We start from the raw sequence: 115460 nt of genomic DNA on the forward strand, positions 1-115460 counted from the left end.
AAGCAGGCAACCTTGGCCTCCAGCACCAGAGCCTGCACGACCTTCTCTTTCACGCACACACACACCAAGGCAGAAAAGGTTTTGCTTTTGTTTTTGTTTTTAAAACCTTTTTATTAAAAAAACAAAACAAAGCCCCCCCCCCAAAAACAAACAAAAAAAAAAAACAACCCCCAAAACCCAAATCAAAATATTTCCCATCGGAGTCTATTTCTTTTTTTGTCTTTTATAAATTTTATTACACAAATATCTCCCATTCCCACGTGTCAGAGGAAAGAGGTCCTTGCTCTTTCTAAAACCAATAGTGGAGAACGTTTAGAAAACAAAAGTCCAACTAGGTTCCCTCCTTCCCTGGCCCAAAATAACCCCCATGTGTCAAATGAGATAGCAGGACTTGCCCCCTTAATGCTTACATTTAATTTAAATTTTTTAGCACAACATTGGAGATTGACTCTAAATCAGCAACAAAAAATATATATTTACAATATTTCTCCGAAAAACAAAAAAACACAACCAAACCCTTTAAACATAGTGACTTTAGGAGTTTTATTTATGGAGCAGTTATTTTTTTAATCACCAAGTGATTTTATATTATATATATATAAATTTTCTTCCTTTCCTTTGTGGTTTTTCGCCCCGGTGCTCGGAAAGATGGAGGCGGGGTGTCTGGCCCTGCGGTCTGAGGAGGGCAGGCTCTCCTGGCAAGGCCACATCTCAGAGCAGATTGCAGGAAATGCGATGGGACTCCCGGGATCCTCTGTCCCCAGAGACATTTCTGTCCTCCACACGGACCAACCCTCACCTCTAAAAACCGTTTCCCCCCTTCCAGTCCCAGAGATAAAGGAAACCCGGCAAGGGCATAGGTCCAACTGCTGCCCTCCTGGGCTCCCTTTCCTGCTGACCAATTTACGTGCACGGTAAAAATGCTTGTTTTTCCAAACCAAAAACAAACAAAAATTAAAACCAAAACCCCAAAAAACCCAAACCATCAGCTTGGAAATTTCTGTGGATGAAATGTCCCAAAGTCAGAGGCACTCTCCCGGCACAATCCCTGCTCTGAGGGGGTCTCTCCACCTCCCCTTTTATAAAAAGACAACAAAACAAAACAATCTTTTCAGTACTTTCCACAGGAGCAACCAAAAAAAGGCAGGAAGCTTCCAATTATAGGTCATTAACAATAATATTAATAAGGTTTTTGCTCAATACCCAGGGTTCTTTACAGAGAAGTTCCCCTAACTGAGGCACTCTGGAATAAGTCACTGGCATTTCCTCAAAGTTTCAGCCCCAGGTTACTGGGGCCTGGAGACCGATGGAAGGGGCAGAGGGTCGTGGGAGCAGACTGCTGCTTTTAAGGAGCAGCCAAGAGAATCAGCAGATTGGAAGAAACAGACACAATGCCACCCCTTACCAGGACCCAGTTTTCTCTCAGGAGGCCAGTCAATGCCAGGGTCGAAGCTGGGCTAGGTGGCAAAGAGGGGGCCCCTCTGCCTCTATTGCTTTGGAAGTGGCGAGTGTGCAGTTGGCGTCTCTCCTCAAGGTGGCTCACGTTTCAGACCCCCGGGGCCTGGGCTCCGTCCCCTCCCCCTCCCCTGTAGGGTTTCCTCCCCCTGGAGGGTTTTGGGAGGAGGGGAGCCCGAGGCTGGGCTGCAGGAAAGGGGCCAGGAAGGGAGGGGCCGGAGGACGAGAAGGCGGGGCAAGGTTGTGCTATCGCTATCCTCACAGGTGGGGAGCAGAGTGCAAATCCGCATCCGTCCTTTATAAGCTCTTGCCACAGGCTGCTGCTATTGAGCATCTCCTCACACACTTAAATATTGACCCAAAAGAAATTCCGACCTTTCTTTCCTTTTTTTTTTTTTTAAAGTGCAAAAAGCTCTCTGCTGCCCTAGAGAGAGGATCTTTGGACAGGCCGTTCAATGCAAAGTAAAAGGGGGCAGCTGATGGGGCTCAACACAGGGCGGTGGGGTGGGAGACACCATGCTCCCCTCCCTCCCTCCCTCCACACACACGTGTAATACACTCAGCCACACACACAGAGGCACATGCACACCCCCTTCCACGGCTGCAGGCAGAGGGCAGGTGACTGGCTTCAAAGCAGGACCCCCCTCCCCCCCACAAGGTGCTAGATCAGTGAGCCACTGGGGCTAAACACAGGCCTGGGCTCTGGGGGCTACACCCACTGGAGACCCAGAGCCTGCTGGGAGGCAGGTGGGACCGAGCCCAGCTCTCTGCTCTCCCCAGCCGGGGGATATCGGCTGCTCCCTCTGAGGACACGCATCCTGGGAAAGTCCTATCCAGGCAGGAAGGAGGAACATGTGGAAAGGGCAGTGGGAGGCTAACGAGGGAGGGGAACAAGGAGATGGTGCCTGTCTCAGAATCTGCCTAGGAAGCAATAAAATGGGGGTGTCCCTGGGGTACACAGTTCCGGCTCCTCTGAAGAGCTTCAACCCCGATAAGTGCAACAAGGACCTCGTAGAGACTAGCGGGCAAGTCTGGGGTGGGGTAACCTCATTACGTGAACCACCACGAGCATCGGACAGGATCAAGCTACAGGGAGGGGGAGAGCGTGGACACGGATGAGAGGTTTTAGACACCTCAACAGCACCAGTATGATCGGCACGGGTCTAGCCTTCCCGGGGCTGCTGCTGGCCCCTCCTGCATACGCGGGGAGAGTGTGGTAGAGGAGAGACACGCACTGGACACCACGAGGAGAACCTGGCCATGGAGACAGGGCCGCTTTCTTCCCTGGAAATTTGCTCAGAACCAGGCACGGCTGGGGACCGTGGATGGGGAGAAGGGCCCCAGGGCCCAGCACAGATGATGGTTGCACAGACACCCCAAACTGAGAGCCTGGCCTCCTGGCCGGTGAGTGAGCGGGCGGGCGGGCAGGCGAGCAAGCGAGCAGGCACCTTGACAGCACAGAGCCTGTGCTTTCCCCTCGGATTCGGATCGATTTGCTTGCTACTCCTTTCTCCTTAGGAGGGAGAGGAGCAGGCAGGTAAGCCTGGTGTCTACCACCCTCTCTGCCCAGCCTGTAGGGAAAGGGCTCAAGGGGCAGGAGAGCAGAGAGGGAGTGTGACGCTGGCCTCAGAGCCCGTGCAGGGTCGGGGAGAGAGGCTCTCCTGGCTGGGGAGTCAGGGGAAGATCGGTTTCCTGTTCAGTCTGGGCTGTGTGTGTTTTAGCTGATCTTCTGTATCAGCTTCTCGTCAGACAGGCAGTAGAGACTGTTGATGGACAAGTCTGAGATGAAGTGCTCGCAGGCTTTTCGAGTGATCTGCTTACATCCTCGAAGGTCAATCAAGGTGACATTGGCGATGCGCCGTAGGTAGATCAGGGTCTGGTCTGTCAATTTATTGCAACCTGTGGGGAAAGTGACAACGAGGACAATGCTGGGTACATACTGCCACAGGCACCTGCCTCTGCCGCTCGATTCCCCAGCTCTTTCCTTTAAAATGCTCAGCAAAAGCCCTCTGTGTCTTGTAACTACCTGGCTCAGAGACGGGAAGTGCCCCCTGATGCCTCACTCCCTGCACTGGAAAGCTGACCAGGCTGTGGCTGGCAGCTGGCCATGACCTTAGGCACCTGACAACTACTTGGGCCTCCACCCCCATCAGTTAAAACAGAGAGTGAGAAATCAGAGCCCTTGTTCAGGTGTGAGGAAACGAATTAACACAGTTCAGTCAACAGACCCAAGTTCATTGTTTTACTGGTCAAGTTCCAGGGAGGGCTGGGCCCTCCAGGAGGCACGGGGTACCGTCTGTCATGAAACATCACAGCAGCATACCTGCCATGTTGAGCTCTGTGAGGGAGTAGCGAGTGGAAGACCCGACAGCGGTGAGCAGATTGGAGGACTGATCTGTCAGGTGGCTGCAGTGACTGAGGTCGAGTCGAGAAAGGAGGGGCATGTGGCGAATGATGAGGCGAAGCGTGGCGTCCGTGATGTCAAGGCCTGCCAGCCGGAAGTCAGTCATGTTCCGGAGCTTGCTGCGATTGTCCTGACCTGCACAGAAAAGAACCTAGGTCAAAACTCTTAACTCTGGTCCAGCTCCAAAGCCTCAGGCAGCTTCAGCTCCTTCCTGGCCAGGCCTTCTTGAAGCGGTTGAGCGAACTGCCCACACCCAGCCCTGCCTGTAGTGAGCAGTGTGTGGGGGCAGTTTCTAGGAAACCAGACACGTTTTCTTTCTTCCCAGCTGCTAGATTATGCCTCACTTATAGAGCAAAAGGGTATGTGTGGAATGCTCCACCCCTTTTCACACTCCCACACTTTTTTAGACCATAATGCAAACAGCTTTTAATGTTCCACCTCAACCATGAAGCCTTCCCGGCCTTCCTCAGGATTATACTCTCTGGGCCCCAAACTCCAATACCCCTGAGACGGAGTAGCCCCTCCTTTATCTGCAGGCAGGTAACTGGCTGTAAATAGCTAACCTTGAGTCCATTGCTCTGTTCTCCATTTGCACTCATCCACAGCATCATTTGTAACACTTTTTTAGTTTCTGAGGACAAAGTCTGTCGAAAGACAAAGCTACCCTCAGGTGACCACAGAGAAGTCAGGCCCAGAGCACACCTGGTTTATCAGCCGGTGGAGTCAGCAAGTCCCGAATTTGAGGGTCCTTGATTCCCACTGCCCACCGAAGATCAAGGGTCCTGAGAAGGGGGCAGCTGGAGGTGCTGAGGGCAGAGACTGCAGACCAGGAACAGCCTGCTAGGAGGAGGTCTTTCAGTCCTGCAGCGGGAAGAAACAGACATGCAATCGTATACTCTATCAGCACATCCAAAGCCTCAACGACGAGCTGATGTGACCACGGTAAAACGGATTCTCAGTCTAGAAATCCAGTTCAAAAATTCCTATGGTCTGCTATATGACATTTTCTAGCTTTGGTGGTAAAACCAATTACTTAGTTCCTACAGGAGCAACGTAGTATGCGAGACACTGTCTTCCCAAGACCTCAAAATGCTGAGGGGAACAAAGCATTCTAAGGGGCTGATCATGGCAACATCTTACTCAAATCTCTTCAGTGGTTGGGTTGAGAAGACCCATTCTCTTCATTGTCCGGGGCAATGATTGGCTAGTCCAGCTAGTCTGGGGTGCCGCCTGGGGACTGGCAGTTAAGGTGGCCCTGGGTGAATCCCTTGTTAAGCAGAAAGACAACAATGGAATGGGACTGTTGCCCTAAATTGCCCTAAAGCAGTTTTAAGCACTGCCTGTAACTCAGCTTTCCCTGCCTGCTCACCTGGCAGTCTATTGACGAGCCACGTCAGTTGTTTTTTGGAGATGTTGGTCCAACTGAGGTCCAGGCTAACTGGTTGCCTCTTGATGATGCCACTGAGGGCCTGGGGTACAATAGCCTTACACCTACTCAAGTCAATTTTTGTCCAAAGTCTCTTGTCGCAGCACCTGTGACAGAAGGAGAGAACACTATCCGTCAATAACGTGATACTCCTTGTCAGAGGAGCTCCCATCAAAGGGTACTGCAGGCTTCTAGAAAACACAGAGCACCTGGAGTGTCACCCTCCCCAGGTTCTTCTATAAGCAGACAAGGATCATGCCCTGCTGGGGTTTTTTTGTTTTTGTTTTTTTAATCCTCAGACAAAAGGGCCTGTCCTCTATGGCAGCCCTACAGGTTAAGTAATAGGCAACTTGACCAGTTCACCGATTTACTGTGGAAGGGCTGGGAATACAGCGCAGTGGTTAGGAACACACGACAAACAGTATACTATACTCTCTCATGTGCATTAAAATGGTATGGCTCCCACCAAAGTGTACATAAGGAATTATTTAAAAAATTGACTTCCTGCTGCCTGAAGCCTTAGGCTTGCCTTCATTCTCTCCTTTGTCAGTCATACCCAGCTGCCTGAGATGCAGGCGTTCCTCAGCATATCTACAGTCAGTCCTCCTTTAAGCTCTAGAAAGAGCCCACTACTGTATCAGGCAGAAAGAGGCTCTTTATTATCGGGCCTGGAGAGTCTTCTTCCCATCTTGCGTTTCTGCCTCAGGGCTATCTTTATATTTTCTGGTCCAGTCCAGGCCAGAACTGAAAGCGAAAGGCCTGCCTTTCCACTGCAATCTACAGTCCACAGGCCACAAATAGCACTGCAACATGCAGGCTGCTGTTTAATATTTTACAGCCCCTGCCTCCCAGCCCGGCTCAGAGTCTGGTTGGCAGGGGAAGGGGAGACAGCACATAATGGCAGTCTTATGTGGCTCAGCCTGGAAACTGAGGAATAGAGCCAGGCAGGACCACTAGCTCTACAAAGAGAAAATATTAGGAGAATTTGGGTAGATCACATATTAATTCAGATTTGGGAAATAAAACTAGTGTTTGTAAAGAATGAGGTCTTTATTTAAAGACTGAAAATATTTCACCAGTGGCACATAAGACTTCTATGGCAGAAACAAGCTGCTTATGATAGAGCAGTGTATCGGAAGCCCCTGGAAAAAGTGTTAAAAACAGTTTGCTTGGCTCCACCCCCAAAGCTCTGACTCAGGCCATACTGAAATGGACCCTGAGAATCTGCGTTTCTAACATGACCCCAGGTAATGCCAGTGGTCCAAGCATCACCCTTTTGAGAAGAAATGGTAGGTCGTATTGGGATAAGAACAAACAACTGGAAAACTGTGGAAACATTCAAATTTTTTGAAAAGCATGTCCACCCCTTTCATTAGATGGAGAGGTAATTGAGGCAGGGGCTTAAAAGCAGTCATCTGTGTCACCAATAACAGTGACCACCACATCATCACAGGCTCTCAACAGATGTGTGATGAGTGCGGCTTACTTGAGGGGGAAAACCGTCGCAGCTCTGTGGACTGAAGTTTTAGCACAAACTATGTAAGTCCATCCCCCAGATCAGTTTCATATGTTCAGTAAAAAGAGAGATGCGAAAGGTCGGAGCAGGGAGAGGAGGCAAAGGGCCACACCTATAGGCACGACTGGCCACAGCTGTAACAGGACCCACTGTCTAGGGAACAGACAGAGTGGATTCAACCCTTTGAGACCCAGCAAGCTCCAGATGCCAGGACGCATGCAGTTCTCTTATGGAAAACCTGCCACCTGCTCCCATACCCCTATTCCTGATCCCTGTATCCCTGCTCACCATTTATACCACGTCTTGCACACTCGCATACATTCACAAAGTTCTCTGCGGCTGAGGTAGCGGAAGACAGACATCCAGACCTCCCGCTGCATCCAGCTTTCGTCTCCATCCTGAGCCCAACTGCCCCGGCCATTCAGCCTGGCTGCACCCCCCTCCTCTGCACTGTCATCTTCCTCCTCCTCCTCCTCCTCTTCCTCCTCCTCTCCCCCCAGCCCCTCCTCATCCCCACGCTGGGGGGTTCGGGCTGGGCAGTGCTGTACTAGCACGCGGGGGGAATGGCGAAGGTTGGCAGAGGAGGCCGTGATGGCCTGCAGCTTGGGCACAATGGATGTCCCGTGGAGCTCTTTGGTGGGCCTCTGTAGCGTGACAGTGAGGTACGATCCCCGGATCTTGGCTTTCTCAACTTCAGACAGCTCCTTTTTGCCGCTGGGATTGTTCTCCTTTTCCCGTACCATGGTGCGCTCTGTGGCCTGCAGCCGCAGCAACTGCCGCCGTTTGAAGCGCTCATCCCGGCTGGCACTGTGGTGGTCGCTGGGGCCAGCCCCAGGGGATGACCGAGTCACCATACCCCGAGGGGAAACCGGGTCATGGATGAGCTGTAGCATAGAAGTGGGTGAGTGAGGCGGGGGCGTGAGGGGCTCGTCGCAGCTCCGCAGGGGCCGCAGGACTTTGGCTTGCACGGATTCTTCATCACTCTCTTCCATTTTCCGCTTCTGCAAAACAGGCCCCCAAAGAGCCACATCAGTGCTTTCTCCAAAACCCTCTACATTTACGGGGTGAGCCTCACTACTGCTCTCAGGAGACTAGAGAGAAGACAGATCACCGCTCTTCTATGGGGAAAGGGGTACCTGCATGCTACAGGGTGGTCACCTCCTCAGAGTCTAGTCTGCAATCTGCCTCGATCAGCAACCGAGCTTAAGTCTGTGCCGAGAAAGCTGATTACAGAACAAAACCCTTAAAATAGGTCACTTGGGAAATCTACCTGTGACAAAAAGGTTTGTGTTCAAGTATAGAGGAGTGAGATCCAAATTTGGGCTGCACGATTCCACAGCCCACCTTATTCATCTCTTGCCCCAATTTCTGGATTATAATTCCCTGGATAAAGATACCCTTTAAAGAGGCCACAACTTTACCCCTATGCAATCTGACCGTTTTTAGTTCTATCTCTAATTTAACTCCTTCACCCAGGAGATGCTTTTGATAGAAGAGAGATGCCTGTGGTAGAAGAAAAGCAGCCTACATATACCATTTAAACTAGAACGCAGAATCTGACAGAAGTAAACACCACTTTTAGCTCCACTGGTGTCTGAGCTGGACTCCACCAGGCTGCTTCTTCCACTCAGCACCCTACCCTATCCTTAGAGACCAACTGCATGGAATATAAAGCAGAGAATGAGAACCTCTGAGGAACCACCCTGCTCCAAAGGAATCTACTCTGGATGAAAAAGAGGAATTTTGGTTCAGTGAAGCTGACATTCCATAAAGGTCCACGACCTCATCCTACGCCACTTGTCTCCTTCTGGGGCCACCATGACTCCGCCGTGATGAGGCTGAACCAGTGTTCCACTAGGGATCAGTGAGCAGTGGTTCACATTTTCCTCAAGGAGATGGTTTCTGTCCCTCAGCAACAAGTCTGCTCCCTTTCCTCTACATTCATAGGGCACTGTGGTTGGAAGAGAATGACTACCTTGTGGGTGCTGGCTTTTGCAATGCAAGAAGGCAATACTAACATACAGCCACCTGGGGCACCTGGGTGGCTCAGTCAGTTAAGCATCTGACTCTTGGTTTCGGTTCAGGTCATGATCTCATGGTTCATGGGTTCGGGCCCTGCGTCAGGCTCTGTGTTCACAGCACGGAGTCTGCTTGGGATTCTCTCCCTCCCCCCCACCCCCTGCCCCTCTCCAACTTGTGTGCACACATGTGCTCTCTCCCTCTCTCTCAAAATAAATAAACTTAAAAAAGATAAAATGAGGCATCTGTCCCCCTACCTGCTGTGGCAAGGAGGCAAACACCACCACTACTGCCTCCGCTGTCGTCAATGAAGAGAAAATGTTTAAGAACCCCTAGTTTAAGAACTTGGGATAAGGAGAACTTCAGCACTAGTCCACTCTAGAAATCCCTGCCCTTCAAACATATATAGAATGAAAATTCAGTCACCTCAGTACCCAAGTGGGAAGAAACAGACAGACCAGGAAACTTGTCCCTACTCCTGTGCAATGTGCCTGGAGGAGACCACTGTGCCTGGATGGCTGCCACTAGGCCAGCTGCCTCCTCTGTCTGTGCCCTCAACAGGTCTTATTCCTCCTGGCCTGATCAACTAGAGTCCTCTTGGCCCTTTGGTATTACCCATCGGGCCAGCAATGTCAGCTACTCAGGGCCAAGGTCATGGCACGGGTCCCCTTGCAGGGAGGGGCTGCCTGTGTAGGGCACAAGGGTAGGGTTTTCTGTAGGGCCATAAAGGTGAAGAGGACAAAAATGTGAGCCCGCTTAACTGGAAACTCCGGCACACCACTGTATTTACTAGCTGCCTCAGGTCACTGCCTTCCCTCTAGTGTCATTCCTCAGGAGCAACCGTGCTCGCCTCACTGCCCTCCTCACACAGCCTAGCTATGCTGCCTCTTTTTCTAGGGTCTCAGAGTGTAAGAGGACCTCGGCAATTTGCAGACCCCAAGTGGAACAATATTCAGTAACACAAAAACTCAAACAAAAGAAAACCAAATAATTAACCGAAGAGGGGGGAAAAAAAGTTATCAAACAAAATACAAAATCACCTCCATGGTCAGAAAAACCATGTGAACAAAGACGCAAAGGCAAACAGACTCTAGCCATCCCCTAAGCTGGACGTTTCTTTTCTTCTCCGGTGCAGTCTGGATAAAGCTTCCTTACCTGGGCCTTCTCTGAGTTGTCCTCCTGGTAGCACTTTGGACACTCCCAGCAATTTGGCAATTCCTCATTAAGCAACCCCTCTCCATCCATCTAGAGGAAGACAGGGATGTTAAAAATCTGTCTCATTCAAAAAAAAAAAAAAAAAAAGCCTGTTTCTTAAGGCTCCTTTATCAAACAATAACAGCCACATGGTTGGGAAGAACCTGGAAGTTTTACCCATTTGTAAACACATCGGCCCATCGGGGAGAAAAACCAAGAGTCATTCAGCCCCACTCCTAGCCACTAGGAGACTGGTCACCTTCACTCTTGGTTACTTGATCAAAGTTAGATTCCACGAGGAGATTCCCAAGAGTCTGTGTCAATCTGGGGTCTGCAGACTTCTATATGTATCTTTCCCGACACATTTATTTCTTGAGCATCTCATGCCTCTCTGCTAAAGGAACTGACCACACTATTCGGAATGGTGCCAGACCTCATCTTGATAGTGGGGCATAGTAATTATGATTGCTTGGGTTCAGAGACTGTAGCCTAGTCTCTGTGACTCTGTTCTCAACTGTACAGTGCACATAAATACTCCTATAAGGGTGTGGTGAGGATTAAATGAATTACTTGTTAAATAACGTGTTTAGATAAAAGCTTGACATATAGTAAATGCTTCGTTTATCAGCATGGAGAGGATACCTTAATTTTACTGATCTTAAGATGCATATTTTTTTTCACATTTGAATATTTCTAAAATTGAGCTGCTTCTCACAATTAACCGTATCTTACAATCATTGTCAGCCAGGTGGCAGTCATGATATAGCTGACACCTTTGGAAAAATCGACAAAGTACCAGCACCAATGCCCTTTAAAGAATGAAGAAACAGGGTAGATCCAACTTCACAGGGCTATCTTAAAAGATGTAAACAAGAGAATGCATATAAAACAATGGTTGTCCACCCCAGCCACATATTAGTATCACTTAAGGAGCTCTGGCGCATACTTAGGCCCAGGGCCTATGCTTAAAGATTTGATGCTACCTCCTAAAGACTGTATCAGCTTCCCTATCACTTTTTCTTTCCTTTTAAGATTTTTTTTAGAGAGAGCGAGCGAGCACACACATGAGCAGGTGAAGAGTGGCGGGGGGGGGGCGGGGGGAGAGAGAGAGAGAGAGGGAGGGAGGGAGGGAGGGAGAGAGGGAGAGAGGGAGAGAAAGAGGGAGAGAGGGAGAGAAAGAGGGAAAGAATCTTAAGCAGGCTCCACGTTCTGTGCAGAGCTGGACTCGGGGCTTGATCCCACGACCTTGGGATCATAGCCTGAGCCGACTGAGCCACCTTAGGTGCCCCTCTATCATTTTCTCTTTTTTTTTTACTTGAACTCCCAATCTGTGACATCATGACCTGAGCCAAAACCAAGAGTCAGATGCTTAACTGATTGAGCCACCCAGGCACAACCTCTATCATTTTTTCTTAAAGGCCCTCAAGTGTGAACCAAGCCTGATACACTCATTAAACGTTAGCTGATACTATTACTCTAACCATCTTTCAGGAACTGACATCCAGAGATACAGTCAAGTACACAGGAGAGATGCTTAAAGGCACAAGGCATTCCCAAATAGACCAGGCAGTTCCATGATGGCCTGGGGACTCCAAACACACTCTATGGAGGCCAGACCGCAAGCTCCATGAGGGCAGGGAACAGGACTATTATTCTGTGTCCGAGACTGTCCTCAGGGTTGAGCCAGTGGCTGACACACAGTGTAGACCATGAATCAAGGACAGATGTTAGACCACTACATAGCCCATTGCTGATGGTCCAGATCGGGGATTCCCACCCTCCTCTGCTCCACTCAGTACCTGAGACCTTAGGGGCCCCTTTGGCCTCTCCTCACCTGGAGGCAGCCAGGATGAACAATCTCGTTGCAGATACAGCATTCCATAAGTTTCTTCTCGAAGTCCTGTGTCTCCTCATTTTGATCCACCTCTCCACAGAGGGAACATGTGACTGAGTGAGGCAGTCTGGGCTACAAGAGGACAAAGACAGAAACCAAGAAAAGAGCAGACTTAGATCCTTATCGGTTTAGCTTCCCTTTAACTGAAGACGAGTGATTTGCTTCCTCTAATTCTCCTGGGAACACTTAGGGACCAAGGAAACCAGGTGGAGAAAAGAGGTTTCTGGTAGGAAAACTAGATGAGAAAGAGGATAGGGAGAGTGAACCAGCTGAGAACTAGAGACTGACAGAGACCAGTTTATTTTCACCAGTCTATCCCAGGCCTCCCAGGTCCTTCCTTTCTAATCCAGTTAAAGAGGGGACAAGAAGCAGTGATTTGCCCTTGAAACACTGCTCCCTCATTTGAAAACTGGGCGAGCAAGGCTGAAAGGTTAAACGGGATAATTTTTAGTGTGAGGTATCTTCCTTCTGAACTCAGAGAGAAATGGGGCAAAACAAAGCAAGCCAGAGAGAGAGAGTAACTTCTCCTCTCCATCTCTGAAGGCTCTACCACCCTCTACTACCTGCATTTCAGTCCTTTTGGCACCACCACCCCTCCCCCAAGCTCTGTATCCAGCAGACCACTTACTGCCAAGCACTGCCGAAGGACACACGACTGCTTCATGCGACCAGGCCCCCCGAACTTCTTCATGTCCCTGCAGTAGTGGCAGACACCACACTCTCCTTGCACACAGGCTTTGCATTTTCGACAGCGCACTCGTCTCCGCCGGGCTCCTGACACTATGGGGGAAGCAGCAGCCGGCCTCACAGGTGTTAACCGAGGAGCTGGTTTCATAGTGTGAGGCTTTGTGATGGGGATGGTAGGAACCCGCACCTTTGGCCGGGTGGGGAATTTAAGCTAGAAAGAGAAAGCGGTGAGGTCAAATGTATCAAGTAGCTTTAAGGGCTGGAGGGGGTAGAAGATCACAAGGCTTGGCAAACTATGGCCCGTGGGCAAATCTGCCCACTGCCTGTTTGTACATGAAATTTGACTGGAGTACCATGATGTTCATTTGTTTTCTGTCTGGTCTATGGCTGCTTTCACTTGCAATGACAGAGTGGAGAAGTTGCCGACAGAGACCGCGTGGCCTGCGAAACCTAAAACATTTATTGATTTTACTCTACTTATCACCTACGTATTACCTTCAAAGACAAGGTTTGCCAGTCCCTTCAGGCTATCTACTTCAGTCACGTCCCTCTCACTCTGCTGAGCTGTGAGATTCACCCCTCCCTGAGGCTTTCTATGTACCAAATGTCATTCCAGGGACCCTCCAATATTTCCCTATCCTGGGTATTACTACTCAGAAGATACTCCTAAAGATGACGATAAACTACTTGAGGGCGAGATGAATCTTGCTCATTTCTTTATTACTCTGAGTCTGGTACATAACAGACACTCCAGTAAAATACATCCCTCAAGTTATGTTTATAATTTTAGTGCTTGTATTTGTCCAGCTGGTGATCTTTTCAAGAACAAGGACTGGGTCTTTCAGTTTTTTCCGCGGTGCCTCAAACATGTTCCTGACACAAAACACTGAACAGCCAGAGATGCCTAAACTGTTCTGAGGCAGTCTCATGTGGTCAAGCCCAGGCCAAGTGGGACTCCTCCACCCCGGTAGTAAGAAGTGGTTCTTTAAGACATCTTTCACAGCTATTCACCTAAACACTCCTGGAATGTGATGGCTCTGCAAATTTCAACCGGGGAACACCAAAGAAGGGCCTATGTATTTGCCAGACCCATGGGCAGGATCAGAATGCTAGCCCTTACATTTATTTGATAAATAACCTTGACAAAGGACAATATGGGAAAAACTACACAGGACCTAACTGAAGAGGCATGAAAATTCATACCTGACAGTTTATTAACTTACAGGTGATTCCTTTCCTTCTCTTTTTGATACTGAAAAATCCAAATGAAGGGGACTCTTGCGTGTACACTCAGGCCATCATAGAAATACTCCAGCCATTTGAATATGTATGTAATTATTTTAACTAGTTTTAAAAAATATCTGAAAATGACCGAATCACTGGGCCAGAAGGCTAGGAACTGATCCATTCTGGTGAACAAATGCACACTTTTGCATCCAAACCTGGAGGCAGGTTTCTGGTTTGATAGTTCCGTTAACAGAGTCACCTCTAAAGATAGCCAATTACCCTGACCTAAGAGTTAAAACAGAACTGAGTAATGATTTTCTGTCAGTTCATATTAATGCACCAAAAGCTGTCTGCCTCTAGTTGTTCTTTTTCTTCCCGGAATGGTGACAGTCGGCTAGCAAAATGCTTCAGCAGCCTGAAGATAAGAACAATAGTTTCTTACCTTATCCCTTTTTGGCCACTGTACTATAGGGACTCCAGTGAGGGCTAACTTGGGATCGCTGTTGGCAAGCTCCTCCAGCAAAATCTAAGGGCAGAATAGGATAGAAGAGGGGGGAAGAAAAGCAGGACACAGTGAACAAAGAGCCAACCACTCCCAACAGCATCCAGACTTAGCCTCAGTCCCCACAAGCGACATGGGAAGGGCAGGCTGGCAGCTGTGTTTTCCCTTCATTTAGAGACTCACTGCCAAACAAATAAACTGAAGATTAAAGAGAAAACTCAAACTACTGTAGTACTATCAAGACTTTGAATTTACCTTTGCTCCCAACCCCGTACCTGCATACTCACTGTACTGTTAATACGTATGCTGAAGTAACTAGCTATGGGGCGACAAGTGTTACTTGGCACACAGTTCTATACATGGCAGTAAAACTTTATATTGCCCCCTTACTTTTCAACACCAGTGATAATTATCAAGAAGTACTGCTTTCATTTTGCAGATCTCAGCAAAGTGGCAAAAAAGACTGGCTAATACTTAATTAATAATATGAACAGAACAACAATCTTAATGTCTTGATTCAACCCAGAGCTCTGTTCTTCTAAGTCTGATTACAGAAATCTCAACTTCAAATTAACCAATCGATTAATCTCTCTCTCTCTCTCTCTCTCTCTCTCTCTCTCTCTCTCTCTCACACACACACACACACACACACACACACACACACACACACACACACAGTCAATCATTTGGCTTTATTCTGGAATGGAACAGGAACAATTTAGGGGCAACAGTTTTGATGGCTTTAGCCAATCCAGTTTGAATGACTTGAGGACACTGCTACAGTAAGAAACTACCACTTAAGTGAATCATACTGGTTGAGTGTTATTTGGAAGCAAGCCTTTATGTTTTCGACAGAAATTTCTGAATCCTGAACCTTAGAGCAGAAAACGAAATCCCTCTTCCTCTGACCTCATGCGCCCTGCAGCAAGGACAACAGCAAAAGAACACAAATCCAGAAGACAAGTGACAAGATTCCTTTCAGGTTGCCCTACTGTGTACAGGGTATTAACTGTTTCAGTGAACACTCAACTTTGATCCTGGACAATAAGCATGCCTAGGCCATCTTTAATAATCATTTCCATAATCTTGTGGGCTCTGTGCCTAGAGACCAGGACTTTTTGAAGCATGTGGCACTTCTCTACCAAGGATCATGCTCCAAATTCGAGTTGGGACTCAGAAAGACCCTTTAAAACACCCAGGAAGCTCCTCTACGAAGAACCCCTTTGCCAAGTCTCCAGCTGCCTCTCACCCTCCCCCAAACTGATTTCATTTGCAGACGTTTTATTTACTTCAAGTTGCTATGACATCCTATTCTGAAGTCTCCTGTTTAGCACCGCACAGCGTGGGGGTGAAGAGGCGGGGTGCGGTGCCACGTGGGACTAAGGCTCTGGGACTGGGCTCCGGCTTGGACTCCTAATCTCCCTAGGGTGAAAAATTCAGGTCCATTCAAAACGTGTGCGAGGGAGTGCACAGTTCCCCTCCCCCATGTCTACTGCTGAGGAGCAGGACTCTGCCCATTTCCTCTGCCGCCCCGGAGAGCACTGAGCTGTCCACAAACAGGGACTTTCCACTTTCAGCAAAACAGACCTCACAGAAAGATCCACAATTGTTTAAGAGTAGCAAAAGGAACCTAACCGTTCACCAAAATAAGTCTCAACCTACCTGCAAGATTTTTTGTGGGGGATAAGGAAAGGTAGGTGGAGAAACTGTGTCTGCGTGGGGGGTGGGGGGCAGCTGTTCACACATATACGACTCTGTTACCGGGGTCTGTGTGGGTGTGGAGGGAAATGCAGATTTCCTTCCAAGCCTTATTTTGTTGGGGCCAGACAACCAAACTCGCCCTGCTTCATCAAAAAAGGCAGACTCCAGCTGAGGCCCTCCAAGAAACCATATAAAGCAGCCACCACCCTTCACCAGAGGGGGTTTGGGACAGGGAGCGGGGGTGGAGTGCGGAAAGGCTGACGCCTATCTAGGCTCCTGGCATTCGGGAGAACATTCAAACACAAGCCCACACCCCACACATCACAGGAAGGGGAAGAGAACAGCGGGCGTCTGGGAAGAGAAGGAAAAAGGATTCCCCAAAGCCAAGAGACCCAATTCAAGAGCACATCCCACCAGGAGAGGGAACAAGTGCAATGACGGCTAGAGCAACACCAAGTAACCTGAGCATTGTCCTGGAGTCCCCTGGTAGGCTGTTCTTCCGCCTCTTCCGCTGAGACAAAGTCCCTACAGTTACACACACCCCGAGCCAGAAAGGGTTTGCCGCCCACCCGCCTGACCTTGCGTTTCTCGTCGCTCTGGAGCTGCTGAAGCTCTTGGTTGAAGTTTCCCCAGCGTCTTTGTTTTGTTTTCTGTATTGGAAGTTGTGCTGAAGGAGTTTAGGTTTTCTGCCTCTAGGAAAATCCTGATTTACTTGAAAATTCTGGAATCTCCCAAAGTACATCAGGCGGGGCAGTCCAGCTATAACCCTTGAGGCTACCCAGAGGGAGCAGCGTGTCGTGCTCTGAGCTCCTTCTCGAGCCCTTCAGCTCAGCCGCGGCTTCCTGTGCCTGCGAACAATGCTGCTGCGTCACCCACATGCAGCTCCCAGAAATGCTTTGCAACGGAAGATGGCAGGAGGGGGAGCTGAGCTCGAGTGAGCGAGCCAGGCAGAGGGCCCAGCCGTCCTGCTGCAGAGTCGGGAGGGGGTGTGCTCAGCCGGCGCTCTCGGCCTGGTGATTGGAGGAAAGGCTGCCCGGGAGGCGAGCCGGGCCGCGCCCCCGCCTGCTCCCTCCCACCACCACTGCAATAGGAGAACCCAAGGCCGGCCCCGGAGGGCTCCCTCTGGCCGACTTCGGAAGGCGCCAGCAAAAGGGAAGGCTTTAACCCGTTCTGCATCTGGGCCCGTGAGTGTCCTTGTCTTCGTCCACACCCTGCCCCTCAGGGTCACCTCTTATTGTTACAGCCAGCACTCTTGCCCACTGACCACTCCCCCCAATTCTCTCTCCTGCTTTTCAGGCAAACAGCGAGTCACCCGAAGTTCAGCCTGTGCAAGAGCCAGGCACCCAAGCTGAGTTCCTCCAACTTCCCTTCTTTCCCCACACACCCGCCTGCTTCACCTGCCCTCACTGCTGCTCTCCCAGCCCAGAATCCAGAGTGAGCATACATGTTTCCAGAAAAACCTTCAGGAATGACACATTTCAACCAATACTGAGATATTCAATACATATGTCTGTTTAGTATCAACTACTTCGACAACAGATGCCTGCCTCTGGTTACGACTGGGCACTCTACCACCATAACCGAAACGTCTAGGCAGCTCTTTCCGCAGTTCCATCTTGACCAAGTAAAGCCAGCTGAGGTACAACCTGAGGTCAAGGTGTCAAGGTGCTTTATCTCCTGCCTTGGTACCAGCGCAAGGAGCCACTGAATCTGTGTCTGCCAATTCCACATCCACCAGTCTCCTGGGACTCTGCCCCTCAGATTACCCCTCCCCCCAGGACACCAGCACTCCTGCCCATTTCCTATCCTAGTCGTTTGTTTTGCCTGCCACATTCTTGATGTTCCCTGGATGATGCGGCCAGCCTTGTATCCCGTCAGACATCCCGATGCCATTTGTGGCAGCTACTCGAGTGATGCGTGCCACACACTCTCCACACACTGATTCACGGTCAGGGTGAAGCTCAGACTGAACAAGCAATCTCTCACTACAGTGTACTGTATTTTGGATCTAGATTTATGTAATTTTCAGACTCTCATAAATATAACTTGGCTTTTTTTCAGAAATTACAGGAGCTGCTTTGAAATAAACATCTCAGGCCACTAAGAACCTAGCTCTTACCACTGGAAACCTTTTTATTTCCAGGACAGTTGTGTCAGTGAGTTTCTGATGTAGTCGGTGGCTTAATATGCTTTCTGGGGCTTGGGCTTTGATGCCAGGGAGGGGCTAAATATTTCAATTTTGACGGTAGTTTACCAAGAAAGGTGGGAGTTTTGTGCTTTTTGGTTGAGCTCTCCCTGAAAAAGTTTCTATGGCCATTCTAATCCTAAACCTCTCGTTTGCCCTTTATCTTAAGACTGAAAGACCTTGGGGCGCCTGGGTGGCTCAGTCGGTTGAGCGTCCGACTTCAGCTCAGGTCACGATCTCGCGGTCCGTGAGTTCGAGCCCTGCGTCGGGCTCTGGGCTGATGGCTCAGAGCCTGGAGCCTGCTTCCATTCTGTGTCTCCCCCTCTCTCTGCCCCTCCCCCGTTCATGCTCTGTCTCTCTCTGTCTCAAAAATAAATAAAACGTTTAAAAAAAAAAAAGACTGAAAGACCAAGTGCAATCAGACTATTATGTCTGAAACGCTCTCCTTAATAGTGTGAGAGGTCTTCTTAGAAAATCCTGGTTCTTATCTCAGTCCTATCTAACCTGGAGGGGTGATAAAGAATGGAATACTAAAGAGAAACATGTTACCACGCTGTAGCAAGTAAAACCTGAGAGGCCACCAGGAAAGGACAAAAACCAGACGGGGCTTCTAAATCGCTTACTAAATGAGGCCAGCCCCCCCGCCCCCCCCCCCCCCCCCCCCCATTAATTCAGAATAAAAGACAGGCACCAAAGATCAGAGATGGTAAGAACATGACATTACATAACACAATAATATAATAACACTTTGAAAAATTATTACGTATTTTAACCTAACCTTATATGCCTTGTAGCTATTAAATTATTCAAAACTTTTTTCTTAGGGGGCACCTGGCTGGCTCAGTCGGTGGAGTATGTGACTCTTGATCTTGGGGTCATGAGTTCAAGCCCCATGTTGGGTATAGAGTTTACATTTAAAAAACAAACTGATGAGTAAATAAATATAAAACTTTCCACTTAGAATGTGTCGATTAGATTTCAAATGAAGTTTTATTTATACAGGTTGCCTTTCCCCCCTCTAATCTAGTTTAATGGATTAAGATCTAATTATAGTGGATCCTCTACCAGTTCTTCTCTTTAACTAGTGCCAGAGTCACCCCCAAAGTGTCAGATGAAGCAAATTTCTCATTAGTGTCTGTATCTACCTGAAACCATGACTTTGCTTTTGGTTCCATCATACTCCTGAGAGAGAGCCGAGTGTAAATTTTTAGATCATGGTTACAAAATAAAATGTTAGGATCTTAGTTCAGAGCAGCAGTAGTAGCCTATTGCACCACAAAGAACAATTCTAGAATTCATAAACTGAGAGTCATTTATATACTGTTTTATCATCTAACAGGAAAGTTTATTAACTTTTTTTTTTTTTTTTTTTTTTAAAGAGAGAATGAGTGGGAGAAAGGGGCAAAGGGAGAGGGAGAGAGAATCCCAAGCAGGCTTCACACTCAGCATGGAACCAGACTCAGGGCTCCATCCCATGACCCGGGGATCAGGACCTGAGCCGAAATCAAGAGTCAGACGCTCAATCCACTCAGCCACCCAGGAGCCCATATTAGAAGTCTGTTTGTTTGTTTGTTTGTTCATAAGCAATCTCTCTACAACCAACGTGGGGCTCAAACTCACAATCCCAAGATCAAGAGCCACACACTCTACCTACTGAGCCAGCCAGGTGCCCCCTTAACTTCTGAGTTAAGAAGACTGGCACTTCCTTCCCTCAGGACAGAATCCACACCCAGCTTCTCAGTGTTCAGGCAGCACTCTAATGGCATGCATGGTACCTGTAAACCTAGGATGCACTTACTTTCTCAGCCTATTGAAATGCCTGCTCCACCACTGACTTGCAAGACCCTCGAGGGCCTCATCCACAGCATGTGTGCATATTTACCCCAACACTCAGCCCGGTTCTGGCACAGAATAGGCAGGCATTATTCACAGATTTGTGACATCTGATTTTTTTCTGTAATAGTGATATAGTTTATTAAATATTTACTAACATTATCATTAAATTTCACAACAGCCCCATTGAGGTAGATGTTATTTTACAGAGGAGAAAACAAGCTTTCATAGATCTAGTATCTTGACCACAAGTCACATGTTTGCCCAGCTTATCAAAATATCTTAGAGAAAACAGGAAAGTAAATATGTATACAACACTGAATTTGTTTCACTGAGTTGGGCAGCCAAATACATTGATATATTAAAAACTTTTTATGTATGTATATATATTAAGAGCTCCTTTATGACCAAAATAAATACAAAACAATAAATTCTGATTAAAAACTCAGTCTTCAGGCTGACTCCTGCCACCTTTCTGTGACCCACTGTCAGCAGTTGGCATGTCCCTTTCTCCAGCACCACTGCAATGCACAGAGATTTTCTCTCACTTTAATAGGACTGTATTACTGACACTGCTCTAAGTCCTGTCTTTTTTTTTTTTTTTTTTCCAGAGAGAGAGAGAGAGAGAGAGAGAGAGAGAGAGAGAGAGAGTGCAAGGGGTGGGGGAGGGGCTCAGGAACAGAGGGAAAGAGGGAGAGAGAGGGAGAGAGGGAGGGGAGGGGAGAGGAGGGGAGAGAGGGAGGGAGAGAGAGGGAGGGAGGGAGGGGGAGAGGGGGAGGGAGGGAGGGAGAGGGAGGGAGGGAGGGAGAGAGAGAGAGAGAGAGAGAGAGAGAGAGAGAGAATATGAATGAATATGAATCAATCCCAGGCCAGCTCAATGCTCAGCAAGGAGTGTGACTTGGGGCTTGATCCCTCAGACTGTGAGAACATGACCTGAGCCAAAATCACGACTTGGACACTCAACATGCTCAACAGACTGAGCCACCCAGGTGCCCCAGGTCAACAGTTTTTAATGCCCCCCCCCCCTTTTTTTTTATCTAATCCCCTCCCAACTTTATATTCTATTTTCTTTCTTTCTCTCTCTGTTTTTTAATTTTTAATGTTTATTTTTGAGAAAGAGAGAGAGAGAGAGAAGAAATGAACGAACATGCCTGGGGGAGGGGCAGAGAGAGAGGGAGGGAGACACAAAATCTGAAGCAGGCTCCAGATTCCGAGCTGTCAGCACAGGGCCTGACGCGGTGCTCGAACCCACGAACCCTGAGATCATGACCTGAGCCACTCAAGTGCCCCGATCTTTCTTTAACAATGCAGAATTTAATATTTTAGAATCTTCAAAGCCCTTCCCCAACCCCCCCAACACTAAAATGGACTTTTCTTCCGGGGCTATATAACTGTAGAGCTCTCATCTCTTCTGCTAGTTCTTCCTAAGAGCCACACAGGCTGCAACAAGAAACAATCCCTCTCTCTGCAGGAAGAGTAAACTCGGCTTGCTGCTGTCCTCCACTGCAGTGTAGGCTTCTATGCTACAAGCACCAAGCTCTCTAGCACTGCAGTCTCCAGCTGTGCGGTGGTGGCACCTACCCAATGCACAGCTTCTTTTCTTTTGGGTGATGTTCAGATTCTCAAAGTATTCAAGCTCTATATTCACTATTATCTGAAGCTCAGATTAAATATAAATGGTCAAATTCAGGAATAATGAATCCATTTGATCTTAAGTTAAACTACCTGCATAGCTGGTATCTAAGTCTGTTGTCTTCTGCTATCAGCTGCATTTTAACTATGGTATCGGGCAAGCAAAACAAGGTGCAGACAAGCCCCTGCAGGAAGAATTCAAACACTGTCAGTCTCCTAGTCATCCTGCTGACCACTCCTTCCTCAGGCTCTGGTCTCTGTGCCACTCTGACTGAGCCCGGGGTGGCAGCCATGTTTTTCACGATTCCTGACAAACACAAGGAAGCTCTCTCTAGACACTTTTCATAATGCTAAGAGCCCTCTTTAGATACCTCTTTTTAACTCATTTCCCCCCTTCCCGCTGCATACTTTTACTCTGCTTAGTATTTGACCCAAAATTTTCTACATTTTCCCCTGCCACTCTGCCTCAAGTATCTTTATTTAACAGTTATGGGAGTTTGTGTATTTCTATTATGACACTTGACCTTGTACAGCTAACTAGGGGATTACAATAAGGCTTCCTATAACTGGAGTCAATGGAGTCAAATCCCATAGGACTGAGAAGATAACTATTCTTTTTCACGATTCAGAAATACAGACACCCAGGCCAAAAGACTGTGAGCTATAAACTTAGAAATCTTTCTTTTCAGGGATCCTACAGGCAAGTTAATTTAATGTTTCCTAAATGTATCTATGGAATAGCCACATAAAAAAAACTTCTGAGGAAAAAAAAAGATGTTACACTCAAACTCTCAGAAAGTATTAATAGATATGTCCTATCATAATGGAAAAGAAAAAGTGTATATGTCCTTTGCTCACTCAAGGGTGGAAAGTGAGTTTGGAATCTAGTTTGTGAGTCTGGAAAAGTATGACTAAGTTTGTTTTGCTGCACATTAATCATTATAGAAATAGGACCACATTTATCTAGAACTTTGTCATTTCCTCCCCTAAACACAAGCCACGATGATGCCACCTGTCTCTTCTAGAACAAACCTTGTAAAACCAAACTGAAAAATCAACTGTTGGGGCACCTGGGTGGCTCCGTTGGCTGAGCGTCCAACTTTGGCTCAGATCATGATCTCACAGCTCGTGAGTTCGAGCCCCGTGTTGGGCTCTGTGCTGACAGCTCGGAGCCCGGAGCCTGCTTCAGATTCTGTGTCTCCCTCTCTGTCTGTCCCTAATGCATTCTCATTCTGTCTCTGTCTCTCTCAAAAATAAATAAACATAAAAAAAAAAAAAAATCAACTGTCCTGCTTCTATCACCATTGGAGAGGACCAATCTAACCAGGCTACCACTTTTTTAAGCCTCTTTATTTTTTCACCCTTTCACTGATACATAAACAATAAGATACAATGTAAAAGTCTATTGTAAAAAGAAAAACAAAAGAGAAAAAAAAACAGTTCAGGTCCTATCCCAGACTTTGGAATTCTTCCTGAGGTGCTTGCAGAAGCACTTCAGACCATAGCAGTGGCCAAGGAAAAACATGAATCAGGAATCAGGAATGGAAAAGACATACTCAGATATTCAGCCTATATTCCCTTAGGGTCACATAAAATTATTCAATATAAATTCTTCTGTGGCTTAAGATAATCTGACAGGGTTTAAAAATAAATACTTAATTACTAATTGTGAACTAGCTTTCTACTACACATTCCCAGGCCTTGCACCCAAGATGTAGTTCCAAATGATGATTTTAAAAAGAAAATTGATATTTCCAGGTTTATACTTTTTGGTGTTCATGTTAATGGTAACTTGTGAGGAAAGACTTAAAAGAACTTCCTCCAATTCAGACAGCTGAAATCTGGATTCCTTAAAAACAAGCTAATTTCTTTGAGATCAATGCATGAGGGGTGGGCTAGGCTCTGAAAATACTGATACTGGGAGACCTCTTGAAAAAGAAAAATATATAACATGAAGAAACTGGATATAGCAATAGGACAGATTATGTCTTTTGGTTTTTTTTTAAATCTCTATACCCAACATGGGGCTCAAACTCACAACTCTGAGATCAAGAGTTGCACACTCCAGAGACTGAGCCAGCCAGGTGCCCCAGGACAGATTATGTTTACAATGACACTTTCTCAGAAGCTGTCCCAATGTATTTTTTTTTGGTCTTAATAGTAGGTAAGTATGAAACTAAATATGCAAAGCCTATCAGCACCACCCAGCACAGCAAAGCTTCTCTCTCGTCTGCTTGGGCGGAGGCTGCTGGAGATTGCTATTGGCCACTTTTGTTCTGAAACAGGCCTCTTTATCTGAGGGTAACTTGATTAAGTAATATTTCCTAATACAAATACTTTCTTAGATTAGGCTCTTCTTTATTTTTACAATCAGTCTGAAATCTCTGTTTTTAAGACTAAATTTAAGTCCTAACTGAACATACAGAAGTCAGTGTTTTCACAACAGGGACTTAGCCTTGCCCTGAGAACTGAAGCACCATGCAGCACACACAGGTACACATGAATGTCTTTCTGAATGAGCCGCAGATTATCCAGAATTCCTGTACTTTCTCTCTCAGAACTGAGCGACTGCCTGCCCCCAGCCAGACCAGGGGCTGTCATGCGACATAACCGACCTTACCTTTACGTCGGCAATAAGAGCATCTTCATCTTCTATCCCTGTGGGGACGCATTTCTTGTGCAGTGGCAGAGACTCCAACTTATCTACAAGACAGCGAAGGCCTTCAAGCTCAAAATGGGTCAGATGCACCTGCCTGTCCTTTCGGGGGCTACACTGGGGATCCCACACTTGGCCATTGTGGGACCCCCGGCTAGAGTCAGAGGATGAGTCCCCCGACAAACTTTTCTTCAGACTTGGAAGACTTCGGCAGGTTTTGCCCAGTCCGTCATAGTCCAGGTTGACCCCATTGGCTACAGGGCTAGTGAGGACAGAGCGCCTACTGCTCAGGCGCCTTGGTTCTCGATCCACTGCTTCCTCATCCCCATTTCCAGATTCCAACCCATTTAACTCCAAATCTGCCAGCAAGAAAAAAAATATAGTAAGAACATGCCACTTGACTGTGTGATCAACAAGAGGAACAGGTAGCATGGAAGGGGCCCTGAGGTTATAAAAAGTCAGCTGAAAATGGCTGTAAATTAGTTTCAAGTCCAAACTGAAATTTGGGATTATGATTTCATTAACTTTTCTTCAAAAAGGCAGATATTATGAAGCATATACTTACAGTTTTTTTTAATCAAGTTTATTTTGAGAGAGAGAGAGTGCACACACATGCACATGTGAGTGGGGTAAGTAAGGGCAGAGAGAGAGAGAGAGAGAGGGGGGGAGGGAGGGAGGGAGAGACAGACAGAATCCCAAACAGGTTCTCAACTGTCAGTGCCGAGCCCAATGCTGGGCTCGAACTCACAAATCTGTGAGATCATGACCTGAGATGAAATCAAGAGTTGGAGGCTTAGCTGATTGAGTCACCCAGGTGCCCCTAAAAAGCAGCTTTATTGAAAGTTTTGCCATAAAATTAAACTTTGGAATTGAATCCTGTCAATATGGCTAACAAAGTGAGTATTTCTTTTTAATTTTTTAATGTTTATTTACTTTGGGGGGGGGGCAAGGGGTAGAGAGAGAGGGAGACACAGAATCCGAAGCAGGCTCCAGACTCTGAGCTGTCAGCACAGAGTCCGATGCAGGGCTCAAACTCACAAACCGTGAGATCATGACCTGAGCTGAAGTCGGATGCTTAACCGACTGAGCCACCTGGGCACCCCACACGCTGAGTATTTTTTAAAGGGAAGATTTTTGACAGTCAAAAGTTTTAGTGAAAGAAATATTGTTAAATGTGAATTGGTTCTTTGTTATGAAAGTAATACAAGAAACAGACCCTAACTACAGAGAACAAACTGATAGCTAGTTACTAAAGGGGAGGTGGGTGAGGGGGTGAGTTAAATAAGGTGATGGGGATTAAGCAGTGTGCTTTTTGAGATGAGCACCGGGTGCTATATGGAAGAGTTGAATCACTGTATCGTCCATGCATGTTAAGTAACTGGAATTTGAATAAAAAGTTAAAAAAGGGGGGGCACCCAGGTGGCTCAGTCAGTTGAGCATCTAACTTCTGCTCAGGTCATGGTCCTGTGGTTCATGGGTTTGAGCCCCACCTTAGCCTCTGTGCTGGCAGTGTGGAGCCTGCTTGGGATTTTCTCTCTCTCCACCTCTCCCCAATTCGCACATGCTCTCTCTCAAAAATAAATAACTTAAAAAAAAATTTTTTTTAACGTTTATTTTTGAGGAGAGAGAGACAGAGCATGAGCGGTGGAGGAGAGAGAAAGAGGGAGACACAGAATCTGAAACAGGCTCCAAGCTCTGAGCTGTCAGCACAGAGCCCAATGTGGGGCTCGAACTCACAGACCGCGAGATCATGACCTGAGCTGAAGTCGGACGCTTAACCCACTGAGCCACCCAGGCGCCACCCCCCCCCCCCACCTTTTTTTAAGAAAACTATATGGGTGGGGCACTTGGGTGGCTCAGTTGGTTAAGTGTCTAACTTTGGCTCGGGTCATGATCTCATGGTTTGTGAGTTTAAGCCCCATATTGGGCTCTCTGCTGTGAGCAGGGAGCCTGCTTTGGATCCTCTGCCCCCCACCCCCCGCCCCTTCCCCACTCATGTGCGCATGCACCTGTGCACATTCTCTCTCAAAAATAAACATTAAAAATACCCTATAAAAATTAATTAGCCAATCCAAAGGGAAAAAAAGTAATGTATGTTTACTAGTAACAATTTAGAAAACAGGGGCGCCTGGGTGGCTCAGTCAGTTAAGGTCTGACTTCAGCTCAGGTCACGATTTCACGGATCATGGGTTCGAGCCCCGCATCGGGCTCTGCACTGAGAGCTCAGAGCCTGCAGCCTGCTTCAGATTCTCTTGTGCATATGCTCTCTCTCTCAAAAATAAACAAACATTAAAATAATAAAAATAATCATAATTTAGAAAATATAGGATGGTGCAAAGAAGTCATCCCTCATCCCTCTGCCCTTAGATAACTCAACAACTGATGTGTATTTTCTTTCCATCTTTTTTGACACATATGTGCACGACTATAGTTGCACTGGGATTATGCTACATACACAATTCTGTATCCTGCTTTCATGTACTCGACCATTTTTTATTTTCAAACAAGAATATAAACAACCCTCAAAGAAAAAATATATCTGGTTTAGTTTTTTTTTTTTTCTTAATGTTTATTTATTTTTGTGAGAGAGAATGAGAGAGAGTGTGCACACGAGTGGGGGGACAGAGAGGGAGACAGAATCCGAAGCAGGCTCCAGGCTCATCAGCACAGAGCCCGACGCGGGGCTCGAACTCACAAACTGCAAGATCATGACCTGAGCTGAAGTCGGACACTCAACTGACTGAGCCACCCAGGTGCCCCAAAAATATCTGGTTTAGATTGAAGATTCCATGAAACATATGACCACAAGATATTACAGTGTTGGCTCCTCTGCACCTTAGGGTATAGAACAGCCTAAAAATGTACAACTGAAAGTATCCTGGGGCATCTGGGTGGCTCAGTTGGTTAAGTGTCTGGCTCTTGATTTCGGCTCAGGTTATGATCTCATGGTTCCTGGGATCAAGCCCCATGTCAGACTCCATGCTGACAGCAAAAACCCTGCTTGGGATTTTCTCTCTCCCTCTCTCTCAAAGTAAATAAACAAACATTTAAAAAAATCAAGAAAGAAAACGAAAGTACTCTTGTCTAATCACATCCACTGTTCTCAGTTTTGAAGCTGCCAATCTCAGTGAGAGTCAGGAGAAAAACAAAGTATCTTGCCACCCAATAAAATATTTCTCTTGATAGAAGTTGGGGAAACATTAAAGCATAGAAGTTAAGGATATAGATTGTAGAGTCTTACCAATCTGATTCAAACTGTACCTTCCCCACTTATTAACCGTTATTATTTCCCACTTATTAACTATAAGATCACAGATAAAGTTTTTTAATCTCCTTGAAACTTAAATGCCACCATCTGTAAAATGAGATAATAATACCTACCCTCATCAGTAATGATTAGAATTTAATGTATATACACTGCTTAGTAAAGTGCCTGGAATACAGTAAGAGTTAGTATGATGGCGTGTTCTTAGTTTTTACTTTGCCAAAGACCACTCTTTATACAATAAAACACAGCAGAAAAGTGATCATCTTTCTTAAGGAGCTAAGGTACTAACAACTCAGACAAAGAGGAGATCCAGATATTTCATTTTGCCTAATAATTCACATCTGGGTAAGAGATCAGCTGTAAACAACATTCAGCTTCAACGAATGAATTTTGTAGACCCAAGCAGGTAAGTTCACGTAGGCAGAACACTTACCCATACTGAGGGACTCTTTTTGAAATTCCTTAGTTAGGTGGGAGCGGTTGGTTATGCAGTATACATAGCGCTCCAACACGTACCAACACATCTCATAGTAGAATGGATAGCGGAACTTATTTGGAACCTGCATGGGAACAAAACAATGAGAAAAAGCAAGCTGATAACAATTTTCAAGGAAAGAGAGTAAGACAAACTGAATCACTGCAAAGATTAACCCAGGAAAAATGCTCTCTCGTCAACCTGAAACGTAGGGTGGCAACTGGAACAAGAATCTAAGTGGATCTGACAACCTGAAAAATGTTGGTCTTGGGAAACAATCACTAGAAATTAAAAGGTATCTCAGAACCACCAAGAAGGTGTCTTGGGAAAGCATCAAAAGAAGTTATGGGGGCGCCTGGGTTGAGCAGCCAATTCTTGGTTTTGGCTGAGGTTATGTTCCCAGGCTTGTGAGATCAAGCCCCATGTCGGGCTCTGCATTGGGCGTGGAGCCTGCTTGAGATTCATTCTCTCTCTCTCTCTCTCTCTCTCTCTCTCCCTCCCTCCCTTTCTCTCTCTCCAATGCCCCTTCTCCCTGGCTCTCACACTCACTCTCTTAAAAAAAAAAAAAAGTTGTGGGACAGGGAGTAAAGTGTTAGAGTAAGACACAATATACTTGAGAAAATGGTTTCAGGGTTCTTAGGACATAAAGGTGTGCCAAGCAGTCTTGCCTTCACTACAGTTTTAACCTCAATCAGAAGACCAGGAAACAAAGAATCTAATGGAAAACAGGACATGAGTTGAAGTTATAGAAAAGTATAATTAGAGACTCATTCTCAAGCTTTGTCTAGTCTAAGACACAAGACAGTATTTTTCCCACCATCAACTCTCAGCTTGTCTGTACAGTACTTTGTAGTCTGCCAAAAGGGCAAGTCCACAAATTAGATTACTGTTCCACATGGCCTAATCAGCCATTGTCTTAGTTTTTTTTTTTCATGTCCTCCAGAAGTAGCATGAAATTATTCCAGCTAAATAATAATAAAAAGAACTGCCCTTTAGATCTAGCATAGTCAAAGAAAAGGCAAATCAGCATGGATTAACCAGTAAGGAAGATCAACAATGGGGACTAACCTATATATATTTTGCCATCATCTTTTAGAGAGGACATCTTTCAAAAGGATAAGCCATACAATACTTCTAAGATTGTTTTGAATATTCAACTCCTGAGTACGTTCTCATCTCCTTTTCAAAGCTCCGCGTCAGGCAGTATTCCTGAATCAAGGAAATCTGGATGCCAGGCCACTTTTAAAATCCTTCACTAGGTCATGGAGCAGGACTGTGGAATGAGATTACTTTCCTCATTGCAAGGCAGGAGAGGTATGTACCTTTCATTAGGTTTCCAATTCAGAGGAGCCAGGCTCTGAATCTCTCTCTCTCTCTCTAAGTAGGCTTCACGCCCAACGCAGAGCCCAACATGGAGGGCCTGAACTCACAACCCTGAGATCAAGACCTGAGCTGAGATCAAGAGTCGAATGCTTAACCAACTGAGCCACTCAGGTGTCCCTGAATCGAGGTCTCTTAAGCAACTACAGTTTTAACAACTAGAAGAGGTTTTCCTCCTTTATTTAAAAGTCAAATTGGGGGTGCCTGGCTCGCTCAGTCAGTAGAGCACACAACTCTTGATCTCAGGGTCATGAGCTCAGGCCCCACATTGGGCCTAAAGCCTACTGAAAAATAAATAAGAGCTTAAAAGAAGGTCAAACTAATTTACTTTTGGTAAGGTGTGGGAGGGGGACCACAAGAATTAACAGGCACTAGATGCCCCCAAGTTAAATATAATACACGGACCTCTCTGCTCACCTTTTACAGGTATTAACACTTTTCTGGAAGGGTCTTTATTAAAAGTTCAGGACAACCCAAAATTCTACAGCCCTCTGGGACTCTGTTGAAAGCTAATACTGACAGTAAAAAAAAAAAAAAAAGGTAATTTATAGTAGATCATTAAACTTTTGATTTTTTACTTGGAACTCATCAGACTGCATTAATAACAGCCAAGATATCACATACCCAACTTGCCTCATATTTTATCTATGTTGCCAGATACTACAGAGTATATCAGTTTCTAAGACTGGGCTAAAATTTTTTGTGGGGCAGGGAGAGAGTTTTTAAAAAATCCACCTTACAGAATTGAGCTTTTCAGTGCTACCAGTGGAACAATTATCAGCATTCAAGTTTATTTAAAGTTTATTTATTTAGAGAGGAGAGAGAGGAGAGAGAGGGAGAGAGGGAGAGAAGGAGAGAGGGAGGGAGGGAGGGAGAGACAGAGAGAGAGAGAGAGAATGAGCGGGGGAGGAACAGATAGACAGTGGGGACAGAGAATCTGAAGCAGGCTCTGTGCTGACACCAGAGAAACCAATGTGGGGCTTGAACTCACAAACCATGAGATCATGACCTAAGCCAAAGTTGGATGCTTAACCAACTGAGCCACCCAGGTGCCCCTCAGCACTCGTGTAAATAGTATGGTATTTCCACACTGGCATGGCAAAAGAAACCAAAAACATTGTCTTAAATTTACAACACACTGCATTTTTGTAAGGTAATACATTAACTGGATACCAGCTGGTATTGGCACACAAAAGGCTGGTGTAGAAAGCAATAAAAAAATAATTGCTTTGTACATACATATGAAGGGACTCAATGAAATTTTGTAGAAACACAGAGGAGTTCCTTATTGAGAATGAAAGAATTAAGCTATACTTAGGAAAAATGGAATAATATGGTGGTTAGACTGAAATTTGACATTTTTTTCATAAACAAAAAACAAAGTCTTAGAAAATTAGATAGGTAAATCAAGATCAGTTATTACCAGTTTAACAGTCTGTAAGAAACTCCATGTGAAGGTAAGGTACCTCATTTCACCTATGCCACTGAATATATACATATTCTCCCTTTCTTCCCTCAAACTGAGCAACTAAGCAATTAAATCATGGGTATAATACAGTAATTTTTAGGCCAAAAAAGGGGAGTACTTTCTAAAAACTAATTTTCAGATTCTTACAGTAGATAAGTGGTATTACCTCAGAATAATTTGGAGTTAAATAAGAGTATTCTGTGAAATTACATTATTTTGAAACATTTTAACTTTAACTTTTTACTATTATTATAATTTCAAACTTACTAATTATTTTTTGTAGTTTACTTTTTTTTTTTAAATGTTTGTTTATTTTCAGAGAGAGAGAAACAGACTGAGTGAGAGCAGGGAGGGTCAGAGAGAGAGGGAGACCCAGAATCCGAGGCAGGCTCCAGGCTCTATGCTGACAGCCCGACATGGGGCTCAAACCCATGATCTGTGAGATCATGACCTGAGCTGAAGTTGGATGCTCAACTGACTGAGCCACCCAGGAACCCCTCATTACTCTTAATAAGCAGAAATTTACTTTTATAAAATTTATTTTAAAAGCACTGTATCTTCTTAATTCAAGTAGGGCAATCCCTAGAACACGAACAATACCACTGTTGTGTGTAATAGCTCCTAACCAAAATAAATATTTCAAAATAGGCACCAACATAGCTAACTGATCATGTTCGCAGTAAACAGGTCAATGACTATTCCTTCCAAAAATTGTAACGTCTTCACTAATTGTGATTATTTATTTATTTATTTTTAGGGAGAGAGCAAGCAGAGGAGGGACAGAGAAAGAAGGAGAGACGGAATCTTAAGCAGGCTCCACACTTAGCTCAGAGCCCAATGTGGGGCTCAGTCTCACTACTGTGAGGTCATGACCTCAGCCAAAATCAACGGATGCTTAGGCGACTGAGCCACCTAGGCGTCCCAAATTGTGATTTTTTTTAAATTTAACTTTGCAAACTTTCAAATCTGCTAAAAAAGTTCTTTCTTTCTCTCTCTCTCTCTTTCTTTCTTTTCTTTTCTTTTTTTTTTTTTTAATATTCAAGTTAGTTAACATACACTATAGTTTTGGCTTTAGGAGTAGAGCCCAGTGATTCATCTCTTACATAGGACACCCAGTGCTCAGAAAAGTGCCTTCTTTAATGCCCGTCACCCATTTAACTCACCTCCCCCCACCCACCACCCCTCCAGCAACACTCAGTTTGTTCTCTGTATTTAAGAATCTCTTATGGTTTGCCTCCCCCTCTGTTTTATCTTATTATTTTTTTTAATCTGCCAAAAAGTTTAAGAATGCTTACAGCATTCTTCAAGATTCACCAGCTATTAACATTTCCCCACATTTGCTAATCTCTATTCACATACGTGGCTGTAATTATTATTATTAAACTTAATTTATTTATTTTGAGAGAGAGAGCATGCACGAGCAGGGGAGGAGCAGAGAGAGGACAGAAAGAATCCCAAGCAAGCGCCATGCTCAGCGCAGAGCCTGAGGAGGGGGCTCGATTTCACGAACTCTGAGATCATGACCTGAGCCCATATTAAGAGTCAGACGCTTAAACAACTGACTTAACCAAGCAACTTAACCAGGTGCCCCAACATGGTTGTTGTTGTTGTTATTACTATTATGTTGAACTACTTGAGAACAAGGTGAGAACATCATGCCTTCTAAAGGCTCTATACTCTAACTGCTGTTTAATGTCTACAACATCTATACTTTCATCATATATAATTCAGCCCTCACCAACTTGGGTTCTGCTAAAGATTAAGCCCTGTTTCCCCAAGACATGGGTTGGCCAACAAACAGCAGCTAGTGGATTTGGTCTGCTGCCTGTTTTTCTGTGAGCTAAGAATGTTTTTACATTTTTAAATGGCTGAAAAAAAACCCTAAAATTAGAGCATTTTGGGATATGGGAAAACTATATGAAATTCAAATTTCAGTGTCCATAAATAAAATTCTATTTTATTTGAGCCATGCTCATTCGTTTAAGTATTTCACTCTCTGATCCTTTTCAGAAAAAGTTTGCCAACTCTTGCTAGGGTACCCACTACATGTAATGAACTTTTTCTCCTATATATCTAGAATGGTATCAGCTATGTAACATCCTAGGGAAAGAAAACCAAGAGAATAAGACACACATATCATTTTCTAAAAGACTTAATTCTCTCATGGAACCCCAGCTGAGAAAAGCTGTATGCACATTTATTTATTAAGTACAGAGGCACCTGGGTGGCTCAGTCGGTTAAGTGTCCAACTCTTGATTTCGGCTCATGTCATGATCTCACAATTCTTGAAATTGAGCCTGGAGTCGGGCTCTGTACTAACAGGGCAGAGCCTGCTCGAGATTCTCACTCTGCCCCTCCCTTATTCTCTCTCAAAATAAATAAACATTAAAAAAGAAAAGTACAACATTTCACATGTTAGACAGTAATCAGAATAAAGATACATACATGCACTCAAAGTTGTGACTTTTGACTTGATGAATCCCATTACACTGGGTTATTCTACGAGCATACATATTAAAAACATGGCTCAAAAGATTACCAAATGTCTATCTCTAGCCTTATAAAAATCCAAGATATCAAGAACCTCAAAGAATTAGAGTTCCCCAAAATAAGCAGGTAGATCTTGTTAAAACTTTTTTCTCAGTGTCCCTGAAATGTTAACACTGCACTTTAACTCAAAGAAAAATTTTGAAATTTTGAGATAAACTACCAGTGAATCTAACATCTGGCTTAAATGGAGTTAATCTCTTCACATCCAACTGTTACATAATACAATTACTTACCCGTGTCCGATCTTCAATGTTGTATATTTTTAATTGCATGGGGATATTGAAACTATGCAAAAAATTGCCTCCAAAGACTAATGTGTCCGTAGGAGTATACACAGCATGAATCCAGCCTAGAAGAAAGGGAATGGAGGGTAGTGACTGTAAGCACACATTACAACATGGCTCTCTCAGAGAACTAGTATAATACTCCTAGATCCTACTTTTTACTCTGATTGTTACTTAGTGGTTGGTCAAGTTATTTAATCTCTTGCAGCCTCAATATTCCTCTATAAAAATTAAACTTTATATGGTTACTAGTAAGTATTAAATCAGAAAATGCACGTAAAGTGTTTAGCATACAGTAAGCTTAAAAAATGCTGCTTCTATTTACAGGAGCACCTACTGTGAAGGTGCAGTACAAGAGCTGACATGTATTTCCATTTACTCCTCAAAACAAAATGTGACAGAGGTTTAAATATTTGACCAAAAAGGTATTAGCAGGTAAACAAGTGTCAGAATTCTTCTTCTTCTTCTTCTTTTTTTTTTTTTTTACAAGTGTCAGAATTCTAATACAGGTCTGTGACTTCAAAATCTGTGCTGTAAATACTTATTTTGTAACTAGTGACCTCCTAAAAATTATCACTGATGCTACTACACTCCAGCCTTCATAGACATCCCTTAGAAAGTAGGTCTCTTTCACCCAGACGTTAGATACTGCCCGCTGACCAGGTCTTATCCTTAGAGATTCTGATTACCTAGACCTAATGTGCAGTCCAAATGTAGACCTTCTGTGAGAAGCCACCACTGACAATTCTGATTTTAGTGGAAAATCAGTGCCTTTTTCAAAAATCCACATTCTTACCATCTAATCCATAATGACAGGAAAGGACACTATTGTTTTCTGTCCACCCCAGCATCACAACCACTCTTGGTGGTAATCCATTAATTCTAGTGGCTAGAGTAAACAACTAATTTTTTCCCATCTTGCTTACCTGAGGGAATGACGAAGGTATAGCCCTGCTTGAGCTCAATGCGCTGACAATCTGATACCCGGTCACCCAGAAAGATGTCTCCCTGTTTCCCTGACAGCAGCCAATTCTCGTACAGCTCCAGGTTGTGGGCTGTAGGGGGGATGAGCCAGAAGACCTGTGAGTTAAAAAACTTCAGTCTGTTAACAGCCATTGACATGACCCAGTCGTCTCCCTCAACTGATAAACAGGTACAAAGTTAAGGCCAACAGGCAGAAGAGCAGCAAGCAGTCCTCCTAGCCTACAGAACCTGACCATTTGGGAAATTCTAGAGGCCCCAAGAAAGCAGATATTTTCTGTCCTTCACTTGATGAAATGGCTTTAGGGCTTCCCTGGAGTTTGACTGTAGAACCCAGAACCCATCCAGGACTCAGGGAGAAGAGGGACATTCAGTTTGTTACCTAGGAGGTCCCTTACTTGCCCCTGGCTGTCTGGCCTCTACAGTCCTAAGAAATACAGTAGGTACAATATCTTCTAGAGACAGGCCTAGCTTACTTTGTTCTAGGGTAGTAACCAAGACCAAAAGGACAAAACTTGAGATACCATTGAAATGGATCCAAAGCAAACAAAATGACTTTGGATTTGGAGGTATAGTTGTTCTAAATTAGGACCTCACATTTTAAAAGCATTATGTGTTTTCATTCCAGTTCTACTTCTCTCACAAACGCATCTACTTCTAGCAAGGGAAAAAAGGGTAACTAATAATAAGAGCGTAATACTACAAACCTCCAACATTAATCCCAGATTTCCATTCTCACACAGCATTCAGAAACAATCTGACAAGCTGGAATACAGTTCTTTACGAATGAGAATAATCTTTCAAAATCTATTCACATCCTTAGGGAGGACTTAAAGGCTTCCTCTGGCCACATTTCAGATCAATGCCTTCAAAATAGGGAAAGGTGGTTTGGATTCTAATTTGCTGATTTCATCCTGAATCTATACAAAATTTGTGTTGCCATCTACTACTTTATTACACTTCCACGTAGAGAAATTGTCTTGTCTTCCTAAAACCACTTTCTTGTCTTCATGTGGAGAATTCTGCCTTGGGAATCTAAAAATAAGGCTGCTGAGGTTTACTAAGTACTATGCCAATATTGGTATTATGACAGCAGACTAGAAGAATACGAATTCCTACTGAAGTCAAGCCAAAAGGGTCAATGTAATCAACGTTTCTCTCTAGAATAGGGGACAATTTCCTAGCAGATTCATTTCTAGGTATATTAGGCATGCATGAACTGAAGCAGAGACATATAACCAGCTTCAGATTCCAACCCCCATCCCAACTATGACCGTACCTTTCCCCCTTGATGGATGTGATACCAAACAGAGGTACCACCAAAGTCCACATGGAAGTCAGTATAGCAGCCTCGAACACTCATCAGACAGTACCTGACCCAAAAAAAAACAGCAGCCATTAGTGCACCGATTAGAAAAAGAGAGCATGCCCCACCACAATACCACACTCTCCCCTTGTGCACCCCACCTTCCACATAATCAATTCCCAGTCAGTAAGAGGAGCACAACTGCGTCATCATGTTACCAGAACGACACATTTTCTTTAAACTATGTAATTGTGGGTTATGACACCGTTATATATACTCTTCCCTCTGAAACTGTAAAATCTGTTTAAAGAATTCATCTTTTTGATCATTTAGGACACAGACCAAGGCTCCAAAGGGAGGAACCATTCCTTGCCATCACTCTGGTTTCCCGGTGATACACCTGAGGAAATGCAGGGAAAGCCACTTACTTCTGCACTTTGGGGTACTGCATCTCCAAGATGGCATTTGTTGATTCAGTCTGACTTTCCTTCAAATGCCTCGGCCACATGTTGTCTACCCAGTCAATGAAATCCACCTTTAAAAAGGAGAAGGAAACATTTAGGATTCAATGGAAGGACTGGGATTAAAGAGAACTTTAAAGTCCAGAAAAACAGAATTTCTCAAAATACACACTGAAAGACTATAATTTAATTATAAACAAAATAAAACAATCTGTTGGTGAATCTTAGGGTCGACAGGCAAACCTTCTAGAAATAATTTTTCAATGAGAATAAAGGCTAATGGACCCGTCAACACCACAAAGATAGCACTAATGAAAATGAAGTCATTAAATAACACAGTAGTATCCCCTCTGTGTCAATACTGGTATAATCAACTGTATTTTTCTAATTCAATCAAAGGTGCTGTCTGGATGGTACTTCTAAACTTACCAGAGATGTAACACAGTGAACTGTTAGAGCAGCTAAGACATCCAAAGTTTTAAAAGGAGGAGGAGGAGGAGGAGGAGGAGGAGGAGGAGGAGGAGAAAAAGAAACAAATCCAATAGGGATTTGTAGCCCTACATGAACAATGTAGAATCTACTAGGTTAGGAATCAGAAGTTCCAGGTCTGTCATGTTTTCTCAAGATCACATGCAAGTCCCTGGAACTCATTTCTAAAATGAGGATAATTAACTCCAAGGGATATTGTGAGGATTACATGTAAATACATGTTAAAATTTCTTGAGATAATGTTAGCAGAATTTAGTAATCTATTTTTTATTTCATTTTCATTTCACCTTTATTTTCCATCTTTCATCACTTGGTTTTTATGATCACTAACTACATGAACATAATACTAGGTCATTAAAAATACATGTGGCTAAATGTATAATTCTGTATTTTTTAAAACATATATAATTTATTGTCAAGTTAGCTAACACATAGTGTATACACAGTGTGCTCTTGGTTTCGGGGGTAGAATCCTGTGATTCATCACTTACATACAACACCCAGTGCTCATACCAACAAGTGCCCTCTTCAATATTCATCACCCATTTCCCCCCTCCCACACCCCCTATCAACCCACGGTTTGTTCTCTGTATTTAAGAGTCTTTTATAGTTTGCCTCCCTCTCTGTTTAAAACTATTTCTTCCCCTTCCCTTCCTCCAAGGTCTTCTGTTAAGTTTCTCAAGTTCCACATATGAGTGAAAACATATGATATTTGTCTTTCTTTGACTGGCTTATTTCACTTAGCATAATACCCTCCAGTTCCATCCATGTTGTTGCAAATGGCAGGATTTCATTCTTTCTCATTGCCAAATAGTATTCCATTGTACGTATAAACCACATCTTCTTTATCCATTCATCAGTTGATGTACATTTGGGCTCTTTCCATAATTTGGCTATTGTTGAAAGCACTTCTATAAACATTGGGGTACATGTGCCCCTATGAATCAGGACTCCTGTATCTTTTGGATAAATTCCAAGTAGCACTATTGTTGGGTCGTAGGGTAGTTCTATTCTTAGTATTTTGAGGAATCTCCACACGGTTTTCCAGGGCGGCTGTACCAGTTTGCATTCTCACCAACAGTGCAAGAGGGTTCCTGTTTTCTCCACATCCTTGCCAACATCTGTTGTTTCCTGAGTTGTTAATGTTAGTCACTCTGACCGGTGTGAGGTGGTATCTCAATGTGGTTTTTGCATTTCCCTAATGATGAGTGATGTTGAGCATCTTTTCATGCATCTGTTGGCCATTTGGATGTCTTCTTAGGGAAAGTGTCTATTCATGTCTTCTGCCCATTTCTTCACGGGACTACTTGTTTTTTGGGTGTTGAGTTTGGTACATTCTTTACAGATTTTGGATACTAACCCTTTATCCGATATGTCATTTGCAAATATCTTCTCCCATTCCATTGGTTACCTTTTACTTTTGTTGATTGCTTCATTTGTAGTGCAGAAGCTTTTTAGCTTGATGAGGTCCCAACAGTTTGTTTTGCTTTTATTTCCCTTGCCTTTGGAGACGTGTCAAGCAAGAAATTGCTGCAGCTGAGGTCAAAGAGGTTGTTGCCTGTTTTCTCCTCTGGGGTTTTGATGGTTTCCTGTCTTACATTTAGGTCTTTCATCCATTTTGAGTTTATTTTTGTGTCTGGTGTAAGAAAGTGGTCCAGATTCATTCTTCTGCATATTGCTGTCCAGTTCTCCCAGCACCATTTGCTAAAGAGACTGTCTTTTTTTCCACTGGATGCTCTTTCCTGCTTTGTCAAAGACTGGTTGGCCATATGTCTGTGGGTCCAATTCCGGGTTCTCTATTCTATCCCATTGGTCTATGTGTTCTTGTGCCAGTACCATACTGTCTTGATGATTACAGCCTTGTAGTAGAGGCTAAAGTCCAGGATTGTGATGCCTCCCACTTTGGTTTTCTTTTTCAACATAACTTTGGCTATCCGGGGTCTTTTGTGGTTCCACACAAATTTTAGGATTGTTTGTTCTAGCTTTGAGAAGAATGCTGGTGCAATTTTGATTGGGATTGCACTGAATATGTAGAGTGCTTTGGGTAGTATTGACATTTTAACAATATTTGTTCTTCCAATCCACGAGCATGGAATGTTTTTCCATTTCTTTGTGTCTTATTCAATTTCCTTTGTAAGTTTTCTATAGTTTTCAGCATACAGATCTTTTTCTATAGTTTTCAGCATACAGATCTTTTATATTTGGTAATCTATTTTAAATTATATGTGCTGAAAGAAGTGAAAGCAATATGACGTATCTGCACTTTACACTGAACTATAACATGTCCTCTACCTTCAAATGTGTGCATTACCCAACCACTGACCTCCAAGAAACAGTCTCAGGTAGATAAAATGTGAGCCAAAACAGGAGTCCAGTACAGTATTGACACTACAAATAATCTAACTTAAGGCTATAAAACATACGTATACAGTAAGCTTTACAACAATACCTGTATTTAATAATTTATTTCCCTGACAATATAGATCTGGACAAATGCATACAATCTGTGCATAATGATATGAGGCAGGTGTCTAGGAAACCGTGGGAGCAAGGCTGGAAGGGATCACAATGACATGCAAGTTGAGAGCAACCATGAAGTTAACTTGTGGCTGCACTTCAAAGATTTCTGCTCAGGGAGCCAATAGTTTTAACCAAGCATCCACTGGGTCTCAAACACTGAATGAACTCCAACTTCCTTCCTTTCCCTCAAACAAAATCTACTTTCTGTTCTCTTAATGTAGTGGTCAGCACCTTCTATCTCATGGTCCTCTCCTTTGCTAACACTTTAACAGAATAATGAATAACAATACTTGCTCAAGACAGTATAAGCTCTTATGTCTGGATGGGGAAAAGAAGGGTTAAGAACACATGGGTATTTTTTTCTCAATTTTCATTCAGAGAAAGCTGAATTTCTTTGGCCAGAATTTCTCACCTGCAGCACTGAGTCACTCATTCTGGCCTCTCATTTTTTGGTATTATTAGGTATCGTCTTGTGGTATGGGACTCATACTTTTTTCCTTCGGTTAATCTTTCGGCTCTGGGTAGGCCTTTTACTAAATGGCCCGATCCATGTGAGAGCAAGTCTCCAGAAGGGGTAATCACCAGTTTCTACCTGTTCTGCATCAATACTAGGGCCAAACTGGTAAGAAGTCCAATACCCAGGACCTAATCTATTCATATGCTTCACAAAAAAAGCTCACAGCCTTACATGAACTGATTTTCCCACCACCAAACAAATCTGCACATTGTGTATGTTACTTTCCAGCTACCTCTCAGGTACTGCTGGAATGACAGCAGAAAACAATCTCTCTCCTTACCAGAAAATCCCATTTTATGCTAACACCCCAAGAGGCACCTAAAGGTTGCCCACCTTCCTCTTCCACTGCACCTACTTTTACACATACTACTTCTTCTGCCTGGAATTCTGGTTTTCATTCCCTTTGCCTCATTTCTTTCATGTCAAGCTTAGATATCACTTCCTCCAAAGAGTTTCCCCTAATTCTCATCCAGTTTAGGTTAGGGGGGGGTCCTTCTTCTTGCCCCCACCACACTCTATATTTATTCACTTATGAAGCACTTACCATTAGTGTGGCTCATAAAAATGTCTATCCTCTGGTCTTTCTTCCCCGTGAGACTTTAAGCACTGTGAGAATGACAATGACCTTATCTTCCACAGGTCCTCTAGCACCTAGCATAGTGCTCAGCACGTGGTGGGCACTTGAACCAATAATACGCTAACTCTGAAGGTGTGAATGTCACAGAGAATAAGAGATTATGTGGTTTATGTGAAAGATTACAAGAATAAGTATATTTGTTCAAACTCATTGAAATGTATACTTAAAATGAGTATATTTTATGTCAATTATACCTCAATAAAGTTGGTTTTTAAAAAAGCATTATTGGGGTGACTAGGTGGCTCAGTTGGTTAAGCATCCACCTTTGGCTCAGGTTATGATTTCGCGGTTTGTGGGTTTGAGCCCCATGTTAGGCTCTGTGCTGACAGTTCAGAACCTGAAGCCTTTGGATTCTGTGTCTCCCTCTCAATCTCTGCCCCTCCTCTGCTCACAATTTGTCTCTCAAAAATAAATAAATATTAAAAAAAAAGAATAATAAAAAATAAAAATAAAAAAGCATTACTGAGATATGTTAGAAAATACCTAAATAAATGGAAGGATACACTGTGGGGAAAAATACTCCAGTAAATAAATAAATAATACCCCAGCAGAATAAGCATATTATTGCTTACATAGCAAGTCATCGAAAGCTTTCCCGCTTTCAGGAAGTGACCTTGGTAATAGCTCAATCTTTCCAGTCATGTTTTAGGTCCCTAAAAAATACTGGTGCATTATTCTGTGTCCTCCAGAAAATTTCCTTTTCTGAGCCCTTCCATAGTTCCACTCCTCCATTTAGGTCTATTATTTTTCTGTTATATAATGACGGATTTTTATCATTAAAGCTAGGAACAAAAGTGAATAAATTAAGAATGTTACAAAAAAGGCTTCATGTGTGAATGACATAGTTCTAAATTTTAAGAACAGAAAAGTATAAATGTTTGACTTTTATAGCTATAATCACTTTATTTTTAAGTTGAAATTCTAAAAATATTAACAGTGTTAATTTATAAGCAATATTAAAAACAATTTATAAACAATGTTATTGTGATTCTTACATCCCTCTCTTATTATTTTAATGCACTGAATTGTACATTAAAAAAACTTTTTCTTTAAAGTAGGCTCTATATGGTCAATGTGGGGCTTGAACTCATGACCCCAAGATCAAGAGTTGCATACTCTACCAACTGAGCCAGCCAGGTGCCCTATATTTTTTATTTATTAAGTGCACCATGTTTGGCTAATAACAAGACTAAATTCTAACTGTCTTCCTATATTTCCACATGACCAAACAAATTATAATATAAAAGGATTTTTATCATTCTAAGGAGATAAAAGTTTTCTTAAGAAATTTAAAAAAAATTTTTTTAATCTTTATTTTTGAGAGAGAGACAGAGTGTGAATGGGGGAGGGGCAGAGAGAAAAGGAGACACAGAATCCGAAGCAGTTTCCAGGCTCCAAGCTGTCAGCACAGAGCCCAATGTGAGGCTCAAACTCATGAACCGTGAGATCATGACCTGAGCCGAAGTCGGATGCTTCACCGACTGAGCCACCCAGGCGCCCCTTAATAAGAAATTCTGTACTTAGCTGTAGCCATCTCCAGTAACAAGAAGCAATGACAAAAAATTACATTGTCTCTTCAGGTAATAATAGTAAAATACTAAGAACATTTTCCTGCTGGTCTGTACATATCAATGTCTTAGTGATAATAACAATGCATCTTACTGGTAAGCTGAATGTAGGTGTATATATAAAATAACAGTATTAGAAGCAATTATCATAATTTTGATGCAATTAGGATGATTAAATGGAGATAGAATAAAACACTGAGATCTTGACTTTATTTATTTTTAAATGTTTATTTTTTATTTTGGGGTGTGGGATAGAGAGCAGGGGGAGGATCAGAGAGAGCAGGAAAAGGGCAGAGAGAGGGAGAGAATCCCAAGCTGGCTCTGTGCTGTCAGTGTGTAGCGTGATGTGGGGTTCAATCTCACAAACAGTGAGATCATGACCTGAGCCAAAATTAAGAGTAAGAAGCTTAAATGACAGCCACCCAGGCTGAGATCTTGATTTTAAAAGAATGATTAGGGGGCACCTGAGTGACTCAGTTGGTTAAGCGTCCGACTCTTGATTTCAGCTCAGGTCATGATCTCATGGTTCATGTATCAAGCCTAGAGTCAAGCTGTGTGCTCACAGCACGGAGCCTGCTTGGGATCCTCTCCGTCTCTCTCTCTGCCCCGCCCCCCACTGACTCTAATAAATAAACATAAAAAAAAAGTTATAAATTCTCCCAGTATATAAACAACTCTCTTGGTGACAATGACAATGTGGAAAAAATGATCAGACTAACCGTGGAGGGCCTCTGCACCATATTCTCCAGCCTGGTGTGGCTGAACTCTAGGCTGATGACATTATAGAGTTTTTCTCGCTCCTCCTCTGGGGTCTCATAGTAGCGTGTCCACTGAGCCATGGTCATTTCAATGCCTTTCTGTGTGTTCACGTCCATGACATCCACCATGCGACGACTCCCTGCCACGAAAGATGTATCAATCATCTCTACTGAGCTGCTATTATCCTCAAATATATTAAGAATATAAAATACAAGTAGAAGGAAACAAAGTATCCTTTCTTTATTCAGGGTATTCAGTAATAAGCAAGGAGAGAGCTATCACTCAAGGTGGATAAATCAACAGAAAATCAAACCACAGAGAATGGGAAAAACAACAGGTTAATATAAAAAAGCGATTCCCTATGGCATATTTCTATATGGTCAGGTAACAAATCCTATATTCAATATCTTACTCAACCCTAACAATTCTAAATGGTAAGTACTAATCACCATTTCATAGATGAGAAAATAGGTGTTAGGTAACTTGCAGGACAAGGCAGGACAAGAATCCCAGAACTCTACACCAACTCCAGAGTTAATGCTCTTAACCACTGAACTACACTGCTTTGATGCAGTTTTAAGGATCTTATCTATCCTATACTTTGATCCACTATACAGTGATAGAGTGAGTACTAGATTCATTCTGAAGCTGTCCATTCTTCTGTTTAAAAGGGTTATTTCCAAAACCTGTTAAGCATTTCTAATATAAACCTCCCTTTTCATTCATTTCACAAATATTTACTGACTGATAAAGCCACCATGAGGGACACAAAGATCTGTATCAGATTCTCAACCAACTATAACAACTACAACAAAAAGGAAAATGCATAAATTAGTAGGGAGGAAAAACAATAGCCTAATTAAAGCCAAAGATACCTAAGTTTAAATTTCAGCTCTAACAATAGTTGGGAAAGCTATTTAACTTCTCTGAACCTTAATATCTTCTTCTTTAACTTGGGAATAATATTGGAGGCCGCTGTGAAGGAAAATATTTAACACAAAGTAGGTGTCAATTAAACAGTAGTAAAAATAAAAGGAAAATTATTATTATTTTTATTATTTTTGTAACATTGGACTGACCAGAGAAGCCTTTTAGGAAAAGAAGGTGAAGAAGAGACTTTTGAGTTAGGCCTTGAAAAATAAATAGAATTTCAACAAGAAAGATTCAACAGAGAATTCCAAGCAGAAGCAGCAGCATAAGAGACAATATGGAGAGGCAAGACAGCTAAAAAAGTTAAAATAATAGTGGTCAAGAAAAGGAAAGAGAATAAAAAGCTGCTGATATTAAGAATATTGTTCAGGGGCGCCTGGGTGGCTCCGTCAGTTAAGCAACTGACTTCGGCTCAGGTCATGATCTCACGGTTTGTGGGTTTGAGCCCAGCGTCGGGCTCTGTGCTGACAGCTCAGAGACTGGAGCCTGCTTCGGATTCTGTGTCTCCCTCTCTCTCTGACCCTCCCCCGTTCATGCTCTGTCTCTGTCTCAAAAATAAATAAACGTTAAAAAAAATTAAAAAAAAAAAAAAAGAATATTGTCCAATTTGTAAGAAACTAGCAAACATCTACTATATACCTGGACTTCGTGGATATAACAACTAGTATCAAGACCTGGTCCCCTGCTTCTAAGACGTTTACAGTCTAGTCAGAGATATGAGATAATAGTCAGGAGGACTAGAATATGGCCATAATAAAGGAGACATGGCAGAATACACATAAGATATAACTCATAATATAAGGCAATAAAGCAAACCTACCCTTTATATTTTGGAAGAAAATGCTAATGATAAATCAAAATTGTCTTGTAATACCATTTCACACCCACTATGATAGCCACAAATTAAAAAAAAAAAAAAAGGAAAATAACAAGTGCTGGCAAGGATGCAGAAAAACTGGAACCCTCAAGACTTTGCTGGGAATAATGTAAAGTGGTGCAGCTGCTGTGGAAAACAGTTTGGTGGTTCCTCAATAAATTAAACACAGAATGACCATGTGACCCAACAACTTCACTCCTAGGTAAATATCTAAAGATACAGGTGATGAAAACATTCTGAACTAGAAACTGGTGATGGTTGCACACTGTGAATAAATTTAATGCCACTGAAATATATACTTTAAAAATTATTATAATGGTAAATTTTATGTTACTTGTATTTTAGCACAATTGTTTAAAAAAACAGGGGTGCCTGGGTGGCTCAGTTGGTTGAGTGTCTGACTTCGGCTCAGGTCAAGATCTCATGGTTTGTGAGTTGGAGCCCCACATCGGGCTCTGTGCTGACAGCTCAGAGCCTGGAGGCTGCTTTGGATTCTGTGTCTCCCTCGCTCTCTGCCTCCCCCCAGCTCATTCTCTGTCTCTTTCTCTCTCAAAAATAAAAACATTTGAAAAAATAAAATTTTTTAAAAAAATAAAAGTGAATGCTTTCCTTCAAAAATGTAGATCAAAGCTGTTGCCGAGGATGCAGAGAAAGAATGCACTGTTGGGAATGCAAACTGGTGCAGCCACTCTGGAAACAGTATGGGGGTTCCTCAAAACATCAAAAATAGAAATACCTTACAACCCAGCAATTACACTACCAGGTGTCTATCCAAAGGATACAGGTGTGCTGTTTTGAAGGGGCACATGCACCCCAATGTTTACAGCAGCACTACTGACAATAGCCAAAGTATGGAAAAAGTCCAAATGTCCATCGATGGATGAATGGATAAAGAAGATGTTGTATATACATACAACGGAGTATTACTTGGCAATCAAAAAGAATGAAATCTTGCCATTTGCAAGACTGCCACGTGGATGGAACCAGAGTGTATTATGCTAAGCAAATTAGTCAGAGAAAGACAGATATATGGCTTCACTCATGTGGAATTTAAGATATAAAACAGATGAACATAAGGGAAGGGAAGCAAAAATAATATAAAAACAGGGAGGGGGACAAAACATGAGACTCTTAAATATAGAGAACAAACAGAGGGTTGCTGGAGGGGTTGTGGGAGGGGGGATGGGCTAAAATGGGTACAGGTCATTAAGGAATCTACTCCTGAAATCATTGTTGTACTATATGCTAACTTGGATGTAAATAAACAACAACAACAATAAACTTATTACTGTCCTGGAGGTCTGTTAGGAAAAGAAGTCCAGTGATGGACCTATAGGTACTCAAGAAGATTTTCTGAGGTCCTCTGAGAGAGCCCTGCATTGTGAAGAGTGGGAAAGCATTTTAATCACTCAACAGATTTACTGAGTGCCTACTATACTCCAGAGATTGCACTAGATATTAGGAAATACCTAGTGACAGGCAGACAGCTGGACTCTAACACAGAAATAGTGAAGGAGTGAAAAAACCAGGGAATTCAAGAACTTTCCTTCACCTGGGCTATCTGTGACTTTCACCTCTTGGATAAACAGAAGAGTTATCCAGCTGTCTAAAAAGGGCCCTCCGGTGGCTAGGAGATAGTACTGCAGTGTCAATTTCCAAAGCAAGACATTGCACTGGAACTTTAACATAGAGAACAAAACTTAACAAAAGCTATAATGTTGAGAGGAAAGCATCAGAAATAACTTTTTGCTTCATGTCCAGTTGGAAACATGTCCAAAAGGTTTTAATCCACTTTACTGCTTTAACGTGTATAAGACTGTAACCATTCTGAATTCCAAAGGATCCTGGTGAGTCTCAGGGCTACCCTGAAAACCAAATGGTCTGCAGAAATTTGACCCGAACCTTTACTGACACCAGGAAGCTTTCTTCTTTAATTAAGTTGATCCAATTTGTTTTTTTCCCCTAAATTTTGAACAGAATATAAATCAGACTAAAAACTCAACCAGTCACTGAAAGAAATATTAACATATCTCTTTCTCAGCTTACAATGCTTTTGTTTATTATTACTATTATATATATATACATATATATATAAAATAAAAATATATAAATATACATTATATATGTTTTTATTATATATATATTTATTTAAGTAATCTCTCCTCCGAAAGTGGGGCTTGAATCTACAACCCTGAGATCAAGAGTCACATGCTTCAGTTTGCAAAGTTTTAAACCTTGGTCAAGTTACCAAATGTAGCACTGGTGAAAATTTCCTGGAAATTTCTCTACTGCTTTTGGAGAATGGAAGAGAATCACAGATATGAATGAATCTTCCTTCTTGTCTCGAAGATATAAAATGTCACTTTCCTGGGTGAGATGACCTGGAACAGGCTTTTCACGGAGAGAAGGCGGGGCACACAGTGATAAAATGGTAGGTAGGGAAGGAGAAGTTTTAAAGTTCTGTGCCCGGTGTGTACTAAATGAAGCAACTTTTGTAACTCTTTCTGTGAAAATTCTCAGTGGCCAATGAAATGGTAGTTTTTATCAAGAGGCATATACTTCAATCAAATGTGTACTTCAACGTTCCTAAGCCTTAAATTTCAGTCAGAAATTTAGAAATCAATCCCAATCTTAAATCTTTGCCTCATAGGCGCAACGGCCACACATATTACTACTTACCCACACACATTTTGACATCATTCACAGTGAAGTCTGGATCTGGCATCCTATGAAACAAACACTTGTAAGTATAAATGGAAGCACACCTTCTCTAATCAGTGTGAGTTCTTCATTAACGTACTAAAAACTCCTAAGTTAAGACACATAAATATTCATATTCATATTTAGATTTAATGACATATTTTAAATATGATTATATATTCACATATACATAATAAAAAAGAACATATAACAAAATGTTAACAAGTGATTATTATCCCAGGGTAATAGATTTTTAAGAGATTTATTTTCTTTTTAGCTCACCTATATTTTTTCATTTAATTATTAACAACCATGAGTTGTTTTTGTAACAAAAGAAGAAAAATACATGGTTTTAAAACTATATGGGGGATTATTTTTAATTATCTACTGCTTTGGGTTATCAATACTGCATTGTCTATAGCCCTGGTGTAATATGGCCATTTCACAACTATATCCAATCAGGCCGAGAACACTTACTTTATTCCAAGTCCATCCGAATTCTTGAAAATCAGAGGGTCTCTTAAGCCACCCCGCTGAATATACTCTACATTAAAATCTGTCACCATAAGAAAACAACTGTTAGAAAGGCAAGAGGTATAGCCGGAAAAAGATAAAAAGACCATAAAATAGATCCTAAGTATTAAGGTGGAGATGGTATTTGCTGTTTCTGTGTAAATAGTTTTGCTCTGTGAGACAATACACGCAAAAGAAGCATCCTTCATTGGGGCACCTGGGTGGCTCAGCTGGTTCAGCCTCTGACTCCAGCTCAGGTCATGATCTCACAGTTTGTGAGTTCGAGCCCCACATCGGGCTCTGTGCTGACAGCTCAGATCCTGGAGCCTGCTTCGGATTCTGTGTCTCCCTCTCTCTCTGCCTCTCCCCTGCTCGTGCTCTGTCTCTCTCTCTCTCAAAAATAAATATTAGGGGAGGAAAAAAAAAGCATCCCTCAGGATATAGGAAACTCACACTGAGAGGCAGGGTTCAAGGTGTTTTCTAAGTCTGTATTTCCACAGTAAATTCAGAATTTAACCAACAGAGGGTAGTACTATTAATGAGTCATCTCATAAACCCTAAGCAGAAATTATCATCACCCTGTCTCTTCACAGCCAAAAAATTTACTACTGTCCACTAGAGTATATACCATGACATCCTTGTCAGTTTGCCAAGGAGCAAAGCTGCATAGTACACATGGAATCCCACCTCTGTTGTGGTTGTGGGGAGAGGTACATGCATAGAAGAGTTTTTACTGGGGTGCCTAGGTGGCTCAGTCAGTCAAGTGTCCGACTTCAGCTCAGGTCATGATCTCACAGTTCTTGGGATTGAACCCTGCATCAGGCTCTGCACTGACAGGGCAGAGCCTGCTTGGGATTCTCTCTCTCCCCCTTCTCTCTGCCCCTCCTGCATGTGTTCTCTCTTAAAAATAAATAAACATTAAAAAAAAAAAGTTTTTAGTGTACTATTCTAAATTAAACCTAAAACAAGGGATAGGAGAAGGAAGAGGGCTTCAGGGAAAAATTCCAACAATGTTCCTGGCCCTAATAAAACACTTTTCTTCTTGTGTCACAGAGAATGACTCCCAAGGTGGGAGAACTAGGGAAATGAGGGTGTGTGGGTGTGTGTGTGCGTGTGTGTGTGTGTGGGCACGTGCATGTGTAAGAATGGCATTGTGTAATAAGATAAAATAAACAGCATCACAGCATCAATAGGCAATATTTTAGCTGCACAGATACTGAGCCCATGGTTCCCAGAGTCTACAACTTCCTACACCAAGGGACTGCAGGTCCCTGGAACCAAAATGATACTGACCTTTTCCTTCCATAAAAGTAACAAAATTTGCATTATATTTGTTGGTGTGGAGCTTCTCTTCCAAGTCAAAAGTTCTTTTCCCTTCAATTTCATCATCTGAAATGCCATCATCTTCATAGCGTCGTCGCATGGTACCACGCTGGGGGAGAGAGGGACAGAAGGATCAAATCATGTACTTTTTCATGCTTATCTAAAAGTACTCACAAACATATGTACGCTTCAACTTTATGTACTTTCAACTTCAGGTATAACACCTGAAACATCAATTTTCCTTGCCTTATAAACCTTTCTCTCAACTAAAGGTCAGGTAATGTCCTCAGAATGTACAGAATATAACAAAATTTTGATGGGCCACTGGTTCCCTACTTGTGAATTCTACCTCTGCTAACTCTTTGGACCTAGAGATATAAATTTACAATAGAAATATGACCGGGGCGCCTGGGTGGCTCAGTCAGTTAAGTGTCCGACTTTGGCTCAGGTCATGATCTCATGGTTTGTGAGTTCAAGCCCCACATCGGGCTCTGTGCTGACAGCTCAGAGCCTGGATCCTGCTTCAGATTCTGTGTCTCCTTCTCTGCCTCTCCCCCACTCACACTCTGTCTCTGCCTCTCAAGAATAAATAAACATTAAAAAAAAAAAAAAAGAAATATGACCAAATTGTGTTCACAGTCCAATAAAGACTGGAGACAATATGTATATAAATATATATTTTTTAATTTTTTTTTAATGTTTATTTATCTTTGAGATAGAGAGAGAGACAGAGCACGAATGAGGGAGGTCAGAGAGAGGGAGACACAGAATCCGAAACAGGCTCCAGGCTCTGAGCTGTCAGCACAAAGCCCGATGTGGAGCTCGAGCTCACGGACCGCGAGATCATGACCTGAGCCGAAGTCGGCCGCCCAACCGACTGAGCCACCCAGGCGCCCCTGTATATAGATATTTTAGGTCAGGATACAAAATACAATGTTTTCATAGGGGAAAGCTGTATCTACATTAGTTTTCTAAAACAATCTTCAAGAATAGGCTAAAACATTTGAATTAATGAAACAAAAACTCCTTTACATCAGATAAAAGAAGTTAATCTAAACAGTTTAGTATTCCAAATAGCAGACCATCAATATTTAGCTTTAAGGATATCTCCCCACAGAAAATATACAAGGGTGCCTGGGTGACTCAGCTGGAAGAGCATGCAACTCTTGATCTCGGTGTCATGAGTTCAAGGCCCATGGTGGGTATAGGGATTAATTAAATAAATAAATTAGAAAAAGAAAACATATAAATGGCCAAAGAACACAGGAAAAGATACTCAATATCATTAGTCATTAGGGGAAATGAAAATCAAAACCACCATGAGATACCACTTCACACCCACTAGGATGGCTACTATCAAAAGGTGGACAATAACAAATGATGGTGAGAATCTAGAGAAACTAGAACCCTCATATACGGCTGGTGGGAATGTAAAACGGTGCAGCCATGGAAAACAGTTTAGCAGTTCCTCAAAAAATTAAATATGGAGTCATCTTGTGACGCAGTAATTCTACTCCTAGGTACATATCCAAAAGAATTAAAATCCTATGTCCACACAAAAACTTGTACACAGGTGTTCATAGCAGCATTAACCCAAATGTCAACGGATTGATGAATGGATTAAAAAATGTGGTATATTTACACAATGGAATAATATTTGGCCATAAAAATGAATGAAATACTGGTATGTAGCTACAGCATGGAAGAATACTGAAAATATTATGCTAAGTGAAAGAAGTCAAGCACAACAGAGCACATCATCACAGATTATAGAATTTTATTTACATGAAATGTCCAGAATAGGCAAACCCATACAGATAGAAAGCAGATTAATAGTTGCCAGGGGCTGGGGAGAGCAGTAGGAAGTGACTATTAATGGTATGGGTTTCTTTCAAGAGTCATGAAAATATTCTGGAATTAGCAAGTGGTGATATTTGTACAACTCTTGTGACTATACTAAAAACCCAATGAATTATATACACTTAAACTGGTGAGTTTTACAGTATATGAATTATAGCTCATAAGCTCTATTTTTAAAAAACTGATAACGTTGCTTATGCTGCAACACATTCTAGTATATTTAGCTAGTGTCCAATTTTGCTGAAATTTCTTGCATACATACACATAGGACAACTGGTATGGAAGTGGTAAGGGCAAAGGTTAATAAAGTAGCCCTACCCTAGGAGGTACTAAGAACAACCAAACTTGGAATTTAAAGTTAGATATTAGGGGAAGGTCTCCTGGGGAATGGGGGTCAGTCAGTGAAGGGGCAGAAACGAGTCATAAGAAATAAAATTAAAGAAAGTAAGAATGACTGTTACACACTGGAGCAGAGCTAGATTCAGCATACCAATAGTATGGTAGAAATACTGAGGGATACCTGGTATCTTTTCCATATTTGGCAAAAACTTTATAATACTTTTACCTACCACCTTTGCTGCCATAAGTCCCAGCTCAAAGGCCAAAAGAAGACCTAATTTTGGTAAGCTTCACTTATTTCAATAATACCATCACTGCTCAAAATATTTTTAGGTACCTTGATAGAGGGGGTTATTTTCACTGACATTTTTTTTTTTGTTTTTATTTCTTTTGAGACAGATAGAGCAACCTGGGAAGGGGCGGGGGTGGGGTGGGGTGGGGAGACAGAGAATCCCAAGTGGGCTCCACAATGTCAGCACAGAGCCCGATTCATGAGCTGTGAGACCATGACCTGAGCCGCAACCAAAAGTCAGACACTTAACCGACTGAGCCACTCAGGTGACCCTTCACTGACAGTTTCTGACACAAGTTTTGTTTTTTTTTTTAAACTTTTGAAGTTTATTTATTTTGAGAAAGAGGGGGGGGGGCAAGGAAAACACACACTCACGGGAGTGCAGGGGAGGGGCAGAGAGAAAATCCCAAGCAGGCTCCCTGCTGTCAATGCAGAGTCCAATGCCAGGGGCTTGGGGTTCAAATCCACAAACCCTGAGACCTGAGCAGAAATCAAGAGTCAGATACTTAACTGACTGACCAAACCACCCAGGTACTCTCCCACCTTTTTAAATTAATTAAAAAAAATTTTTTTTTAATGTGTATTATTTACTTTTGAGAGAGAGAGACAGAGCTTGAGCAGGGGAGGGACAGAGAGAGAGGGAGACACAGAATCCAAAGCAGGCTCCAGGCACTGAGTTGACAGCACAGAGCCTGACATGGGGCACAAACCCACATGAACTGTGAGATCATGACCTGAGCCGAAGCTGGATGCTTAACTGACTGAGCTACCCAGGTGCCCCTTAAATTTTTTGTTTTAACGTTTTTTATTTCTGAGAGAATGCAAGCAGGGGAGAGGCAGAGAGAGAGAGCCAGACAGATCAGAAGTGCGCTCTGCTCTGACAGCAGAGAGCCTGACGCTGGGCTCAAACTCATCAACTTTATTTTTCTTCTATGAAACTATGTGGTGGCCACAGCTGAAGCCTGGGTCCTCTGCACGGAGACTGGTGTGGGTATCTTTTACAAGATGTCAGTGAATTCCTGATAGGGAGACTTGGTGAACACAGTCTCTTTCCAGAAGTCAGGGTTGAGACAGCTGTAGGTCTTATCTTGGAAATGGCATCAAAAGTGGCCTTGGCTGGGTGCCTGGTGGCTCAGTTGGTTAAGCATCCAACTTCAGCTCAGGTCATGATCTTGTGGTTCCTGAGTTGGCGTCCTACATCGGGCTTGCTGCTGTCAGCCCAGAGCCTGCTTCGGATCCTCTGTCCCCCTCTCTCTCTGCCCCTTTCCCGCTCACACATGCTCTCTCTCGAAAATAAACATTAAAAAAAAAAAAAAAAAAAAAGTGGCCTTGGCAAAGTTGCCCATGATGGCAGCACAGCCCCTAGCCAAGTGTCATCAATACTGGCTATCAACAGTAGCTTCTTGGGCACAGGAACTGCATGAGTTTACTTCCATATAAGATATCTTCAGTTCCCCTCCCCTCTTTTTTTTTTTTAATTTTTTTCATGTTTATTTATTTTTGAGAGAGAGTGCAAGCAGGGGAGGGGCACAGAGAGAGAGGGAGACACAGAACCTGAAGCAGGCTCCAGGCTGTCAGCAGAGAGCCTTATGCGGGGGCGGGACTCAAGCTGTGAGATCATGACCTGAGCCAAAGTGGGATGCTTAACTGACTGAGCCACCCAGGTGCCCCTCCTCAGCTCCCCTCCTTACTGTACTTCATTTATGTGTCTTTGAAGAGAAGTCCAAAATATGAATTCCAAGTATCATAGAACAAAGACAATACAATCAGAATTAATGTAGTTTCCCCTTCTCCCCTGCAAAATTTAGAAAGCACTAATTTGCACTGTAAGTTCTAATATACTTGTAAAAAAAAAATTCCAGTCATATTTTCAAATTTCAACTTTTCCTGGGTCTACCATTACTGATTCTTCTTCAGTAAGGAGGACATAATCACCCTGATTATCCCAAAATTTCTAACATGGTGGCCAGAAGTTCCCCCATCCTTCCTTTATTTTTATATGCTTCTTCCTTCCAATATACAAGAAGACTCCTTTCATTTACACTTTCAATATAGAGAATATAAGGATATAGGGAAATCTGCTCTAGCCAAGCCACGTAAAAGACAAGAGAAAAATGAATTTGGATTCTTTTCTTTTTGAGTGTTGTAAATGGGAAGTCAGCAATAATGCAAAAATTATTTGTATCAGTTTTAACACTGCCAAGAATGGTGTTTGCTGTTTTTCTGTCTATTCCTTGTCTTAATGTAAATCCTGGTGAAAGTAAACATCTATAGCAAATTTCTTAGTGCTATAAAAACATAGTCAGTCCTTGTAATAAGCCTGGAAATCAGTAGGCAATAACACAATTTGCTACAGGTGAAACCCAAAAGGCAAGGCCACTTTAATGCTAAGGAAAGCAACCACCAATCCCCTCCAGCCCACCAACATTACCAAATAATTCAAAATGGTTTACCAGCATGCTGTGCTTTTTTTATTCTAGGTGCTTTTCATGAAGGCAATTTAGGCAACCCAGAGGAAGTTACTGGCCTCCCATAGATGCCAGCCCTCACTGAACTCGGTGTCACAATAAATAGCAGGTACAAACTGAACACTGAAATCTATTCCAACCACATTTTCACTCAAAAGCAATTTGTACTTTCCAGGGTCAATAGTGAGCTGTAGTCATGAATAACCAATCACTGTTTATTCTATTTAGATGACCAAACTATATAGCAAACTCATGTTTTCCAGGATTCAAATAATAAAAAGAATTTTAAAACTGCCTTAAAAATATTCACCACTCTTATTTTTGAGACAGAGAGAGAGAGAGAGCGCACGTGTGAACTCACGAGCAAAGGAGGGGCAGAGACAGGGAGGGAGACAGAGGCTCCGAAGCTAACAGTGCAGAGCCTGACATGGGGCTCGATTCAGGAACTGTGAGACCATGACCTGAACTGAAGTCAGATGCTCAACCAACTGAGCCACCTAGACGCCCTAACACTCACCACTCTCAGTCAAGTTGTAATTAACTACATTAAATGATATAAATGGCTACATAAATGGAATATTTAGATTAACTCAATTACCGACAGGTTAAGTCAAGCTCAATGGATATAAATATTACACAATCATTTCCCTAGATGATTAGGTGAAAAAAAGATAATGAGGCAAGACTAGATGCAAACAGGTATCAATCATTATATAGAAACTTTCAGCATTCTCTTTTCTAAACATGTAGTAAAAAAAAGAATGATGGAAAGGGCACTGTCTTAAGATGTCTTTATGCAACACACTTAAAAAGTAAAACAGCAGGGCGCCTGGGTGGCTCAGTCGGTTGAGCATCCAACTTCCGCTCAGGTCATGATCTGGCGGTTTGTGAGTTTGAGCCTCGCATCGGGCTCTGTGCCGACAGCTCGGAGCCTGGAGCCTGCTTCGGATTCTGCGTCTCCTCTCTCTGCCCCTCCCATGCTCGTGCTCTATCTCTCTCTGTCTCTCAATAATAAATAAACGTTAAGAAAAAAAATTTTTTAAATAAAAAAAAAAGTAAAACAGCAGAGCAGAGTAAGACAGCAGAGAGTAAAACAGCAGAGAATTTTTACAGAGAGTAAAAATTAAAAAAAAGTAAAACAGCAGAGAATTCCCTAATGCCAGCAACCATCTGCCTCTCTTAGATATCTGGGGAGTGGAACGAGGTGAGAAAGAGAAATCATTTTTAAAGGTCAGATAAAACCAGACTTGTCCTATAGGAAAACAGCTAAGCCATCCAAGACTAACATATACTCTAGTGAATATGTGACCATTAACACATTTATTACAACAAATAACACTGAAAAGTGCTTATAAAATGCTAAGTTTAAAAATCAGTACATGTGGGGTGCCCAGGTGCCTCAGTCAGTTAAACATCCAATTCTTGATTTCGGCTCAGGTCATGATTTCAGTCATGGGATCAAGCCCTGCAGTGGGCTCCCCACTGAGTGTGGAGCCTAAGATTCTGTCTTTCTCTCAAAAAAAACCAAAAAAACAAAAAAACTCAGCACATGAAATTATGCGAATTTGAGCCCGTAGACAGGCTCTGTGCTGACAGCTCAGAGCCTGGAGCCTACTTTGGATTCTGTATTGTGCCTCCCTCTCTCTCTGCCCCTTCCCTGCTCATGCTCTGTCTGCCTCTCTCTCCCCTTCAAAAATAAACATTAAAGGGGCACCTGGGTGGCTCACTCGGTTGAGCGACCGACTTCAGCTCAGGTCATGATCTCACAGTTTGTGAGTTTGAGCCCCGCATCAGGCTCTGTGTTGACAGCTCAGAGCCTGAGTCTGCTTCGGATTCTGTGTCTCCCTCTCTCTCTGCCCCTCCCCCGCTCATGCTCTGTCTCTGTCTCAGAAATAAATAAACATTAAAAAAAATTTTTTTTAAATAAACATTAAAATAAAAAGTGTGCATAGGGGCGCCTGGGTGGCGCAGTCGGTTAAGCAGCCGATTTCAGCCAGGTCACAATCTCGCGGTCCGTGAGTTCGAGCCCCGCGTCAGGCTCTGGGCTGATGGCTCGGAGCCTGGAGCCTGTTTCCGATTCTGTGTCTCCCTCTCTCTCTGCCCCTCCCCCGTTCATGCTCTGTCTCTCTCTGTCCCAAAAATAAATAAACGTTGAAAAAAAAAATTTTTTTTTAAATAAAAAAAAATAAAAAGTGTGCATAAAAAAGAAACAGTGGAAGACAACAGTTCATATTTGTTAACTTTTAGTGAAAGGTTTTCATGTTCCCCATACCATCTTTCTTTCAATACCTAACTTCTTTAATATTTTTATTACAAAAGTAATGTAATAGAAAGAAGGACAAAAATGATGTGATCCTCTTTGACAAAATTCAGCACCCTTTCATGATAAAAGACATTCAGCAAATTAGGAACAGAAGGTAACTTCCTTCAGCTAATAAAGGGCATCTACCAAAACCCCACAGCTAATATCACACTTAACGGTAAAAGACTGAGAACTTTCTCCCTAAGATCAGCAACAAGACATGGATGTCTGCTCTCCACTTCTATTCAACACTGCATTAGAGGTTCTAGCCAAGGCGATTAGGCACGAAAAAGACATACAAGGTGGTTCAGTGAATTAAATGTCTCACTCTCTTGGCTCAGGTCTTGATCTCACAGTGGTGAGCTCAAGCCCTGCACTGGGCTCCATGCTGGGCATGAAGCCTATGGAAGGGGGAGGGGGAGGGAAGGAAGGAAGGAAGGGAAGGAAGGAAGGGAAGGAAGGAAGGAAGGAAGGAAGGAAGGGAGGAAAGAAAAGGAAGAGAAGGGAAGAAGGAAAGGAAGAGAATAAGGAAGGGAAGGGAAGAAGGAAGGAAGGGAAGAAGGAAGGGAAGGGAAGAAGGAAGGGAATGGAAGGGAAGGCAACGGAAGGGAAGAAGGAAGGAAGGGAAAGAAATGGAAGGGAAGGGAAGAAGGAAGGAAGGAAAGGAAGGAAAGGAATGAAGGAAGGAGAGAAAGAGAAAGAGAGAAAGAGAAAGAAAAAGAAAAGAAAAAAGAAAAAGAAAAAAGGAAGGAAGGGGAAGTTAAAGAACTTAAAAAAATGGATCAAAGACTTAAAATGTAATGGCTAAAACTAAGTCTTCAGAAAATGTGTAAATATTCATGAATTTGGATTAGGCAATAGCTTCTTGGATATAACATCAAAATAACTGAACAACAAAACTGACTGAACTTCCTCAAAATTAATACTTTTTGTGCTTCAAAAAACACTATCAAGAAAAATAAAATCAAATTACAGAATAGGAGAATATATTTGCAAATCATGTATCTCATAAGTATCCTGAATACATATCTGTATCTAGATGGATATCTAGAATATATAAAGAACTCTTACAACTTAATAATAAAAAGACAAAAATTAAAAAACAGGAAAAGGGTTTGAATAATTATCTCTCAAATATATATAACTGGCCAGTAAGCACATGAAGTATCATTAGTCATGAGTTCATTATTAGTCATTAAGACAATGTAAATCAAAGCTACAATGAGATACTACCTTGTACCTACCAGCTGGATAACTAAAGCGCTGGTGAGAATGTGAATAAAGTAAAACCCTCATACACAGTTGGCGGAAATGCAGACTAGCACGACCCCCTTGGAAAAAGTCTGGCAGTTCTTCAAATGGTTAAACAGAGTTACCATATGACCCAGCAATTCCATTCCTAGGTACCTACCCAAGAGAATGAAAACATATGCCCACAAACATTCATAACAACATTATTCATTATAGCCAAAAGGCAGAAACAATTCAAAGGTCCATCAACTGGAGAACGGATAAATATAGTATATTCACACAATGGAATATTGTTTAGCAATAAAAGGGAGTGAAATACTGATACACGCTACAACACATAACGAGCTTTAAAAACAATGCTCAGTGAAAAAAGCCGGTCACAAAAGACTACATATTATATGATAACATTCATATGAAAGGTCCAGAATAAGTAAATCTATAGAGACAAAGTAGATTAGTGACTGCCAGGGGCTGGAGGGAAAAGAGATGGGGACTAACTGCTAATGACTTTTGGGTTTTTTTGAGGTAATGAAAATGTTCTGGAATTAGATAGTGGTAATGTCTGCACAACTTTGTGAATATATTAAAAACCACTGAATTGTACACTTTAAAAGGGTGACTTGTATAGCACAGAAATTGTATTTCAATAAAAAATGACTGGCAATCGGTAAGAGAAAAAAGGTTAAGAAAGGGGTAATACATGTATATGTTTAAATAAAGCAATGTAGTTTGATAATATGAGAATAAGGTTTGATGTAGACCCATTCAAGACACACTGCTTAATAACGTTTCTGATAAAGCACAATTTGTTTTCTAAATAATTGCCATAGCCATTTAGGTTGATTTTATATGAAAGGGAGCATAGACAAGTGACTAAAAAAAAGTTAAGTATTTAATGAACTACCATGATGTTCCAGGAATGCAAAAACAGTTTGTTAGTTCTAAGAATTTCCACTCCCATCTACAGATATAATTCACCACGTTAACAGGGTAGAGGACAAAAATGGTATGATCATCTACATCTGTGCTGTCCAATATGGTAGCAACTAGCAGATTAAATACATTTTCAACAAATGATGCAGGGAGGGGTGGGCTCCTGGGTGGCTGTGACGGTTAAGCGTCTGACTTCTACTCAGGTCATGATCTGGCAGTCCATGATCTCGCAGGGAGGTTTGAGCCCTGCGCTGAGCTCTGTGCTGACAGCTCAGAGTCTGGAGCCGGCTTTGGATTCTGTGTCTCCCTCTCTCTCTGCCCTTCTCCCACTCATGCTCTGTCTCTCTTACTTTCTCAAAAATAAACATTAAAAAAATAATAAAGCTGGGCCCTTATCTAACACCATATACAAAAATTAACTCAAAATGGATCAAAAACCTAACCATAAGAGTTAAAACTATATAGGGGCACCTGGGTGGCTCAGTCAGGTGAGCATCTGACTTTGGCTCAGGTCATGATCTCGGGGTTAGTGAGTTCGAGTCCTGCATTGGGCTTGCTGCTGTCAGTGCGGAGCCCACTTTGTATCCTCTGTCTCCCTCTGCCTCTCTGCCCAACCCCACTCACGCTGTCTTTTAAAAATAAATAAAGTGTTAAAAAAGTAATAATAAATAAAAACAAAACAAAAAAAGAGTTAAAACTGTAACATTTTTAGAAAAAAATGCAGGGAACATCTTCACAACCTTGGATTTCTTGGACATGACACCAAAAGTAAAGGAAAAAACCAGACATACTAGACTTCATCAAAATTAAAAACTTTTGTGCAGGGGCACCTGGCCGGCTCAGCTGGTAGAACATGAAACTCTTGATCTCAGGGCTGTAAATTCGAGCCCCATACAGGGTGCTGAGATTACTTTAAAATAAAATCTTTAAAAAAAGAAACTTTTGTGCAAAGGATACTATCAACAGAGCAAAAAGACAAACTACAGAATGGGAGAAAATATTTGCAAATCCTGTATCTGATAAGGAATTAATATCTAGAATATATAAAGAATTCTTACAACTCAACAACAAAATAACTCAATTTAAAAATGGGCAAAGGACTGGGGTGCCTGGTGGCTCAGTCAGCTAAGCATCTAACTTCAGCTCAGGACATGGTTTTGCAGTTCACGGGTTCAAGCCCTGAGCTTGGTTCTATGCTGACAGCTCAGAGCCTGGAGCCTGCTTCAGATTCTGTGTCTCCTTCTCTCTCTGTCCCTCCCCTGCTCCTCCCTCCCCCTTCCTCTGTCTCTCTCTCTCTCTCTCTCTGAAAAATAAACATTAAAAAAAAATTGGGAAAGGACTTAAACATTTCTCCAAAGAAGATATACAAATGACCAATATGCACACGAAAAGATGCTCAGCATCACTAGTCGTCAGGGAAATGCAAATCAAAACCACAATGAAGTTTCACCATTAGGATGTGTTATTCTCAAAAAACAAAACAAAAAAAAAAAACAAAAAAAAAAACAACACTCAAGATGACAAGTGTTAGCAAGGAAACAGAGAAACTGGAACCCTTATGCATTGCTGATAGGAACATAATATGGTGAAGCCTGTGTGGAAAACAGTGGGGCAGCTGTTCAAAAAATTAAATGCAGAATTACCATATGATCCAGTAATTCCACTTTTAGGTACATACCCAAAAGACTGAAAGCAGGGACTCAAACAGATATTTTTACACTAATATTCATAACAGCACTATTCATAATAGTCAGAAGGCACAAACAATCCCAAATGTCCACTGACAGATAAACAAATGGAATGTGGTATATAGATACAATGGAATATTATTCAGCAATAAGAGGAATGGAGTTCTGATACATTGTTGCACCTTGAATGAATCTTGAAGACATTATGCTCTGCGAAATAGACCTGATTCAAAAGGATAAATATTGTAGGATCCCACTTATATGAGGTACCTAGAACAGGCAAATTCACAAAGACAGAAAGCAGATTAGAAGTTATCAAGGGCTGGGGGGAGAGGAAGAATGGGGAGTTACTGCTGTATGGTTAGAGTTTCTATTTGGGGTAATGACAAAGTTTTGGAAATAAATACTGATGATAGTTGCACAAAACTGTGAATGTAATTAATGCCACTGAACTGTACACTTAAAAATAGTTAAAATGGGGGCAGGGCGTCTGGGTAGCTCAGGTTATGATCTCACAGTTCGTGAGTTCGAGGCCTGCACCAGGCCCTCTGCTGTCAGCACAGAGCCCACTTCAGATCCTCTGTCCCCCTGTCTCTCTGCCCCTCCCCCATTTGCACTCTCTTTTAAAAATAAACATTTATTTAAAAAAAATTTTTTTTTTAATTTTTTTTCAACGTTTTTTATTTATTTTTGGGACAGAGAGAGACAGAGCATGAACGGGGGAGGGGCAGAGAGAGAGGGAGACACAGAATCGGAAACAGGCTCCAGGCTCTGAGCCATCAGCCCAGAGCCCGACGCGGGGCTCGAAGACGCGGGGCTCGAACTCACGGACCATGAGATCGTGACCTGGCTGAAGTCGGACGCTTAACCGACTGCGCCACCTAGGCGCCCCTAAAAAATTTTTTTAATGTTTACTTATTTTTGAGAGAGACATAAAAATAAACAAACATTTAAAAAGTAGTTAGGGGTGCCTGGGTGGCTCAGTCGGATCAGCCTCCAACATTGGCTCATGTCATAATCTCCGAGTTCCTGGGCTTATGCCCCGAGTCAAGCTCTGTGCTGACAGCTCAGAGCCTGGAGCCCGCTTTGGATTCTGTGTCTCCCTCTCTCTCTGTCCCTCCCCCACTCACTTGCTCACTCTCTCAAAAATAGACATAAATTTTTTTTAATAGTTAAAGCGGCAAATTTTATGTTATATATATTTTACCACAATTTTATTTATTTTTTTTTAGGACAGAGAGAGACAGAGCATGAACGGGGGAGGGGCAGAGAGAGAGGGAGACACAGAATCGGAAACAGGCTCCAGGCTCCGAGCCATCAGCCCAGAGCCTGACGCGGGGCTCGAACTCACGGACTGCGAGATCGTGACCTGACTGAAGTCGGACGCTTAACCGACTGAGCCACCCAGGCGCCCCTATTTTACCACAATTTTAAAGAATCATGTAATATACCAAAAACCACTCTCTGAGAACCAATGTACAATTATGTATCATATCAATTTTTGTATCAAATAGTTTTTCTTCTTTTCTTTTTTTTGCAGTATTTATTTTGAAAAAGAAAAAGAGTGGGGCAGGGGCAGGGGCAGAGGCAGAGACAGAGGGAGAGAGAGAAAATCCCAACCAGGCTCTGCTCAGCACAGAGACCGACGCAGGGCCTGAACTCATGAAACATGGGATCATAACCTGAGCCAAAACCCAGAGTCAGCAGGTCACTTAACCGACTGAGCCACTAAGGCACCCCTCTAGTAGTTTTCTTACCTAAGATAATCACCCTGTGAGGGTCAGGAAATAGGATGGCATTATTTTACAAATGAAAAAGACACGTAAAACTGACCTACATTAACTTTTTTGGGTAACAGAAAAACAAGAAAGCGCAAGTGTCTAAAGGGAGAACTTACATAGTGTCATTCTACTACTACTACTTTGCTCTGCAATCTTAAGTAAATCATTTAACTTCTTTAGATCTAATTTTCCCTTGGTGTTTCCCTTTGTGTTCTAAAATAAAGTCCTCTGCAATCTGGTTCCAGCTGAGACCTCAGTCTTGCTCCTGTATTATACAGTGTGGAAAATCTGCTGCATACCAGTCCCCCGGATCTGTCTGTCCTTATTCAAAGAATATTTTTTCAGATCCGGCTTCCTCTGCCCTGACCAGGGAGACCTGCTGGCGGTTGGCAGGGTAGCTCTCCTAGGGACTTCCACATCTTCTTCCCATCTTCCCACAACTCCCTCTCCCATATTAAACAAACTTTCACATATCTCAATCAACCAGATGTTAGTAGTTCTTTCTGGAGAGCTTAGGCAATTCTCATCCCCAAAGGGCACAAAAGAAATCAGAGAAGGAATAAGCTGTATAAAGTATGAAAAGGCAGTTTTTATTTATGTTTTATTTTTTTTTATATTTTATTTTTGAGAGAGAGCGAGCACACGTGGGAGAGAGGCAGAGAGAGAGGGAGACACAGAATCCAGAGCAGGCTCCAGGCTCTGAGCTGTCAGCATAGAGCCCAACATGGGGCTCGAACTTACAAACCATGAAATCATGACCTGAGTCGAAGTCGGACACTTAACCAACTGAGCCACCTAGGCGCCCCACAAAAAGGCAGTTCTTATTAATGACACCCAGAAAGGCTACTGCCATAAGGCAAACAACATCCCTGTAAGATTATTATCCTCTCCACTTTACAAAGAAAACGAAGGACAGAAGTAACTTCCCCAAGTTACAAAGCTAGTAAAATTGGTGTGGATGGTATCTGAACCCTGATACTTTGTTTCTAGGCCAATGGTCTTAACTACTGCTCTATGCTGACACTGGTTTGGAATGAAACTTCAGCCAGACCAGTAGCTTGAGGCAGATGGAAGAAACTAGCAAAGGAAGGAGACTCCATACAGCTGAAATGGCTCTGGCAGAGAAAGGAGAAGTGGTGAGAGGTGATGGCAACAAAGGAGATTTTCTTTAAATTAGAACACTGTGCTTTGTAGATAGGAGGTTAGCAAAGATTCTTCCCCAGGGTAGGAGATTTCTGGTATTTGCTAAGGGATGCTACTTTTCTAGCTCTGCCACTGTTTACCTACCTTCCCTTCTTTCTAAGATATTTTATTTTTAATCAATCTCTACACCCAACGTGGGGCTTGAATCTACAGCCCTGAGATTTAAGACTCACATGCAGGGCTCCTGGGTGGCTCAGAAGGTTAAGCGCCCAACTCTCAATTTCAGCTCAGGTCACAGTCTCACAATTAGTGAGTTCAAGCCCCTCTGCGCTCTCAGTGTAGAGCCTGCTTGGGAGTGAGTCTCTCTCTTTCATCTCTCTCTGCCCCTCTCCTGCTCACACTTTCTCTCAAAATAAATAACTTAAAAAAAAAAAAAAAGATTCACATGCTCTACCGAATGAGCCAGGCAGTTGCCCCAACGATTCCTGATTTCTAATTCTAGTTTTTACTTGACAAATTATGTTACTGGTCATTTAGCTATTCTCGCTGAAAAATAATACTATTCTTAACCAGAGACCATTTTATATCATAGAGTGCTTTGAACTTAGCACATGTATTGTGTATACTATTAAACTTGTTCTCACTCTCTAAATTTGTACTCAAAGTGACATTACACACTTTCTATAAAGATGAAATTGCCAATATTTTTTACCAAGATTAATTTCATCTCCTATTTTCTCAAACATTCTTTTTTTCCGGTACAAAATGGCAGCACAGGGACAGGACCCATTATTTTCTCTACAATTCTGACCTATCTTATCCCACTACCTGAGAGAAAAATTTTAATTACAGAGCCTGTGCTTGTGATGATATAGGAAGTACAGTAGTAACTAGATTTTCATGTCTCACATCATGATACTGCTATTAAAAAAAAAGTTTGAGGGCATATTTTTATAAATTTATATGGACTAAATAAATCTGAATCTTTGCAACATATACCAAATCGCCACTTGATAGCCTTAGTATGCATTGATATACACTTCAAAAAGAAGAAACATGCTCAGGCTCTCATTCTCTCCCCAACACCCCCACAAACATATGAACAACATACACATCCCCAAAATCAATTGAACTTTAAAGTGTTGTTCTGATTTTCTTTATTCCATGCTTTTGAAAACTCAACATTACCCCAAGGTCACACACTGTACATATAGATTGTGGTCTATACCCCTCCCATGTGCATGTGTGTGTGTGCTATAAAAATTTATTGTTTGAATAGTTATTCACTCATAAAACACACACTGAATATGAAGTAATAGCCAGATGCCCTGCATACAAAGAAAAAGGCACAGTTCTAGTCCTCAAGAAGCTGTTGGCCAGTAGAGGGAGACAGACATGTAAATGAATTACAGTATTACATTTCACCATGGTTTGTAGTCAAACAGATAGATACAAATGTTATTAAAGCTCAGGAGGAAGAACAACTAGCATAGAAGGGTTGGTTAAGGCTCCACATAAGAACTAATATAAGAGGAAATGTTTATTCATTGAGTACAGCTTTACTAAATACCTACGAAGTTCCAAGGACAATGGATATAAATAGACTCTATGTTGCTCCTCTATGGCAGTGACCTCTTCAGACTTTTATGGGCTTCCCTCTCATACTACTGGATTTCTCAGTATCTCATTAATAACCTATAGATAGACCGTGAGCATTTTTCAAAAATAAAACGTTATGGGGCACCTGGGTAGCTCAGTCGGTTAAGTGTCCGACTTCAGCTCAGGTCATGATCTCATGGTCTGTGAGTTTGAGCCCTGCGTCGGACTCTGTGCTGACAGCTTGGAGCCTGGAGCCTGCTTCAGATTCTGTGTTTCCCTCTTTCTGCCCCTCCCCTGCTCATGCTCTGTCTCTCTCTGTCTCAAAAATAAATAAAAACATTAAAAAAATAAAAAATAAATAAAAGGTTATAATCTTTATTTAGAACATGTGAAAATTTCATTACACCTCACTTAATGGGGGATATTAATGGGAACATCCTAAGGTAGTACAAAAGTTGTAGGAATCACTGCCTTACAGTGACTGAACACAGTGCCCAAGTTTTTATCTTTTGATCTATGTAACACTTACTGCCCCCAAAATATTAAGAGGCTTGAGCATAAGGATTAAGGAAGAACACATTTTAACATAACTGCTTTAGTACATTTCAAAGAATGAGTACTGATCAACTGGCATGGCTGAAAAAGCTTGCATTTCTTTTGTTGAAATTCAGCTAGGTCAGCCTCCAAGTATTTTCTGGGCTAACTTAGATCAACTTCTGCAGAGATCAACGGCACACAGAACACTTTCTATATATGAAAGACTTTAGTAGATCACAGTTAATTCCAACAAAAAGAGTAATCCATAAAAGGAAGACATTATCTATAGAATTTGGCAAGAAGCTTATTTGCAGCTAAGTCTCTCTTGGTTTAGGGAAAAAAAAAAAAAAAAAAAAAAAAACCAAACAGGCAGCTGAGAAGGCAGAATGCTCAAAGGGAAGAGGAATATACAACACAAAGTGAATTTTCTCTTGAAAGTTCTCTCAAAACTAGTGTCAAATACCTACTACATATACAGAATGATCCTAAAATTCTCTGAAAGAGTCAGCATACACTTACCCTGACCACAAATATGCCCTCCACAAAACCAACTGGCTGAGAAATGAGTTAAAGTGTTGGATCCCTTCCACCAACACTGCCTGCTTTTCTACATACCATTTAATATAATCAACTGTTCAGTGTGCTTGCTGCAGATTTAACCATGATACTGCCACAATTCTGCAAAGGAAAAAAGTGTGGCTACAACTGTAGCAAAATCATCCTCTGAAATTCAGGATGAAGGTAAGGCATCTGAAGAACATCCTGAAGAAAAATAATCTGAGTTCAAATATTACACCAAAAGCATATTTTTATTCCCTCAAAGGCTTTCTTCTAATATACATACACTCTTTTCCTTGGATACTGGCAAAAGAAGTATCAGCAATATTACACTTTCTAGCAACATGCAAATGTACAATTACCTTATCCACAAGTAGCCTCGTAAAGATGTGTAATTCCTCACTCTACCTTCTGTCCCACTCTTTCAAACCTTCACCTCCTTTTTGTAGCCCCAGAACAATTTTTAAACTTATCACTTCCACTATCTGACATTTAAAAATTAGTCTAAGTGAAACCATAATCCTCCCCCCAAAATGTAAAAAGTTTGCTTCTTCCAATTATTTACCTCCTAGAACAAAAAACAAGGGAATTTTAGAAGACCCAGTTAGTAGGAAATAATCTTTAAATTACCCACATGCTACAAAAAAATATCACCTACCAAAAATGGAAACAATAATGAACTCAGAAATACTCAATTTCTCCCTCAACTCGACCAATTTTTTAACTTTATTTTCATTAGCCAATAATATCCACTGAGATTCAAATACTCCCTGAACACATCTGTTTACTGCCTGATGTGTTTCTATAGCAACAGACACCCAGAACACAGAAACAGAGATAATGCCTAGTTTTTTCACATCTTCTGTAACTGATGTAACTGGTGCAACAGAAAGACATTAGTATAATATGTGGTGCAAGTCATGCCACAGCAGCTCCTAAAAGGTAAAGGTTAGTATGTCTGTCAGGCAACAACAATTTATAGAAAAAGAAAACACCCCTCAAAGTTAAATCTTAAATCTAAAGGGGAAGTAAGTGATCTTTCTGCCTGTCATTGAAAAAGGTGCTGCAGACCTTAAAGGACAGCTTGTTCTGAAAAACACTAACTCTAGACATTTGCTCAGTAAATAACACAAGCAATGAAATGTGCCACACATACATCTTCTGAATCTTTCAGTGAGTTTAGCGAGACAGCAAAAAGTCACTGGAAGCCAGATTATATAAATGCACCTATTTCCAGCCTTGCTACATTGCTCTCATCAGGATGCTTTCCTCTATGTCCCTTTGTGGAGCGATGATCAAGGTTTTGATTCACAGACAAAGGTCAATCTAGAGATTTAACGGGATCACGATGAGCAACTGAGTGGCTCAGGGGGTTGAGTGTCCAACTCTTGATTTCGTCATAGGCCATGATCTCAGTGTTCGTGAGTTAGAACCCCTCATCAGGCTCTGTGCTGAAAGCATGGAGCCAGCTTGGGATCCTCTCTCCTCCTCTCTCTACCCTTCCCCCACTCACACTTTCTCTCTCTTTCAAAGATAAACTTAAAAAAAAAGGATCATCAAATTTCATATCTAGAAGTAGAAGCTCTAGAAGGAATTGGCAAAAGAGCTGATTTTTTAAACTGTCCCCCATAAATCATTTACTCCTCCCCTATCCCACTGTCATGACTACATTATAATCCTGGCAAGACTTCTTTCCTTCTAAGCTTTCAGTCACCCATCTGTGCCAACTGAAGTTAAAGCAGAGAAAACTATGTCTCCACTCCTGAATCTACCTAGGAACATTAATAAAGAGTGGTAAACTGACCCCATCATTAAAAAGTCCAACAACAACAAAATATTTAACAAGGCAGTTATACTCAAGCTACCAAGGGAAGCCAATAGTGCCAGTTAACAATCACGTCTTTGCTAAATTTCTCTAGGCTTAAGTATCACATCTAGAACACTACCAATCACCCTCAGCCAAGTTAAAATTCTTAACAAATTCACCTTCAGATATGACTCTATTATTTACTATCTTTAGCAATTCATAGTGAGAACAAAGAAACTGAACTAAGAAGCGGGTATGGGCCTGGGTATAAGTACCACCACACTGAGCTTCAAATTCCCTAAGATGCCTTTTCATCAGGTGAAAATGTCAAAAATTTCACCTGATGCACAAGATGCTTGTGAAGTTTATATGAGAACAAATGTACTACTATTCTATAAACTGTGAAGTGCCCTATACATAAAAAGAGGCTATGGGTGCCTGGGTGTCTCAGTTGGTTGAGCAACTGACTCTTGGTTTTGGCTCAGGTCATGATCTCACATTGTGGGATCAAGACCGGCATCAGGTTCTATGCTGACAGCACAGAGCCTGCTTGGGATTCTTTCTCTCCCTCTCTCTGCCCCTCCCCTGCTAGCACACTCTCATGCACTCTTTCTCTCAAAAATAAACAAACTTAAAAAAAAAAAAAAAAAAAGCAAGAGGCTGGGGCACCCGGGTGACTCAGTTGTTTAAGTGCCCAACTTTGGGTCAGGTCATAATCTCACAGTTCATGGGTTCAAGCCCCACGTCAGGCTCTGTGCTGATGGCTCAGAGCCTGGAGCCTGCTTCGGATTCTTTGTCTCCTTCTTTCTCTGCCCCCCAGCCCCCCCGTTTGTACTGTGTCTCTCTCTGTCTCTCTCTCAAAAGTATATAGACATTTTAAGAAATTTAAAAAAAAAAAAAAAAAAAAAAAGAGGCCGTATAGAGTAGTGCTAGGGTTTGGACCAGGTTTCCAGGGTTCAAATCAGGCTCATGGTTGAGCCTCTCGCTATATATGAGCTGCTTAATTAACAGAAGTCATTGCACAGGACTGTAGGAGGATTAAGTGAAATAAAAAATAGCTAGTACATGCTCAAAAAATATTAGCAATTATGGTTTTGAACATGAATCAACATTGGACTGAGAAACCAACTATCTTTTCCAAAAAGAATGGTCTATGTGGCTAGAGACAAATCATACTTCATATGCCTCTTCTCAAATAGCATTAAACATCAAATAAGATTTTCTTATCATCCCAAGTAGTATGCTTCTAATAAGCTTTCTAAGTCCATCCCTTTCAGAAGCTCTCTTCTGATTCCACCATCTCTAAATCTCCTCACACCAAATATCTAATCCTAGGGATAAAATTTTATGAAATCCAACAACTTCATTCTCTCCACCCGTCACTGCCAGCAATTTAATATGGTCATTTCTAGAAGGTGTAATTTGGGAGAAGCCTCTGCTCTAAACAACAGAGTGGGTTCTGTTCTTGATTTCTGGGTACAGAGAGCTTGAAGGGATGCTCAAATGTGAACAGAAGAAAAGAGTAGCAATGTGCTTAAGAATAAGTTTCTGGATATCAAGACAGTCAAGACTAGAGCAGAAGGCTGTAAGTAGACTTGGAGAGAAGAGGAATGATCAACAAAAATAAAAGGCTTAAGCAACATTCATACATCTTTGCCTGTGTCGCTCCAAATATCAGGGGCTTTAGCAATAATCATTATAAAAAAAAAAAGTAATCCTTATTTATACCTACTAGACAATAAGAATTAAGTCATCCTAATCTGAGGGGCACTTGGATGGCTCAGTCCATTAAGCGTCCAACTTCGGCTCGGGTCATTATCTCATGGTTCATGAGTTTGAGCCCCACATCAGGCTCTGTGCTAACAGCTCGGAGCCTGGAGCTTATTTCAGATGCTGTGTCTCCTGCTCTCTCTGCCCGTCCCGCGTGCGCTGTCTCTCTCTCTCAAAAATAAACATTAAAAAAATTTTTTAAAAATCACCCTAATATGAATTATTTGGCATCTATTATTATAATTTTCTTGTATTGTTGGACTGTAATGAGAGAAACCCAGGTGAGAAATATGATAATTATGTTTGAACTTCATACTGCCAAGAGGAATGGAATTAACCAATGAAATCGATATTATTTAATAATTATAATTCATCCTTCATTAGACTTCTTAGGAAGCCTGTTCGGCAGTGGAGGAAAGTTCCTAAGACAGAGTAAACAATCAGGAGAAGGACCTGAAAAGCTCTTTTCCCACCATCACCCTAATGGGAATTCCGAGCCTGTGTGTCCCATGGTCTTTGTACTAGGACTTACACGTCTTGAGTGCTTACTGAAGGCTGAGTACTAAGACACAACAGAAAGAAATAGAAGAGGGCTGCTATTTTCAAGAAGCTCACAATTTGGGAAACAAAACTCAGTTAATTAAGAAAAGTCTAGAGGCAAAGGGAAGAGCAGAGTGAGAATGAGAAGTTTAGTCAATCCAGCTTCACACAGGTGAGTGTGGCTAAGAAATAATTCAGCTACTGGACTTCAAGCTGTAATCATCAAGACAGTATGGTACTCGCACAAGGACACTCAGATCCATGGAACAGAACAGAGAACCCAGAAATGGACCCACAAACGTATGGCCAACTAATCTTTGACAAAGCAGGAAAGAATGTCCAATGGAATAAAGGCAGTCTCTTCAGCAAGTGGCGCTGGGAAAACTGGATGGCGACATGCAGAAGAATGAATCTGGACCACTTTCTTACACCAGACACAAAAATAAACTCGAAATGAATAAAAGACCTAAATGTAAGACAGGAAGCCATCAAAACCCTTGAGGAGAAAGCAGGCAAAAACCTCTCTGATCTTGGACACAGCAACTTCTTACTCCACATGTCTCCGGAGGCAAGGGAAACAAAAGCAAAAATGAACTACTGGGACCTCATCAAAATAAAAAGCTTCTGCACAGCGAAGGAAACAATCAGCGAAACTAAAAGGCAACCGACGGAATGGGACAAGGTATTTGCAAATGACAGATGAAGGGTTAGTATCCAAAATCTATACAAAACTTATCAAACTCAACACCCAAAAAACAGATAATCCAGTGAAGAAATGGGCAAAAGACATGAATAGACACTTCTCCAAAGAGGACATCCAGATGGCCAACTGACATATGAAAAAAATGCTCAACATTACTCATTATCAGGGAAATACAAATCAAAACCACAATGAAATACCACCTCACACCTGTCAGAATGGCTAACATTAACACCTCAGGCAACAACAGATGTTGGCGAGGATGTGGAGAGAGAGGATCTATTTTGACTGCTGGTGGGAATGTAAACTGGTGCAGCCACTCTGGAAAACAGTATGAAGGTTCCTCAAAAAATTAAAAATAGAACTACCATATGACCCAGCAATTGCACTATTAGGTATTTATCCAAAGGATACAGGTGTGCTGTTTCGAAGGGGCACGTGTACCCCAATGTTTATAGCAGCACTACCGACAATAGCCAAAGTATGGAAAGAGCCCAAATGTCCATAGATGGATGAATGGATAAAGATGTGGTATATACACATACAATGGAGTATTACTTGGCAATCAAAAAGAATGAAATCTTGCCATTTGCAACTACGTGGCTGGAACCAGAGGGTATTATGCTAAGCGAAATTAGTCAGAGAAAGACAAACATCATATGACTTCACTCTTATGAGGACTTCAAGACACAGAACAGATGAACACAAGGGAAGGGAAGCAAAAATAACATAAAAACAGGGAGGGGGACAAAACAGAAGAGATTCTTAAACATGGAGAACAGAGGGTTACTAGAGGGGTTGTGTGAGGGGAGATGGGCTAAATGGGTAAGGGGCATTAAGGAATGTACTCCTGAAATCATTGTTGCACTATATACTAACCTGGATATAAATTAAAAAATAAACATTAAAAAAAAGATATATAATGGTATAATAAAAATACTAAAATAAATTATTTCCTTTTTTTAAAAAAAGAAAGGAAGACTACAGCTAAGGGGTGCCAGGGTGGCTCAGTCAGTTGAGCATCTGGCTTCAGGTCATGATCTCCTGGTTTATGGGTTCAACGCCCGCGTCAGGCTTTGTGCTGATAGCTCGGAGGCTGGAGCCTGCTTCTGTGTGTCTTTCTACTCCTCCCATTTGCCCTCTGTCTCTTTCTCTGTCCCTCAAAAATAAAAATAAACATTAAAAAAAATTTTAAGGGGTGCGTGTGTGGCTCAGTCAGTTAAGTATCCGACTCCGGCTCGGGTCATGATCTCGCAGTATGTGAGGTTGAGCCTCGCGTTGGGCTCTGTGCTGACAGCTCAGAGCCTGGAGGCTGCTTTGGATTCTGTGTCTCCCTCTCTCTCTGCCTCTCCCCCACTTGTGCTCTCTCTCCCTCCCTCTCTCCCTCAAAAATAAATAAAATGTAAAAAAAAAAAAAAAAACTACAGCTAAATATCAATGTGGCTAGATGTTACTACATATTCAATAATAATAATAATAATAGATAACATATGAATGCTTCCTATGTCCTAAGCATTTATTTTCAAGGCCATTTTTCTAGCTCATTTAATCCTCACAACAGCCTTATGAAGAAAGATAATAAAATGTCAATTTTAGTTATAAAGAAAGTTAAGAATCAAAAAGGTTAGGTAACTTGATTTCAGTCTAGGTCCAACAGTTACAAAAAGGCCGGCATTCTAGTCAAACTCACAGAAGCAGAAAGTAAAATGGTGGCTACCAGGGGCTGGGGGAAGAGGGAAAAGAGGGAGCTGCTGCTCAATGTGTATAAAGTTTCAATTACACAAGATGAAAAATCTCTAGATCTATTGTACAACACTGTGCTTACACTGAACACTGTATACTTAAAAACTTAAGAGTACAGATCTTACATATACACACACACACACATATGTATATATGTGTGTGTGTGTGTATTTTTAAACCACACACATACAAAGTGTGACCTCCCCCACCTCCAGGTCTACATTTAAAAAAAATTTTTTTCCTAATGCTTATTTTTGAAGGCGAGAGAGACAGAGTGTGAGCAGGGAAGGGGCAGACAGAGAGGGAGACACAGAATCTGAAGCAGGCTCCAGGCTCTGAGCTGTTAGCACAGAGCCCAATATGGAGTTTGAACTCATGGGCCATGAGATCATGACCTGAGCCAAAGCGGGATGCCCAACCTACTGAGCCACCCAGGCATTGCCCCCCCAAGTCTACATTCTTAACCCTCAAACTTCTTGGTCTCAGGAACCCCTTACATTCTTAAAAATTAGAGGACCTCAAACAGCTTTTGTTTATATGGGATATTTATGTCAATACTTACTGATCACAATTAAAACTGAGAAATTATCTTTTTTCAACTTTCATTTATTTTTTAATGTTAGTTATTTTGAGAAAGAGAGAAAGAGAGCAAGCAAAGGAGGGCAGAGAGAGGGAGAGAGAGAATCCCAAGCAGGCTCTGATCTCAGGGCTTGATCTCACAAATCATGAGATCATGACTTGAGCTTCAATCAGTGCTTAACAGACTGAGCCATCCAGGTGCCCCAGGAATTCTCTAAATATATAAAACTGCAAAACAAGACAACAAACTGTACTTACGTTTCCACATAGGCTGAAGGAAAACTTTAGGATTTCAAAGTAATGATTCACTAGACCACAATGAGGTTATAGAGATTATAGCAGGCAGGTATAATCAAAAGTAAAAGGACAATATGAGTACTGAAAATGGAGTTTAATATCTGAAAAAAGGCACATTTATATCCTACTACTTTAGGAAATTATAGAAAATACAAGAATAGACAAATATACATGTCATTAGCCCTGCATGTAATGCCATCACACATCATGTAGCTCTGGAAAACCTCCACTTATTAGAGAATGAGAAAGAAAAAAAAACAAGTAACATCTTAACATTACTATGAAAATAGTCTGGACTTTGCAGACCCCTATAAAAGAATCCTGACTATATACCACACTTTGCAAACCACTGTTCCACACCAATCATCTTTATTTATTTAAAAAAAATTTTTTTTAATGTTTATTTATTTTTGAGACAGAGACAGAGTGCGAGTGGATGAGGGGCAGAGAAGAGGGAGACACAGAATCCGAAGCAGGCTCCAGGCTCTGAGCTGGCAGCGCAGAGCCTGACGCGGGGCTTGAACTCTCGAGCTCTGAGATCATGACCTGAGCTGAGGTCGGACACTCAACTGACTGAGCCACCCAAGCGCCCCCACACCAATCATCTTTAAACCGTGAGTTATAAAAATCGATTTAAGTCATATATGTATTTTTGAAAAATGAAATGACAGAATGAAATGGAAAAGATCAGAAAACGTAGTACACTTCCACTTCCTGAAACTTCTATTAGTTACATATATCTAGTATGCAAAGTAATAGGTGGTAACAGAATATATTTCCTACTGCAGGTCAAAAACTGTGAAAACACTGTACGACAACATAATTTCCAATTCTGCCAAAGCAAAGGCCATACAAATAACCTACAATCTGTAGACTAAAAACTGAGAATTTATGATAAGTTACACATTCTCCAACATGAAGGCAATTAAAGGTTTCAGATGGATAAAACTTCTATAGACTGAAGAAAGTCACAGTTCACCTTACCACATCACGCTACGGCCATCGCTAAAGCCTTTCCTACTACCTTCTCTTCCACAGTCAATTCAGGGAAAAAGGAAGGCAAGAGAGGTTATCCAAACTCCATCAGCCACAAACAAAGGTGCTCTTGAGCTCTTGCCCTTATACTTCCTTCACAGCAAACTGGCCAAAAATCACTTTCCAAAGATCACTGGCATTATGGTTACTGCTCTTATCCTGACTCTATAGGAATTCTTGGGTCAAAACTGCAGCATTCAGACAATGGTTCAAGTTGCAGATCTCTCTTGGTATCCTGACAAAGGCAGGCCTGCATCTGGTGAACTGCAACAAATGGAAACAGCACATAGTGAAAGGCAGAGCCAGTCTACCAACAGCTGAAGCTCCACCCACAGCCTGGGAACAATCCAGGACACCCAGAGGTCTCAATGGTTTCCCTGAGAAACTACAAAGACAAACTCTACTGAAGGCAGTGGGTGAGATATAAAATCACTGCCTCTTCCTCTTTACCAGAAATATACTATAGAATTTTGTTTCAGAAAGTTTCTCTCCCAACTAGTCCAAACAGACCAATAGGAAGCTTGATGAAAATTATAATGCACATACTTTTTAAAAATTGTGGTAACATGTATAAAACATAAGATTTATCTTTTTAACTATTTTTGAGCATGTAGTTCAATGGCATTAAGTCCATTCATATTGTTAGGTAACCATCACACTATCTCCAGAACTTTTGCATCATCTCATACTGAAACTCTGTACTTACTGGCATATACTTTTGCAATAATATAATTTTCTGTTATCAACATACCCTAAGATGCAAATGCATCCCTCTCCAAGGATAGACCCAATCCCACTACTGTCTTGAAACCTAGAGGGGAAAAAGGCAAATTCTGTGAGAGTAGAAATCTTTCTTTTTACTGTTGTCTCTTCAGAACCTAGTACATGCCTGACAAATATAGATTCAAATATTCATTTGTTATATGGTTAAAGTATGACCACACAAATTACTTACTAATTGCAAAGGGAAAAATATGCCTTTATAATGGAAAGATCAGTTAGTTACCACCTTAACCAATCTTTTTTTTTTTCTTCAAATTTTTATTTAAAGTCTGGTTAGTTAACATATAGTGTAATAGTGGTTTCAGGAGTGGAAAGGAGATTTTTTTAAAGCAATCTCTACACCCAAGGTGGGGTTCCAATTCATGACCACAAAATCAAGAGTCGCATACTCTACCAATTGAGCCACCCAAGCACCCTACCTTAATCAATCTTAACCATCACTACCAGTGGGACACTCTAATACTGGGTACCTCCCGACTTGATACTATTTGAAGTGTTCTGTCACCTAGGAAGCATTCTTGCCAAAATGTTTAATGTGAATCTAATCCTCTAGACCCAAGTTCCAGTTTACAAGGAATACATTTTAGGAAAACAAACTATACAATGAAGAAACAAATTCATTTACATTTTTTTCCAGGTTTATGGAGACAGTGCGAGTGGGGGAAGGGCAGAGAAAGAGGGAGAGAGAGAATCCCAAGCAGATTCCAAGAGGAAACCAGAGATCATGACCTGAGCTGAAACCAAGAGTCGGATGCTTAACCAACTGAGACACCCAGGAGCCCCCAGACAAATTCATTTTAAATGATAATGTCACTCATACAAGCATAGTCAACCGATCTTTGACAAAGGGCCAAAGACAATTTAACATTTCAATGTGGAAAAAAAATCTTTTCAGAAACTTTTCCTGGAACAACTAGATATACATATCCTTCCCCCAAATACAAATACTGACCTTATACAACATTACACAAAAACTCAAAATGGATCAGAGACTAAAAGGTAAAACACACAACTATAAAACTTCTAGAAGATAAAGCTTAGGTACATCGGATTTGGCAACAAGTTTCTAGCTATAACAACAAAACCACAATCCCAGGGCACCTGGGTGGATCAGTTTGGTTAAGCGCCCAACTTCAGCTCAGGTCATGATCTCACAGCTCGTGGGTTCGAGCCCCACATCGGGCTCTGTGCTGACAGCTCAGAGCCTAGAGCCTGTTTTAGATTCTGTGTCTCCCCCCTTCTCTCTCTGTCCCTCCCCTGCTTGCTCTCTGTCTCTCTCTCTCAAAAATAATAAACATTAAAAAAATAATAATAAAATAACTGCTCTGCATGAGACACGGTTAAGAGAATGAAAAGATAAGCCACAACCAGAAAAAAAAAATCTGCAAAAGGAAGTAAAAACTCATGTCCACACAAAAACCTGCACACAAATGTTTATAACAGTTTTACTTATAATTGACACAATGTGGAAGCAACCAAGATGTTCTTCAGTAAGTAAATGGATAAACAAGCTGTGATACATCCAAATAACGGAATACTATTCAGCACTAAAAAGAAATGAGCTATTATGTCATGAAAAGGCACGGAAGAAACTTAAAATACATATTACTAAGTGAAAGAAGCCAATCTGAGAAAGCTATATACATACCATATGATTCCATCTATATGACATTTTTGGAAAAGGCAAAACTATAAACAGTAAAAGGGTAAGTGGTTGCCAGAGGATATGGAGAGGAAGGGATAAGTAGGCAGGGCACAGATTTTCAAGAATCAGAATGAAAACTATTCTGTGTAATACTGTAATGGTGGATACATACCATTATACATCTGCCAAAATCCATACAGTGTATAACACCCAAAGTGAACCCTAATGTAAACTATAGGCGTTGGGACTAATGTCATTGTAGGTTCATTAAGTGTTAATAAATATAACACTTGATGTGTGTGATTCTGATAGAGGAGGAAGCTATGTGCACAGAGCAGGGCAGGAGGTATATGAGAACTGTGTACCTTCCACTTAATTTTACTACGAATCTAAAACAGCTCTAAAAAATAGCCTGTTTTTAAAAAATGTATGTCCATAAAAAACCTGCAAACATTTACAGGAGTTTTATTCACAACTGCCAAAGCTTGGAAGCAACCAAGATGTCCTTCGGTATGTAAATGGATAAACAAACTGTGGTGGTACAGCTATACAATGAAATATTATTCAGCAATAAAAAGAAATGAATTCTCAAGACACAGAAACATGGAGCAACCTTAAATGCATATTACTAAGTGAAAGAGGCCAGCCTGGAAAGGCTACATACTGTATTTGGATTCCAGCTATATGACATGCTAGAAAGGCAAAACTACAGAGAGAATAAAAATATCTCTAGCTGCTGGTGTGAGGGGGAGAGGAAAACAGAGAAAGGAAGGGATAAATAAATGGAGCATAATAGAATTTTAGGGCAGTGAAACTATCCTGTATGATACTTTTATGGCAAATACATAACCATATACATTTGTCAAAACCCAAAGAATTATAAACACAAAGAGCGAACTCTAATGTAAACTATGGGCTTTGGGTGATAACACCGTGTCAATGTAGGTTCATCGTAACAAATGTACCACATTAATGCAAGATGTTAACAGGAGAAACTGGGGGGCAGAGAAGGGGTATGTGGGAATTCTACTTCCTGCTCAATTTTTCTGCAATCTAAAACTGCTTCAAAAATAAAGCCTTATTAGGGGCGCCTGGATGGCTCAGCTGGTTTAGCATCTGACTCTTGGTATGGGTGCAGGTTGTGACCTCGCAGTTGTGAGATTGAGCCCTGGGGCTCAGCATGAAGCCTGCTTGGGATTCTCTCTCTCCCTCTCTCTGTCTCTCCCCTGCTTGCTCTTTCTCTCAAAATAAATAAATGTTAAAAAAAAATAAAGTTTTATTAGTTAAACACACACACACACACACACACAGGGTGGCTGGGTGGCTTAGTCAGTTGGGCATCTGACTCTTGATCTCAGCTCAGATCATGATCTAATGGTTTGTGGGATTGATCCCCGAGTCGGGCTCTGTGCTGACAACATGTGGAACTTGCTTGGGATTCTCTCCCTCTTTCTGCCCCTCCCCCACGTGCTCTCTTTCTAAACAAATAAACAAACTTAAAAATAATCAATGTCACAAAAACAAAAAGATAGACTGTTCAGAGTCATCAAACTTTTACTATAAAGGGCCAGAGAGAAAATATTTTAAGCTTTGTGGAACATATGGTCTCTATCACAACTACTCAACTCTGCCACTGAAGCATGAAAGCAGCCATAGACAACACACAAATGAATAAGCATGTCTTATTTATGGACACTGAAATTTGAATTTCATATAGTTTTCATATGTCATGATATACTATTCTTTTGATTTTTTTCCCAACCATTTAAAAATGTTAAAACCAAAGAACTAAAAACAGGTATCTAAACAAATACTTATACACAGATGCCCATGGCAGCACTATTCAAAATAGCCAAAAGGTAGAAACAATGCCAAAGTCCATCAACAGATGAATGGATAAACAAAAAGTGATATACCTTTATCAAAGTGGATTATTATTCAGTCATAAAAAGGAATGAAATACTGATACACACTACAATGTGAACAAACCTTAAAAACATGCTAAGTGGAAGAAGCGAAACATAAAAGGTCACATGTTATGATTCCATCTCTATGAGACATCCAAAATAGGTTAATCCAGAGACAGAAAGGCAACCAGTACTTAGCAGAAGCTGCAGGGAAAGAAAATGGGGAGACCGCTTAATGGTAAAAGGTTTCTTTTTTGGGTGCTTAAAATGTCTTGGAACTAGAAAGACATGATGGTTACACAACATACTGAATATACCAAATGCCAATGAATAGTGCACATTAAAATGGTTGATGGTTACTTTTATGTTAGGTGAACTTTACCGTAAGTTTTTTTTCAATGATACAGAAAAAAATGTAAAAGCTATTTTTGTCTGGTAAACTGTACAAAAACAGGTGGCTAGTAAAACTTGGCACATGGATTGTCAGGTGCTGACCTCTACTCTAGGTGAAAAGAAACTAAAGAGTCATAACTAAACGCAATGCATAAACCTGGACTAAATCCAGAATTGAAAAAAGTCAGAAAAAAGGCTATGCAGAACATTTGGGGAAAAGTTAACATTGGATACCGTGGAATTACTGTAATTTTCTTTAAGTAAGACAATATATTAGTGGTAAGGTCATTTCTTATTCCTAGGAGAGGTGTGCTGAAATATTTAGGGATAACATCATGATATGCAAATTACTTTCAAATAATTCCACTCCAAAAAATACACGTAGAACTAAAGAAACGTGGCGATTTTTTTTTTAAAACAATTGGGGACTCTGAAGGATATATAAATGTTCACTGTATTTCTCTTTTAACTTTCCTGTATTAGAACTTTTTCAAAATAAAAATGTTTGGGGGAAAATGTATTTTATGAATATAGAAAACTGGCTTGAGACTGCCTAATATGAAGTCTGACAATATGTTAAGATTAATGTTCCATATTCCTCGGGAATAGAGCTTATTACAAGCTGGGCTGAGGACTATACCTGGTTCCAGGATTCTTTTCTGGGACCGAAAAGCATCACTCTTCCAAGGACAGGCTTAATCAGGTAGGAAGACTGGTAGGACCCGGGCCTTCTGATGGGTATAAGGCCCATGGGTATAAGATGCACCATGATCACTAGAATAGGAATTCCTGGAAAATAACACATACGTGCATGCACATAACACAACACACACACAATTTGGCACTGTAAGCCTATATTCCCACTGATTTAGATAAAACTAAATTTAAATTCTCCTCCTAGGCAGAGGCATGGTTTAAATGAACGATGAGTATTAAGAAGGGCACTTGTGATGACTACCGGGTGTTGTTGTATGTAAGTGTTGAATCACTAACTTCTACTCCTAAAACCAGTATTACACTGTATGTTTGGTGTTATTTATTTTAGAAAGAGAGCACCCTGGGGGAGGTGGGGAGAGGGGCAGAGGGAGAGAATCTTAAGCAGGCTCCATGTTTAGTGCAGAGTCTGACGCGGGTCTCAATCCCATGACCCTGAGATCATGACCTGAGCCAAAATCAAGAGTCAGATAGAGTTGGACACTCAACCAACTAAGCCACCCAGGCACCCCTACACTGTATGTTAACTACTAACTGGAATTTAAATAAAAACTTGAAAAAAAAAATTTCCCCCAAAGGGGAAAAATATCTGACTATACAAGTTAAATGACCCCTGAAGCATTTTTATGGAACTAAAATCATATAACATCTCTAGAACCACCCATATGAAATTTTACAGCAAGAAAAAAATTACTTATCCCTAACGCAGGTTGTTGTAGACCAGCAGAGCCCAAAAGAAACATAATGTCAGCTACATGTACAATTTTTTCTAGTAGCTGTATTTTTTAAAGGTGATATTAATTTTTAATGTTTTTTTAATGCTTTATTTATTTTTGAGAGAGAGACAGAGACAGAGTATGAGCAGGGCAGGGGCAGAAAGAGAGGGGACAGAATCGGAAGCAGGCTCCAGGCACTGAGCTGTCAGCACAGAGCCCAAAGCGGGGCTCAAACTCACAAACTGTGAGGTCATGACCTGAGCTGAAGTTGGATGCTTAACCGACTGAGACACCCAGGCAGCCCAAAGGTGATATTAATTTTAATATGTTTTATTTAAATCATTAAATCTATTCATATGTAATACATAATAGCATTTCAATATGTTATCATTATGAAAAAATTACGGGGATAATTTACATTCTTTTCCCATACTAAGTCTTCAAAATTCAGTGTGTATTTTATACTCTCGTCTCAATTTAGATGAGTCACATTTCATATGCTCAACAGCCACATGTGACTAGTGGCTTACTACACTGGACAGGACGATCTAACTCTTGGAAAAAGCAACAAAAGCAAAGCTTAGAAAATGAGCTACCAATAAAGTGATTAATATATGTATATGAATCTCCCAAGGCAACATAGGCTGGAAATGTTCTATATTTTCATATGATAATCAGGTAAACAACAACTATTTATCAAGGTATAACTTACAAACTAACTTCAATCCCTACTCTGGTATCCTGCATGACACCCTACAAACAAAAAAAGTTATCACATCTCTATTCTGGGCAAAAGGAACTTTACTACACCACGTCACACACATACTGGGCTGGGAGTTCTTTTCTTTGACCTTCATTGCCAGGTTCAGTCTAAGATGAGAGTGAAAGAAGAGGAGCTGAGTCTTTTACTCCACTCTCCACCATCACTCTCCCAAAGTGATTAGAAATAACACCACTCTAAACTGGTATTTTCCTTCGTCCACTAACCCCTCTCCACATAATTCTGTCCAACTTACCTCTCATTCTCCACAGAAGAGAGATCATGTCAAATCCATATTCTCCAACTCTTAGATCCCTGCTCTCAAATTAACTATAGCCTCTTCCTCTTGACCTTCCCTTACTTAAAAAGAAAATTCTGTCCGAACAAGTGGCTTTAGGAGAACGAGTAACATCACTTCAAGATCAATCTCCTTCCCTAAGTGGGATGGAATCTACTTCCCAATGTGTACATACTGCTAACAAAAATGCCACAGGTCACTACAAAAATAATTTAAGTATACTTGAGGATCAGTGATATGAAAAGAATAGCTTCAATTACACTTTCCTATTATCCTCCCCCAAACGCTTTCCTTGCCCCCAAAGAAAGTGGCAACATTTTCCCATTTTTGAGAAAAGGAAAACTTTTTTACTTGTCAGACTAACAAACAATATCTTTGACTCATAGTTGTGGAATTTAAGATAAGCTGAAAGACAGTAAATTTCATAAGTTCTGACCTATATTTATTGGCTGGAAAAGCAAATGTATATTTTTGAGCTAAATGGCTTAAGCCATGTTTATTTCTTCTGGCTTCTTCCCCTTGACTAAACCTTTCCAGGGTTATAAAGAATTCTACAATTTGGCTCAAGATCAGACACTATGTAACAAATTGTTGAATTTTGCTATCATTTTGTTACTGAGTCTATAAAAATACATATTCTAATAACCAGAAATTGTAAATATTTTCAAAATTACTAAATCACTATCTTTTTAATTCTTGACCTATGAAGTAGAAACTGTGTGTAAAGAAAAAGACATGGAAGGATACATGAAGTGATAAAATAGTTACTTCTGGGGAAGGGATTGGGGCTAGAGAGTTAAGGGCCTCTTTAACCTTCTCTGTAAAACTTGGGGCCCCTGTCAGTTAAGTATCTGACTTTAGCTCAGGTCATGATCTCACGGTTTGTGAGTTCGAGCCCTGCATCAGGTTCTGTGCTGACCGCTCAGATCCTGGAGCCTGCTTAGGATTCTGTGTCTCCCTCTCTCTGTGCCCCTCCCCCGCTCGAGCACGCGCACACGCACACTCCCTCTTTCTCAAAAATAAACATTAAAAAAAAACCTTATCTGTAAAACTTTAATTTTATGCAATAATGCATTCATATTTTATTTGCATAATTAAAAACCAGTCAGATTTGAAATATGTAGAACTAGTTCATTATATAACTTAGTTTTGAAAATTATAATATATACCATTTATTAAAAGTTCATTGTTCACAAAGCAGTCTACAGTCGTTATCCCATTAAATCCTCAAACAACCGTAAAAAGGTATCATTATTGCCCCCCGACCCCCATTTAGAAATGAGTAAACTGAGACTCAGAGAGGTTAAGAAGTATCTTGTTTAAGGTCACACAAATGTTGGGACCCAGAAGGAACTCCAAAACGACACTAAAGCATACCATAGGGAACTTAACACACTGGTTATATATAGTCCTGCTAAAGGAATATTGAGTTAATTCAGGAATAAAGAGAAAACACTTTTTAGCTTTTGCCCTTAAAGAGCTCCAAAAGAAAATCTGCTTATTTACCTGTCTGCCTCAATAAAGGAAGCAGTAGGAACATCCGTATTTGATTGGCTTTTTGAAAAGCTGAATAGGGCTGTGGCATCCTGAACCTATTCAAAGTTTTAAGAGATTTAAGTAGAACTGTAGTACTGAGTTAGGTACCTACCACAGGCCCATACCTCAGCTCTTTTGGTTTATTCTAGGTGAAGTACAATAGACAATTTCAGCGGATTGCACTTTATGGCATGGATTATTTGTTTCTAATAAAGGGGAAAAAATCTATGATTTGAGTTTACCTACCAAAATACCCCATCATTTTCTTTAACGACAGTGACAGCAACAAGTACTTACACCAAGTATTATGATCTAGTAAAGACTCTACATTAATCAATCAAAATGTATGTATCAAGTCGATTTACATCACCACTATTTCAGCCAGAAGTCTTACTATAAGAATGTCTAATGTAATGGAATTACTCAGTCTCTGGGTAAGCCCTTGATCCCTGAAATTCTCTTTCCTTCTTACTTTAATAAGTTTTAGCTAGGTTCAATGACTCCTGAAATCCAGTGAAAGGCCTATCTTTTAACCTGACCTTTCCTAAGATGGCACAAGAGATATGGTTAAGCCTGGATGAAATACACACAAGGCTTATTTCTACTTTCATACACCAAATCTTTCATAATAGCATTGTTTTTAAGTTGATTACATACTGTAGACTCACATGGCAGACACTTTCATAAATTTTAGTTCTGTTTCAACTTCCATCTTGCATTACGTTTCTGGCTGTTTTTACCTGGCTCAGGAAATCTTTACTGTTAGTGCCACAAATTAACTTAGACCTCAGCCAGGTTATCAAGGAGTTTCAATCATTAACATGATCCCAAATGAGACCAGAAAGCTAGTACCTTTGAGAACTTTTATAAAACACTTATCCTCCAATTAAGGAATAAATAGATAAAACCCACTAAAGTGATAGGGAAAACATGGCATTATAGTTTGTAACCAATAATAAACTGAAGAGCTTTCTATAGCAAATAAGTAAGTAAGTAAGTAAGTAAATAAATAAATAAATGTAAATGGTTACTTTCCTTCCAGTTTTGGTACTGCTCATTTTGTATTTAGTAGTATCAGTTCATACTACACATGCTGTTTCAAGTTCCTTTCCCAAACTCTATTCCCCATTCTATCATCTTTCCTTACAAATGATGACCTCATGACTTACTTTACAAAGAACATCAAAACTTAAAAGCTAACAATTATAGCTTTCCTCCCCCACCATGTTGGGACAACCGCACCCTCTTTGATCTTGCCCCCAACATTAAGATACCTTCTCACTGGGTCTCAGGAAATTCGGTCCGATGTCAAGACAACTAAGTTCTATATTGTGCTTTTCCGGTCTTCCTTTCTAAGATTATTATTTCTTTGGCTCTCTTCCCTCACCAGTTCAAGACTCAGTTTCCAGAGAAGCCATTACTTAATCCTGATTCCTGAATTCCTGTCACCACAATCCACCCAGTAACCACAAGTAGAACTCTTCTCTTTTTCTTTGCCACTACATCTAGACCAACCAAGCAGAGCTCAAATTCTACCTTCTCGTGAGTTTCTGCAACTGAGTGCTATATTTTGCTTATTGATAAAAATTTAAAAAGAAAGCCAGGGCACCTGGGTGGCTTAGTCGGTTGAGGGTCTGACTCTGGCTCAGGTCATGATCTTGCGGTTCGGGAGTTTGAGCCCCATGTCAGGCTCTGTGCTGACAGCTCAGACTGGAGCCTGCTTCAGGTTCTGTGTCTCCATCTCTCTCTGCCCCTCCCCGACTCATGCGCTCTCTCTCAAAAATAATAAACATTTAAAATAATTTTTTTAGTAAGAAAAAAACTCCAAAAGTTTAGCAGGTCAAATGTGCATTTGTGTGTTAACAATTAAAATACAGTAACAGTGCCTTTGACATACTTCATAGAACACATGATTCCAAAATAATTTAGGAATTACAAAGTTATTAAAAAAAATAAAAAGAAGTTCAATGGTGCTTTGGATCTTTTTTCCCGAGCTCATCTAATTCTTTCCTACAATAAAAAATACGTTATTTAATTTTTTTAATTTTTAATAATTTTTGGAGTGCCTGCCTGGCTCAGTTGGTGGAGCATGCAACTCTTTATCTCAGGATTATGAATTCTAGCCCTATGTTGGGTGCAGATATTATTTAAAAATAAAATCTTTAAAAAAAATTTTTTTGGTTACCTGTAAAGATAAAAGTATATCTGAGAAAAGACAATAAATTGATGATCGGTAAAAAAAATATAAAATAAAAAATAAATAAAATAAAATAAAATAAAAATAAATGGATGATCAGTCAAATTGCTGAAGAACCTCAAGGTACCACACCACAAATTACTTTCCAATTACAAAGGAAAAAATACATTTTTACAGGAAAGACCGGACAATCATAACTGTAACAGAGTCAAACCTAGCATCATCAGGAGTGAGGTAACCTGACACGGTGTCTCATGATATAATGCAATATATATACACAGTGGTACAGTATTTTTGCCAAAATACTTAACTTGAATTTCATCACCTAAAGCCCCACAAACAAAATAAAATATAGCTAAAATGCTCCTTTCCTCATGTTTTACTCTCAATTTAGTCACTATCAAATGGCCTCTGGGAGGATCCCCAACAACCACCATGAAAAATGGGAGTTGTAAAATACATATGGATTTGGAGCCAGAGATATCTAACTTTGAATCCTGGATCTGATGCTAATTACTAAACTTACATTAGCTCTGTACCTCAGTTTCTTCATCTATAAAATGAGATAGTATAAAACACCACCAAACTTCAGAGGTTGCTACAATAATCAAATAACGTATCTAATACATGTAAAATATCTAAAATACTGCCTGGTATATTAGAACTATTCAGTATATGTTGGTTGCCCTACCATAACACACATTTGTTCTCTATGTGTTGTGGTTAACAAAGGACTTTTATATACATCCAGTCTCATCATCTGATCCTCCCTGTAAACCATAGCTACAATTCAGTAACAAATACAATTAACATAAATCTGCCTGCAAGGAGTTAATCTAACATTAGAAAAATCTGTATTCATTCGTACATGCTCTTTACACAGGTAGTACTTGTTTTGCATACTCCCAATATGCACAAATTTCAGTTACCACAGTTTAGTTAATTAAATAACATCAGTCCCCCAACAACATACTTCAAATTTTAATTACCATGGTATATGAACTCTGAGTTGTTGCATAAAATATAAACTTTACTGCGAGTTCCTTAGTCCACAATTCACCATGTAAACAACAGATGTACATCATGATCAGTAACCAATCACATCACTTCTTTCAAAGTCTGTTAGTGATGAGTCATTGGACACGTTATTCAGTTCACACACAAACAGCAAAGTATATAGTTGTATTGCCTCCTACTCTACCAGTGATAAACCCATTTACAAAATGGACAATCAAGAGAGGGAGCTGGCCAACAAGACGAAAATGAAGCAAAGAAACGAAAAGTGATAATGCTAGAAGTAAAACCTGGAAAGAAAATAAATGGGAGTTACACACATCAGAGAAAATTAGTACAGGCAAACTTTTCAACATAAATAAGGAAAGCGATTATGACAACAAGGATGAAGATGTCCCAGAGGAAGAGTTCTTAAAGGAACTCTCAAAGATATTACATGACCCTGAAAGTACAAAGGATGGAAGCCACAACACCCAAAAGATATTTGCTCCATATTGTAAGTTATGACAAGAAGCAGGCGAGCACTATTTAAACTACTCAATACGTTTTTAAACAAAGAAATAAAAACTTTTTTTTCTTTTAAAGATTTTATTTTTGGGGGCGTCTGGGTGATTCAGTTAGTTAAGTGTCTGGCTTTGGCTCAGGTCATGATCTCATGGTTCATTAGTTCAAGCCCCGCATCAGGCTCTGTGCTGTCAGCTCAGAGCCTGGAGCTTGCTTCGGATTCTGTGCGTCCCTCTCTCTCTGCCCCTCCCCCACTCGTGCTGTCTCTCTCTCTCTCTCTCTCTCTCTCTCTCTCTCTCTCTCAAAAACAAACATTAAAAAAATTTTTTTTAATATTTTATTTTTTAAGTAATCTCTATACCCAAAATGGGGCCCATACTCACAACTGCAAGATCAAGAGGTACACGCTCCATCGACTAAGCCAGCGAGGTGCCCCCCAAAATAAAACACTTTAACATTCAATGTTTCTAATGCTTTAAATTAGTGTACCAAATAAATATTAGTTTTGCTAGTTTTTCATTTCCTCATATATTTATAACCAATAATGAAATAGTTTTTAAATATATTTTTTCAAATTTTTTAGCATTTATTATTGAGAGACAGACAGAGAGAGATCACGAGCAGGGGAGGGGCAGAGAGAGAGACACAGAATCCAAATCTGAAGCAGGCTCCAGGCTCTGAGCTGCCAGCACAGAGCCCTATGCGGGGCTCGAACTCACAACCGGTGAGATCATGACCTGAGCTGAAGTCGGATGCTCAACCGACTGAGCCACCCAGGCGCTCCAGTTTTTAAATATTTTAACAAAAAATTAAAATGTCACTTCATGAGGCATCTGGGTGGCTCAGCTGGTTGAACGCCCAACTCTTGATTTTGGCTCAGGTCACAATCTCACGAACCGTGAGATCGGAGATTGAGCCCTGCATCAGGCTCTGCACTGACATGCCAGAACTTGCTTGGGATTCTCTGTCCCCCTCCCTCTCTGCTCCTCCTTGACTCGCGTGTGCACTCTCTCTCAAAATAAATAAATAAACATTATAAAAACAAGGGGCACCTGGGTGGCTCAGTTGGTTAAGCATCCGACTTCAGCTCAGGCTATGATCTCACATTTCATGAGTTAAGACCTACATTAGGCTCTCTACTGTTAGTGCAGAGCCCACTTTGGATCCTCTGCTCCTCCCCCCTCCACCTCTCTCTCTCTCTCTTAAAAGTAAGTTTTAAAAAAAAAAGTATTTTTTAATCTAACCACAGAACAGTTGTAAATTCTTCAAGTTACTTTTTAAAAACCTATTATTTTCCACAAATGAAAGATGTGAATCAATGTCTGCTATTCAAAGACAAACTCAATAATTTTTAACTCTTCCTAGGTATATGGGGAATGAAAAATAAAATTTTATAACCCTCACTTTAAAATATGTTACAATCTGGGGCACCTGGGTGGCTCAGTTGGTTAAGTATCTGACTTCGGCTCAGGTCATGATCTCACAGTTCATGGGTTGGAGCCTTGCTTTGGGCTCTGTGCTGACAGTGCAGAGCCTGCTTGGGATTCTCTCTTTCTCCCTCTTTATGCCCCTCCCCTGCACTGTCTCTTCCTTTCTCTCAAAATAAATAAATAACCTTAAAAATAATAATAATAAAATGACAAGTCACAGACTGGAAAAAGTATTTGTAGCACATACATCTAACAAAGAATTTGTATCCAAATATATAAAGAACCTACAAATCAAAAATGAAAAGACGAACCAATAAAAAGGGGGTGGGAGGCAAAAGATCTGAACAGACATTTTATCAAAGAAGATACACAAATGGCCAATAAGCACATGGAAAAACATTCAACATCATTAGTCATCAGAGAAATACGAATTAAAGTAATAAGATATTACTTTGTACTCATTAGAATGGCCAATATCAAAAACAAAATGCTGGCAGGAATATGGAGCAACAGCAGATCTCATGTATCATTGTGGGGGGGGGAGGGGAGGCATAAAATGGAATCCCATATATCATTATGGACAGGAGGTATAAAATGGAATCTCAAATATCATTGTGTGGGGGGAGGTATAAAATGGAATAGCATTTCAAGAGCTTAGCAATCTCTCAAGTTACACATATATTTATCACATGGCCTAGCAATTTCTCCTTTGTATGTAAAAACAAGTCTGCATCAACCTATATAAGAATATTTACCACAACCTTATTCATAATAGCCCCAAATGGAAAACAATGTAAACGTCCATCAAGGGGCGCCTGAGTGGCTCATTCGGTTAAGCGTCAGACTCTCCTATTGGCTCAGGTCGTGATCTCACAGTCCTGACATCAAGCCCCACACTGGGCTCCACACTGAGTGTGGGGCCTGATTGGGATTCTCTCTTTCCCTCTCTCTCTCTACCCCTCCCCTGCTCATGTGCGCAAGCTCACTCTCTCCCTCTCTCAAAATAAACATTAAAAAACATAAAAATAAATTTAAAACATTTTAAATGATGCCACAGATATCCTATCAGCAAAATCCAGAAGGTGGGAAATTCTAGAAGACAAGTAACCAAATATTTCCACAAGAAAAGAAAAAGAAAAAAGGGGAGAAGTGACCAACAGATTGAGAGACTTCAGACACAGAGCAACCATACAAAACATGTGGCTAGCCTTGTTTGAAAAATGAGATAGGGCGCCTGGGTGGCTCAGTTGGTTGAGCATCTGACTTCAACTTAGGTCATGATCTCAACAGTTTGTGGGTTCAAGCCCTGCTTCGGGCTCTGTGCTGACAGCTCACAGCATGGAACCTGTTTCAGATTCTGTGTCTCCCTGTCTCTCTCTGTCCCTCCCCTGCTCATGCTCTGTATCTTTCTGTGTCTCAAAAATAAATAAATGTTAAAAAAATTAAAAAAAAAAACAAAGAAAAATGAGACAGCCAACCATTAAAAAAAAGTCAGATGATTAGAGAAATTTGAACAATAAAGATATTAAGAAATTTTTCAGAGGCATCTGCCTGGCTCAGTAGGTAGAGCATACAGCTCTTGGTCTTGGAGTGGTGAGTTCAAGCCCCACAATGGATGTATAAATTACTTAAAACTAAAATCTGAAAGAAAGAAAGAAAGAAAGAAAGAAAGAAAGAAAGAAAGAAAGAAAGAAAGAAAGAGAAAGAAAGAAAGAAAAGGAAGAAAGAAAAAAAACGTTGTTTTACTGAGATACTGGCAATATGGCTATGCTTTTGAAGTCTTTGTGTATTACAGAGAAACATGGATGAATCTCACAATGTTGGGCAAAACAAGCCAGACACAAAAGAATACACACTATATTATTCCATTCCGTAAAAGCTCAAAATGAAGTAAAACTAAATTATAGAGCCAGCAGTCTCCACTAGTGAAGAAAAACAAACCAGTGACTGGGAGGGGCATGAGAAAGCTTCTGAGGTGGTGGTAATTCCAAATCTTGACCAAGTGGTAGTTACCAGGGTATTCATTTTGTGATCATTCACTGAACTATAATAAATTTACATTTTATGCTCTTTTCTGTATGTGCATTATACTTCACAAACAGTAAATTTTACTTTTACTATTTACTTACTAAAAACTTAGATATAGGGGCGCCTGGGTGGCTGAGTCGGTTAAGTGTCCAACTGTGAAATTTCGGCTCAAGGCATGATCTCACGGTTCATGAGATCTCACAGTTCTCTCTCCCTCTTTTTGCCCCTCCCCCACTTGCACACACAGGCCCTCTCTCTCAAGGTAATAAACTTAAAAAATATATATATATAACTTAAATATATACAGATGAAGTAAATGAACCTATCTGGGATTTAATTCAAAATAATTGAGAGGTAGTAGAGGACTGGGGTGAAAGAAGAGTTCCTCATGTTAATGATTTTTGCAGTTGGTGATAAATATACAGGAATTTATTATTTATTACACTATTCTTTACTCCATGCATGTTTAAATTTTTCCATAAGTTTTTAATGTTCATAACCTTAACTACTTCACTTCTAGGAATGATAAGAATATACTACAAACACAGAAAAACAAATATATAATTAAGTTCACTGTGTTATCTTTAACGCCCCCAAAAGCGAATATAACCTAGTGCCCAATAACAGAAAAATGAGCAAATGAACTATAGAAGGTCACAGCGTAACTTTCACAAAAGTTTAGTGACATGGAAATGATCATAATAAATTTTGAAAGCAAGGTATATAAAATTATATCAAGCATAATCTCAGCTACATAAAATACTTTTATGCATGGGAAAAAATTGGAAGATATGCTAAAATGGTGATGCTGGTTAAGTCAGGGATTATAAGTGACCTTCTTGTATTTTTCACCACCAGCATTTGTAACTTTTATCACTGGGCGGGGGGAAATCCTCTTAAAAATATTGATTCTATCAAAGTAGAGGGAAGAAAGCAAGAACACTAATAAAGAAGTCATCACTATTATATTCAAAAGACTGATCAGTATGGAAAAAGGTAAACAAAATTTTACCCATGGGAAAATCCCATTTGAACTTTTCTCAAGTCCTTTGTATTATCCCTATATTTAATTACAATTCTAGAGTACAACTAGCCAATAAACTATTTTTAGAATTTAATAGCATATAAAAAAGCATTATACACCCAAAGGAACTTCTTCTTTTCAGAAACTGAATAGAGACTATTTCACAGCTAAGCCAGTGTTTCTGGTTTAAAATCCCGTGGCAATGAACCTATCAGATGCTTGTGAAACGAACAGACACATTTTGATTCAAACAGACATGTGTCAGCTTGCGATTCTACTCCCATTAGAGCTTTAGCAGAAGCCAATGAATTTTATTAATATAGGCAGGTACACATAATCATTCAAATGATTATAATAGAACAAGATTGAGAAATTTTAGCCAATAGTTGTTTTCAGATGGGTCTTAAAAGTCTTTCATCAAATAGCTAGGTAATTAGAAAACTCTCAACCTATGAAAAATGAGAGAAGGCTGTTCTTACAGGGGGGAAGGCTGAGAGTCATAGAGATGTGCTATCTCCCCACACCTAAAACCATCACACACACGTGACCATGGCTTAGAAATTCCTATTCTGCTTTTACCCAGTGGAGTTCTTTGGCTCACAGCTGGTACAAAGTTGGCACAAGTATGGGGCACCTGGGTGGCATAGTCGGTTGAGCGCCTTGACTTCGGCTCAGGTCATCATCCTGCAGTTTGTGAGTTGGAACCTGGCATCGGGCTCTCTGTTGTCAGCACAGAGCCTATTTCAGATCTTCTGTCCCACCCTCCCTCTGGCCCTCCCTCACTGGTTCTCTCTCTCAAAATAAATACACTTAAAGAAAAAAAAAGATGGCACAAGTATCAAGAGAGGCTGTCCTGAATGGGCTATTATAATGGCCACATGGATTCCATAAAAGGAGAAAAGAAGTATAATTTATTTATTTAGAATTATAAAAACCTTTAGTAAGGCTTTGTACGGAATTTTTACAACGCCCTTTTTTTTTTTTTTTAATTAAACTCTACACGCAATGTGGAGCTCAAACTCACAATCCAGAGATCAAAAGTCACATGCTCTACCAACTGAATCAGGCACCCTCAGAATTTTTAAAATATAGAATCTAGAATAATTCTGTACCACATATGAAGAACTGGTAAAAAAATAAAAAATAAAAAAAAATAAAGTAAAGAAGAAAATAGGTATCTCCAAATGTGTCCCCCATAACATAATGCTAGGGACAGTTCCTAGTATTTTCATAAATGACATAGAAGACAACATGGGGTAACAATACAAACAGAGCGAGATAAATTGATAAAGAGCTCACAAGCCAAGTGGATGAATGTTGTATAATTAGCCTTTCACTTGGGCAAGTGTAAGGGAGAAGGCCTAGAGAATAATACATATAATAATTAATCTGAACTAGTTTTATCCAATAAAAAGTCACCCAAACCTATGCTGACACCTTATTACATTAGCCAAGAATCTCTGGTAGGGTTGTTCATAAAGTACTCTCCAAAACTGGTAAATTAAATACTACCACAGATGTAAAGATTAATATAAATAAATCAAAATTATATTTTTACCTCTGTATAAAACCATGGTATTCTCTCCCAGTCAATGGTACCACCCATCAACCAACAACTAAAGCCAAGAACCCAGAAGTCACCCTCCTCTCCAAGAACATCGAATGAGATCACCAAGTCCCATCAACTCTGTGTCAAAATACCTTGACTCAGTCTAGCCTCTACCTCCATTCTTGATACCAAACCTCTAGTTATCATTTCTTTCTAAACTATTATAATAGATTCTTAAGGCGCCTGGGTGGTTCAGTTGGTTAAGCGTCAAACTTTTGATACCTCGTGAGTTTGAGCCCTGCATTGGGCTCTGTGCTTATGGCACAGAGCTGGCTTGGGATTCTGTCTCTCCTCTCTGCGCCTCACCTGTTTGTGCTATCTCTCTTAAAATAAATAAATAAACTTAAAAAAACAATAAAAGTTAACTATAATAGTAGATTCTTATTTCATTCCCTTGCCTCTGCAATTTTTCCGCTACCAGCCTATCCTCCACAACACCCTCCAAGGACAATCTCTCTAAAACAAAAGCATCATCAGGCCTCTTCCACATTTACAGTTCCTCTAACATCTTCCCATTTCCAATTGAATAAAGTACATACAACATTACAGGATTGACTTTTTGCATCTCAGATTCCCTCCCATCCTTATGTTCCAGTAACTCTAAACTACTGGCAATGCTGTTTTGAGCTTGTAACGCTGTCTCATACGCATTTGCCTCTGGACATGCTGCTTCCTCTACTTGGAATTTCCTTCCTTGCCCTCTGACATGCTTGGACCATACTTAATGTTCCAATACCCAACTTAGTAGTTTCCTTCTCATTCTCTCCTTTCTCTTGCCTCTATACTTTGTACTTCCTAAATTTCATTTATCACAGTATAGCATAATTATTTGTTTATATGGCTCTTATCAGACTATGAGGAGAGTTTACAAGATATTCATTTCTATATACGCAGTACATTCATTAAGCACCAACAGTATGCCTGACAACGTTTGTTAAATAAACGAGCACAAAGCCAAAAAGAACAAAACTTCTGAACCTATAACTCCTGTAGTTTTAATAACCACACTAAAAAATAGTTAACAGGTAGGAAAAGATGTGGAGAAAGGCAATTATAATAATTAAAGAAAAAAAAGCAACTTCCATGTAAGGAAAGACTAAATAGGCTTCTTCAATTTAGAAAGTCTGAGATGTTTTATAACTAAAGGTACAAAAAGAAAACGGGACGATACTGTTTACTAAATCCTGAAAGCATGCAACCAGGCAGCAACACAGTATCTTAGAAGGAGTTCTTTTTAGGAATTCCATTTCTAAAAAATTCCCTTTATTTAACAGAGAATAAATTTAAACTCAAGGTATTCAGCCAAAACAATGGTGGAAGTGGGCCACATATGAAGCACTTAGCATGATGCCAAGCACAAAATTTACATCTGAGATATACTATTACATGGTTTCTATCAGTAAAGTGTGCAACTCCCTCTACAGGAAGTCAATGAATACCAACAATAAGCACTTTTCAGTCCACAACAACCTGTCGCAGGTAACACTGAGGCAGACGTTTATTGCTAACAAAGCACTATAGTGTACTATATTGTACACCTGAAACTAATTTAACACTGTTAACTATACTAGAATTAAAATAAATAAAATAAGCTCCTTGGTATAGAAAGTGAATGAGCATGTACACCTGCTACAGCAAAAAAGCAACCTCTACTTTTTGATATGTCTTATTCTGCTATACCATTCACTCAAGTCTGCCTAATTAAGGCCTGTACTTTATCTTTCCTTCCTTTAACCAATCATGGAGAAGTTTCCACTGACAGAAAGCCGTGCGTGTGTGCTAGGTGCATGTATAAAGATATAAATACATACACACACACACACATTTCGCTTTTGCTAGCAGCATTAAGCAGCAGTCTTCAAATACTTCTGGACTGCCTCTCATTCAAAGACACTCTGGCTATACAGCTATGATCAGTAGCTTAGAAAAATGTCCAAAATTCAACATATGAAGAAAAGTGTTTTTGTTTTTGTTTTAATTTTTTTTTTAATGTTTATTTATTTTTGAGACAGAGAGAGACAGAGCATGAATGGGGGAGGGGCAGAGAGAGAGGGAGACACAGAATCCGAAACAGGCTCCAGGCCCTGAGCAGTCAGCACAGAGCACGATGCGGGGCTCGAACTCACGGACAGTGAGATCGTGACCTGAGCCGAAGTCGGATGCTTAACCGACTGAGCCACCCAGGCGCCCCTGTTTTTTTTTCTTTAAAAAATTTTTAATGTTTATTTTTGAGAGAGAAAGAGAGAGAGAGATCATGAGCAGGGAAGGGGCATAGAGAGGCAGACACAGAATCCGAAGCAGGCTCCAGGCTCCGAGTTGTCAGCACAGAGCCTGACGTGGGGCTCGAACTCATCAGCTATGAGATCATGACCTGAGCCAAAGTTGGATGCTCAACCAACTGAGCCACACAGGCACCCTGAGAAAAGTTAAAACTTTTTTTTAAACTTATTTTAAAAAAAATAACTTTAAGGGGCACCTGGGTGGCTCAGTTGGTTGAGCGTCTGACTTCGGGTCAGGTCATGATCTCAGAGTTTGTGGGTCTAAGCCCTGCATCCGGCTCTGTGCTGACAGCTCAGAGCCTGGAGCCTGCTTCAGATTCTGTGTCTCCTTCTCCCTTTGCCCCTCCCCTATTCGTGTTCTGTCGCTTTCTCAAAAATAAGTAAGCATTAAAAAAAATTTCTTTTAAATAACTTTAAGCTATGAAGCTTAAATTACAGTAACTAACTATAATTTTTTTTTTGAACACGCAGAAAACAAACTAAAATAATTCCACTGGTTCTCAAACTTTACCATCTACCAGAATCACCTGGTGGGCTTATTGAACCCAGAGTGTCTGATTCAATAAGTTTGGGGTAGGACCTGAGAATGTATTTCTAACAAGCTCCCAGATGATGTGGTCAGGAGCACTTTGAAAACAACTAGTTTAAACAATTAGAACTGAGAAAGACCTCACAGATGAATAACATAAAGCCTGAATAACTACCACAGTCTTTCTGATTACCAATCTAAGGTTCTTTCCATTGTTAGGGTTCAGCTATTATGTTATAAATATTTCATGTATCTTTAGGAAGTGCAATTCTGTCCAATTCAACAGACATTTTTCTGAACACTTATAGAAGACATGATCCTTGCCTTAAAGAAGTCTACTCTAGCTGGATGAAAAGAGACTCACTGTCAAATAATTACAACCCAAAGTGACTGGTCCCACAACAGAAATGCATGTAATGTGCCTCAGGAATGTAACTGAGGAGAACTCCAGAGAAGACTATCTGGGGACTTTGGAGGGTAATTAGGAGCGTACCAGGAGGACAGAACGGGGTGGGAGGGAGAGCATTTTAGAGATGCACATTCACAGAAAAAAAAAAAAAAAAAATCTATCAAGCACCTACTGTGGACCAGACACCATACTAAGTATGGGGATAAAACAGTGAGAAAAGGTATGGTAGTAGCCTTTAATGAGGCTTGCAATCTGAAAGGGAAACAAACAATAATTCAAGTAAACATAAAGTCGCAATTTTGATAAGTGTTATGCATAAGAGATATTTTATGAGAATGTATAACAGGAAGATGTGGTCAAAGAAATGCTTCCCTACAAAAAGGGTCTGAAGGATGGTACCTTGGCATTCTATACAACATGTTCAAACCTTTGTGCGTAAGAATGTTTGTAGACACTATTACTGTTAAAGTGAACACTGTGTCTCCTTTCAAAGTTCAAAGGAGGGATATTGGTAGGCTACTACTCAACTCTACAAGACAAAAAGACTGTCAATTAGCTTCTTCACACTGCCTGGCAATGACTATGAATACTCATGCCCATTATCTAGGAAACCCATTTCCCAATATCAACAAACAGGGGAACTTTACTAATTATGAAAATAGCCTGGTGAACACAGTATAAGAGCAAGGGTAACCAGATGGTCTTAAGATATGAGTAGTGTGTTCCTTCTTTCTCTATCCAGTGACCATAACAAGTGAAGCAATCAGACATGGCAAATTCTTGTTCCTTGTCTCCCTTCTCTTTGATTCTGTTCTAAACATCACCCTCCTCATAACTGTGAGCACTCAACCACAGAATGGAATAGATTAATTTTATTACATTATGCTTTGTCTTCATAAAAAGTTAACCAACCAGCAATATGAGTCTTAATGATGTAAACAGTACTATGCTATGTATATGCCAGGGAAACCATGCCCTGCCCTCATGGAGCATACAATATAGACATAATTAAATTTTCTACCTTGGGGGCGCCTGGGTGGCTCAGTTGGTTGAGCAACCAACTTCAGCTCAGGTCATCATCTCACAGTTTGTGGGTTCGAGCCCCGCGTTGGGCTCTGTGCTGACAGCTCGGAACCTAGAGCCTGCTTCAGATTCTATGTCTCCCTCTCTCTCTGCCCCTCTCCAACTTGTGCTGTCTCTGTCTCTCTCTCAAAAGTAAGTAAACATAAAAAAATGTCTATCTTGTACACAGTTAGACATCATGAGAGATACGGAAAAAATTATGAGGATTCGAGAAAGACGTTTCCTTCTACACACAGGACTAAGGAAGCAGTATCACAAATGAGCTTTAGAAGATGAGAACTAAAGGGGCACCTGGGTGGCTCCATCGGTTAAGTATCTGATTCCTGATTTCAACTCAGGCGTGATTTCCGGGTCGAGACTGAGTCCTGCATTGGGTTCCATGCTGAGCATGGAGCCTGCTTAGGATTCTAGGAAGGAAGGAACGAAGGAACGAAGGAACGAAGGAAGGAAGGAAGGAAGGAAGGAAGGAAGGAAGGAAGGAAGGAGGGAAGGAGGGAGGGAGGGAGGGAGGGAGACAGACAGAAAGAAAGAGAAAAAGGATAAACTTTACCTTAAAAAAAAAAAATGAGAACTAGGGTAGAGACAGGGAGACAAAATAGCACAACTGTGTGGAAAAAAACAAGAAGGTAGCTTGGTTTGGCTGGAACATACATAAGTTAAGAGTAGCTAATAAGACTATAGTCAATTAGGGCCTGAATATCAGGCTAAGGAGTTTGTGCCTACAATGGCAAACGCTTAAGTTAACCAAGCACTTATAAACAATTTCCAAAAAGTAAGTAAGTTTTATTTTCACTAATTCCACACATGAAAAATTAAAGTTCCCAGGGGTGCTTGGCTGGCTCAGTCGTAGAGCATACAATTCTTGATCATAGGATCACTGAGTTCAAGCCTCACATGGGGGGTAGAGTTTACTTAATAAAAAATAAAAATAATAATAAAGAAATGAAGTTAAAAAAAGGTAAGTTTAATAAGCTGAAATTCAAAGCCAGGTCACATGAACCAAAGCCTAGTGTCCCTCCCATACCACCAGTGACTACAGAATGGGAAAGCTACAGAGAATAGGAACAACACGATCAGAACCTTGGAGCATAAACATTAAGAAATGACGGAGGGACACCTGGCTGGCTGGCTCAGTCAGTAGAGCATCTGACTCTTAACCTTAGAGTCAGAATTCAAGCTCTACATTGGGCGTGAAGTCTACTTAAAAAATAAATAGTAAATAAAATTAAAATTTTTTTAATTTAGGGGTTCCTGAGTGGCTCAGTCGGTTAAGCGTCTGACTTCGGCTCAGGTCATGATCTCACGGTTCGTGAGTTCAGGCCCGCGTTGGGCTCTGTGCTGATGGCTTGGAGCCTGGAGCCTGGAGCCTGCCTCAGATTCTGTGTCTCCCTCTGTCTGTCCCTCTGCTGCTTGCACTCCGTCTCTCACATTGTCTCAAAAATAAATAAACATTAAAACAAATTTAAAAAAAAAATTTTTTTTTAATTTAAATGGCAGTGGGAACTATCTAACAATGAATACTAGTAATTCATCGGGTCTTAGCTACTGATTAAACATGAGGGATAACAGACAAAGGAGTAATAGTTGATAACACCATTAAAAAAAAAAAGCAGTGGTCTCTTCCATCTTAAAATATAACACACAAAAACCTAAGAGAGCCTTCTCTGGATCCTACACTTTAACTTGTAGCTACAACCTGCTCCCCTTCTCTCTTCACAGCCAATGTCTCTAAATGTCTCTTCTTTCATGATGTTTAATGTAACATTTATCTGATGTGTTCTGCTCCCAAATGCCACTGAAACCCCTGTTTAGTCACCATTAACCTCTATGTTGCCAAATCCAATGAAAATCTCAGCCTCTGGGTAGCATCCACCTCACCTGACCACTGCCCTCCTGTTTTTTTACATTCTCAGTATGAAATGTTGTTTATGTAGCCCCTTCTTCTGTCATTTTCCTGACCTATAAAATTGAAATAAAAGCACCTTCTTCATAGTTATGAGCATTAAGTGAGTAAAAATACACTAATGCTTAACACGGTGCTTGATAAACAGTACCACAGTTTCCTGTCTTCCAAGATACCAGTCTCTCTTGATTTTCCTCATACTTTTCTGCACACCCCTACCCCCCGCAATACCTTTGTAAGCTTACTCCACGTCTACCCAACTTCATTGACCATACCTATGCCAACGAGACACAACAAACCCTTCCTGTGGCCAGAACCAGTTACCTACTCCACAGTTCTACCAGATGTCTCATAGGTATCTCACATTCAATCTATCCAAACTTACTCAAAACTGAGCTTATGTTCTTCCCTTCTATCTCCAGCCCTGCCCTTCCTTCAGTGTGCCCTATCTTGATAAAAGGACTACACCACAAGCCATTCACATGCGAAAACCTTGAGAGGCATGTTTACATGTACCCCCTTAAACCCACCCTCCCATGTATCCAAGGAACCAAAGTCCTATGATTCTATTTTCTAAATATTCCATAACCTCCCGAATTCCACTGCCCACATTCGCAACTATATTGCCGTCTTACCTCAACCACTATAGTAGCCTCCTACTTGGCGTCATCAAATCCATTCTCCCTCCCTCCCTGATCCCTTCCCTATCCTGCAGCTGTTTATCAGTCCACCCATATTAGTCCTCTGATAAACTTCTGCCTTCCCACCATCTTTAAGATAAAGTCTTACTTGACCTGACCCCTGACTATCTTGTCAAGATTTTAACTCTCTCCTCCATCTACTTCTTTGCACTACACTAGCCTTTTTGGTCTTGCTTGGTTGGTAGGTTCTTCAAACACATCAGATTCCTTCCAATCTCAGGGTTTCTGCATATGCTAATGACTTCCTTTTTGACTGGTTACCTCTTACCCTTCTGGTCTCAGTTTTACTTTTTAAGTTTACTTACTTTTGGGCGGTGGGGGGAGGTAGGGGCAGAGAAAGAGGGAGACCAAGGATCCAAAGCCAGTTCCATGCTGACAGTGGAGAGCCCAACACATGAACCGCGAGATCATGACCTGAACTGAAGTCGGGCGCTTATGCCCAACTGAGCCATCCAGGAGCCCCCAGGTCTCAGTTTTAAAGGCTTTCTCAGGAAAAGTGTTCTCTGATGCCTCCTCCCACTCCTGAAGTTTAGATTAGGTCACCTTATTATATATTCTCACTGCATCCTATATTTACCTTTGTAGTCCTTTGCATAACTATAATTGACATTACTAGCAGAAATATTTAATTACTGACTTCCCCACCGGACTGTAAGCTTCATGACAAAAGGACCATGCCTGTCTTGCTCATCACTGTATCCCAGTGTCTTTGTTTGGTGTCTGACACAAAGTTATAATATTTTCTCATTCATACCACAGGATTTTACATTAGCTGGTCCCTCTACCCAGAGCTCTTTTGACACAGATTTGGTCCCCTAAGCCCTTGAACTTCACAAGAAGTGACTCCACACATCCTTCAGGTCTCAGTCACAAAATGCCATCTTCTCAGGGAGCCTTTCGTGATCATCTAATCTCAAGGAGCAATCCTTACCCTAATAAGTACAGATGACCCTTGAACGACATGGGTTTGAACTGCATGGGTTCACCTACATGCAGATTTTTTCTGATCAACATAGCACAGTATTGTAGATGTATTTTCTCTTCCTTATGATTTTCTTTACATTTTCTCTAACTTACTTTATCATAAGAATACAACAGGGGTGCCTGGGTGGTTGGTTCAGTTGGTTGAGCGTCTTAATTTCAGCTTAGGTCATGAGCTCACAGTTCGTGGGATCGAGCCCTGCATCAGGGTCTGCACTGGTAGCATGGAGTCTGCTTGGGATTCTCTCTCTCTGCCCCCACTCCTGCTCATATTCACATGCATGTGTGTGCACACTGTCTCTCAAACACTTAAAAAGAGAATACAACATATATATAACATACAAAACTTATGTTAATTGACTATGTTGCAGGAAGGCTTCCAGTCAAAATAGGCTATTACGACTTAAGTGTTTGGGGAGTCACTAGTTACACATGGATTTTCAACTGTGCAGAGGGTCACTGCCCCTAGCCCCCATGTTGTCCCAGGCTCAACTGTATTTCATCAACTTCTTAATTTCTTCAAAGCAATCAGCACTATTTGAAAGCACAGTTATTTGGAAGTTCTAAAAAGTAAGGCCCAAGTAGCTGGCACAGTGAAAGCACTGAACAAACATTTATGCGAATGAATCTCCTGAATGAGAAAAGATTACCTGGGGAACACCCAAAGTTCAGCAACAAAACGTATACAAACTGTCCTTCAACAAAGTAGAAAAAGAGGCAGTACAGTTTAGAAGGCTTGGTAGCCAGACTGCCCACTTTGGATCCTGACTCTTACTCTTGTTGGCTGGATAACCTAACCTCAGACAAGTTACTTAATTGTACTTGCCTCAGTTTCCAAACCAGAAAATGGGAATCACAGAACCTATCTCAAAGGGTTGCTGAGAATTAAGTCAGTTATATGTGTAAAGTGCAGCACCAAGCATACAGTATGCACTTAATTAATGTGTACTATTATCCATCAGATCGGACTTTTTCCTACCTTGTTTTAAATACACAGGGTGACTTTTCCTTTATCTTATCCACTCAAAAAGGCTCACCATTTTTGTTTGTTTACCACACAACTCCAAGGGCACCTTTCAGATAGATTCAGATATCTGAATGGCACCTTTGGGAATTGTGCAACATGGTAGCACCATCCTCAAGTTCTGGCAACCCCCTCCCCCTGGATTATGATGATCACAAGATAAAGATGATCAAAAGACACAAGAAACAGAGAAGTACTTTGGAAACTATGAAAGTACTACACAGTGATCACTGTATTTATGAATCTACATTCTCTTGAAGTCACTGTCAGAAACAAGGGTGTATTGGCCAGATTACTGCCCTGACCGGAAAGAGTTCCTAGCTTCCATGATCCATGGATATAAAGAGATAGATTAAGGTTGGGGCTTCCCTGAATTCACACTGAGGGCCACAACCAGCTCATGAAGTTGTTTCTTAAGAATGGTCATAGGGTATTGAGCTACAGGGCAATTCATTATATTTCAATATTTGCTCACATCAATACCACAGCTTTTATCTCATTTTTCTATCCTTCAAAGAGAATATCAAAAGGAAATTTCTTGTTGTAACTTAATTATTGATCTCAAGACAGTGCATACTTACTTACTTTGGTTATCCAAATAAGCTGATTTCAAGATAAATTAAAAGGAGTATTAAATTGGCACCTGGGTTGAGGATTTTCCATAACCATTTAGTTTTTGACAATTGACAACAAAACCCTTCATACTTACTTTGGGCAAAGCCCTAGGGAAACGCAGTTTGAGAAGGCTTTTGAAATGTTCTGTGTTAGACTTAAAACTCTTAAGATTAACAGCAGAAAATCAGGATGGAAACATAGAACCTATCTACTGGATATTTCTCTTTAAATCAGGGTTTTCAATCTCACACTGTTGACATTCTGGACTAGATAACCCTCCTCTGTGGGGGGTTGAGCTGTGCGTTTAGGATATTTTAACAGCATCCTTGGCCTCTACTCACTAGAATACCAGTAGTACTTCCCTAATCTGACAATCAAAAATGTCTCCAGGGGCACCTGGGTGGCTCAGTTGGTTAAGCATCCAACTTCAGCTCAGGTCATGATCTCACAGTTCATGGGTTCAAGCCCCATGTCAGGCTCTGTGCTGACACCTCCTCGGAGCCTAGAGCCTGCTTCAGATTCTGTGTCCCCCTCTCTCTCTGACCCTCCCCTGCCCACACTGTCTCTCTCTCTCAAAAATAAATAAACATTAAAAAAAAATGTCTCCTGATATTGCCAAATATCCCAAAGAGGCAAACTCACACCCAGTCGAGAACCCTTGCTTTAAGTAATCTGTTCCAATTTTCTAAAACATCTACCCAATATTCTCTCCTCTCCCTTTCAAAACTCCTTCCTTTGGGGCACCTGGGTGGCTCAGTCGGTTGAGCTTCCGACTTCAGCTCAGGTCAAGATCTCACGGTCTGTGAGTTCGAGCCCCATGTCTGGCTCTGTGCTGACAGCTCAGAGCCTGGAGCCTGCTTCAGATTCTGTGTCTCCCTCTCTCTCTGACCCTCCCCCACTCATGCTCTGTCTCTCTCTGTCTCAAAAATAAATACACATTAAAAAAAATTTAAAGGGGCGCCTGGGTGGCTCAGTCGGTTGAGCGTCCGACTTCGGCTCAGGTCATGATCTCGCAGTTCATGAGTTCAAGCCCCACGTCAGGCCCTGGTGCTGACAGCTCAGAGCCTGGAGCCTGCTTTAGATTGTGTCCCCCTTTCTTACCACCCCACCCCTGCTTGTGCTCTGTCTCTCTCTGTCTTTCAAAAATGAATAAACATAAAAAAAAATTAAAAAAATTTAAAACTCCTTCCTGATCTTCCTAATAACCCAGACTTAATCCCAGGGTCCACCTTAATTCTTCATTCGCCTCCCAAATCCTCAGAAATCCCTAAGTACAATTCCCTCTATGACAGGTCAGTTCTCTTGTCGAAATAGCTGGTGATTAAGATGATACTGAAACTCAGCACTTGTGATCCCCAATCAAGCACTTTTTTCCATCATAACATGCTGCTAGCCATCAGTCACCAAGTTTTGTGAGTCCTTCATTTTTCCTCCCTTTCTGTTTCTATTAACTATTCCCCAGAACAGTGGTTCTCAAACTTCTGCATGTATCAGAATCACCTGGCCTGTTAAAGCACAAATTGCTGGGCCCCAACACAGGGTTTCTAATACAGTAAATACAGAGCAGGGTCCCCCAAATTTGCATTTCTAACATGTTCCCAGATACCCAGATAATGCTGATGCTGCTGGTGAGGGAACCACACTTGGAGAACCACTGCCCTAGAGCTCAGATACCTATCACCTTAAGAGATAACTTATTTCGGGGCACCTGGGTGGCGCAGTCGGTTAAGCGTCCGACTTCAGCCAGGTCACGATCTCGCGGTCCGTGAGTTCGAGCCCCGCGTCGGGCTCTGGGCTGATGGCTCAGAGCCTGGAGCCTGTTTCCGATTCTGTGTCTCCCTCTCTCTCTGCCCCTCCCCCGTTCATGCTCTGTCTCTCTCTGTCCCAAAAATAAATAAACGTTGAAAAAAAAAAAGAGATAACTTATTTCAATATTCTTTTGGACACATCCCAGACCTGAAACTGCAAAAATATTACTCCTAAAACACCACTTTGATCAAATTGCTATTTGATTAAAAACAAACCACAACTTCCAATGGCTCTCTATGGTCCATACCTGGCCTTCATAATTGTTTAAAGTATGTTCCCAACATTATGAACAGTGCCTCCCAAAACAAATCTACTTTAGTCCTATGAATCTAATGAGCATCCTCAGGATAGGCCTAAGAAGTGTCCCACTCCATAGTAAAGCTTATGCTGTCTTTACCTCCTGTAAGGCCACCCTCTTCCCTCCTCCTCTCTACCTACCTGAAGGAGGCCTTCACCACTGTATCTGCCAAAACCACTCGCTTGGTCACTATCTGCTGCCTTCTATCTTTATGGTTTAAGTTTTTACCAAGTACTCACAGATAGAGAAAACCCCCAAGAACCTAAAATTTAAAACAGAAAACAATGATATGAGTGACATGCATAAATAAAAGGCTTGACATACACACAAACTTCACAAATACTACTGTTTTAATAGATCAAGTGCACTAAGCTCAAAGTTCACAAAAAGAATGTGCCAACTTTTTCTAAACATGATAAAACACTGACTGTCAAATATTTGTAGCTATCTCATTTAGGATGTTAGGATCTGTGAGGGAAGAAATTTTAAAAGCAGTTTCAAAAAACGAGAAAGTACTTAGTCTGCAACTTTCTACAACAGGAGTGGCTATCATTTGTTTTCTGTATGAGATAACACTGCTAGAAAGATGACAAGGTGTGACACAAGAAACATGGGGTTCAAGGTCTGGTTCCATTCCTCACCAACTTTGTGATCTTGGCCAAGTCACAGGCTAAAGGTTCCATTTCCATTAAAAAAAAAAAAAAAGTTTAAAACTATACCATCTACCTTATAGGCAGTTTTGAGAATTAAATAAGGTAATGTATATGAAAGAACTCAGCCTAGTATGTGGCTCATAAATGCTTACTGAATTCTAACATTTGTTGATATAAAAGCACAAAGCAACAATATAGGATTATTCCAAAAATGAGATTACACAGAGCAAATTAATGAAAACTACAGTCAAGGATGTCCACTTCCCAAGAAGAAAAAAAAATTTTTTGTAACATTTATTTATTTTGAAAAAGAGAGCGAGCAAGCAGAGGAGGGGCAGAGGGAGAGAGAGAATCACAAGCAGGCTCCATGCACAGAGCCTGACATGGGGCTTGATCTCATGATCCATGAGATCGTGACTTGAGCCAAAATCAAGAGTTGGATGCTTAACTGACTGACCCACCCAGGCGCCCCCAAGAAGAAAAATTTTGCAGGACATAAAATAATGCCATGTCTCTCTGTATGGTATACAGTAAATATATCAATTCTTTGGCTTAATGATCAAAACCAAAACTTGAGAATAACACAAACACCATCACTTGCAACTTTGCAACTTTAAGGCTATCTAAAAGCCAGCTAAAACCTTGAAATAGAAGATTTAGGACAGGATTAGAGGTAGGAGAACTTAAAATTCAGAATGAGCTTTTAAAGTTAACATTTTTTCATTTGTAATGGCCCAAACACTATAAATATGTAAATATGTTCATCTGGGATGTGTGCTAAGCATATACAATATATATACAGATATTACATATATATACATATATATGTATATGTATATATATTATATCTGTATATATATCGTCATAGCTTAAAGCTTCTGGTTCGAGGCGCCTGGGTGGCTCAGCTGATTAAGCATCTCACTCTTGATATCAGCTTAGGTCATGATCTCATGGTTGTGAGATTGAGCCTCACGTCCATGCTCAGCGTGGAGCCTGCTTGGGATTCTCTCTATCCCTCTACCACTCATTCTCTCTCTCAAAAGTAGCTTCTGGTTCTATGTACACTGCAAGACATACCCAGGTATTTGGCTCATCCCCAGTCACCAAATTCTCCTCCATTCCAGTGGCTTATTCCTAGCACTCAAGAAATTGGTAGCAAAGAAAAGTATTTATCAGGGCTTTCAACAACATCAACAAATACTTATTGAGCCCTTTCTGTGTTGTAGACGGAGTACTTTCTCTTTTTTTTGAGGCTACTTATTGAGCACTTTCTATGTGTAAGGCACTATTTGAAGCATCCAGTATATACCATAAACAAAAAGAAAGTCTCAACTCTCAAGGAGCATATACTCCAAAGGAGAGAGATGCACAAACAAACAAACAAGTATGGTACTGATTAGTGCTCAGCAAAATAAAACAAGAGAAAGTGATAGGGCTTAAATACAGTCCTCATTATGTGTCCCTAAAATATAGCTTACTGTGGAAGACTGATGCATAAGAATAAAGAATTAGCTCCCTCATTATTTGCATTTTGAATCACCCAAAAAATGGGCAACAAGTTTTTCCTACATCATCAGTAAGGAGGCTGCAACACTCGGAACAATGTACTCCTCCACCAACACAGTTGAAGGTTAAGTCTAATGAAATAATTATAAGTAAGCAAATTCAACAATTTAGATCGTCTTAATTTTTTTTCCAGTTGTTAACAGTATGATACTTTCATGCTAGGAAAAAAAATGGCTTAAAACTAGGATTTTATTTTGCCTAGTCCATTCTTGGTCAGAATAGACCTTAGTGTGGTCAGAAAGACCACTCATTCAGAGTAGGACTGTTTGCAAAAGGGATGATCTGGTAACTGCTGCTGAATCTGGGAAGACAATTTTTAAGGGTAACCCAAAGAATGGTGAGAATATCACTAGGGCTTCAGTGCCCCCAGTTTCTTACAAAAGATAAATGATTTAGCTGTTTCGAAGAAAACCGTATGTTGGGAACATTAACAGTACTGAACATCCAATAGTATAAGAACATCCTTTAAAATATCTCTTAATGTCATCATCAAGATTGACAAGCAAACTGAATTCTCAAGTAAATCGACAACTCCTTCTTCAGATAACACCACTAGACTTAGGCGAATTCAGGAGGAAAAATATTCAGGTTACATAATTTCTTTTACCAGGAAGTATACTGTCTTCACTTTCTTTTACAATGATTTAGGTGTCCGTTTGTTTCTACAATTGCCTTTGGCAGAAGCTAATGAATTTTTTCCATACTAAATGTAACAATGTGTACAAAATATTATACACGTTGAAGGCACATATCATAATCCAGTGTATTAAAATATTTAACAAGGGCCATCTCTTCCAATAAAAGTGGAAAAAGTCCCATGTTAAAGTGATACTACATAGCATAGAAATCTTAAGCATTTAAATGCACATTATTTTGCCCTTGATTTTCTATGCAATAATAAGGATTGCTCTGGATTGGTATGATTTTAGAAACCTGAAAGATCATTATAATTGCTAAGGATTTAACTTAACATTTTAGATTAAGAAACTGTAAGGTATTATACTGAACATTCTCTACAAATAAATACTTAAATATACATGGACAGTAACAAACATCCAAAACTGCTCCAACACTTTGGCTCGTGAAATCAAATGGGAAAAAAAAAAGTTCCATCTTCAGTACTTGTCAATATTTCTCAATAAGGTTCTCCATCTAAATTTACCAGAAACACAGAAATAAATCCTCTTTACCTCAGGACAACCAAATACCCACCCATCGCCAACACTGAAGCTTCTATCCCTCTCACTGGACTAACCTTTCAAGTGGATCAATTTGCCTTAGAGATCTATCTGGCTTTGTTCTAGGAATCTATACACAAAACTACTGATCTTCTCAATAAAAAACAAAACAAAACAATGTCTTGCTTAGGAATAATCAAACATTGTTCGCCCACCCTTGTCATTTCCTACTCTGCAAAACAAGCATTCTCGCTCCAGAAAGTAAAGTAGAGCAAATATCCCAAATGTACTACATACACACCATCTTCAAAGGTACAATTTCTCTTCCACATGTAATAGTAAACAGATTGGCAAAAGGCATGCCATTTTTTTTAAACGAGCTGTTTCTGACTTTAAAAAATGACAAAGAGGGGGCACCTGGGTGGCGCAGTCGGTTGAGCGTCCGACTTCAGCCAGGTCACGATCTCGGACTTTAAAAAATGACAAAGAGGGGGCACCTGGGTGGCGCAGTCGGTTGAGCGTCCGACTTCAGCCAGGTCACGATCTCGCGGTCCGTGAGTTCGAGCCCCACGTCAGGTTCTGGGCTGATGGCTCGGAGCCTGGAGCCTGTTTCCGATTGTGTCTCCCTCTCTCTCTGCCCCTCCCCCGTTCATGTTCTGTCTCTCTCTGTCCCAAAAATAAATAAACGTTGAAAAAAAAAAATGACAAAGAGGATACAAACATAACCAAAACTTGCCAAATTCAGCCTATGCACTTGAGAAATAGCTATATCATCAGCAAAAAGCACTGATATGATCTATTGTTAGATCATTACTATTAACAGTATTCTTACTAATAAAAATACAACTTTTTTTTTCTTAAAGATAGGTAAAAGGTCCAAAATACAAAAAAGTCATTCCAAAATGAGTCTAGACTCAGGCTTTTAATACTGGTATTCTGTTCTCTCTCTCAAGAGGCTACTTTGAAGGTATATCACAGAGGGATGCCTATTTAGGTTTTGTCCCCTAAAACAACATGGAAGTAACATTTAAAAACACTATAATCAATGTACTAGATAATTCCATTCAATCTGACAAATATATATTATATGAGACCATGCAAATTTGAATCACTAAGCCAAATAAGTAAACCTGTCATTTGTCTCTTTCAAACTTTATCCTCTATGACCAACAACTGCAAAACAAAAATAAGTTCTACACTTTAGCCTAAGGACAAGGTGTTAAAAAATAGTTAACTACTATAAAAATCAGCCTTTATAGTCTTAAAATTCCTCAAGTAAGATCTAACTTAATCAATGTTGGATCAATAGGAGCACTCACCAGAGAGAGAGAGAGAGAGAGAGAGAGAGAGACATGAAGTTTGGTAGGCAAACTTGTCACTCAAATAAGCTGCCAACATGCTCTCACATCAAAAATTATGGTATAGAAGGGATTTACACTTCAGATATAATTTGGTCATGTAATCTTAGAAAGGAAAATACATGGGACGCCTGGGTGGCTCAGCTGGTTAAGCATCCGACTTCAGCTCAGGTCATGATCTCACAGTTAGTGAGTCTGAGCCTTGTGCCGCAGGGCTCTGTGCGGACAGTGAGGAGCCTGGAGCCTGCTTCGGATTCTGCATCTCCCTCTCTCTCTGCCCCTCCTGTGTGTGTGCGAGCTCTCTCTAAAATACATGAACATTTAAAAAAACTTAAAAAAAAAAAAAAAAAGGAAAACAGACATCAGTCACTCTAAACTTCAGAATTATCACCCAAAATTCTAAATAAGAGCCCCCAAAATACCTGATGTGCCCTCTTATACAACACTGCTACAATAGCACATGAACCAAAAGAAAAAATATGCTAGATAAGGAAAGGGTTAATGTGTGCAACAGGTAGCACTTTATGATTTAAAAAAAAAAAAAAAAAAAAAACTTGCCAGGACAAAAGTCAAGATTCCTTGGATCTCCTCACTGCTACCTCCCTATCTTAAAAATGTTAAAAAATGTGAAGAACTTTTGCTAGCTGAAGAAAAGGCTCTTCCTTTGAAAGACTGGATCCCAAGATCCAAGATCCCTCAGGTATTTATGTAACAGCTCAACAATTCTTACAGGCCTGACATGATACAAATGAATTCCCCATATAGAGCTGGGAATAATCACCTGGGAAGAGAATTTTGCAGCATCCTTTCTTCTACGTTCCCAAAACTTAAGAAATGTCAAAACAAAAACCAATCCTTAGCACACAAAATTTCACTACTGATACACGTAGTTTATTTCTAAAAGCTAAAGAAATGTATTCTCAATACACGAATTGGGAGACAAGAGGCAAATCTCTGAAATAAGACTTGCCAGAACATACACCTGCTAGATATACTTGCCAATGCACTCCACACCTTTGTAAGAGTCACGTTTAAAAAAAGAAAAAGTAGCCTTTTCTCAAAAAGAGTGGAGATCATCAGAAAATAGATTATAGAATCACTCTTCCCCCCCCCCCCCAAATTCAGTCTAAAATGCAGACCTAAAGAAGACCACCACAAATTCCTTCAGTAATCTTCTAGGTCTTTCAGTTTACCAAAATTCACACAGTACAGACAATTCTTTGGTTTTCCCCAAACCTCACTCTACAGACACAAATTCAAATTTCTGAAATATATGGTGAGAATATTAATAAAGTTCTCTTTCACTAGGAAATACCAAAATCAAATTCTTAAACTCCAATAGGGAAACCCTGAAAGTAGGTCTTAAAGCAGCAAGCATTCATATGCACACACAAGGAAATTCCCTCCAAATCATTACTAAGTAAAAATTTCTTTCAACAAGATGCATCTCATATTTCCCTCCCAAAAATACAAAACACAGAACTTTTGGTATTCCACATTTTCACTCAGTCCCCACCAACCCTCTAAACCTATCAGTATTACTTGTGTGTTAAAAAATAAAAATAAAAATCCATAGTTCTACTCCCCAGCTCAAAGCCACAAATCCTGACACACCATAATCTACAAAATGATATAGAACTATCCTTCCTCAGTTTCGCCCCTAAGATTTACATTCGAATCTAACTTAATCAGATTACGTATCAATATTGCAAAATTAGTAATCCTTGTCACGCTGTAATCCACAAAATCCTTTGATTTACAATAGTTTGTATAGAAATTAAGACTACATATACAAGTCCATTTCCAAACAGGATGAGTATTAAGGCTCTAACTGCTTGGCCTAAAAACCAAATGAATATACCTTCTTTCCTCTGGTACACAGGAAAGCCACCTGAAAAGTTTTAATGATAGTAGGTTCACAAATAGAAACAAAATAGTTATTGTGCTTCAAAATTGAAAAAAAAAAAAAAAAAGAGGATAAAATACTAACCAATCTCTGGCTGTAACGAATCCTTTCTTCTTCGGGTTCCATCTCTCACTCTTCTGTTGAAATTACTGTAAAGAAACCACTCCAGGGCTGCCTTCCTCTTCCTCCTTAGGAACCAGATTGCAACACTAAAGAATAATGATATGAGCAGAGATGAGAACTCATCCTCAAACTCAAGCTTTCTTTCAGAGAAAGAAGATTTAAGATATGTGTAAGTTAAAGGCTGACAAATCTGGTTCCTCTTCATCAGTCTGAGACCCCTCTGCTCTCAGGCAAGTGGTTCCATGTCATGACCAACGTTAATCACGTTACAACTGTCCGAGGCCTAGGCAAAAGGAGGTGATGCTTGGTTTCAGTTCCTGGTGGATGGGCCACACCACTGTTTCTCCCCACAGGACTACAATCAGCAAGCCTCCCCTTGATGGCAGCGATAGCAAAAAAAAAAAAAAAAAAAAAAAAAAAAAAAAGAGGTGGGGGGAGACTTTTATCTGTAGAGAGCTGACCAGGTGAAGCAGGCACTGAACTAATCCAGATCCCAATCAAATTAGTTCTCTCTCAATGGTAATTAGAAACTAAAGGGGGGGGGGGGGAAGGGCAGACTACATAAAAAGAGGACAAGAAATCAGGATTTAAAGAAAGATTCCAAAACAATTTCCCATACCCCTCTAGTAAAGCCGTACACAATCGTCGCCTTCCTTCCCAGACTCCCTGGATCTTTTCATTCCCAAACCAACACTCCACCCCAACCAAGATGTGTACAACTCCGAAACAAATTCAAGAGAGTTGCATATCAGGTTCAAAAATTCCATTAGATCCTTTGGGATAAAGTAATAAAATGAGCGAATCCATCCAGAGAAATAAGTAAAATACATCTTTTCCAAAAATTACGACCGGTTTGCACCACGGTCGATCTATAATACCAAGAAAGGTTTTTCTTTTTTCTAAATATTCTCAAGGATAATGGCTTCCATAGGGAACGCAGATTTTTTTTCTCCTTTTTGTAACTACATTACAGCCACGTTAATAGCATCCTTTCAAAACTGCTCCGAGACCAGAGGACCCAATGACACAGTTTGCAAGAGCAGTTGGTGGCAGAGCCCTCCTAGAGGAAGCCCTTGTCCCAAGTCGGGAGGGAAAGAAACCGTGTTTGCACCCCCTGGGCGAGTGTCGCCCGGGACTGAGAGCAGCCAGGGCCGGCCAGGAAAATGGCAAATCTCGCCGGGATCCCCGAAAGGAAAGGCGTTTCAATGGTTCACCCATCGGAAAAAGAAATAGAAACTTTACATTAAGACTTTAGATACCACGGTGAACCAAACTTCCAGGAGGGGGGGGGGGCGCGGAGGGGGAATCTCACCGGGGATTTTGCTCGTGAGTTCTTGTCCAAGTGAGAAGTAAAAGATTCCAAAAACTGAGAGGAAAAATTAAATCCCAAACGTCGTCTTCGGTTTTTTCCGTGGATCGACCCACTATCCAGAGAGGGTCAGGGCGACCCGGAAAAGAGGAAACAGTTGCTGAATCAAACCTCCTCTTCAGGCTTCGGAGACCAGCAGTCGGAGGCGTCAGGAGAGGGGAGCGCGACCCCTCGGCGCCGAGCCCGGGGCGCCCCCGCCTCCCCCGGGCCAGCGGTCAGCAGCCCGAGCCCGAGCCCCGAGCCAGCCCCGGCCGCGGGGAGCGCCCTCTTCGCCGTGCCCTAGGCAAGCAGCCGCCCGGCCGCCTCCGGAGCCCAGGAGCGGCGGCCGATCAGCTGAGACCGGCCGGCCCGAGGTTCCCCGCGCCGCCCCGGCCCCCCGGAACGCGGGCCCCGGCCCCGGGGGGCGGAGAGGGCGGGAGCGGCGCGGCGCGCCGGGCTGGGGGCCCGGGCTCCCCTCGCGTCTCCCCCTCAGCCGGGGCTCCGCGCTGCGGGACGAGCCCCCGGCTACTCCCCAGTCGCAGAGGAGGGACTCCGGGGGATGGGCCCCCTGGCGTTGCCCCTCCTCCCGGAGCGCCCCCTGCCCAGGATAGACGGAGCGGCGACAGGCCCAGCCGCTGGGAAGGTGCTCTGCGAGCCGCAGCCTCCGCCGCCGCCGCCGCTGCCGCCGGGGAGGGGTGTTGTTTCCCTCACACAGGAGGAGCCGCTGAAGCAGCCGCCGCCATTTTGAACCCGTCAGACTCTCACATACACACAGCTCCGCGGCGCACTGCGCAGGCGCCGCCCCCCCACCCCTCCTCCGGCTCGCCTCCACCCCCACCCCCCTCCAAGCCTCCCTTCGTTTCTTACCGCTCTCCGGGGCGCACGTGAACGCGCACGCGTCACTCCCCTCTAACGCGGACACTCCGCGGCGCGCGCACGCGCGGATGCGTCGGCCTCGAATCGCCCGCGCCCGACGACGCCGACGCGGCTCCCCGCCCCCCTTCGCGTCAGCCCGCCCGCCCTCCCGCCGGCCCACCGCCCCCGCTCCCCGAGGGCCTTCTTCCTGGGCTCGGGCCCGACCTGCTGCTCGCGCCTGCGCGCAGGCCAGGATCCTCCTCCGCGCGCGCCCTCCCCTCCCACACGCCCTCGCTCGAACACACAGACTTCGCCTCTGTGACCCCGCCCCTTGCCGGCCAGCTGCGCCGGCGGCCCTCCCCCACCTCTCCCGGGAGGGTGGTGACCCCCCCGACCCCCCACAAAGCACAACCAACCCCCCCCCCCAAGCAGTAGGGAGAAGCGCCCCATTCCCTTTCAACCGCCCTCTGCCCCAGTCGGCCCGTCACAGTCACACAACCTGAAGGCCAGGCGGCCTGGGCCAGAGCAGCCGTTGCCCGCCTCAAAGCGGGGGTCTCCCGGGGTCAGGCTGCTGGGCCCGGCCGGTCCGACCTCGGCGCCGTGTTCGGGCCTGTCCAGGGCGAGGGGCCGCAGAGAAGGGGCGCCTTTGCGCTGGCTGCCCTCCCCTCGCCCGCCGGCCAGTGGGCCGAGGACGGCCTGCCCGCCATCCCCGGGCAGGCCCCTGCGCCCCCGCCGCGGGGCCCGTTCGCCCCCGGCTCGGGGTCTCCTCGGTGCAGCGGCTCGGCCCCGCCTCACCCACTCCTCGCCGCTCCGAAGGGGCAGGAAACGGGAGTAGCATGTCTGTCCTGGGCTCGGCTCCCCCGGGGGAGCTCCAGGCGCTTGACAAGGGCGTCCACAGGTACCAGGCGCGGGAGTGGTCTCCGCGACGGCCCGGGGGCGGCGGCGGCCGGCGCGCCCACTGCGGGCCCGAGGCGCCCGGGGAGGTGGCCCTGGAAGCCCCCGCTCCTCGGCCACGCTCAGGTTTCCGCAGCGCCGGTGCCCCCCGGCGCCCCGAGTGGGACGTGACCCCGCCCCCGGCGAGTCGGGGCGCCCCCACGGAGGGGTGCGCGGGTCGCCCCGGCCCCCGGGCCGACCCCGCCGCCCCGGGCCGCGGCGGGCGCGGGAGGCCCGGCCGGGAAGATGTCTCCTCTCGGTGCGCGCAGCTTCGCGCGAGGGTCAGCGACGGGGCAGCGGCCGCCCGAGCCGCGCCGGCCCTGCCCACGAACAGGCTCCCGCAGCTCGACAGCTGCCCGACGGGCTAGCAGGCTGGGGACGTCGACGGAGCCCGGCCAGAGGTATCTGAGCAACGCCATGCGAGCAGCCCAACCGCGATCAGGGCATTTCCCCAGCCAATCTCGTGCTTTGGGGCCCGTTTAAATTATAAATCCCATAAAGGACCGTGGCTTGGGCGTTACGCATCCGGGTCGGCACTGTTGGCTGCACTACACTCTTGCCGAGAGGTGTCACACAGATCTTTTTCTCCCTGCCTTGGGTTCCCACTCTTTAACCTCTGATTCCTGGGATCCGGGGATGCAGGGCAGGGGAGGAATGGAGTGAATCATATAACTTCTATAAACAGCCTTCAACTCTTTTAGGAAGATGATAAAGACAATTGAAATAATGATAGCTTCTATTTCTATTAAGATTTGAACTCTTGGGTAAAGGCACTATGTAAACCCAATGTAT

The 115460-nt window shown here is 41.7% G+C and overlaps 2 protein-coding genes across 6 annotated transcripts; both read right to left on the reverse strand.

The window, feature by feature from the left end:
- Positions 1 to 399: 399 nt before the first annotated feature.
- Positions 400 to 113857, reverse strand: KDM2A (lysine demethylase 2A). 5 transcript variants are annotated; one of them, XM_053202864.1, is made up of 21 exons: positions 113748 to 113857; positions 111494 to 111618; positions 49308 to 49446; positions 47979 to 48057; positions 47481 to 47527; positions 42955 to 43133; positions 36472 to 36578; positions 36017 to 36110; positions 34683 to 34836; positions 33706 to 33821; positions 28033 to 28159; positions 24296 to 24690; positions 14265 to 14348; positions 12537 to 12806; positions 11849 to 11980; positions 9976 to 10065; positions 7090 to 7802; positions 5229 to 5392; positions 4562 to 4720; positions 3779 to 3994; positions 400 to 3354 (listed from the first exon to the last, which is right to left on the reverse strand). In XM_053202864.1, exons 2-21 carry the CDS (start codon positions 111533 to 111535, stop codon positions 3173 to 3175), a joined length of 3489 nt encoding a protein of 1162 aa, XP_053058839.1. In that variant the 5' UTR covers positions 111536 to 111618; positions 113748 to 113857; the 3' UTR covers positions 400 to 3172. The 5 variants fall into 5 exon arrangements, with proteins under 5 accessions (XP_053058839.1, XP_026901308.1, XP_014923441.1 ...); XM_027045507.2 differs by lacking the exon at positions 113748 to 113857 and adding an exon at positions 112845 to 112998; XM_015067955.3 differs by lacking the exon at positions 113748 to 113857 and adding an exon at positions 104889 to 105010.
- On the reverse strand, positions 113050 to 114573 carry LOC128311713 (translation initiation factor IF-2-like). Its single transcript, XM_053202656.1, has 3 exons — positions 114440 to 114573; positions 114235 to 114345; positions 113050 to 113638 (listed from the first exon to the last, which is right to left on the reverse strand). Exons 1-3 carry the CDS (start codon positions 114571 to 114573, stop codon positions 113050 to 113052), a joined length of 834 nt encoding a protein of 277 aa, XP_053058631.1.
- Between the last annotated feature and the right edge of the window lie 887 nt (positions 114574 to 115460).

The sequence above is a fragment of the Acinonyx jubatus genome, chromosome D1 (assembly GCF_027475565.1).
Source record: "Acinonyx jubatus isolate Ajub_Pintada_27869175 chromosome D1, VMU_Ajub_asm_v1.0, whole genome shotgun sequence".
Classification (NCBI taxonomy): domain Eukaryota; kingdom Metazoa; phylum Chordata; class Mammalia; order Carnivora; family Felidae; genus Acinonyx; species Acinonyx jubatus.

Bases quoted from the DNA above. Each gene is read 5' to 3' on its own strand.
- LOC128311713 (XM_053202656.1), bottom strand. From the start codon at position 114,573: ATGCTACTCCCGTTTCCTGCCCCTTCGGAGCGGCGAGGAGTGGGTGAG. The intron at 114,346-114,439 runs GCGGGCAGGCCG...CGCCCTGGACAG, and splicing joins CAGGGGCCTGCCCGGGGATG to GCCCGAACACGGCGCCGAGG. The intron at 113,639-114,234 runs GTTGTGTGACTG...TGTATGTGAGAG, and splicing joins CCAGGCCGCCTGGCCTTCAG to TCTGACGGGTTCAAAATGGC.
- KDM2A (XM_015067953.3), bottom strand. From the start codon at position 83,360: ATGCCACAGCCCTATTCAGCTTTTCAAAAAGCCAATCAAATACGGATG. The intron at 80,077-83,281 runs GTAAATAAGCAG...GTTATTTTCCAG, and splicing joins TCCTTTATTGAGGCAGACAG to GAATTCCTATTCTAGTGATC. The intron at 5,393-7,089 runs GTGAGCAGGGAT...CTTCTGTCACAG, and splicing joins TGCAAGACGTGGTATAAATG to GTGCTGCGACAAGAGACTTT.